At 51.7% G+C, this 141378-nt stretch overlaps 1 protein-coding gene and 1 non-coding gene across 5 annotated transcripts; both read left to right on the top strand.

Annotated features, from left to right (window-relative positions):
• The first annotated feature begins 22372 nt into the window (after window positions 1–22372).
• Window positions 22373–140778, top strand: TCF3 (transcription factor 3). 4 transcript variants are annotated; one of them, XM_038770772.1, is made up of 20 exons: window positions 22373–22519; window positions 25110–25232; window positions 31689–31761; window positions 90577–90650; window positions 94109–94202; window positions 110434–110501; window positions 112776–112905; window positions 114522–114571; window positions 121401–121503; window positions 122534–122673; window positions 123613–123739; window positions 125737–125795; window positions 126964–127042; window positions 130564–130637; window positions 130826–131002; window positions 131487–131610; window positions 132249–132396; window positions 137374–137600; window positions 138210–138354; window positions 140273–140778. In XM_038770772.1, the coding sequence occupies exons 2-19, from the start codon at window positions 25137–25139 to the stop codon at window positions 138350–138352; spliced, it is 1986 nt and encodes a 661-aa protein (XP_038626700.1). In that variant the 5' UTR covers window positions 22373–22519; window positions 25110–25136; the 3' UTR covers window positions 138353–138354; window positions 140273–140778. The 4 variants fall into 4 exon arrangements, with proteins under 4 accessions (XP_038626700.1, XP_038626698.1, XP_038626699.1 ...); XM_038770770.1 differs by lacking the exon at window positions 137374–137600 and adding an exon at window positions 133010–133248; XM_038770771.1 differs by having other exon boundaries at window positions 94106–94202.
• LOC119949704 lies at window positions 48501–48633 on the top strand. Its single transcript, XR_005457246.1, has one exon. It is a non-coding gene; the product is annotated as a small nucleolar RNA SNORA7 (small nucleolar RNA).
• Window positions 140779–141378: the final 600 nt, after the last annotated feature.

The following is a 141378-nucleotide window of genomic DNA, read 5'->3' as shown; positions in this document are numbered from 1 at the left end:
CTCTGCCAAGAGCAAGCGCGCGATAAATATCATCGATTGACCGATCGATCGATCGACCGATTGATTCACGAATCCGAAACCCCGAAACGCAATCCCCAGCGTCTAGAAACGGTGACGACACCAAGTTCTTCTTCACGTCCCTTTCCACGAAGAGGCAGCCAAGCTTTTCTGGATGTCACAAGGTGGGGAGAGGAGAAGATTTATTTTTCTTTTTTGAGCCCGTCAAGGGAGTTTGAGAAGCCAAAGTCAGCCTTTTGGCCGGAAGCGTGTATTTCCTCAACGCTGCCAAAGCCCTTGCCTCCACCCAGACGGAAGCTTCGGTTTCCAGACTTTTGGAAGCCATTGGGTGCATCTGTAGCTACAGGGGTGTCCTCTCAGACAAACAGTGAAGCAGGCGGAACAATATTAAACAGCTCAGTTCCTTCTGCTGGGACTTCTGCAGGATAGATCTGGGTTTGGAGCAGCAGCAAAACCTGTCCATGAGCCTTGGCTGGCAGAGAGCGACCCAGACCTCGGGGAGGCTTATTTTACGTTAGAATGGATTGCGGGCCTGATTTTTCCTCTGGCGACTTTGTTTTCAGTGAGGTTTCTGCTATATCTGTTTAGTGCCATTGTATCTGTCTGCCTTCGCCCGGCTCAGAACGGCACTGGATTTATTGACGTCTTATTGCTTTGACTTCCTACTGCTGGAGGCTGCCCACGCGAAGCTGTGTTAAAGGCTCAGGTGGGAAGACAGAGGGCAAAATCCATCTGGCACAAGCAGATTTTCTTCCTTTGGCGGGGGGTAGGGTGGTTGACTAGGCCCACTGATCCTCCCTGCAGACTGGAGAGCGGGAATCTGGCACCCCCAGTCCTGACTGTTCCCTTCTCCTGCTTACCGGGCCTGGGCCTCAGTTTCTTCCTCTGCCCAAGGAGAGAAAACACTCAGGGGCGGCCTACGCAGCAGCATCCTTAGTGGGGTGTGGGCGGCCTGTCAATCCGGGAGAGGGATTGGCTTAGAGAGCCAAAGTTCAGCCCTTAAACCTCCCCCTTTCCGCCCTCGCCCAACACTGAGATGTTGCCTCCCCCTCCCTACTGTTGAGAATCGAGAGGGTCCTGGGCCCTGCTCCTTGGGAGGCCCTTGCCCCTCCCGGTGAGTGGGATTCTGGAGAGTTGCCCCTGGGCTGGCTGGGTTAATAATAATAATAATAATAACGGTATTTGTTAAGCGTTTACTATGTGCAAAGCACTGTTCTAAGCGCTGGGGAGGTTACAAGGTGATCGGGTTGTCCCACGGGGGGCTCCCAGTCTTCATCCCCATTTTCCAGACGAGGAAACTGAGGCCCAGAGATGTGAAGCGACTTGCCCAAAGTCACCCAGCTGACAGTTGGCGGAGCCGGGATTTGAACCCATGACCTCTGACTCCCAAGCCCGGGCTCTTTCCACTGAGTCACGTCGCTTCCCAAGGGGCTGCTAAAATTCCCCAAAGTCCAAGGGGCTATTCCGCACACACCCAGCACTGGTGCTGGGAAGTGAGACTCGGTCTCTCTTCCAGCCACATTTGGAGCCAGGCCATCTTAGAGCGCCACAGTCCTCAGTCCACGGTCCAGTATTTGTTAAGCGCTTACTATGTGCAAAGCACTGTTCTAAGCGTTGGGAGGTTACAAGGTGATCAGGTTGTCGCATGGGGGGCTCACAGTCTTAATCCCCATTTTCCAGATGAGGGAACTGAGGCCCAGAGAAGTGAAGTGACTTGCCCAAAGTCGCCCAGCTGACAGTTGGCGGAGCCGGGATTTGAACCCATGACCTCTGACTCCAAAGCCCGGGTTCTTTGCCACGCTGCTTCTCCGGGGGGGGAATTGGCCAGGCATCGATAATGGTGGGCAGGGGGGGCCTGCTCCTGACCTCCCCACACCAGACAGTTGAGAGGGGTGACTGTGAGCCCACTGTTGGTTAGGGACTGTCTCTAGATGTTGCCAACTTGTACTTCCCAAGCGCTTAGTACAGTGCTCTGCACACAGTAAGCGCTCAATAAATACGATTGATTGATTGATAGGGCAATCACCCCAGTTGATCCAATCCTAGAGACAGTCTAGGGGAATGTGAGTACCTACCCGTAGGGTCCCCCGGGGGGCCATCCCTGGACAGAAACCGTGTCCCCTTATAATAATAATAATAATAATGATGATGGCATTTGTTAAGCGCTTACTCTATGTGAAGCACCGTTCTAAGCGCTGGAGGCGGATACAAGGCGATCCGGTTGTCCCACGTGGGGCTCACGGTCTTCACCCCCATTTTACGGATGAGGTAACTGAGGCTCAGAGAATTTACTTCCCAAGCGCTTAGTACAGTGCTCTGCACACAGTAAACGTCCAATAAATACGATTGAATGAATGAATGACTCCCGAGCCTGTGCTCTTTCCACTGAGCCCCGCTGCTTCTCTTTTCCCTTTATAATAATAATGATGGCATTTATTAGGCGCTTACTATGTGCAAAGCACTGTTCTAAGCGCCGGGGAGGTTACAAGGCGATCAGACTGTCCCACGGTGGGCTCACAGTCTTAATCCCCATTCTAAGCGCCGGGCAGGTTACAAGGCGGTCAGGCTGTCCCACGGCGGGGGGCTCACAGTCTTAATCCCCATTTTCCAGATGAGGTCACTGAGGCCCAGAGAAGTGACGTGACTCGCCCAAAGTCCCACGGCTGACAGTTGGCGGAGCCGGGATTTGAACCCGTGACTTCTGACTCCAAAGCCCGGGCTCTTTCCACTGAGCCGTGCTGCTTCTCTATGGGAAAAGCCTCATCGCCAAGAGGATTGCCCTCTTCCCCGGGGCTCCCAGCCAGCCTCAGCCCCCCTCCCCGCCCCCCAATCAATCAATCGTATTTATTGAGCGCTTACTGTGTGCAGAGCACCGGACTAAGCGCTTGGGAAGTACAAGTTGGCAACAGATAGTGGGCTCACCCCAAGTCACACATTCTGCCTGCCCCCAAAAGTACCCAGGCCAAGGGCAAAGAAACAAAGGCCACCCTTTGGAGGAGCGGACAGGCATCCTTGCGTCTGGGTGTGCCGGTGCCGGAGGGTGGGTGCGTGGGTGTGCCTTGCTGTCCCTCTGCCCGCACGGCGGTGGACGCTTGTGTGTTTTGTGAGTGTGGCGGCAACTTTGTGGGCAGGTGTGTGGGTGTCTTCTTTCCCTTGTGTATTGTGCTTGAGATTTTATTTGTGTGGCCCACTGTACAGGTGCCAGGGATGTTGGGTGGGGCCCGGCCCGGCCCTTCTCTCCGCTTGGGCGTGTGGGGGCCTTTGTATTGGCTTGGGTAGGGGTTTAGGGAGCAGGGCGAGGGTCCCCCCCAAACCAGATCTTGGCTCCCTCGTTGTCAGGCTGTGTGCCCTGGGGCAAATTGCACCACCTCCACTAAGCCAGGAGAACAATGCCTGCTTGTAAGGTGCTTTGAGATCCTCCAGGCTCCGGAATCAGCCAGCGGCGGGAGGCTTCCAGAGGCTGGGGTCTTGCAGGATCTCAGATCCCACACTCTCTCTTTGGGGGCAATGAGGAGGAGGAGGAGGAGGAGAGGCTGGGAAATGGACCCAAAGGCAGCCCAGGGAGGAAGATACCCATCTTACCTCCTTCCCTTCCCCACCGCACCTGTATATATGTTTGCACATATTTATTACTCTATTTATTTATTTATTTATTTTACTTGCACATATCTATTCTATTTATTTTATTTTGTTAGTATGTTTGGTTTTGTTCTCTGTCTCCCCCCTTTTAGACTGTGAGCCCACTGTTGGGTAGGGACTGTCTCTATATGTTGCCAACTTGTACTTCCCAAGCGCTCAGTACAGTGCTCTGCACACAGTAAGCGCTCAATAAATACGATTGATTGATTGATTGATTGATTGAAGATCCGGAGTCTTTTAGCTCACCTCCCCAGACTAAGCCCCGCTTTTCCTCTGCTCCCCTTCCCCTCCCCTCGCCCCGACTCGCTCCCTGTGCTAAGCAGCGTGGCTCAGTGGAAAGATCACGGGCTCTGGAGTCAGAGGACAGGGGTTCAAATCCCGGCTCCGCCAACTGTCTGCTGTGTGACTTTGGGCAAGTCACTTAACTTCTCTGGGCCTCAGTTCCCTCATCTGTAAAATGGGGATTAGGACTGTGAGCCCCCCGTGGGACAACCTGATCCCCTTGTAACCTCCCCAGAGCTTAGAACAGTGCTTTGCACATAGTAAGCGCTTAATAAATGCCATCATCATTATTAAGTCACTTAGCTTCTCTGGGCCTCAGTTCCCTCATCTGTAAAATGGGGATTAGGACTGTGAGCCCCCCGTGGGACAACCTGATCCCCTTGTAACCTCCCCAGAGCTTAGAACAGTGCTTTGCACATAGTAAGCGCTTAATAAATGCCATCATCATTATTAAGTCACTTAGCTTCTCTGGGCCTCAGTTCCCTCATCTGTAAAATGGGGATTAGGACTGTGAGCCCCCCGTGGGACAACCTGATCATCTTGTAACCTCCCCAGAGCTTAGAACAGTGCTTTGCACATAGTAAGTGCTTAATAAATGCCACCATCATTATTAAGTCACTTAACTTCTCTGGGCCTCACTTGCCTCATCTGTAAAATGGGGATTAGGACTGTGAGCCCCCCATGGGCAACCTGATCACCTTGTAACCTCCCCAGAGCTTAGAACAGTGCTTTGCACATAGTAAGCGCTTAATAAATGCCACCATCATTATTAAGTCACTTAACTTCTCTGGGTCTCACTTGCCTCATCTGTAAAATGGGGATTAGGACTGTGAGCCCCCCGTGGGACAACCTGATCACCTTGTAACCTCCCCAGAGCTTAGAACAGTGCTTTGCACATAGTAAGCGCTTAATAAATGCCACCATCATTATTAAGTCACTTAACTTCTCTGGGTCTCACTTGCCTCATCTGTAAAATGGGGATTAGGACTGTGAGCCCCCCGTGGGACAACCTGATCACCTTGTAACCTCCCCAGGGCTTAGAACAGTGCTTTGCACATAGTAAGCGCTTAATAAATGCCACCATCATTATTAAGTCACTTAACTTCTCTGGGCCTCACTTGCCTCATCTGGAAAATGGGGATTAGGACTGTGAGCCCCCCGTGGGACAACCTGATCACCTTGTAACCTCCCCAGAGCTTAGAACAGTGCTTTGCACATAGTAAGCGCTTAATAAATGCCATCATCATTATTAAGTCACTTAGCTTCTCTGGGCCTCAGTTCCCTCATCTGTAAAATGGGGATTAGGACTGTGAGCCCCCCGTGGGACAACCTGATCATCTTGTAACCTCCCCAGAGCTTAGAACAGTGCTTTGCACATAGTAAGTGCTTAATAAATGCCACCATCATTATTAAGTCACTTAACTTCTCTGGGCCTCACTTGCCTCATCTGTAAAATGGGGATTAGGACTGTGAGCCCCCCATGGGCAACCTGATCACCTTGTAACCTCCCCAGAGCTTAGAACAGTGCTTTGCACATAGTAAGCGCTTAATAAATGCCACCATCATTATTAAGTCACTTAACTTCTCTGGGTCTCACTTGCCTCATCTGTAAAATGGGGATTAGGACTGTGAGCCCCCCATGGGCAACCTGATCACCTTGTAACCTCCCCAGAGCTTAGAACAGTGCTTTGCACATAGTAAGCGCTTAATAAATGCCACCATCATTATTAAGTCACTTAACTTCTCTGGGTCTCACTTGCCTCATCTGTAAAATGGGGATTAGGACTGTGAGCCCCCCATGGGCAACCTGATCACCTTGTAACCTCCCCAGAGCTTAGAACAGTGCTTTGCACATAGTAAGCGCTTAATAAATGCCACCATCATTATTAAGTCACTTAACTTCTCTGGGCCTCACTTGCCTCATCTGTAAAATGGGGATTAGGACTGTGAGCCCCCCATGGGCAACCTGATCACCTTGTAACCTCCCCAGAGCTTAGAACAGTGCTTTGCACATAGTAAGCGCTTAATAAATGCCACCATCATTATTAAGTCACTTAACTTCTCTGGGCCTCACTTGCCTCATCTGTAAAATGGGGATTAAGACTGTGAGCCCCTCGTGGGACAACCTGATCACCTTGTAACCTCCCCAGAGCTTAGAACAGTGCTTTGCACATAGTAAGCGCTTAATAAATGCCATCATTATTATTAAGTCACTTAACTTCTCTGGGCCTCACTTGCCTCATCTGTAAAATGGGGATTAGGACTGTGAGCCCCCCATGGGCAACCTGATCACCTTGTAACCTCCCCAGAGCTTAGAACAGTGCTTTGCACATAGTAAGCGCTTAATAAATGCCACCATCATTATTAAGTCACTTAACTTCTCTGGGCCTCACTTGCCCCATCTGTAAAATGGGGATTAGGACTGTGAGCCCCCCGTGGGACAACCTGATCACCTTGTAACCTCCCCAGAGCTTAGAACAGTGCTTTGCACATAGTAGGCGCTTAATAAATGCCATCATCATTATTAAGTCACTTAACTTCTCTGGGCCTCACTTGCCTCATCTGTAAAATGGGGATTAGGACTGTGAGCCCCCCATGGGCAACCTGATCACCTTGTAACCTCCCCAGAGCTTAGAACAGTGCTTTGCACATAGTAAGCGCTTAATAAATGCCACCATCATTATTAAGTCACTTAACTTCTCTGGGTCTCACTTGCCCCATCTGGAAAATGGGGATTAGGACTGTGAGCCCCCCGTGGGACAACCTGATCACCTTGTAACCTCCCCAGAGCTTAGAACAGTGCTTTGCACATAGTAGGCGCTTAATAAATGCCATCATCATTATTAAGTCACAACTTCTCTGGGCCTCAGTTGCCTCATCTGTAAAATGGGGATTAAAACTGTGAGCCCCCCCGTGGGACAACCTGATCACCTTGTAACCTCCCCAGCACTTAGTACAGTGCTTTGCATATAGTAGCGCTTAACAAATACCATCATCATCTACCCCCCCTCCCCGCCCCACGACACATATTTATAATTCTATATATTTTTCTTAATGCCGTGCATATATCGATAATTCTATTTATTTATAACGCTGCTACTGATGCCTGTTTACTGGTTTTGATGTCTGTCTCCTCCCCTTCTAGATTGTGAGCCCGTGGTGGGCGGGGATTGTCTCTATTTGTTGCTGAACTGAACTTCCCAACCACTTAGTCCAGTGCTCTGCGCACGGTAAGCGCTCAATAAATGCGATCGAATGAATGAAGCCCGAGAGCACTGAATGTGGCGACTTGTGCCCCAGACAAGGGGGTCCTGAATCCTGTCTCCCCGTGGAGTTCTGTGACCTTGGGGAATAATTCGGTGGGAAATCGGGACTGATGTGCGGGCAGCAGGTCAGGGCTCACTGGCATCTGGCACTGGCATAGGAGAAGCAGAAAGAGTCACAGGCCATGGGTTCGAATCCCGGCTCTGCCGGCTGTCAGCTGCGTGACTTTGGGCAAGTCACTTCACTGTTCTGTGCCTCAGTTCCCTCATCTGGAAAATGGGGATTAAGACTGGGAGCCTCACGTGGGACAACCTGATCACCTTGTAATCTCCCCAGCGCTTAGAACAGTGCTTTCCACATAGTAAGCGCTTAATAAATGCCATCATCATCATCATTATTATTATTATCTGGACTCGGGCACCTAGTTACGGGTGCACCTCTGTCTGTGTTTGTGCAAGGAAGGGAATCAGGAACTGGGGATGCGCCGGGAGCCGGAATCACGGGCGAGGACGGCTCTTCCCGTTCCCGGGGCCTCGGCTGCCTCGGGGTCGCCGGAAGGCAAGCCCTCGTTTTTGGGCACGGCCAACCAAAGCGCCGTCCGTGACTAGCGATCCTCCCCAAATCGCGCCACTACTAGAGACGGTACCACCGACAGCCCTGGCACAGGAGAGGGGCATAGATCCTGGGCTGCCGCAGGTAAAATAAGAATAATAATAATAATAAGGATGGCATTTATTAAGCGCTTACTATGTGCAAAGCACTGTTCTAAGCGCTGGGGTAGATACAAGGTAATCAAGTTGTCCCACGTGGGGCTCACAGACTTAATCCCCATTTTCCAGATGAAGGAACTGAGGCCCAGAGAAGTGAAGTGACTTGCCCAAAGTCACACAGCTGAGAAGTGGCGGGGCCGGGATTTGAACCCACGACCTCTGACTCCAAAGCCCGAGCTCTTTCCACTGAGCCCCGCTGCTTCTCTAAACCGGATCCCGGCACGTCAGGGAGTGGTCAGAAGGATCCAGAAAATCCAACAGGGATCCTGCTTGGGCCTCCCGGGGACTCTAATCTTCAGCCTGGACTTCTGCTAGAGGGTAACCTCCTTGAGGGCAAGGATCATCATCAATCGTATTTATCATCAATCGTATTTATTGAGCGCTTACTATGTGCAGAGCACTGTACTAAGCGCTTCTACTTATTCTATCACGTCTACTTATTCTACTTATTCTATTTCACCCTCCCGAGCGCTTAGTTCGGTGCTCTGCCCCTCAAAGCACTCAATAAATACTGCTGATTGTTTGGCCGTCAAAATTAGAACTGATATAATAATAATAAATAATAAAACTTATGGTACTTGTGAAGTGCTTACTATGTGCCAAGCACTGTTCTAAGCGCTGGGGTAGATCCGGGTTAATCAGGTTGGACACAGTTCCTGTCCCGCATAGGGCTGAGAGTCCAAATAGGAGGGAGTAGGATTTAATCCCGCTTTTACAGATGGCGTAACTGAGGCACAGAGAAGCGAAGTGACTTACCCAGGGTCACACAGCGGACACGTGGCAGGGCCGGCACTAGAAACTAGGCCCTCCGACTTCCAGGCGTGTGATACTTCCACTAGGCCTTGCTGCTTCTGCACAGGGACGCTTCCCAGCCTTTCAATGATTTTTATTTTTCCCCACCCCTCCTGCCCCCAAAAGAAAAACGTCCCCAGAGACTTCCGCGCTAAGCCACCTCACACAAAAGGGCAAGAGGGGGCCAAGCGTGAGGTGTCGTGGGTTCGAATCCCGCCTCCGCCACGTGTCTGCTGTGTGACCTTGGGCAAGTCACTTAGCTTCTCCGAGCTTCGGTTGCCTCATCTGGAAAATGGGGATTAAGACTGTGAGCCCCGCGTGGGACGACCTGATCACCTTGTATCCCCCCCAGCGCTTAGAACAGTGCTTGGCACATAGTAAGCACTTAACAAATGCCATCGTTATCATTATTATTATTATTATCTCGGTGTAGAAGTGGGATCCGTAGACTCCAGGGAAGGGCCCATCGGCAGCTCTTTCCCTGAGAACTCCTAGCCAAAGTCCCCCGCTGATTATACTGACCCCATTCAAGACCGTGTCTTAATCTGGCGTGTTCCCCCAGAGCAGTCGATGCCATTAATGCTGAGAGTGGCCCACAGTTGCGGTCTTTTGCAGGAATCAAGTCCCTGAAGCGCAAAGTGCATCCAGAAAGCATCGGGCCCGACTGAAGGAAGAGCAGTCCTGCCCAGAGGCAGCTTCCTGAGAAGTCTGGGCAGCCTAATAATGATCATTGTGAGCCCGCTGTTGGGTAGGGACCGTCTCTATATGTTGCCAACTTGTACTTCCCCAGTGCTCTGCACACAGTAAGCGCTCAGTAAATACGACTGAATGAATAATTGCGGTATTTGCTAAGCTCTAAGAGCCAGGCACCGCGCTCAATAAATACAATTGAATGAATAATTGCGGTATTTGCTAAGCTCTTACTAAGTGCCAGGCACCATCCCAAGCACTGGGATGGATACAAATAAATCAGGTTGGTTGGACACAGTCCCTGTTCCACATGGGGCTCACAGTCTTAATCCCCATTTTACTGAGGCCCAGAGGAGTGAAGTGACTTGCCCAAGGTCACTCAGCAGACACGTGGCAGAGCCGGGTCGTTCTGACTCCCGGGGGTGGACTCTATCCACTAGGCCATGCTGTTTTTTCCCCAGGGATCACAGAGAATCTCCTTGAGGTCCCATAAACCCACTGTTGGGTAGGGACTGTCTCTATATGTTGCCAATTTGTACTTCCCAAGCGCTTAGTACGGTGCTCTGCACACAGTAAGCGCTCAATAAATACGATTGATGATGATGATGATAAACCAGGGAATTCCCTAGGAAGTCTGAACCATTCTGGACCGGTCCCCCGCCCCGCCCCAGGAGATGCTCCGAACCGAAGATGCTCCGGGATGCTCGGGACTGGGGAGCTTCAGAGAGCGGTCTGGCCCTTTTGGGGTGCACTGTGCTGCCAGTGGGAGGGCAGTAGAAATAATGCCGCCATCAGTGGAGCCCCAACTAGACCAGTCCTGACTCGAACCCAGGAGTCTGGGGCGAATAGGATTGGCCTCAGGCTGCAGGGAGCCAAACGGCCAACTGAGGGACATTGGCTTCCTGCTACTGGCTCCTAACTGAGCACCGTTTTGGCTCTGACCAAGAGAACCACCAGGATCAATCAATCGTATTTTTTGAGCGCTTATTGTGTGCAGAGCACTGTACTAAGTGCTTGGGAAGTACAAGTTGGCAACAGGATGGCCAACACAAAGCACAGGATGAGCAGGGAGCAAAGAGTAGGTCAATCCAGATCGTTTTTTATAATGGTATTTGTTAAGTGCTTACTTTGTGCCTAGCACTGTTCTAACAGCTAGGATAGATTCATTCATTCAGTCGGATTTATTGAACGCTTACTGTACTAAGCGCTTGGGAAGTACAAGCTGGCAACGTATAGAGACGGTCCCGACCCAACAGCGGGCTCACGGTCTAGAAGGGGGAGACAGACAACAAAACCAAACATATTAACAAAATAGAATAAATATGTACAAACATATATACATGTATTCATTCATTCAATCGTATTTATTGAGCGCTTACTGCGTGCAGAGCACTGTACTAGGCGCTTGGGAAGTACAAGCTGGCAACATATAGAGACGGACCCTACCCAACAGCGGGCTCACAGTCTAGAAGGGGGAGACAGAGAACAAAACCAAACATATTAACAAAATAAAACAAATAGAATAAATATGCACAAACATATATACATGTATTCATTCATTCAGTCAGTCGTATTTATTGAGCGCTTACTGTGTGCAGAGCACTGTACTAAGCGCTTGGGAAGTACAAGCTGGCAACATATAGAGATGGTCCCTACCCAACAGTGGGCTCACAGTCTAGAAGGGGGAGACAGAGAACAAAACCAAACATATTAACAAAATAAAATAAATAGAATAAATATGTACAAACATATATACATGTATTCATTCATTCAGTCAGTCATATTTATTGAGCACTTACTGCGTGCAGAGCACTGTACTAAGCACTTGGGAAGTACAAGTTGGCAACATATAGAGACGGTCCCCACCCAACAGCGGGCTCACAGTCTAGAAGGGGGAGACAGACAACAAAACAAAACATAATAACCAAATAAAATGAATAGAATAAATATGGACAAACATATATACATGTATTCATTCATTCAGTCGTATTTATTGAGTGCTTACTGCGTGCAGAGCACTGTACTAAGCGCTTGGGAAGTACAAGTTGGCAACATATAGAGGCGGCGCCTACCCAACAGAGGGCTCACAGTCTAGAAGGGGAAGACAGACAACAAAACAAATCATGTGGACAGTGTCAAATCATCAGAACAAAAGTAATATTGCATATTACCTTGTAATAACAAGGTATTATTGATTACTCTCCCCCCTTCAAAGCCTTATTAAAGGCACGTCTCTTCCAAGAGGCCTTCCCAGACTAAGCCCTATTTTTCCTCATTTCCCACTCCCTTCTGCATCATCCTGATTTGCTCCCTTTGCTGTTCCCCTCTCCCAGCCCCACAGCACTTACGTACATATCATCATCAATCGTATTTATTGAGCGCTTACTATGTGCAGAGCACTGTACTTACTAAGCGCTTGGGAAGTACAAATTGGCAACATATAGAGACAGTCCCTACCCAACAGTGGGCTCACAGTCTAAAAGGGGGAGACAGAGAACAAAACCAAACATACTAACAAAATAAATAGGATAGATATGTACAAGTAAAATAAATAAATATAGAGTAATAAATATGTACAAACATATATACATATATACAGATATACATATATACATATCTAACTTTATTTGTATTGCTGTCTGTCTCCCCTACTCGAGGCTGTAAGCTTGTTGTGGGCAGGGAATGTCACTGTTTATTGTTGCATTATACTTTCCCAGGTGCTTAGTACAGTGCTCTGCACACAGTAAGAACTCAATAAATACCATGGAATGAATGGATGCATGAATGAATCTAATTGAGCGCTTGCTGTGTCCAGAGCCCTGTACCAAGTGTTTGGGAGAGCTGATCAAGGAGCCTGTTGCATTGGGAGTCTGTGCCAAAGTCAGTACCAAAACCCAGAGGTGCCAAATTCTGCTTTCACTCCTAGTTAGTAACTAGGTCTGTTTGAGTACTAACAGAAGTTAGTAATAATAATAATAATAATAATAATAATAATAATAATAATAATAATAATAATAATAATGGCGGCATTTGTTAAGCGCTATGTGCAAAGCACTGTTCTAAGCGCTGGGGAGGTTACAAGGTCATCAGGTTGTCCCACGGGGGACTCGCAGTCTTCATCCCCATTTTACAGACGAGGTCACTGAGGCCCAGAGAAGTGAAGTGACTTGCCCAGAGTCACCCAGCTGACAAGTGGCGGAGCCGGGATTTGAACCCACGACCTCTGACTCCAAAGCCCGGGCTCTTTCCACTGAGCCACGCTGCTTCTGCTTCTAGTAACTTCTTCCCTGGGCGGAAGTTCAATCTCGCAACCTGCCAGTGCCCCTCACCCTGAGCCTTATGGCAAAGTTTAGAGAGGGTTTGTTCTGAGGGAGTCTCAGCACTCCAATCTCAATGGGAAGGGACCCCCGAAACCTACCAATTTCAGACTACTTTAGAGGGGACGAGCTGGGGTGACGATGGGTTAGCCTCTGGACCTGTTCTTTTTCATGCATTCATTCATTCAATCATATTTACTGAGCGCTGTGTGCACAGCACTGTACTAAGTTTAAGCCCCTCACCATGTGGAATGGCCTGAATCCTCAGGAATTAATCAATCGCTCAATCTACTGAGGGCGTAGTGCATGCAGAGCACTGTATTATCTTTGCACAGAAATGCTCTGGGCATGTCATTGGAGGCCTTCCCAGACTGAGCCCCCTCCTTCCTCTTCCCCTCCTCCCCATCCCCATCCCCCCCCCCGCCTTACCTCCTTCCCCTCCCCACAGCACCTGTATATATGGATATATGTTTGTATCTATTTATCACTCTATTTTATTTGTACATGTTTATTCTACTTATTTTATTTTAATATGTTTTGTTTTGTTCTCCGTCTCCCCCTTCTAGACTGTGAGCCCACTGTTGGGTAGGGACTGTCTCTATATGTTGCCAACTCTGCGCACAGTAAGCGCTCAATAAATACGACTGAATGAATGAATGTCACTCCCCTCCTCAAAAATCTCCAGTGGTTGCCTGTCAACCTACGAATCAAGCAAGAACTCTTCACTCTCGGCTTCAAGGCTGTCCATCCCCTCGCCCCCTCCTACCTCACCTCCCTTCTCTCCTTCTCCAGCCCAGCCCGCACCCTCCTCCGCTCCTCTGCCACTAACCTCCTCACCGTGCCTCGTTCTCGGCCGTCCGGCCGTCGACCCCCGGCCCACGTCCTTCCCCTGGCCTGGAATGCCCTCCCTCTGCACATCCACCAAACAAGCTCTTCCCTTCAGAGCCCTACTGAGAGCTCACCTCCTCCGGGGTCCTTCCCAGACTGAGCCCCCTTTTCCCTCTCCTCCTCCCCATCATCGCCCCCCCACCCCCTACCTCCTTCCCCTCCCCACAGCACTTGTATATATTTGGACAGATTTATTACTCTATTTTACTTGTACATATTTACTACTCTATTTTATTAATGATGTGCATATAGCTACAATTCTATTTATTCCAACGGTTCTGACACCCGTCTACATGGTTTTTTTGTCGTCTGTCTCCCCCTTCTAGACTGTGAGCCCGTTGTCGGGTAGGGACCGTCTCTATGTGTTGCCGACTTGTACTTTCCAGCTCTGCACACAGTAAGCGCTCAGTAAATACGATTGAATGAACGAATGACTATTAGGACCTTGGCAGAGTACAACAGAAGTAAATAATAACGGCATTTATTAAGCGCTTACTATGTGCAAAGCACTGTCCCCCGTTGCTCTCGAGGAGTCTACCGTCTGACCAGCAAGACTATTCTCCACCACGCTCGGGGCCATGTGTCTCAGCAGGGCAGAAGGGCAGGCCTTCTCCACCTCAGCAGAGTCTCCCTCGCTTGCAGAGGGCTTAGGGCACATGAAGCACCACTCTTCGGTGTCAAAGCATGACTCCCTGGGGCTGGGAGTCCGAGGACCTGGGTTCTAATCCCGGCTCAGTCGGTTGCTTGAGGTACAACTTCGAGCGACTTACTTAACTTCTCTCAGCCTCAGTTTCTTCAATGGCAGAATGGGGATTCAATCCCCGTTCTCCCTCCTCCTCAGACTGTGGGCCCCATGCCGGTCAGGGACTATGTCCGACCTGATTGTCTTGTATCTACCCCAGAGTTTAGAACGGTGCTTGTCACATAGTAAGCATTTAGCATAGATCGTTAAAGCAAAAATCTGATCTGCTGCCACTTTTAGCAACCTGGTGTGACTGTGGGAAGGAGCAGCTCTCTACACCCAAGGAAAGAGCCACGGGAAACTAAGTGCATTTTCCCGATGGATTTCAGGAAACCCAATTTAGCTAGGAAGGGGTGACTGCTAGCAAGTAACTTTTTTCTGCCCCTGTTCCATAGCTCCAACCAAAGATGAATAAAACTCAGCAAAGGGATACTGCAGTTTTAACCAAATTCACCTAGTTCCTCCCCTCCCTGTCTATTTTTCCTGAAGTAATGCCACATCATTTTCCTTTCTTCCTTTCCTTCTTTCTTTTTCTTTTTTTCTTTTCTTTCTCTCCACCCAATTTGTATGAATCAGCCCCAGTCAGACAGACGGATTGGTTTTCTGTTTGCCACCGAGGACAGCTGGAGACGAAAGCGAGGGAGTGGGGGGAAGGGAAAAGGATCTGTTAAGAAAACCTCAGGGACTCCGTCTGACCTAATTATCTCAAACCTACTCCAGTGCTTAGTGCAGTGCTTGGTACCTAGTAAGTGCTTAACAAACACCACTCTGCTTTTTCTTAAAATCTAGCATGAGAAAATCTGTTAGCCATAAGACCCTTAGAGAGCAGGGTGGGGTGGTTTGTGGGAGGGCTATTTCCAGACAAAGTAGGAGGAATATTATTGTCCTGATTCGCAGAGACAAAATAATGAAAGGGCTCTTAGTGTCTCCCCTTCGTTTTTTGCTAGCATAGACACCCTCCTCCAACCACCCCCCTGCCCCGAGAATGCCCCCCGCCCCGGTATAAGGGCTAATCTCAGAGTCTCAGAGAGCCTTGAAGTTTTTCATCCACTCGAGGAGAGTGTCAGGATGCCCAAGGGGCACCCTTCTTGGCCACGGACTGACTAAGAGGAGCCGAGGGCAAGCCATGGGCCTCTGCTGATCCTCACCACCTGTCTTGGAGTGTCTGAGAGAGGGAATCATCCTGGCAGGAGTGCAGGCTAATGGAAAAGACTGCCCAGGCCTGAGGGGTCCTGGGTCCCAGTGCTGGATTGGGCAGGGACAGGCTGAATGACCCTGAACAACCCATTTAAACCTGGGCCACCGTTCTTTTCACCCTAAAAGGCCAACACGGCTTTGCAAATATTTTTCAAAAGTTATTCAACCCACAAAATCTCTACTTGGCACACTGCATGCGGCGGTAGTCTAGTGTGGGGCCATGCTGCCTGCTTGACAACTCACTGTGGGGTGTTATCACAGCATCACCGCCCCCCCCCACCCCAATTTAGGGCTAGCTGGTTCAATCTCTCATCCTATCCCGACTGGATTACTGCATCAGCCTCCTCTCTCAACTCCCATCCTCCTGTCTCTCCCCGCTTCGGTCTATATACTTTGCTCTGCTGCCCAGATTATCTTTGTATAGAAAGGCTCTGGGCATATCACTCCCCTCCTCAAAAATCTCCAGTGGTTGCCTGTCAACCTATGAATCGAGCAAAAACTCCTCACTCTGGGCTTCAAGGCTGTCCATCACCTCTCCCCCTCCTACCTCACCTCCCTTCTCTCCTTCTCCAGCCCAGCCCGCACCCTCCACTCCTCTGCCGCTAACCTCCTCACCGGGCCTCGTTCTCGCCTGTCCCGCCGTCGACCCCCGGCCCACGTCCTCCCCCGGCCCGGAACGCCCTCCCTTCACACATCCGCCAAACTAGTTGTCTTCCTCCCTTCAAAGCCCTACAGAGAGCTCACCTCCTCCGGGAGGCCTTCCCAGACTGAGCCCCCTTTTTCCTCTCCTCCTCCCCATCTCCCCCCCACCCTACCTCCTTCCCCCCCCAGCACTTGTATATATTTGTACAGATTTATTACTCTATTTATTTTACTTGTACATATTTATTACTCTATTTTGTTAATGATGTGCACATAGCTATAATTCTATTTATCCTGATGGTTTTGACACCTGTCTACATGTTTTGTTTTGTTGTCTGCCTCCCCCTTCTAGACTGTGAGCCCGTTGTTGGGTAGAGACCGTCTGTACATGTTGCCCACTTGCACTTCCCAAGCGCTTAGTACAGTGCTCTGCACACAGTAAGCGCTCAATAAATATGATTGAATGAATGAATGAATTTAGGGCAGCTATCCCTCCCATCTACTTTTCTCTTATTCCCACTGCCCAGCAGGAAAGGGCACAACCACGCACGGGTCCGATAATCAGGGGTGAGCGCTCATGACTTGGGCCCCTCCTCGGGGGAAATTGGTCAGCTGTTTCTGCCCCTCAAACCCATTCCAGGTAGGTGGAGGGCATCCAGTCCCGTTTCTTCACCAGGGAGCTGCTTAGCCCATGTGGGGGGGCCGCTAGTTTTAGTTTTGAGAGATAAAACTTGGAAATACGCCTATAGAAGGCTTCCCCTTTTGCCCGTTATTTCCTGAGCAAAAAAAATAGGCTTTCAGTGTCCCAAAGACCCAAGTTAGTTGTGGTATTTATTAAATGCTTACCGTGTGCTAAACATGGTGCTCAGTGCCGGGCCAGATACAAGATATTCAGGACAGACACAGTCCCTGACTCACAATCATTGAGACGGGAAGAGCAGATAGCTTATCCCCAATTCATAGATGAGGAAAGTGAGGCCTAGTGATAAAAAAAAAAATCAGAAAAAATAATTCTGAGGCTTGGCACCTATGCAGTGAAGCAAGCAAAATGCACTTTAAGCCAAATATCTAAATGCAGGTATAATTCCCATTTTACAGTTGAGGAAAATGAGTCACTGGCTAAACGATTTGTCGAGACTCAGGAAGGAGTCAAGGATGGAATGGGGAACATAACAAGTGATTTGACTCCCCCCCTGCACCACATTACTTCTACAAGAATATAAGAAATGCCACCAGCGGCTCAGAGTAACGGTCCATCCTGAGAGCTTCGGTGAAACTCGGAATACGTGAGAAGGCAGAAAGGAAGCCGCCCCAAACTGACTCCCGGATGCTCCCAGTCCAAAGGATTCTGACGAGGTCAGACTCAAGGTATTATTCAGAGCCTCCCATGAACCAGTGGTCCTCCCCCCAAGGGCCAGGGACCGCGTCTAATTCCCACTCATGCATTCTCTCCCAGCGCTTAGTCCAGGGCTCTGCACACAGTAAGTGCTTAGTCGATGCTATCACTACTACTCGCATGGTATTTGTTAAGCACTCACTATGTACCAGGCACTGTACTAACTGCTGGGGTAGATACAAGCTAATCAGGTTGGACACCGTCCCTGCTCCACATAGAGCTCTCAGTCTTAATCCCCATTTTACAGATGAGGGCACTGAGGCACAGAGAAGTTAAGTGACTTGCCCGAGGTCACACAGCCGACAAGTGGCAGGGTAGGGATTAGAACCCAGGGCCTCCGAGTCCCAGGCTCGTGCTCTTTCCTCTAGACCGTAAGCTCGTCGTGAGCAGGGAACGCGTCTAGCAACTCTCCCGATCGCTTGGTACGGTGCTCTGCACACAGCAGGCACTCAATAAATACGATTCACCGACTGGGCCACACTGCTTCTCTAAACACGGCAAACAACAGTGTGTGTGCATACCTGCGTGCACACACAAGGAAACCGTGTGGTTGAGACTGCAAGTCCCTCCTTTTCAGCTGAACACATCTCCATAGGTGACCTTTTTTTATGATATTTGTTAAGCACCTACCATGTGCCAGGCACTGTACTAACTGCTGGGGTAGATACAAGATAATCAGGTTGGACACAGTCCGGGTCTCGCACGGGGCTCACAGTCTTAATCCCCATTTCACACACGAGGTGACTGAGACCCAGAGAAGTCAGTCAGTCAATCATATTTATTCAGCACTTACTGCGGGCAGAGCACTGTACTGAGTGTTTGGGAGACGACGATATAACAATAAACACACACATTCCCTGCCTACAGTGAGCTTACAGTCTAGAGGGGCAGATGGATGTTAATATAAATAAATCACAGATCTGTACATAATAATAATGGCATTTATTAAGCTCTTACTATGTGCAAGGCACTCTTCTAAGTGCTGGGGAAGTTACAAGGCGATCAGGTTGATCCACGGGGGGCTCACAGTCTTCAGCCCCATTTTACAGATAATAATAATAATAATAATGATGGTATTTGTTAAGCGCTTACTATGTGCAAGGCACTGTTCTAAGCACTGGGGAGGTTACAAGGTGATCAGGTTGATCCACGGGGGGCTCACAGTCTTCAGCCCCATTTTACAGATAATAATAATAACAATAATGATGGTATTTGTTAAGCGCTTACTATGTGCAAGGCACTGTTCTAAGCACTGGGGAGGTTACAAGGTGATCAGGTTGATCCACAGGGGGCTCACAGTCTTCAGCCCCATTTTACAGATAATAATAATAATAATAATGATGGTATTTGTTAAGCGCTTACTATGTGCAAGGCACTGTTCTAAGCACTGGGGAGGTTACAAGGTGATCAGGTTGATCCACGGGGGGCTCACAGTCTTCAGCCCCATTTTACAGGTGGTAATAATAATAATAATGATTATGGTATTGGTTAAGCGCTATGTGCAAGGCACTGTTCTAAGCACTGGGGAGGTTACAAGGTGATCAGGTTGATCCACGGGGGGCTCACAGTCTTCATCCCCATTTTGCAGATAATAATAATAATAATAATAATAATAATAATGGTATTTGTTAAGCACTTACTATGTGCAAGGCACTGTTCTAGGCACTGGGGAGGTTACAAGGTGATCAGGTCGATCCCCGGGGGGCTCACAGTCTTCATCCCCATTTTACAGATAATAATAATAATGATGGTATTTGTTAAGCACTTACTATGTGCAAGGCACTGTTCTAAGCACTGAGGAGGTTACAAGGTGATCAGGTTGATCCATGGGGGGCTCACAGTCTTCATCCCCATTTTACAGATGATAATAATGATGGTATTTGTTAAGCACTATGTGCAAGGCACTGTTCTAAGCACTGGGGAGGTTACAGGGTGATCAGGTTGTCCCACGGGGGGCTCACAGTCTTCATCCCCATTTTACAGATAATAATAATAATAATAATAATAATAATTTGTTAAGTGCTTACTATGTGCAAGGCGCTGTTCTAAGCACTGGGGAGGTTACAAGGTGATCAGGTTGATCCACGGGGGGCTCACGGCCTTCATCCCCATTTTACAGATGAGGTAACGGGCACAGAGAAGTGAAGTGACTTGCCCAAAGTCACACAGCTGACAAGCAGCGGAGCCGGGATTTGAACCCATGACCCCTGACTCCAAAGCCTGGGCTCTTTCCCCTGTGCCACGCTGTGGGGCTGGGAGAGAGGATGAATACAGGGTAGCAGGAAAGGGAGACACAGAAGAGAGAGGGAGAAGAGGAAAGGAGGGTTTAGGGAAGGCGCCTTGGAGGAGATGTGCCACTTCAGCTCATCGCTTCACTTCTCTAAAATAGGTGAAGCGAAGTGACTTGTCCAGGGTCATCCAGTAGACAAGTGGCAGAGTCCGGATTAGAACCCAGGTCCTTCTGACTCCTAACCCTGGGCTCTATCCATTAGGCCACGCTGCTCCTCCTTAACTTCCCAGTTAGGAGTGCCATCTGCAAGAACAAAGAACTCTATCTAAAGGAGGGCTGCAACCCCCCACCTCGGTCAAGCTCTGGTTTTCTCCAAGCACCGCTCAGGGGCAGGCCTGGTGGGGAGGAAGGTTTGGGGCGTTTTTGAATATGGTTCCAGGTTAGTCATGGCCATGGGCCGATGACCCGAAATCCCAAGTGCCCAAATGATTCTCTTCCACTCGTGTTCTTGAATATGGTTCCAGGGTAGTCACGGCCATGGGCCAATGACCCTAAATCCCAAGTGCCTAAAGGATTCTCTTCCACTCACATTCTTGAATATGGTTCCAGGTTAGTCATGGCCATGGGCCAATGACCCTAAATCCCAAGTGCCCAAAGGATTCTCTTCCACTCACATTCTTGAATATGGTTCCAGAGTAGTCATGGCCATGGGCCAGTGCCCCGAAATCCCAAGTGCCCAAATGATTCTCTTCCACTCACGTTCTTGAATATGGCTCCAGGGTAGTCACGGCCATGGGCCAGTGCCCCAAAATCCCAAGTGCCCAAATGATTCTCTACTTATTTTATTTTGTTAATGTGTTTTGTTTTGTTCTCTGTCTCCCCCTTCTAGACTGTGAGCCCACTGTTGGGTAGGGACCGTCTCTATATGTTGCCAACTTGTCCTTCCCAAGCGCTTAGTATAGTGCTCTGCACACAGTAAGTGCTCAATACGATTGATTGATTGATGGATTCTCCTCCACTTACCTCTCCGGGGTCAGCAATCCAACAGCTCCCCTCAGTCCCCCTTTTGAGTCCCACAAACTTAACCACCTCCTGACGGCCCCAACTTTTCTTCTTGCAATCCTGACCCGTTAGCCACCTGCTCCTCAGGCCCTGGCCAAAGGTTTGCGCCTTGTCCCCCTAATGCGTTTTCCACATCTTTCCTCTCTTCCTGCCTGGCAAGGGAGGGGAATTCTCGCAGGGCTCATGGAAGCCGTTGGAGGTGGGTGATGGGGGAGAAGCGGGGGGGTCGCCCGGTCTGTCCCGGAAAAAGTTCATCTAGAGGAGCGGGAGCGGGGGGGGGTGTGCTCTCCAACTGGGATTGCAGGAGGGAGACGAGGCCTCGCAAATCCCAACCGGGAAAACTCCAGCCTCCTTTGGCTGTGGGAGCAGGGCTCAGGGAAGAGGGCCGAGGGGGGAGGGGAGGGGGCGGGAACCCGGGGGGCGGGAGAGGAGGAGGGAACTCGACCTCTGATTGGATGTTTTCCCTGCCAATCTCGGCGCCGGCGCCCTCCCGTTGGTCAGTGCCCCGCGGGTTTATCATTCCATCTCCCGGTCCTCCCATCTCGTCATGTTTTCCCTCTTCCTACCACGACGGCCGCGCGTGCTCCTCCGCCAAGAAACATAGTCCCTCCCCCGGCCCCCTCTGCGCCGCCCGCCCGCCCCACCGCACTTGGGACAACAACTTTCCCACTCCTCTCGGCCCCCCCATAGAGGAATACTGGGAGAAAGGCTGAGGATATTTATTTTACTTGTACATTTCTATCCTATTTATTTTATTTTGTTGGTATGTTTGGTTCTGTTCTGTCTCCCCCTTTTAGACTGGGAGCCCACTGTTGGGTAGGGACTGTCCCTATGTGTTGCCAATTTGTACTTCCCAAGCGCTTAGTACAGTGCTCTGCACATAGTAAGCGCTCAATAAATACGATTGATTGATAGGGGGATCTGCCTGGTGGCGGTCTTTACTGTATAACCATGGTGGAGGGGATTCTCCATTCATCCATCCATCCGTCCATTCATTCATTGGGCGCTTAGGAGGGCCAGGTTGGCGCCGCACAGAGCCGGTCCCTCCTAGAAAAAATCGGCCTTTCCCCGCCGTGCCTGGGAGAAATCCGGGAAAGGGGCGGGATGGAGGCCCCGGCGGAGGGATTCGGGTGACAATGTGGGAGAAGGGGGGGGGGGTGGGTGCGTGCGTGCGTGTGTGTGTGTGTGAGTGTGTGAGTGCGGGATGGGGGCGGGGGGAACATGTCTCCTGCCGCAAGAAGATGAAGCGGTTCCATTTGTAGCGGAGCCCCCGGGCCCGGCGGATACCTCGTAGAGCCGACTGGCCGGGGGGCCACGGAGCACGGGGCCGGGGGGGTGGGGTGGGGTGGGGGGGACGCCCGGAGGATCGCCCCCCATCCAGCCAGCCATCCACCCACCCACCCACCCGCCCAGACACAGGGAGCAGCCCGGCCGGGACGACTCGCCTCCTCTGCTTTTGTCCCGCTCGCCTTGGGACCTGAGGGGTGGTGGTAGTTCGGGGCGGGGGGGGGGGGCACTCCGCCACCGCCGTTTCATGCCCCGACCCCCTGCCATCCCGCCTGCTGCTGGATGCTTTTTCTTTCGGAGAAGGTAAACGGGGGACGGGGGGCTTTGGGGGGTTCGCTTGGGGCCGGGGGGGGGGGGGGTCTCCTTTTCCGCTTCCTGGCGTGCATCGTGGCCCTCGCACTCACTCACTCATTCATTCATTCGCGTTTATTGAGCGCTTACTGCGCGCGGAGCACTGGGCTAAGCGCTCGGGGAGCGCAAGTTGGCAGCCGCCCCGCAAAGTTAAGCTTTAGTTCGTCGCCCCCCGCGGGGTAGGGGCGGGGGGAGGCTTTAGGAGCGTGTGGGGGGCAATGGAGGGGAGGTGGGAGACCATTCCCTGCATATGTACATACCTCTATATATGTGTTTGGACGGATTTATTACTCTATTTTCCTTGTACATATCTCTCCTACTGATTTTATTTTGTTAATACGTTTCGTTTTGTTCCCCGTCTCCCCCTTCTCGACTGTGAGCCCCTGTGTACGGGTTTGGACGTATTTATTACTCTGTTTTCCTTGTACATATCTCTCCTACTGATTTTATTTTGTTAATACGTTTCGTCTTGTTCCCCGTCTCCCCCTTCTAGACTGTGAGCCCCTGTGTACGGGTTTGGACGTATTTATTACTCTATTTTCCTTGTACATATCTCTCCCACTGATTTTATTTTGTTGATACGTTTGGTTTTGTTCCCCGTCTCCCCCTTCTCGACTGTGAGCCCCTGTGTATGGGTTTGGACGTATTTATTACTCTATTTTACTTGTACATATCTCTCCTACTGATTTTATTTTGTTGATACGTTTGGTTTTGTTCCCCGTCTCCCCCTTCTCGACTGTGAGCCCCTGTGTATGGGTTTGGACGTATTTAATACTCTATTTTACTTGTACATATCTCTCCCACTGATTTTATTTTGTTAATACGTTTGGTTTTGTTTCCCGTCTCCCCCTTCTAGACTGTGAGCCCCTGCATATGTATATGGACGTATTTATTACTCTGTTTTACTTGTACATATCTCTCCTACTGATTTTATTTTGTTGATACGTTTGGTTTTGTTCCCCGTCTCCCCCTTCTAGACTGTGAGCCCCTGCATATGTATATGGACGTATTTATTACTCTATTTTCCTTGTACATGTCTCTTCTACTGATTTTATTTTCTCGATACGTTTGGTTTTGTTCTCCGTCTAGACTGGGAGCCCGCTGTTGGGTAAGGGACCGTCTCGATATGCTGCCAACTTGGACTTGCCGAGCGCTTAGTACGGCGCCGTGCACCCAGTAAGCGCTCAATAAATGCCATCGATCCTCGGGCGGGGACGGCGTGGAGGGAGAGGGGCTGGCTCATTGTTCCTCCTCTTCGCCAAGTTGTTGGAAGGGCTGGGGGAGGGGGGCCATCCGGAGGATCTGAAGAAGTTGGGGGGGGGGGGATAAGGGAGGACCCCCAACCTCCAGCCCCGGGGCCCCCCGGTTGTGGTCGAACGGGCCCTGCCGCTGTTTTCCAAACTTTTCCAAGTTCCCCACTTTCCCGGAGGATCGGCTGGGACCAAGTTGGGGCTGCTTGGAGGGATTGTGCGTTTGCTTTTCCACCCCATCCTCCCCCCCCCCCCCCACCAAATCCAACCAGAAACTCTCTCTCCTGCCCCGAAATGCTGCATTTAGCCCAGCCGCACTTGTAGGCCTCGCCTGGAGTTTGGGTGGGGGGGGGAAAGGCTTCGGAGGAGAGAAGGGGGGTTGGGGGGGGGAGCGGTGGGAAGGAGCCTTTGTCCAAATGCAAGAAGGTGCAGCTCCTCGCTGCTGGCAGGAACCCGAATGGCTCAGGTTGAAGTGCATGCGGGGGGGGCGCGGATGGGTTGAGAGTTGCGGGGGGAGGGGGAACATCTGCTGCGCGTTAACTCGGGGAAAGGCTTTCTCTGCTGGCATGCAGCGGAAAAACTGCTGTGAATGATTTCAGATTGAAAAATAACACTCCCCAGCAGCTCCATTTGCTTCAAAGGGATCCCCGAGGCCGGCCTGCCAGCGCATAGGCTGCTGCTGCTGGGGGAGGAGGGGAGGGCCAAAGGGGGCCGGTGGCAGAGGCCCAAGTGGTCCATTTCACTTGCTCAGCCAGCAGCCCTTCTGGCCCCCTCTCCCCGGTCTCAAAATCCCCTAAATGAGACTTATTTAATTCGCTGAACTCCGACTCCCCATCTCCTCCCTCGTCTTGGGTGAATCCTCCTTCTTTTTTTTGCCACCTGCTTTGTTTAAAAGTTCAATTGCTTTTCAGAAGAGGTTGCGGGGCGGGGGGGCACCGAAGCCCCCGAAGGAGAGCTGAGTGATAACTGGCCCGAACCTTCTGATAAACGAATTGGTGTCTTTTGCCCCCCTTTCTCATCCGCCGTGCTCCCGGAGGAGGGGGAGAGAAGCGGCGGAATAGGGCTGCGCTAGGGCAACTGGCAGCCAAAAACAAACATCTGAGAGTGCCCGCTGAATAGGGAGCTTGTTTCCCTCTCTGGGTGCCACGCGAGAATTCCGACTACATCCTAGACGCGCAAATTGGATGCCGCGGATTTGCAGAGATTTTGGTGCTTTTGAAATATTCATCATCTGGGTGGGTAGTTTTGCTGAAGTCATTAAAATCTCTCCCCTCCCCCGTGGTTTTCTTTAGGACTGCCACTGTTGAGTCTGTGGGAGTATGAATCAGCAGCAGCAGCAGCAGCAACAACAGCAGCAGAGAATGGCTGCAGTTGGGACAGACAAAGAGCTCAGTGACCTGCTGGACTTCAGTATGGTAAGCCAGCTCTTTTGGGGGCTTTTTAAAGGCACAGCAGCCCTATTTCTGCGATCCATCAAAGGGCGCTCAGGCGCTCCAAGCTGCCTCATTGAGGTCCCTGGTTCAGCGGGTTTATTTGTAAGTAGAGTAACAGGAGATCTCCAGTTGAGCGGTGGCTATCAAGAATTCCATCTTAAGGGGGTCTGGGCTCATTGAATCGCTCACGCGGACGGAACGCTCCGTTTGGACTTCTGAAGCCCGGTCACTTGGCTAGGAGAGCGGTGACTTTATCTGACTTTCATCAGAGTTTGTTTCCCCTGGATCCTGCAGTTCTGTTTTGTTTTTTTCATAGCTTGCTTTTTTGAAAGAGTGCGCTCAACTATGAAGGACCTGGGTCAACATGAAAACGACTCAGTGCATCTGACAAAATCAGCTAAATGTTTACGTCGCTTTTGCCCAGACGCAAGTCGTGTCCTCCCTTTTCCCTTCTGCCTCCATCTCCTCTTCCTCCTCCTCCTCCTCTCATCATCGTCATCATCAGATTTTGAAACTTACAAAGTAAATCGGGGTTTTAAAATCCGTCGTCTGTGACCCGAGAGCCGCTTGGAAAAGGGTGTACTTGACCAAAGTTAGCAGAGTCTCTTAAAATGGAGAAGCAAACCCTTTTGATCGAATTGTTCAGAGATGCGTCACATTTATAACTTCTGGGCCAGTCCAAGAAAGTGCAGGAAACAGCAATGCCCCCTGAGAGGGTCTGGAGCCTTTTTGTTTGAAGTTAGCCATAACGGGGCCCACCGAGTCACAAAACCCCACCGTAGCCATCAGCCCGTCCCCGGATTCCCTCTTAGCGGGTACAGATACCGCCAGTAGTTTCAGGGATTTTTCCTTCCGTCCCCTAAAGCCGAGGTTAGCTGGCTCCGAGTCGGCACTCTCCACTGATCTGTCCTGTAATCTGGGACCGAGCGAAGGAATACCTCCTTGCCTTTTCTCGCCGAGGTTTCCAAGTTTATCCCTCTGGATTGAAGGAGCTCGCTGTTGCCTGTTTCTTTCGGTCAGAAATCGGGCCCGTTAGGAGCTGTAGGCCTTCACACCCCCTCGCAAACGGTGCCTCGGCTTCACTCCTTTCTGTCGAAACAGAAGGCGTTAGCGCTGCGCGGGCGCGCGCACAGACAGGCACGCACATGCACACACGCACGTTCCTAGAGCTTAGCAAGAACTGTAGGGCTTCCCTGGAGACCCCCTGCTATTAAACAGAACCGGGTGCCATCCTGAGTTGGGAGGTGCTTACTTTGTCCATGCAGTCGAGCACAGCATCTCTTTGCCATTAAATTAACGGGTCCCCCCCCCCAACCCCCACCCCGGGAATTATCTCTGCGAAAATGAAATGCCACCCAGTCGAGCCCGCTCTTGCCGTGGATTCTGACAGCCCCCGCCAAGCGGGGTATTTGAACTGGCGTAACGAAAGGCCTCGGTTCCCAAAGCCTCTGTTGATCAACGCCGGCCACCACAATGCAAACGCTGGTGTGTTTTGGGTGGAGGGATTTGAGGTAAACCTTTGGAAACCAGCAAGGTCATGGTGCTTTGATGTTTTTTCTAGTGTCCTGTGGTTTGGCCCTGGTGAGCATTTGTTTCCATTTTCCCTTTTCAGGGCAGTGCAGAGTTCCCCTTCCCACATCCCGTGCTAACGCACTCCCGGAGAGAGGGCAGGGGGCCGGGAGCAATTCCCGAGCCGAGGTGGCCTCTTGCTAAAATCTTGCCCCGCCGAGTTCTCAGGACCAGTTCTGCTCCCGTGGCAACTGCGACCTCCCATTTGTCACTTGCAGTGAGTTCAAAGCAGGCTACAGAGGGATTACATTTTAATGGATTGGTGTTCCTTTCCTGGAACGGTGCCTTCAGAGTAGGGGAGGTGCAGGCCAGCTCAAGATTTAAGAGGAAGATCATCCCAGAAAACTTCCTGATCAGAAGCCAGTGCCATCGTCCCTTGCAGGAGCCTGGCTCCTGGATTTGGTGGCTCTTCTCGCTATAAGCACCTGTGAGGAGGGGTAGAAAGGTACATTCCCTTGCTCTTTGCTTGCTTTTACGGTATCTGTTAAGCGCTTACTACGTCCCAGGCACTGTACCAGACTCTGGGGAAGGTACAAGAACAGCGCTTTGCACATAATAAGCGCTTAATAAATGCCGTTATTATTATTATTATACAAGCCGATCAGGTTGGACACAGTCCATGCCCCACATGGGGCTCGCAGTCTCAGTCCCCATTTTACAGGTGAGGTAACCGAGGCACAGAGATGTTAAGTGACTTGCCCCAGGTCACACGGCAGTCAAGTGGTAGAGCCAGGATTAGAACCCGGGGACTGCTGACTCCCAGGCCGAGCTGCTTCTCCAAATTTCGAGCCGATAGATTGGATCAACCCCGTGAAACTTCAGTTAGCTGCAGTGGGAATAAATAGCCGTTAGAGCTGTGTTTTTCACCTCTATGCTAGAATGCTGTTTTTGTGTAAACCTAGGAGGGAACATTCACAAGCAAGAATAAACCTGATCTCTGAGCTATCCACGGCAAGTCTTCCCTTTTTAAAAAAAATTAAAACAGTAAGAAACCCACCACATCGTAGCGTGTGGGGAGGGATCAAAATCAGCTTCTTTGCCTCAGTATTTTAAGATGCATCTTTGTGCTTCAGTAACTCAGGTTGCTGTTGGGGTCTTTTTTTTTTTTAACTGAAATTTTTCAAGCCATTAGTCCACATCGTGTATGTTTGAGAAGTTTGAAAATAACTTTGGGTGCTTTCGTTTAAAAAATATTAGTGTGTACTGGCCTGGTGAGCCCCGATCAGTGTACCTGTGCAAGCAATTAAATTGCATTTCTGGCCAGATTCTTGGTTATGGATGAACGGGTGGTAGCTAGATCGACAACAGAGCGTAACGACCCCTTTGTTGTGGTTTGGGAGAGAAGGGGGACACCTCACCGGCCCCCACCCCCCTGCCCCATACGCTTACTCTTGGCCGACTGGGTAAAGCGTTCTCGTTCTCAAAAGTAGGATGTGTTTTCACCGATTATCGCCCAGGGTGGCAGTCGGTTGGAATACGTAGAACTGGATAAGTATCATCAGCCTCGGAACGTTGGAGGCTTTTGCCGTGCCGAATCTTCTTGAGCCCTGAATTTTTTCCAGTTTTTGCGAAAAGTTACAAAAATCACCGATCAAAACATTTGAAGCCAGTGGAAAAAAGGGGCACCAGGAAAATTGCCGTGTAATATCTGACACAATTTGACAGAGCCGGGAGGAAGAGATGGTGTTTCAAATCAAGTTGCCTTGTCCGTGGGAGGTTATTTGGAGCCGCTTGAGATGAAGATGCTGTCAGAGCTGACGGATCTCAGCCGTGGCTGGGGAGACAGGGATCTGGGGTTCATTTTTGTCCACCTGAGAGGAAGGCACAGAATAAATGCTGGAAAACCAGAATGGGACGCTCTCTGCCTGAGGCTGCGCCAAAATCTTGTTGCATGGCGGCTGGCAAGCCCACCTCGTCAAATTGAAGTAGAGGGAATAGAGGAAGGCCCAGGTCGGCTTGCCGGTGCTTTTTGTTTTCAGACAGAACAAACCAAACCAACAAACACACATCAGTAGGGTACACTGCACTCTTCTGCTAACACAAAGCGTTTGCTTTTACATTAAACAAGTCAGCTTGAAGAGTGAGAGTCTCACATGTGTGTGTATCGGGGGTGGAGTCGGGGGAGAGAATCCAGGGTTGGTGGGTAGGGTGTCTTCCTGGACCGCACATGTTGGATATGTGGGTGGGCTGAGACGGAACTAAAAATAGTGATTTGAAGTCCCTTAATACAGAACTAGACAAAGAAATGATTTGAAATCGCATAAACAGACCAGAGTGTATCCCTGTTTTTGATTCAACGTGGATTAATTCCGACTTGGGGTCCGACAGTACGAGGTACTATCAGGGGGCGACTTTACCCAACTGACAAGCAAGGCAGCTCCGGGTTGGTACCATTTCACTTGGACGAAGCAGCGTGGCTCAGTGGAAAGAGCGCGGGCTTAGGAATCAGAAGTCGTGGGTTCTAATCCCGGCTCCACCGCTTAGCTCTGTGACTTTGGGCAAGTCACTTAACTTCTCTGTGCCTCAGTTACCTCACCTGGAAAATGGGGATGAAGACTGTGAGCCCCTCGTGGGACAACCTGATCACCTTGTATCCCCCCAGTGCTCAGAACAGTGCTTGGCACATAGTAAGCACTTAACAAATACCATCATTATTATTAGTATTATTATTTCCATCTTTTTTCCCCCTCCCTCTCTTCCCAAAATCAAAACCGGAGAGTATAGAAATGGGAGGGAGATAGTTCTACCGAGGAAGTGAGTCACCGTCACTTTCTTCCCAATCCATTTTGAACCCCCAAAACCTCCTTCGGTTTGGTAGAGGCCCAAGCCGTTGCCACTGGAGAGCACAGTTGAACCATCACTGCCCCGTGAATCCCCTCCCTGTCGGTTTGAAAACTCACTCTGGTTTTCTGATGAGGCCTGGATATGGAATTCACCCCGGTCTTCTTTCTCTTAGCGCAGGAATTGCATTCTTGTAAAACTCACACTTGTAGCGGCCTCCTGTTCTGACACCAAGCACTGTGCTAAGCACTGGGGTAGATACAGGATAATACAGTGAGAGACAGATCCTGTCCCATGTAGCCAAATGGGCTCGTGTTGCCCAACAAACAGTCCCAAATTTCCTAACGACATTCTAGCCAAAGTGCCTAGTTCCAGCATGCAATATGGCTGAACTGAGGGTCTTATTTCTCAAAAACAAAAGCACAGAATGGGACACCTCTTCTCCTTTGGGTTCAGTGTAGTAGAGCTGGACGTTTCCCTGCTAAGGCCTCTAAGACGTCAGCATAATCTTCAAAATTCAAGGCCTGAGAGAGGGGCTCCATTTCTGTTTTCAAGTGTGGTGCAGCTAAGTTGCCGATTGATTAAGGAATAAGGTTTGTGGGGTGGTTAGTTATCAGGGAACCAGCAAAGTGTGGCTTGGCCCTGAAGGGTCAAGAGCACGAAGGACCAAAGCGTGTGTAGTTGCCTGTTGCATTCGATGAATGTATGCAGACCAAAGGACCTGAAAAGCACCTTCGGCGGTTATCTAGTCCATTCCCCTGCCTCCAGCTAGGGCTGCAGTACATTCGTGCCTGGGATGCGGGCATCCTAGAAACAAGGATTTTTCAGAGAAAGAACCTCCACCGATCCCTTGATCAAGTCTTTCAGGGTCGGTGGCGCGGCTCAACCCTTGGGGCGGGGGGACGGGGTGGAGGGGGGAGGAAGGCGGGGGGTGGGGTGGGGATGGGGGAAGGGGGCGAGAGGAATGTTTTCTGATGGCTAACCTAAGTATTTCTTGCTGTCCTTTAAAGCCCAGATCGATCTGTTCAGAGACAGTGTCGTGTGGGGAGGGGAAAGAAGCTTAAAGGCTCCATTTCCCGTCCATACATGCCGAAAGACCTGACACGTACTGTTTTGAAGCCTGTTGGCCTTTTGTTGAAAATATTTTTTCAGGTTGCCTTGTTTGGGTGTCCAGTGTTTTTGAGGAAGCTCTACTCCAGGGGAAGATTAGCAACAAATGTAGAGCAGAAGGCCCCTTTCCTAAACAGACAGCGAAAGCTAAGCTAGAACTCCAAAGTAAATTCAGCCGACTGTTTGGATGTTATATAACATCACGGTTCCCCCGCACAGTCATTTGGGTCCTTTCTCCAGCTCTAAATTTTGGCAGCGGACAACTGTGGCTCTGGCCGTTCCCTGCCCGGTGCCCGGCAGTAAGCTGAAAAATGGGTTTGGCCTGAGGAAATGGCACCCCAAGAAAAGCCATGTGGGGCTGGAGGGGACAAGGGAGTAGAAGAGATCTGGCTAGCCATCCTGCCCCCGAGGCTGAATCCAGAGCTGGCTGCTACTGGACCAGTCTAGCTTCGTCTGCTCCGTTGGCTGGAGTTGGCTCTGCTACCTGGAACCCGGGAGCCATTTATCGAATGAACAGAGAACCTTGGGTGTGAGGGCAGGAGGAGCCAGAAATATAGCCGGTGAGCAATCGCACAGTTCTGCTGTGGTGAGTGGGAGCGGCTCGTAGGGATGAGGAGAAGGACTAAAGCTGTAGCTCGCCCTTTGTCAGAGCCTCTGAGGGGGAAGCAAGGGAGAGGTTGCCGAGACGTGGCCCTCCAAGGGGGAGAATTTGACACCACATCCCTATCTCCCCCACCCCCGCGGCTTTCTCTGAGCTCGTCTCTGCCGCCCCCCCTTCACTCTCTGTAATGCAGATCAGCCAGGATCTGCCCTTGAAATATGTGTGTGTGTATATATATATTTTCCCCCTACTCCAAAGGTCAAGCATTGCTTCGTCCCTGCACAGCACAACAGAACTAACACGCTGCAATCTGTCTCTCTGTTTCTCTTTCTCGTCCCCCCCCCCCCCCGCCCCCTTCTCATCTTCTGTTTTTGTAGATGTTCCCTCTGCCAGTGACTAATGGAAAAAACAGACCTACGACCCTTGCAAGCACTCAGTTTGGAGGATCAGGTATTGTATTTATTTTCGTACTGCTTTCAAAGACCACCAAATCCAAAAGCCCATGAAAAAAACCTCTTTACAACCTGCCATATCGTCTTCGTCATCATCATCATCGCCATCATCCTTGTCCTCATCCTCCTCCTGATTCTGGCTTAGACCTGGGTGAGTGGACTTGCCTGTGGATGCTAATTTCTTTATCTCCTGGATTCTTTGGTTGTGAGGTGTTGTGTGACTGAAGTGAGAAGTGGGGGAGAACCGCAGCTCTAATGCCAGCCGCCGAAGCCTAGGTGAGTTTTGCGGCTTCTGGGGGAGAGCGCTTGACCAGTTAAATCATCTGTCACAGAAAGGGACCTCCCTTGTACATTTTGACCCATCTCAAGTGTCAGGCTTGAGCGTGTTCTGAAACTTTGGGGGTAGAAAAGTGTTCATGGGAGATGTGATGTTGTTCTTATGCCAATGATCCCTCAACTGCCGTGGGCAGTTTGAATGAAAGGAGGGTATATTTGAATGTGGCCTGTGATTTTGAGAGGTTATGTTTCGTGTGTGTGTGTGTGTGTGTTTTTGCTTGTTCCTCTTGATGCCCTGGAAGAGTCCCAGAAAAGTTTTGAGTGTCTTGTTCCAACCCCTTCCCCTTTCAGGGGGATATTTAATTGAAGCCACCCGAGTTTGGGGGACTTTACCTCCTGTGTTCGTTCTTGTCCTGAAGTCTTCAGAGATGATGCCTCAAGCTCTCCTCTGAGTGTCTTGACTTCAGAAATACAGAGTGATTGGGTAGCTGGGAAAACGGGCGTAAGAAACGGGGGTTGTTGGAAACTCTTCTGTGTGGAGATCGGGCTGAGGGTCTGTGTATTTACCTCCCTTTATCTGAACGACGTAAGGAGCAGGAAGCTGTCTGGGTACCAGGAGGTGATATTGCTGGAGAGATTTGGGAACAGGAGAGGGAAGAGGAACAGGAAAAGGAGGAACTCTCTAGGACGAGATCCTCATTCCTTCAAAGGAAGAGTCCCCCTTTCTAGGCTCCGATTATTCATTCTCTCCATCGAGACATTGAGTTTAGTCACAGAGGTGTGCATCTCCAATCAGTTTTCCACCACCCCTGCTCCCTCAGCATCAGTCCTTATAGAATGGAGATGCTCTGTGACTAGGCCCTCATACAGCCTGGCTCGCCTGATTGGATGCATGGAGAGGTTCCCCAGAGGAGCTAGAAGCTGAATATGGCCAGAGTCCTTTGCTTTGGGAGTGAAAACAAATTGATCTACAAGACTGGAAAGAGAGAGAGGGAGAGATGGGGGGGTGGCTTTCATAACTCCAAGCAGGAGCAAGAAAGTCCAAGTTGTGACCTCTAACTCCACCAGTGTCTCGGGTAACGTGATTAATTTTCCTGAGCCTGAATTTTCCCATCTGTCAGATTGGGGAAAGCGAAGGTAGAGCTTCCTCTGGCGTCTTCTCTGGAAAACGGAGAGGACGGGAGTTAGTTAGGGACCGAGTCACACAGAGCGCTGTTGAATAATAATGATGGTATTTGTTAAGTGCTTACTGTGTGCGAAGCACGTTTCTAAGCACTGGGGGGATACAAGGTGATCAGGTTGTCCCACGTGGGGCTCAGAGTTTTAATCCCTGTTTTACAGATGAGGTAACTGAGGGCCCAGAGAAGTTAAGTAACTTGCCCAAAGTCACGCAGCTGACAAGTGGCGGAGCCGGGATTAGAACCCATGATCTCTGACTCCCAAAACCGGGCTCCTTCCACTGAGCTATGCTGCTTCTCTATGAAACTGAACGAGACTGGGCAGGGAGAACAGTGATCTGTGGTACCGTTCTGGAACTCGTATCAGAAATTCTGAGAATATTCAGCAGACTTGGCCGCTTCTGCAGACCTGTGAGGCCCCCTTGGGGGCTGGTTTGCGGCCTGCCGTTTTATAAAAAAAAACAAAAAACTGAGGTTACCCTCCCGTGGGGTTCACCCGGCTTCGTACAGCAGGCAGGTCACTGGCATCAGCAGCAGCAACAACAGAGGCCAGAAGTCCTATCTCCCTAATAAAATCCCTGCTACTCACTGCTGCTCATCACAGCTAATGGCTAACCCTCTCTTTCAGCTCAAGTGTCTGGGCCGGGTTCCTTCTGAGCATTTTCCCTTGGAAAGCCCCCCAGCAAAGGGGGTGGTTATCTTCCCAGGTAAATTGACTAATTGGAGGAGTGTGGTGAAGATGGGGGCTACACCTGCTTATCTTATGCTCTCCTTATAGAGGCACAGTTTGGGGGCTTTGGAATTGTCGAGGTAGAATGGAGGTGGGTCAGAGGAAAACGGCACAGAGTGAATCATCTGTCATTTTAACTGTTGTCTTTTGTCATGTCTCCTTGACACTAGTCAATCAATATAGTATTCAGTGAGTATCCACTGTGCTAAGCACTTGGGGGAGTAACAATAGAATCGGAAAACACCGTCCCTGCCCTCAAGGAGCCGACAGACAAAAAAGGAAGGACAGATAGAGAGAAGAAGAGAAATGGAGAGTGGATCAGTAATTGCTTAAATAGCAAAGTAGAGAATGTAAGTCCATATGTACAGAAGTGCTGCGGGTAGGTGGGAGTGCACTGTGGTGCCGAAGGGCAGAGGTGAGAGTTGGGAGGCCAGAAGAAGAAGAAGGAGTCTGGGAAAGGCCTCCTGGAGGAGCTGGGATTTCAGGGAGGCTTTGAAGAAGGAGAGAGCTGCTGTCTGGTGGATTTGAAAGGGAAGGGAGTACCACCCAGGAGGAAAGACTGTATTCATTCATTGTCATATTTATTGAGTGCTTACTGTGTGCAGAGCACTGTGCTGAGCACTTGGAAAGTACAGTTCGGCAACAGAGACAGTCCCAACCCAACAATGGGCTCACAGTCTAGAAGGGGGATTGTAGACCGTAAGCCTGTTGTGGGCAGGGAATGTGTGTATCAACTCTGTTATATTGTACTTTCTAAAGCTTAGTAGAGTATGCATGCCATAGTCTAGTCTAGACTTAGTAGACTATGCATGCCATAAGTGCTCAAAACATACCATTGATTGATTGATGGATTGATTAAAGGGTGAGAGTAAGGAGGGACAAGACTGAGGCGCAGTGACTAGTTTGAGGGGAATGAGAAGTGTGAGCTGGGCTGAGGTGGGGGGAAGAGAGTGGATCAGTAAGTGGAAGGGAGCTGAGGGAGTGCCCTGAAGCAAATGGTCAGGGATTTCTACTCTCTGCAGAGAAGGATGAGTAAGGGATACGTGCCCAGTCAGAAAAATAATCCAGGGAAGGGAGAGACTCGAGGTAGGGAGGCCAGCTAAGAGGCTGACAAAGTGGTCGCGTCAGGATACGACAGGCTTCTGGTGTAGGGTGGTGGCCTTTTGGATGGAGATGGAGAGGTGGATCTAAGAGATATGGAGGAAAAACCTAGAGGATTTAAATGACAGATTGAATGTGGGAGGTTATTTTTTTTCCGGGAGGGGGGAGATGTGATTGTTGGGTTTTTTTTCTTTTTTATGGTATTTGTTAAGCGCTTACTGTATGTCAAACATTGTTTTAAGCACTGGGGTTAATAAGGTTCGGCACAGTGCCTGCCCGCATGGGGCTCACAGTCTAGGTAGGAGGGAGAACAAGAGAGCTGAGGCACGGAGAAGCCAAGTGACTTGCCCTTGGTCACACAGCATGCAATTGGCCGAACCAGGATTAGAGCCCAGGTCCTCTGATTCCCAGGCCCATGCAGTCAGGAGACTGCCAGTTCCAGCTCCACTATTTGCCTGCTGGGTGACCTTGGATAAGTCACTTAATCTCCCTGGTCCTCAGTCTCCTCATCTGTAAAAATGGAGACAAGATGCCTTCTCTCCCTCCCCTTTGGACTGTGAGTCTGGATGGGGCAGGGAGACCGTCAGATCTGATATCTTGCATCTACCCCAGAAATACCATCGTAATTACTATAAGAGAGGGTGGTGGTACTGTCAGTTTTGTGTTGGGAAAAATGTGAGTGTTTGAAAGGATTTTGGGGGGATGGGGGGCGGAAGAGATGGGTTCAGTTTTAGGCATGTTGAGCCTAAAGTGTCAACCACCCGCAGGGAGCTTGAAAGCTCTGGGAGCTCTTTCCATACTCTGACACTTTGCTATCAGGGTCTAATTGGGCCCTCTATGATAGCAGGCTGCAGTGGGACTTGGAGCTTCTTCGGTAGACTTTTTTTTTTATCCTTCCCCTTTCAGTCCCCAGTCCAGGGTGGGATATGAGGCTTGCTCTGCCTCCTCAAGTGCAAGAAAAGGATCTCCTGTGCCCCCTGTACCTCCCCCTCTTCTGCGGGTTAACAGTGTTGAATAAGCGTGGACCATAGGCGGAGCGCCGTACTAAGCCCTGGGAGAGAATGAATACACAGGTGGGAATTTGACATGGTCCCTGGCCTTCGGGGAGTGATGTGTCTATTTTCCACCTGGTTTTGTAAGGCAGATCAGCTCCGTTCCCCTGTGGCTTAAAGAATTACTGTGCTTGAGATAAATGACAATTTGGCTGAAGTGGGTTTGCCATTTTTGAGTAATGAAATCTTTGATTAATTGGCTCGTCTTGTTGCTCTGTACTAAAAATGTTCCTGCCTGAAATCTGTAAAAGGGATTTAGGGCTTTTTTTTTTTTTCTTCCTTTTTCTTTTCTTTTTTCCTTTGGGCCAGCACTCTGTGGGTTCACACCCACCCCTCTCCTTCACCCTCCCCAAAGTTTGGTCTCTTATTTGTTAGCGGGAGTGTGAGATTAATTTTATTGTCAAAGAATTTGCTTTGATCAGGGCAAGTTCGCAAAACATTTTTGAGGCTAGCTAACCAGGGAGTTTTCAAAGAGTGACAAGCTGGTGCACGTAACACATTCTAAGCTATAGTCTGCTGAACAAAGTGAATTTATTCTCCCTGAAGGGAGGTGACTGCGCCTCCTTTGAAAACTTTTCTTTAAATGTTGTTTAAAGTTAGATTCCTGTAGCAACTACACTTGTGGTGATAAATTCTATGGAAAGATGAGAAATTGTCTTTTTAATTGGTGCTACAGGTTTGCATTTTGAAGATTTGATTATTTTGCATGTTCGTGTAAATATTTGTACAAGTAACCATTTGGCTAAATCCAAAATATGGAGGGGCGCAGTTGACGTGGCAGGGTTCCTTCTCTCCCTTTATAGGGAGGGAGGGAGGAAGAGAGGAAAACATTTTTAGCTTTTCTCTAGTCAAAATGGCTGAGGGGATTTTTTTGGAATTTTTTTTTTGCAATGATTGCTCTTGGTCCTGAACCTCAAGCGACTAAAATCATCAGCGAAAAAATGTGAGAAACTACAAATATGAAGGTATTATGCCTTTGTCGTCGTTTACCTAAGTAAATGGCAATTAAGGGGATTATGTGGGGTGGCCAAATGGAAGGCTTATAGGGGCAGTATGTCCCGTTTTCTTTTTGATTGCAGCTTCTGCATATCTGGAGAGGCGGGGTGGGCCTCTGCGTGTCTTTGGAAAGGTAGAAGAAAATCTTGTGTCGGCAAATTAAAAAACAAACAAACATCAAAAACCATGCACGTGCGCGCACACACTTGTAATCGTCTGGCTGGAATTTAGTATGAATCAGACGGTGAGCACCAACATGGAAAACAAAGCCACTCGGTTTTGGGAAGAGGGAAAGGGCATCTCCAGGCTTTGCCTCCCCAAACCCCTCGAGAAAAGAAGGCCAATTTGTGGGGGGAACAAACAGCCGCGTTGGTTCTGGGGTTTGTTGGACATTCTTCACTGACCCTCCAGGATTGATTGTGGGGTAAGTGGGAGGAGAAGGAGATACACAGAGGTGGGAGAGAGATGTTAGGATCTGAAGGTGGGGGAGGTGGTTTGCAGGAAGTAACAAGCTGTGTTGAAACACAGATTAGAGTAATAGTTTGACACTTATCTCTTAATCCCCAGTAACACCTCAGTTTGGGCTCCTTATCCCATCCTCTGCTGTGTTTCAGAGTGGGCATTTTTGCTCTTACTCTCTCTTCCAAGCAACTGTACTTTCCACTTCCAGTGGAGAGCATACAGCTCTTGGGAACAGGTTTCTCTGTGGGTCTCGAGATTTTAAGCCGTGGGGCCTGGGAGAGACAGAAACAGAAGCTAGTTTGAAACAGTTCCGAGAGGAATTCTCCAAAGGGGGAGATTTGGGGAAAAACCAGAGGCACATGCCCAATTGGCGCTTTGGTGAGTGCAGCAAATGAAATGCCCTCATCCTCTCTCTCAGATCTGCTGACTGGGGCTGAAGCGGGGCACGTACATGCTCTGACTGAAGCTAGTGGAGAGAACTTGGGCCCAGGAGTTAGAGGACCTGGGTTCTAATCCCTGCTCTGCCATTTACCTGCTATGTGACCTTGGGCAAGTCACTTAACTTCTCTGCGCCTCAGTTCCCTCATCTGCAAAATGGGGATTCAACGCCTGTCCTCCCTCCCTATTTAGACCGCAAGGCCCTTGTGGGACCTGATTAAGTTTTATCTACCCCAGTGCTTAGAACAGTGCTTGGCACGTAGTAATCCCTTAAAACATATCGTTATTATTATTATTATTACTAGTAATAATAATAAATACCATAATTATTTCCGGGACCCTGGGGTGGAAACGCTCAGCATCGGGGGTGTCAATTTTGGCACGATCTGCTGTTCCGTGAGGTTTGGTACAATTCGTTTGTGAGGCAGCGAAGCCTAGTAAAGCACTGACTGACACCGGCGGGAGCACGTTCAGATTTTTCTTGGAGGGGGAGATTTGGAAAACCTTGAAATCTTTTGGGGTACCGTAAAAATGGGCCCGGCGCTCATTTCTCTGCCAGGATGGGGCAACTAGCATATTAGCATGTTTGGATATGAGAGCAGCGTGGCTTAGTGGAAAACAGCGTGGCTTGGAAGTCAGAGGTCAGGGGTTCTAATCTCGGTTCCGCCACTTACCAGCTGTGTGACTTTGGGCAAGTCACTTAACAGCTCTGTGCTTCAGTTACCTCCTCTGTAAAATGGGGATTAAGACTGTGAGCCCCGCGTGGGACAACCTTATTACCTTGTATTTACCCCAGCGTTTAAAACAGCGCTTTGCACATAGTAAGCACTTAACAAACACCATTATTATTATTAGTTAACCAGGATTTAATCATCCTGTTAGATTGCAGACTCCTTGAAAGGAGGGATAATGTCTCCCATATCTCTTCCGAATGTTTAGTACAGTGCTCTGCACAGAGTGGGCACTCAGTACATCCTTTTGATGGTTGGGTATCCAGAAGGCATTTGGGGTCAGGGGTGTCAACTCTAAATTCTGAGCGCGGGGGTGAACTTGGTATAGAGCTTTGAGAGGATGTGATTTTCAGGGAGCCAGAGCCCCCACAGCGGCTTCATCTGGGACCCATCCAGTTCCAGCTCTGTGTGGTGGCCCCAAAAGTGTGGGAGCAAGGCTAATGGCTCCTCTCCCTACTACGGAGCTGGTACCTCTGCTTGGGGTCCAGGCTAGATATTAGATATGGTTTCTGCTCTTAAAGGCCTCATACTCCAACAGGAAAGGCAAATCAGACAAACACTCAACCAGCACCAATATGAGCAAGTGGGTGTAGTGATTGAAAAGGGAAAAGGGAATTGGAGAGGAATTGGAGAATGGGCGGGGATAGGCCAGCAAAGCTTTCTGGAGGAGAGGGCTGTTGAATTGGGGCGGGTTTTTCTTTTTTTAAAAGGAAAGCAAGCTCCATGCTGAAATGGTTCCTGAGCACCCCGACCATTCTTTCCCTAGAATTGCATGGATGCTGGTGGGTGGCAGCAGCTGAACAGCATCCGGGTCCGATGAGGTTAGAAAGGGTCCCGTTTTCCTCTCACCCCCTCCCCTTGTGACGGACAACCAATCAGTACTTTTAAGGTCTGGGATCCAGTAGTAACACCAGTAATTTAGTGCCCGCCACTTTTTGCAGCTGGGGTAAGGGATGCTCTTTGGGCCGCCTCACTACCATAACCCAACTTTGCCCCAGTAGTTTGCTGCCACCATCCTGGATTCTAGATTTCATCTCTAAAGGGCTTGGAGTCTTTGGGTGGTTCAGCCAACCTGTCCCGCATCCCGGGAGCTAGCTGCTGAGACTGGGAGTAAGTGTCTAATGTCCAGCCCCCTCCCTCCCTGTGATAGCGAGTTTCTCAGAATTAGCAAGTTCACCGCACACTGACTGCTTAGGCCCGCTCTTTAGTTAGGAGCAGGCAACCAGTATTTATTTTCTTGAGACGTTTCAGCACTGGCAGAAGTTGTCTAGCAGAGTCTCAAACCAAATCCGCAACTAAACGCAATGTCCCGGATCTTGCCTTTATTCTTAATGTGAACCCGGGAATTCCCATCCCCCAGGAATTCTCCTGTGCTTCCCTGGCAGTGCCCCTGGGGGTTTGGATCGTTCTCTACCAACCAACATGCTCTCCTCATTCCGTAAGCCTTCTGGGGCCTGACCTCTCCTCCTGGCTCTGGGGGTTTTCTCCCCGCCTCTAGCCTCCACCTCCATTTCCTTGCTCAGTTCCTCCCTTGTAGTTGACTGTGCTCCAGCTGGGATCCTATGGAAAATAGCTTTCCCTCTGAGAGGGGTCTTGAGGGGTGAGCTGTTTCCCTGTCCCAGAATCTTCTGGGCCTTTCCCCCCATATTTATGTGAAGGACTAGCTTACTGGATCGCCTCCTTCACCCCCTCTCCACTCTCTACCCCTCTCGTCTTCCCCAAGTTTAGTATTTTTCAGATGACCCCCACCTGGACTAATCCAAAGACAATAAATACTATTAAATGAATGAATTGCACTTTCCAAGTGCTTAGTACAGTGCTCTGCACACAGTAAGTGCTCAATAAATATGAATAAAACACTGTTATTATTATTAGTACTACTACTAATAATAATGGCATTTGTTAAGCGCTTACTATGGGCAAAGCACTGTGCTAAGCGCTGGGGAGGATACAAGGTCAGTACTCTCGAGAGTACTCTCGATGGGAGAGCTCGATACAATTGAGCCTGCTCTGTGAACTTGGACGAGCAACTTAACCTCTTTGGACTTCAGGTTCCTTGTGTCTAAAATGGGGAAAATAATACCTGCCTCTCCCTGCCGGCCAAGGGTGCTGTGAGGATAAAATGAGATCACCGACGTGAAAGCAATTTGGAAAAATAAAAGCACTAAACAGGACGGCCTCAGACTTGAGGACACAATTAGTTCCTGAAAACCGCTTACCAAGTGGAACTGAAAGTTCCACTGAAAGTGCCTATTTCCCAAAGGAATGGTGTTAGAAATGTGAGAATGGGTTCTTGAATCAATATCAGTTGTAAATGAATGACAGAGCTACATTAATACATTTCTATTGAGCCGGAGAGGTTCTCCAGTAGGGAAGCCATTAGCGGACCTGTTGACCCCCCTCATGGTGCTGACTTCTCCTGGCGATCAGGTAATCTCCCTGCCCCTACCCTCTTCACACTTCTCCCCCTTTCCTCCCCACCGCCTTCCCCATTGCGGCTTTTAAAGCGATTTCCCCATCCTCATTCTCCTGTGGCCCCTATGCGCCCCCCCCCCCCCCCAAGCCTCCCCTGCCTCCAGAGCTATAGAAGGCTTGGGAAGCAGCGTGGCTCAGTGGAAAGAGCCCAGGCTTTGGAGTCAGAAGTCATGGGTTCAAATCCCGGCTCCGCCAACTGACAGCTGTGTGACTTTGGGCAAGTCACTTCACTTCTCTGTGCCTCATTTATCTCATCTGTAAAATGGGGATTAAAATTGTGAGACCCCCGTGGGACAACGTGATCACCTTGTAACCTCCCCAGTGCTTAGAATTTATTTATTAATTTATTTTATTTGTACATATTTATTCTATTTATTTTATTTTATTTTCTTAATACGTTTTGTTTTGTTGTCTGTCTCCCCCTTCTAGACTGTGAGCCCGCTGTTGGGTAGGGACCTTCTCTATCTGTTGCCAACTTGTACTTCCCAAGCGCTTAGTACAGTGCTCTGCACACAGTAAGCGCTCAATAAATGCGATTGAATGAATGAATGAATGCTTTACACCTAGTAAGCGCTTAACAAATACCATTATTATTATTATTATTATGTGTGGCTGAAAGAGGGTGCACATTCTGAAACCTAAGTGCTATTCGTCTTCAGTCAAGAACTTGCTTCCTGTACAAAAACCAAGGCAGCATTATTCTTTTTCTCTGTGCTGTTTGAAAATGCCAACTCTTTCTTCCCTCCTTAAGTATTCTCCTTCCACCAGTCCATTTGCCGTCCCAGGGTCTCGGGTTCGGTTTGGCCCAAGAGTCTGCAGAGAGATGGATATTGTAAACAATAAAGTGGGGCGAGCCCTGTGCTGTCTGGGCTGAAGGTTGGGATAGGCGATGCAGGTGGCACTCTTCTGATCTTGCAGGCCTCAGTTGCCCCAGGATTTTACTGGGTTCGGAGAAGCCCAGAAATTGATTTGGGGTTTAACCATGGAAGTCGGTTCTGTTTTCCTTCTAAGATAAACTCCTCCCCCTCCCTGACATATATGCACGTTGCAGCATAGTGAGTGCTAGTGCTGCTTTCAGGGGCTTGCTATTTTCGGCTCTTGCAAGTAGGGGTAAAATTGATGCCATGGCTCGGCAAGTCCAAAGGCTGGCTGCAAATACGTCAGCCAGGAGCCAGGAAACGCCACATTTGCGTAAGTGGCCAGTGTCATGGTTGCTATGGGAGCTGCAGTTTGAATTTGGTGTGTGTGTGTGTGTGTGTGTGTGTGTGTGTGTGTGTGTGAGCATGTGTGTCTGGAATTGAGGCATCCCAGAAGTGGGAAGCTCACCCAGTCCATGCAGTCGGAGAATGTGGCTTGAACCATCTCGGATTGGAGCTTCTCTGAGGACAGTGGCAACGTAACCGAAAGAAAGAAGTGCTCTCTCTCCCCTCTCAGCCTACCACCTCCAAAAGAGCACTTTTTTTCATTCACGTTGGTCAGTACTGATTCTGCTGGGCGAAATTTCTTTCCTGCCCCCTTACAGGGGGTGGATAGTGCTCTTCCGCAGTTCTGGAGTAACGTCTTTAGGCTGAAACAAATCTAGTTGAAATCTCTCGGGGCGGAGTGTCGAGGGACCAGGGAAAAGATCTGGACCTTGTTTGAAAGGTTACATAAAAGTTTCATGGACTCTGGGACCAAGTGAGAGTTGAAACACAATGTGTCACGTCAGGCAGCGAGACATGTTTAATTGTCCAGCGTGGGTGACTCGCTCACCTGAGAATCTTGGGGATGAGCCAGTACCTGGCCTGGTGACCTGGACCACTCGCTCTCGTCCAGTGCCTCAGCAGAGTCATCAGTGAATGTTTACTGAGCACTTATTGGGGCTGGAAGGGCGGGACTTAGGGCAGGTGACCCGATCAGGCCTCTTTTAGGGGCAGCCCCGGCAGGCACTGTCTCAAAGAGAGGATTCCTGCTCTCCAGGAGCCTCCATTCTGGGGGTGCTTTGCTTGAATGGAATTGCAGGCTCATGGTTGATTCCCAATCTCACACGTCCATTGTAAATCTTCGGCTCCTAGCACCAACCCCGTTCCCATCCGCCCCGCAGCAGACGCAACATGCCCTATATGTTGCCATCTTGTACTTCCCAAGCGCTTAGTACAGTGCTCTGCACACAGTAAGCGCTCAATAAATCAATCAATCAATCAATCAATCGTATTTATTGAGCGCTTACTATGTGCAGAGCACTGTACTAAGCGCTTGGGAAGTACAAATTGGCATCACATAGAGACAGTCCCTACCCGATAGTGGGCTCACAGTCTAAAAGGGGGAGACAGAGAACAGAACCAAACATACCAACAAAATAAAATAAGTAGGATAGAAATGTACAAGTAAAATAAATGAATAAATAAATAAACAGAGTAATAAATATGTACAACCATATATACATATATACAGGTGCTGTGGGGAGGGGAAGGCGGTAAGGCGGGGGGATGGAGAGGGGGACGAGGGGGAGAGGAAAGAAGGGGCTCAGTCTGGGAAGGCCTCCTGGAGGAGGTGAGCTCTCAGCAGGGCCTTGAAGGAAGGAAGAGAGCTAGCTTGGCGGATGGGCAGAGGGAGGGCATTCCAGGCCCGGGGGATGACGTGGGCCGGGGGTCGATGGCGGGACAGGCGAGAGCGAGGTACAGTGAGGAGATTAGTGGTGGAGGAGCGGAGGGTGCGGGCTGGGCAGTAGAAGGAGAGAAGGGAGGTGAGGTAGGAGGGGGCGAGGTGATGGAGAGCCTTGAAGCCCAGGGTGAGGAGTTTCTGCCTGATGCGCAGATTGATTGGTAGCCATTGGAGGTTTTTGAGGAGGGGAGTGATATGTCCAGAGCGTTTCTGGACAAAGATAATCCGGGCAGCAGCATGAAGTATGGATTGAAGTGGAGAGAGACACGAGGATGGGAGATCAGAGAGAAGGCTAGTGCAGTAGTCCAGACGGGATAGGATGAGAGCTTGAATTAGCAGGGTAGCGGTTTGGATGGAGAGGAAAGGGCGGATCTTGGCAATGTTGCGGAGCTGAGACCGGCAGGTTTTGGTGACGGCTTGGATGTGAGGGGTGAATGAGAGAGCGGAGTCGAGGATGACACCAAGGTTGCGGGCTTGTGAGACGGGAAGGATGGTAGTGCCGTCAACAGAGATGGGAAAGTCAGGGAGAGGACAAGGTTTGGGAGGGAAGACAAGGAGCTCAGTCTTCGACATGTTGAGCTTTAGGTGGCGGGCGGACATCCAGATGGAGATGTCCTGAAGGCAGGAGGAGATGCGAGCCTGGAGGGAGGGGGAGAGAGCAGGGGCAGAGATGTAGATCTGGGTGTCATCAGCGTAGAGGTGATAGTTGAAGCCGTGGGAGCGAATGAGGTCACCAAGGGAGTGAGTGTAGATTGAGAACAGAAGGGGACCAAGCACTGAACCTTGGGGAACTCCCACAGTAAGAGGATGGGAGGAGGAGGAGGAGCCTGCAAAAGAGACTGAGAAAGAACGACCGGAGAGATAAGAGGAGAACCAGGAGAGGACGGAGTCTGTGAAGCCAAGGTCAGATAACGTGTTGAGGAGAAGGGGGTGGTCCACAGTGTCAAAGGCAGCTGAGAGGTCGAGGAGGATTAGGACAGAGTATGAGCCGTTGGATTTGGCAAGCAGGAGGTCATTGGTGACCTTTGAGAGCGCAGTTTCCGTGGAATGAAGGGGACGGAAGCCAGACTGGAGGGGGTCGAGGAGAGAGTTGTTGTTGAGGAATTCTAGGCAGCGCGTGTAGACAACTCGTTCAAGGAGTTTGGAAAGGAATGGTAGGAGGGATATGGGACGATAACTAGAAGGTGAGGTGGGGTCAAGAGAGGGTTTTTTTAGGATGGGAGAGACATGGGCATGTTTGAAGGCAGAGGGGAAGGAACCAGTGGAGAGTGAGCGGTTGAAGATGGAAGTTAAGGAGGGGAGAAGGGATGGAGCGAGAGATTTCATAAGATGAGAGGGAATGGGGTCAGAAGCACAGGTGGCCGGAGTAGCACTTGAGAGGAGGGAGGAGAGTTCCTCTGAGGATACCACTGGGAAGGATGGGAGAGTAGCAGAGAATGTTGAGAGCCGGGGGGTTGGAGAAAGGGGGGAAGAGACTTTGGGGAGGTCGGACCTGATGGATTTAATTTTGTTAATGAAGTAGGAGGCCAGATCGTTGGGGGTGAGGGAAGGAGGAGGGGGTTAGATTGGATGAACGAATGAATGACCAGTTTATGAGTTACATGTATTCAGCTTCCTCAGCCAACTCCTCCTCATCTCATCAATGGGGAAATTGGCACGGAGCAAAGATAGGATCAATCAGTGGTATTTATTGAGTGCTTACTGTGTGTAGAGCACTGTACTAAATGCCTGGGAGCATACAGTACAACAGAATTAACCGACGTGGTCTCTGTCCGTAACGAGCTTACAGTCTAGAAGGGGAGACAGACATTAATATGAATAAATAAGTAATTTATAGTATATAATCTAAAGATTTGTATGTAAGTGCTGTGGGGTTGGGGATGCAGTGAATATCAAGTGTCCCAAGGTCACAAATCCAAGGGCATAGACAACGTGGAAGGGAGAGTGAACTGGGGAAAAGAGGGCTCAACTGGGGAAAGCCTCTTGGAGGAGATGTGACCTTAATAATGCTTTGACGGTGGAGAGAGTGGTGGTCTGGCATATATGGAGGGGGGAAGAGGCTAGGGGGAGGACATGAGAAATGGGTCGGCGGTGAGATAGATGAGATTGAGACACAGTGAGTAAGCCGGCGCTAGAGGAATGGAGTGTGTGAGCTGGACTGTAGTAAGGAAGAGGAGCAGCATGGTGAATTGGAGAGAGCACAGATTTGGGAATCAGAAGGTCCTGGGTTCTCCTCCTCCCCTTATCTGTTCTGGGACCTTGGGCAAGTCCCTTCACTTCTCTGTGCCTCAGTTACTGCGTCTGTAAAATGGGAATTGAGACTGTGAGCCCCACGTGGGACAGGGACTGTGTCCAACCCAATTAGCTTGTATCCACCACAGTGCTTACTATGGTGCGTGGCACACAGTAAGCGCTTAACAAATACCACAGTTATTATTATTAGGGGATCAGTGAGGTGAGGTAGGATGGGGAGAGAAAAGTAAATGCTAAAATCAGGTCCTAAAGGTGGCTGTTGGATGGGTAGGACCGGGGCAGGCATAACTTAAGCAGGGAAGGCCTCCTGAAAGGGGTGGACTTTCAGAAGGGCTCTGAGGATTGGGAGAGCTGTGGTCTGGCGGATTTGAAGGGGAAATGGGAAGGCTTGAGTAAGGCTGGAGACGGGAGAGTCAAGGGCGAGGCTCAGTGAGAAGGTTCGTTTTGGGGGAATGAAAAGTGCAGGCTGGGGTGTAGCGTGTGAAGATGGGAGATTACAGAGCATGGCGGAGAGCCTTGATGCAAATAGGCAGAATTGCTGCTTAATGTGGAGATACATGAGGCAAGATTGCAGGCTTGTGGGGGCAGGGGAGAGGCGGGAGCCAGGGGACACGTTAAGAAGATCAAGAGTGCGGTCTGAAGCCCGGAGAGGCAGAGTCATGCTATGATGAGAACTTCGGCTGGCCTTTGGGGTAGAGGGAAAAGGGCCAAGCCGGGAAATAACGATAAACAAAGACTGAAAATGAGTTGATAGCGAGGGGTCGGGTGATTACTGAGATCACGGGCTTCTGAGATGGGAATGTTAAGAGTGGGTATGGGAAGGAAGATGAAGAGTTTAGTGTTAGGTGCCTGCGAAGCACCCCTGGGCTATTGACCTGGAGGCTATAGGAAATGCAAGATTCAGCTAACAAGGTAGATTTGGGAGCCGTCCATACAGAGGAGCTGGTAGTTGAAGCCCAGTGAGCCCGGGCGAATCAAGTATATGGCGAGAAGAGTGAAGCCCCCAGAACTGAGCCTGGTGGAGCATCTGCAGTCTGGGGGTGAGAAGCCGAAAGGGAGCCAGCAATTGAAGCTGAGAAGGAGCAGTCAGAGAGGTAGGGGGAGAACCAGCCGAGAGCCCTGACTGCAAAACCAAGGCCTTGATATTGTTTCCAGGAGAAGGGCCGTGTCGACAATGTCAAAAGCGGCCGGGAGGGCTAGGAGGATTGAAGATGGGTGAGAGAGTCTGCTGGATTGGGTCTGGAGGCCATTGGCACTATGGAGTCTGCAGACTCAGTGGAGTGAAGGGACAGAAGCCAGATCGAAGCGTGTTCACAGGAGAGTTGATGGAGTGGAAATGAAGACAGCAGTGTGTGCAAACCTTTCAAGGAGTTTGGATATTACAGGGAACAGGGAGAAGAAAGTGGGGAGGGATTTGGGGGGGGTGTCTTGAAGGCTTTTGTAACCTAGGGAAAATTAGTAGGTGTTTGAAAGCAGGGGGGAATGAGCCATCAGAAAGTAAGACGTTGAAGATGGCGCTAGGGGAGGGAAGGAGAGTGAGAGCAAGTGTCTTGTAAGAGGTGAAAGGGCATCAAGCGCTTAGTACAGTGCTCTGCACACAGTAAGCGCTCAATAAATACGATTGAATGAATGAATGGGGTGGCTCGTGGGCATAGGGGGTAGATTTTGAGAGCAAGTAGAAGATCTGAGAGATGGCTGGGAAGAATAAGTGAGTGGGTAGAGGGTGGGAGGGAGTTGGGTGGGTTTGGGGAAAGTTCGCACCTGATGCTGTCTCTTTACCATAAAAATAGTTGGTGTGCTTACAGGGGGCTTAGAAAGGTTGGGGAGCTGTGGACACCAGAGGCTTCAAGAGGGGGTTAAAGGTCTGGAATCATTAATGGGGGAGGAAGGCCTCCTGGAGGAGTTGGGGTTTCAGGAGGTTTTGAAGGTGAGGAGAGCTGTGGGCTGGCAGAGTTGAAGGGGTGGGAGGAGGGAGGGCATGAGCAGGCATCTGTGGCAGGAGAACCCAGAGTGGGGCACGGTGAGGAGGTTTACTGGGGCGGAGCCAAGACTGTGAACTGAGGAGTAGCCGGTGAATCAATCAATCATGTTTATTGAGCGGTTACTCTGTGCGGAGCACTGTACTAAGCGATTGGGAGAGCACAGTACAGCAGAATTAGCGGGCGTGTTCCCTGCCCATAACGAGCTGAGACTCTAGAGGCAAGAGAGCAGCTAGATCAATCAGTGGTATTTATTGAGTGCTTACTGTGTTCAAAGCACTTGGGAAAGTACAGTACAACAGAGTTGGTAGACACGTTCTCCGTCCTCCAGGAGCTGACAGTCTACAGGAGACAGACATTAAAATCAATTACAGCTATGTACGTAGTGCTCTGGGGTGACTATTATGTGCCTAAAAGAAGACAGCCCTCTCAGGGTCACACCTGGAGAGTTCGCAGTCCTCTACCAGTCTCGACTACAGGAGGGAGAGTCAGGCAGAGGCATTTCCATTCCTAGCTTGGGCAGTGGCTAGCGAGTGGAAGGCAATCCGCTACAAGTCAAAACTCAGCTGTGCTGGGCAGCAGCAGCATGGGAGAGATTCAAGGGCGAAGACTCAAGTTTCCCGCACGGAAGGAGGCAGTGGTAAACCACGTCAGTATTTTGACCGAGAAAACTCTCTGGACACGTTACCAGAACGATTGCAGATGGAGGTGGGGCGTCCTGGGAGAGATGTGGCCATTGCGTCCGTTGTGGGTCGAAGACGACTCGACGGCATAAGACAAGACGAAAGGGTACAGAGCCAAGTGCACAGGCACGTAAGGTATTCACCCCATCCTCAGCCCCACAGCCCTTAAATACGTATCCTTGAATTGTTTAGATTGATGCCTTCACCTCTTCTCGCTATTTAAAAAAAATGGTATATTTTGCTAGTTTGCTACAGAGAAGCAGCGTGGCTCAGTGGAAAGAGCCCGGGCTTTGGAGTCCGAGGTCATGGGTTCAAATTCCGGCTCCGGCAGCTGTCAGCTGTGTGACTTTGGGCAAGTCACTTAACTTCTCTGTGCCTCAGTTACCTCATCTGTAAAATGGGGATGAAGACTGTGAGCCCCCTGTGGGATCACCTGATCACCTTGTATCCTCCCCAGCGCTTAGAACAGTGCTTTGCACATAGTAAGCGCTTAATAAATGCCATTATTATTATTACTTGCTACGACACTATTTTGACACTTGCTATGTGTCAAGCACTGTTCTAAGCACTGGGGTAGATATACCTCCTTACCTCCTTCCCCTCCCCACAGCACCTGTATATAGGTATATATGTTTGTACATATTTATTACTCTATTTTATTTGTACATATTATATTTATTTTATTTTGTTAATATGTTTTGTTTTGTTCTCTGTCTCCCCCTTCTAGACTGTGAGCCCACTGTTGGGTAGGGACTGTCTCTATGTGTTGCCAACTTGTACTTCCCAAGCGCTTAGTACAGTGCTCTGCACACAGTAAGCGCTCAATAAATGCGATTGAATGAATGAATATAAGTTTCTCAGGTTGGACACAGTCTTTTGAGTGTGAGCCTGCTGTTGGGTAGGGACCATCTCTATATGTTGCCAACTTGTACTTCCCAAGCGCTTAATACAGGGCTCTGCACACAGTAAGCGCTCAATAAATACGATTGAATGAATGAATGAGTGCCACATGGGGCTCACAGTCTAAGTAGGAGGGAGTAGGATGTAATTCCCATTTTACAGTTGAGGAAACTAAGGTACTGTTCTAAGCGCTGGGGTAGATATAAGTTTCTCAGGTTGGACACGGTCTTTTGAGTGCCACATGGGGCTCACAGTCCAAGTAGGAGGGAGTAGGATGTAATTCCCATTTTACAGTTGAGGGCCAGAGAAGTTAGCTCGCCCAAGGTCACACAGCAAGCAGCTGGCCGAGCCGGGATTAGACCCCAGGTCCTCAGACTCCCAGCCTCGGCTGTCTTCACTAGGCCACGCTGCTTCTCTCGTTTGACTTAAGCCAGCAGTGGTTGCCGTTACCCTCCTGTTTTTTTTCAGGCTTCCTAGCAGAGGTCCCTGCTGGTGTGCTCAACTGAGGTAGAGAAAGAAGCATGACCCGCTGGCAGCATCCTCTGATTTGATCATGACCCTGGAAGCCCTGTTCCTCCCAAGCCCACTCTTTCACTCTGGCCGCTGGCTCATACCCTTTCTCCAGCCCAGGGAGTTCTCTTCCAATAGGCTAGACCTCGACTCTCCGCCACTTGTCAGCTGTGTGACTTTGGGCAAGCCACTGAACTTCTCTTTGCCTCAGTTCCCTCATCTGGAAAATGGGGATTAAGACTGTGAGCCCCACGTGGGACAACCTGATCACCTTGTAACCTCCCCAGCGCTTAGAGCGGTGCTTTGCACATAGTAAGCGCTTAATAAATACCATCGTTATTCTTCGAAGCCCTTCTGAGGTCCCGCCTCCTCCAGGAAGCTTTCCAGTTGGTCAGTCAGTCAATCGGTGGTATCTATTGAATATTTAGTGTGTGCAGAGCACTGTACCAGGGTGGGGGGTACCTTATTGTTGGTAGGCATGATCCCTGCCCTCAAGAAGCTGACCTCCTAGCGAAGGAGCCCCGATTTGTTGTGATTTTCCCCACGTTACAGCTTCCCAACGATCATCTCTGCACTTTCGTGCGCACAGCCTCCCCTTGCCCTCTCCTACGTAGTGCTTTACAAGCTCTGTTCAAGCACTTCTTCCTCCTCTCTGGAATTGATGTGCTTGTTTCCCCCATTAGAGTGTAAACTCCTTGAGGGTAGGGATTGTGTCACCTACTTCTGTTCTACTTTCCCAAGCACATAGTTCGGTAGTCTGCACCCAGTAGGTGCTCAATAAATACTATTGATTGGACCCCAAGTTTTGCCGGAAGGGGTCTTTTGAGTACCTTCTTCCCCAGAGCAGAAAACAGGTAATGCTAGGCCGTGTTTTCACGGGGTCTGGATGGTCTGCGCTGACAGAGGATCTCGAGCAGTTCCCCACCCACCCCCAACTGGGGCCCAGTTCTGCTTCACCCTGCAAGTGGCACTGCTCCGAATCCCTCCGATTCTTGTTGAGCCGTGAGTAAGATGCTCTCGCCTTTTCTCCTGTGTGTCTGACTTCTTCTGAGGTTGATTTGCTTTCCCCAGTCAGCCATGGCCTGGGCTCCGACCCCACCCTTACACCCTCTCAAACACGCACACCCCCTCTGGCCTGCAACTCTGCAAGGACCTAGAAGCCTACAGAGGTCCAAAACGGGTGGCTCGGCCCAGAGCCCCAACCCGAACAGGCCAAATTTGACCTCTCGGAGCGTGGACTGGGCGTGAGCGATGTCTCGTACGTGTGCAGTTTTCCCTCAGGGCTGCCGGGACCAGTTCCAGCCAAGGACTCGCTACATTGTAGTGGCATGGCAGCACCACAGCCGTCGAGCCTATCCCCCGCCCCCGGCCGGAAAAAAGGCCCAAGATCGGTGACAGGCAAATGAAATTCATCTCCACAAGAAGCCCTGAGGCCAGAAATAGCTGCAGGTCCCAGGACTGGGGTCCTGGATAGGTGCATGGATGAGCAGTCCACGGTAGTTCCCTAGATTCAATTCAATCGTATTTATTGAGCGCTTACTGTGTGCAGAGCACTGTACTAAGCGCTTGGGAAGTACAAGTTGGCAACATATAGAGACGGTCCCTACCCAACAGCGGGCTCACAGTCTAGAAGGAGGAGACAGAGAACAAAACATATTAATAAAATAAATAGAATAAACATGTACAGATAAAATAGAGTAATAAATATGTACATACATATATACAGGTATATATACCTCCTAGAGGGGAGGAAGTGGTGAAATGAGGCTGGGCACTGCTGAAGTGTCCCCCAGACAGAAGGAGGTGGCATTGTTTTGTGGGTGCTTAGTCTGTCCCTGCCCTATCTACCCACTGATCCAGAAGGGCACCCATGGAATGGTCAGCGTGACAGGCTTTTGTCTTCCTTACTTTATCCGTCACCCCCCTTAAAGGTATCAGGGCCCTCTCCCTTCCTGAACCCCGGAGAGGGCAGAGTTGTTGGGGGTTAATTCACCCCGAAGGGAAATCGGTGTTGGTTTCTTGTCCCTTGGTAGAGGTCAGATGGTTTGGGGCGGGGGGCGTGTCAGTGTATGTCTGTCTAAAACTAAGGCTGTGAAGCTTCTCTCCCCCCTTTTTTTTTTTTTAAAAAAAAAGGGCTATGTCTTGGTCCTTTCTCAGTTGGCAAGGGGGACGGTAGAGAAATGTTTCGGGAAGGGAGTTAAAGAATACACAGCCCTTTGTAGTGAAGTTGTCCGTCTCCCTGCCTTTTTTATACTTAAACTGAGGTGGCCAGCTTTCCAAAGGCTTGTTAACACCCTATTAACATTGTTACACCAAACAGCCATATACCATTTAATTAGGAAAAATAAGTACTAACCTCTACCATATGTTACTCTCTTGCTGATATTTGCATTTGAAAGTCCAGCTGAATTTCAAATGCGGTATGGGATTTGATCCAAATGAGTGGTTTCCAAATCTAAGTTTCCATGGGAAGATGACTGTCCTTTCCTGTCAAATTTGGTATCTGAATTTAATTTTTTCTTTTCCTTTCTTGATGCTGCCATCCAATTTTCTGGATCTTTTAGCCCCAAAATGCGGGCAATTCTGTGAGATAGTTGCAAACGTTGAGCCTCTTTTTCTGTTTTAATAAGCACACAGGGGCAGGGAGGAATCCGTGGGCATAAGTAACGTTGTAAAGTGGTTTTTGAAGATCTTTCGTATTCCACCAACTTTTGGGTACCTCTAGCAGTCAAGGCCATTTTCAGGTCCACTCCCACTTCAATTCCACTGCTGGGGGTTGGGGGTGGGGACAGGGAATGAAGATCAGGACGTGTAGGGGATTAAGGGAGAATAGCAACAGATTTTCTTTTTTCTTTTTTGGCAAAGAAGAAGCCGCTGTTGGCCAGGGGGACTGGAGGTGCTGAAATCAGGCTGGGCACGGCGGAAATGTGCCCCCGCTCCTCTCCCAGACAGAAGGAGTTGGCAGTGTTTTGTGGGTGCTTACTCTGTCCCTGCCATATCTACCCACTGATCCAGAAGAGCACCCATGGGGATGGTCAGCGTGATAGGCTGTTGTCTTCCTTACTTGATCGCTCACCCCCCTTAAGGATATCAGGCCCCTCTCCCTTCCTGAACCTGGGGAGAGCTAACCCTCCACTGTGGGTGCCGTGATGTGGGGAGTAGTGGTAGGAGTGGTGAAAGCAGCCCTGGACCCGGATGTGGCTGCTTCCTCTTGGCATCTTGGCTCTGCGTCCTGATCCTTTCCCACTCCAAGGGCTGGGGTGGGCTAGCTGCAGCTACTCTTTTCATCCAAATGGCATTGCTCCCGTGGTGCCAAGCTACCAGTCCGGGGGGCCCTCATCCCCATGGAGTGGGTGCCTGTGAGTGATAGCTAATTTACTGTTTCCTGAACTAGCTTTAGAGGCCTAAGTCGGGCAGCCGGACCTGGTAACTCCACTCACTTCCTTTCCGGCTCCAGAGGGTTTAGGTGGCTGACTCAAGCCTCTGCGGGCCAAAGGCCCTGCTATGCCCAGCTGAAGTTGGCCTTCTGAGCACTCTAAACTTGGTGCCACAAACCTCCCCATGGTTCAGCTCACCAAAGACTAACTTGCCAGGATGCTGCTCGTGTGCAACCTTTTTAACCTGATGATGGGATTGGAGAGTAGAATGGTAGAATGCACCTGCATCCATCCATCTTCTGCTCCCCTCTGCCCCTCCTTACCCTAACTTATTTTGTAGTTCTGTCCCTGTCTAGGAGCCCTGTCGTTCCTAGAGCGGACCATGGTATCTAGCTGCTCAAGGAACGTAATGTCAAAATGCAGTGGAATGTACCTAGTTCTGTGGCTTTGTGCCCAGGCCACATGGAACTGGAGGTGTCGAGAGCATTGGGTCCGGTTATCTTATAGGCCAACTACCAGATATTTTAGGGGATAGTAGGGGTTTGGCAGGGGAGGCTCATGAGGTGGTGTCTAGTTGGGAAAGGGATTAGGGGGCGGGGATGAGGAGTTGAAAGGGGACAGGGATGGGGAGCCGAGTAAATACATCTGACTTCGGGTGCTTCACCGAAGTGGCTGGGGAACCTTTTCAAGCCAGGGCTTTTCCAACTCTGCCTGGATCTGGCAAGATGTCGTCAGATTCCCAAACCATTAAGCTAGTTGAGCCCAAGATTGGAGCTCATCAGCCTTTCTTAGGCCTTATTACCCTGAGCCGGTATCTCTTTTTAGCAGAGGGTCCACCAGATCCATGGTGAGGGGGGGACGACCGGAGGGGGTGTCTGAACCTGCCTAACCTCAGGGGAGATTGCTTTTTATGCCCCGTCCGTCATGTTTGGATCAGCTGGCTCACCTGGTGGTATTGGTTGGAGCCCAGCCAATTCCAGGAGAGGAGGAGGACAACGGAGAAGTCCGAAGAAAGAGTTAAATGAAGGAGAAAAGGAGAATGGGGATCTCTTCCCCCAACCCCCCACTCCCTCCACTGCCTCCTCCCTCCTCCCCAGCCACCACTGAAGAAGCTTGTACTTTGTGTCTGGGGCCAAAGAAGCAGCCACACAGCGGGTTTTCTATTGAAGAGAAAGGATAAGTAAGTGGCCGTTGGTAAATTTAAAGGTAAATTTGTTCAAGCGCTTAGTACAGTGCTCTGCACACAGTAAGTGCTCAATAAATGCGATTGAATGATTGAATGAAGGTAGCCCAGGTTAATTTAAGGACCAATACCAAACCGGAGATAGGGTGCTGTTAGGCTAGGATTTTGTTTAACACCCGTATGGGCCTATATTTACCAATGCTCTTAGTTTTCCCATGCCCAGCTAAGGGCATTTAGGATTCTGCCTCTGCTATTTGTGTATGTTTTATTACAAATAGTTTTATTTCTCTTTCTTCTCTAAAAAGGGATGTCTGTGAAGTCTGTGTGAGAGAGCACACCCTCTACCCCCGGAGATCATGCTTTGGGAAGGGAGTTGAGGCAATTGGTTTTCTCCTTAGGCTGGCTGCTGAATCCACAGGGTTCTAGCTGACAGAAAAACACCTCTCAGCACGTTCAAGCCGATCCGGTGACGGGATGATGGTGGCAAATTACCCGAACAGTTTGGGGGAGCCCTAGTTGGAGCTGTTTCCTAACGGGACTGAGAGGGTGAAGCAATCTGAGGGCCCTATCTTGTTTTCCTCCGGGACAGTTCTGATCAGGGAAGGTTGCCTTTGCAGAAGCTTCCACTCTAGCACAGAATAGGTAATGCATCTTGGGGCTTTTGGGTTGAACCTCTTTCCCTCCACCCACCAAATCCCCTCTCCCTTTTCTGTCCTGAGCTGCCCCACGGGGCAGCAGAACCAGGAGCAGTTTCAACCCAGTTTTTCCCTGCAGGTGGCTGCAAGGTGCCTCCTGCCTCAGCCCTGGAATGAAAACCGGGGCAAAATCTCTCAGGTGATGGTTGGGGTACATCAGACAGCTAGTGGTATTTATTGAGCGCTTACTGTGTGCAGAGCACTGGGGTACATCCTTGGAAGAGGACAATGCAGCAGAGTTGGTAGACACATTCCCTGCCCACAAGGAGCTTACAGTCTATAGGCATATCACAGGGTCGGTCGCTTTTGGCTTCCTCCTTGTTCACACTTTGTCTCCCCTCCTCTCCTTTCTTTTATTCTTCTGCATTTCGACTTCCCATGAGAGCAGCAGGTCTCTCCTGTCCGTGGTTCCAGAGCAGCAAAGAAAATGGGGTCAGAGTGACTTTTCCCTCTGACTCTTCCCAGATTTTCTAGACTGTAAGCTTGCTGTGGACAGGGAACCTGTCTACCAAACTCTGGTACATTGTACTCGCCCGAGCTCTTAGTACGGTGCACTGTACACAGTAAGCGCTCAGTAAATTCATTTATTCATTCAATCATATCTATTGAGCGCTTACTGTGTGCAGAGCACCGTACTAAGCGCTTGGAAAGTACAATTCAGCAACAAATAGAGACAACCCCTGCCCAACAACGGGCTACCACTGACTGACTGATCCATCCCCACAGTCCTAGCCCATGGCCAAAATGCAGTGGAACAGACTAAAGGCCTGTGCGAGGCAGCCTAATCTTTGAAGCAGCGTGGCCTGATGGAAAGAACCCAGGCCTGTTTTCATCCCAACTCCACCACTTTCCTGCTGGGTGACCTTGGCCAAGTCACTGTAACTTCTCTGTGCCTCATTTAACTCAGCTGTAAAATGGGGGTTCAGTTACTCCATTCTCCCACCTGCTCGGACTCTTGAGTCCCATGTGGAACAGGGACTGTGTCCAGCCTGATAAAGCAGTTCTTGGCACATAATAATAGTAATAAAAAAAGAGTTTGGGGGTTTTTTCTTAATATTCTAAGCATATGAGCATTCAAGTTGTTGACTCTCACCATCATCCCTCTATGTCTACTTTCCTTCCCTCTGGTACTCCAATCTCACGTCCTCCTTGCCCGAAGGGATTGTGTCAAGAGGGTGACGAACCTCGGGTTGAAAAAAAAGGAAGAGGGTTTTGGAATCTTTTTGAAGTTTAAGAAAAATAATTTTCTGTTTACTTTGAAAACGTTTCGATGGAAAGAAAATATTTCTGGGTGCCTGTTTGGAGACCTTAATGACCTTGGATGCTTTTTTCCAAAAAAATAAAACCCCAAAGCCAGTCCTTCGTACATGGTTGATTGAGAAATGTTTTTAGAATGTTTTAAAAAGATGGAGGAATTTTTTTTTTCCTGTTTTAAGTAAGACACTTGAAAGTCTAGTCTGCCTCTCCTTTCTCTCCTTTGGGGCTTTCAGCTCCTGTTTGGGAAATTGGGAAAGGTGCGGTGGGGGGTTGGTGTGGGGGGCATTGTGTGAGATTGTGAGCTCAGCCTCCTGAAGACCTCCCCTTTCTTCTCCCCCGCCTGCCTGCTGACTCTTCCTGGAGGGGAAGGGGGGCCCAGGGGGTTGTGGGGTTTGGAGGTTTGGTGGTTTTGTTTTTTTTGTGTGTTTTAATGTAGCTGAACTAATATGATGACATTACCAGACTCAGATAATGGAATTACAAGTCAGGAAGTTCAGCTGCCAGGAGTGTGTTGTATTCTTTTGCTCATTTTCTCTAAAAACACAAGTCAGCATCTGCCTTTCTGGGACAGAATTTTCTTCTCGTTCTCCTCCCTAACTCATCTGGTGAGGACTTGGAAACTTCAGCTCTTAGCAGCGGCGAATCAGAAGCGAACGCCGAGGAGCGTCGCCTGCCCTTCGAGGTAGAATTAGGGGAGAGCAGTCGGCGTTCCTGAGGGCCGGGGAGGGGTAAGGGTGCCCGGTGCTGGGGGGGTGACAGTTTTTGCCTTGGCTGTGCCACGACTTGGCTGCCCAACTCTCAAGCTAATCCTTCCCCCTCAGCCTCCCACAGCACGAGATTTCCCCTAATCCACTTTGAAATTGTGGAGGCAGAGGGAGACCGCCAATGCAACCATGAGAGGCATCGCCGGTGTGGGCTGAGGCAAGATTAGCTCCACCCGGCATGGGAGGGGGCTTCTTGGACCCTTTACCTCCTGCCCGTTTGTCATGGCTTTGGCCTCCTAGTGATTGGTTTTTGCCAGGATTTGGCTTTTCACTTTGTCCTTGTTTGGGTAACTTGTCAGGGCCGTGAGTCACTTGCATGTAAGCGGGGTTGAGAAGGAGCAGCGTATTTGTGTCGAGTATCCAGAGTAATTATTTATAGCCTAGCCTGTGTTCCGGGGTCCATTGTTTCAGTAAAAAGAATGACTGAATGACTTCCTGAGACTGTTTCACCACCCCCCTGTTCATGCTCCCCGCCCCCCTCTCCCCCCCTCAAGGGGGGGGGGGGGGGGAAAAACCCCGAAAAACAAAGGCTTAGCAAACCAAAAGCAGAATTCTTGGCTTTTCCTTCCAACTATTATATTCTGCAGTTAGATGCTTGGATTTGCGTTCGTGCTGGTTTGAAAATCTCATTATTGAGCTGTTTAATTTGGAAGGCAAGTAGGAGGATGAAGGTGGGGGTGGGAATCCCCTCCAATGCGCTGCAAATACATCTGCCCGAGCAGACTGGCAGGTGCGAGCAAAATAATACGAGGAGTCTCCCGCTTGAGTTCTCAGGCTGTGCTGCTAATTGAGGGGGAAGTAAGCATGAAAGTTTTCTTCCCTGGTGTGTGCTTGGTCTCTTTGTGCTTTGGAAAGAGCCTGGGCCTCAGAGGACCTGGATTCTAATCCGGGCTCTGCCACTTGTCTGCTGGGTGACCTTGGGCCAGTCACTTCACTTCTGGGTCTCAGTGACCTCATCTGTAAAATGGGGATTGACTGTGAGCTCCATGTGGGACATGGACTGTGTCCAGCCTGATTAACCTGTATCTACCCCAGTGCTTAGTACACTACCTGGCATATAATAAGTACACAGTGAATACCATTAAAAAAAAAAAGGAGTTCTACATGAGGAGCGTTTTCCTGTGCCGCCTGCACACCCCTAGATGCTTCATTATGTTCCAGCTGTGGTGTGGCATGGCCATTTATTTGTCTGGGTGAGTGTGATCTGTGTTAGTCAAGGGTAGTGCCTGCATGATTGACCTGATGTGGTGGGTATGGGACGATCATGACAAGCCTAGGTGCCCAGGCCATGGGAGTGATGGGAGGTGATTATATCGGTAATTTATTTATTTCTATTAATGTCTGTCTCCTGTAGTTTGCAAGCTCATTGTGAGCAGGGAAGGTGTCTGCTACATTGTTATATTGTACTCTCCCAATTGCTTAGTACAGCGCTCTGCACACGGTAAGCGCTCAGTGAATATGATTGACTGGCTAATGGCCCCTCAGTGTTCGGGCTGTGCCACTCCCGGCCTCTCGCCTTCCCAGGTCTCTGACAAGGGCTGCGAGTTTCCCTACCGGGCTGAAAAGACCCAAAGTGGCGGCTCTCTGGCCTAATCGCTCTCCGGAGCCTGTCCCCCATCCTGCCCTCCCAAATCCCTATCACCCTCCAAATGCACGGTTGGTACCTCTGATGGCAAAAAAAGAGTGAAACCTGTAGCCAAGTAGAGACTTTTGAGAGATTGCATTTTTCTAGTGGGCGAATAATAACTTGGAATCCTTTTTTTTCTCTCTCTCGCTCGCTCTTACCTTGCTTTATTTCTGTCCATTGGCAAACTCTTCACTTCGCCTCCCGTGTCACCATGACCTTGTTCCCGGAAGGAACGGCGATCTGACATAAGAGGAGCAGAGTGGGCCACAGGGTTTAAAGCAGCCCTTCCTCAATCCCTTTTCTGCCTCCACTTTTTGGGGTGATTTGAGGTGTCCTCTAGCTACGCAAGGAAGCGGTCCATTCACCGTATCCCCAGCTGGGAACACAGCTGCCTTGCCTAACCAGACGGCACCTCAAATCACCCCACAAAGTTGAGGCGAGAGCTCAGGCTTCAAAGTCCAACTCCTAGTAGAGCTGTCTGGTAGAGCACCCTTGTGGGAAGGCAAGGAGGCCCAGGGTGCCAGTTCTGCCACTGTCCTGCTGTCATGTTGCTTCGCCTCTCCGGTTTTTTTTTGTTGTTTGTTTGGTTTGGTTTTTTATGGTACTTGTTAAGCATTCACTATGTGCTATGCTCTGGGGTAGATTCAACCTAATCAGGTTGGACACAGTCCCTGTCCCACAGGGGGCTCACAGTCTCCATCCCCATTTTACAGATGCGGTAAACTGAGGCACAGAGCAGTGAAGTGACTTGCCCAAGGCCACACAGCAGGCAAGTGGTGGAGGCAGGTCCCTAGGCTCTTTCCACTAGGCCATGCTGCTCTTCTGTGTCTTTCCTCTTGTAGGAAATGAGGAGAATAATCATGCCTGCCTCTCTGCGTCTTACCGGGATACAGCGAGCGTGACGTGGGGTAACTGATGCGTAAGGAAAAATAAAAAGAAATCACTCAGCCGATTCAGGGAAGCTGGAGGTGGTATTTTGGCAAACCCTGCTGTTGGTCCAGTGGATACAAATTCAGTGAAACCGTAGCATCCTGATTAGCCTTGCTGTTGGCCCAGCCGAACGAAAGCATCTTAGCTCCCGGGATCAGGAGACCTGGGTTCTAGTTCAGGTTCTGCGTGTTGGGGCCCTCCGACCGGTGGCGAAGGCTTCTGACTGAAGAAGCACCCTGCGTATTCTAGGAAGGGGGCAGGCCCGGCAGGAATCCTGGAAAACAGCTGGCCAATTTCGGTGGCCAAGCCCGTGGTGACTTCCAAGGCCTTCCGGGTCCTGGCACTCCAGCATTATGCTGTGGGTAAAACAAAAAACCCTCGAGTGCACTTGGCAACGTCCCGCACCCCAGCCCGCCTGCTCGCTCGTCGCCCTCCTGGCTCTCGGCGGGGGAACAGGACTGGCTGGGAAGAGAGCACGTGAGTGGAGCTGGGCACTAGAGCCGATTCCTTCTCTCGACGGGTGGCTCCATCACCAGTCATCGTCATCATTGCTACCGATAACGTTGGCGCTCTCCCAAGTGACTTTCCAAACCAGGTGGGGAGAGGTGGTGGTGTGGCTGAGCCCCGCCACGAGTCTGTCTTGAGACCTCGAGGTGGAAGGGGCTGAAGGTGGAACGGCTATGAGCCTCCGGCTCCGGAGGGAGAAGCTGGGATTCTGTTTTGGTTTGGAAGGAATGCTGGGCCAGAGCTAGGGGTGGCAGATGGGAGGGAGAAAAAAAGTAAGTGCTCTGCCTTTGAAGTTTCTTGTTGAGTAAACTGCTCTTCCCCCTAGAGATGCCTAATAATGCACAAAATCCCTTCTGTGTGGGCTACGCTTTGATGTCAGGATGGTTTGGAGAGCCGAGGTGCAAAGTCTTAACAGAGAAGAGGGAAATTGTACTCTTAAGGGCCTGGTATCCCTGGTAGCTTTTCATTTTTTTATTTAGCTAAAACAAAACCACTTAAGTGCGTTTGAAAACCTTGACCCTCGTGGGCATCTTTAATACCTTTGGCTCAGAGTCCTGTGTCTCCAGCCTGCCCCCGGTTTCGGTCGAAACCCTTTTGTACTGTAGTTTCTTTGGTCTTGGGTGGGGGAAATTACCTGGGTGTGTCCATCTGTACCCATAATAGGTACCCAGGGAGGAAGAGAGAAAGATGCTGCTTGGTCACTGCTACTTCTGCCCCGAGCTGGGCTCTCGGTTTCTGTTGGCTTGGAACTCAAAACTTCTGGCGAAGTTTTCGGTTTCTCGTCGCGAAGAATGAGTTTAGTCCTCTGGGACTGTGGCGGGGGCGGGCAGAGGGAGAGATTTGAATTGGGGGCAGGGCCGGGCGGAGGAGAAAGAAGTTTCTCCTCTTCCCCAGTCAGTGCCAGTGGGTCCAGACTTTGGCAGCCAGAGTCCCCCGGGTCCCTGAGATGGCGCAGGACCTCAGGGAGGCCCTTGCACCCAGCCGGAGCACCCTCCACCCCACACCAGTGATCAGTCACCTGCTGCTAGTCCAGTCGGATCCTCTTACGCAACGAAAATCATGATGATAATGATAATTGTGGTAGTGTTAAGCACTTACGGTGTGCTAAGCACTGTTCTAAGCGCTGGGGTAGGTACAAGGTAATCAGGTTGTCCCACATGGGGCTCACGGTCTTGAACCCCATTTTACAGATGAGGTAACTGAGGCACAGAGAAGTTCAGTGACTTACCCAAGGTCACACAGCAGATACATGGCAGAGCCGGGATCAGAAAATGCTCTAGCAGCTCCAGCTGGTGGTGGTGGCGGCGGATTGAGTTGTCCCAGTGTTAACGGACTGAGGCTCTGTGGGTTGGGTTGGGCGGGGACTCACATGGGGATGTCTGTCCCGCCCTCTCGACTGCAAGCCCCTCCTGGGCGGGGAACACGCCTACCAACTCTGTTGTCTTGTACGCTGAGAAGCAGCGTGGCCAAGTGGATAGAGCGTGGGCCTGGGAGCTGGAAGGACCTGGGTTCTAATCCCAGCTCCGCCACTTGTCTGCTGTGTGACCTTGGGCAAGTCACTTCACTTCTCTGGGCCTCAGTGACCTCATCTGTAAAATGGGGATTAAGATGGTGAGCCCTGTGTGGGACAGGGACTGTGTCCAGCCCGATTTGCTTGTATCTACCGCAGCGCTTAGTACAGTGCCTGGCACATAGCAAGTGTTTAACGAATACCATAATTATTACTATCATCATTATTAGCATGGATCTATGCGCTCGGGACTGACTGAGCATCTGGGAGCAGGGCTGCGCCATTTGGGGCACATTGTTCTCTGTCTCCCCCTTTTAGACTGTGAGCCCACTGTTGGGCAGGGACTGTCTCTATATGTTGCCAATTTGTACTTCCCAAGCGCTTAGTACAGTGCTCTGCACACAGTAAGCGCTCAATAAATACGATTGATGATGATGATGATACAGAAGGAGCATAAGATGTGATCTCTGCTCTGTGGGAACTCCTGGTCTAACAATGGAGAGCTAGCCGAAGAAGCTTGATGTTTGCAGAGCTTCTTGGCGGGTGGTTGGGGTTTATTATTCCACCTATGCCCCTTATTGACTTGTTTTCCCCTCTATCTCTGGAACGGTAGCAGCTCCTCTTTGATTTTTTTTTTTTAACCTCTAAACCCTAACTCAGAATTGCGAACGATGTTTCTTGTCCTGAAGTTGTTTGGTAGGTTTGCCGCCTCCTCTCTTGCCAGACAGCCCCCTTCTGCCCCAGGACAGTGTAACAGAGCCCGCGCGGGGTCCCTCGGTAACTCAGGGAGGTCCCCAGGCTGTTTTCCGAAGAGCGGCTGCCCTCGAAAGGAGTTCTGCTTTAAAAAGGGGTGGCACCCCTGTTGCCGGAGGGAGCTCGTGTTTGATTTCCATTCTCTCCCCGCAACGTTTGAAGGGAAGGGAGAGGGTCGCTCTTGTTCCCTTTGTCCGAATCTTGCCCTTCCCTGTGCCCGGCATTCCTCCCAGGGCCTGGGCCGGGCAAATGAGGCCGGAAAGGGTGACCGGTCTGCGCTTCTCCTTCCGCTGAGAGTAAGTTGCCTTTCCATGGCTTGGCCCAGAGGCTGTTCAGGCGTTCTCGGTTCTACCTCTTCTGCAGTCTTCCCGGTTCGGGCTGTCCACCGAACAAACCACCAGTCCCCGGGGAGCAGTCACGAATGTGCCCGTCAACAGTGCTCGTGAGGCACGGCTGTTTGATTGAAAGATCCTCTAAGGTCAGGACTGGATCTTTGACTTCTGATGTATGTTCCCGAGGGCCCAGGTCAGGGTTCTGCCCACAGAGGTGGAGTCTCCCATCAAGAACGACAAACAGGCCTCAGGCCCGAAAACCTCTATTATGATGAGAGTGGTTTGCTCGGCCCCACTTGTGCTTTTTGTCCCCGCCACGCGTGTTCCCTTTGGGTGGAACGCCATACAGAGGACACGCAGAGGTCTTGTGGACGTGCCAGAGACATGTACAGCCGGAGTGATTGCAGCCAGCTGGGGGTCGCCTTGGTGGCCTCCGCGGTCTTCGCCACCCACGTCAGTCAGGGATTTTTCAGGATTGCTCCTGCAGCAGTCCACCTCATCGGGAAACTCTAGGTGGTCCTTCAGTCATCTGGCACCCCCCCAACTCACTGAGCTGGGCCTAGAAAGCACGTCTCCTGATTCCCCGAGCGGTGGTGTTCTTTCCCCTGGGCAAAAGCAGGCTGTGGGAAGTAGATTGAAGAAGACTGGGCCCATTCCACACCCCTGCTTTACTCCACTCGTCCTGGGGAAATGTTCAGACTAAAGCCCTTTTGGTTGCATTAATGGGCTGAACCGTTTTGGACCAGCCTTTGAGATCCTGATGACCGTTTTAGGGAACCCAGATCTGCTCAGTAGGCGCCAGGGCCCCTATTCACCGATGGTATCAAATGTTTTTGTCGGGTCTGCTGACACCGGGAGAAACGGTCCCGAGGCCCTTCCCCCGTATCTGACGGGTGGCAGAGACTGTGTCTGCCCGGCCCCCCCGGCGTCCGAGGCCACATGGTGGTTACGGGAGGACGTGGTTAGTGGTGTTCTTCGGAAGCTGGCCCCGGGGGATCCTGGTTGGACTCGTGCCGGCAGTGGGGAGTAGGGGGATGATGCCGTAGTTTCTTCTGTCTGTCTGGGGGCTTTTCTTGGGGATGATGGGAAGTGATGGTGGGGTCTTTGAATTCTGGCAGCGTGGCCCCTTGCTCCAAGACCTGAGCAGCAGCTGGGAGCGGTAGTAGTTGGTAGGCTTGAACGATGGTTCTGATCATTTCCGTGCTGGATCTTCCCTTGCTACTGGAGGGAACTGGGGCTTCCCACCCTCTCTGATGCCAGAGCAACAGCAAAGTCGCCGACAGGTGATTGGGATGCCCATCGGTGGGGTTGTCATCTCTGGGAAGATGGCCTTTTTTGCAGGCTCTGTCCGGGAGGAAGGTGGGGGGCAGAAAGGCCTTTAGAGAAGATGGAGTTTCACCCCAGAGGCATCTGGGACATCCTCCCACGAAGCGGGGCGACCCAGGAATGGATTGGTGAGCAACAGAGAGCGTGAGATTGGAGAGTGGGCTCCATTCCTTCTCCTTGTGGTGTCAGTTGAACTTGGGGAGGCTGCTTCCTCTAACTCATGGGTTTTGTGTGCCTTTAATCAATCAGCCCATCAATCAATCAATCAGTCAATCAGCCAGTGGTATCTATTGAAAGCTCACTGGATGTGGAATGCTTGGGGGAGTCCGGTCCGATAAGAGACCTGATCCCTGTCCACCAGGAGCTGACTGACAGTCTAAGGGGGGAGGCGGACATTAAAAGAAATCAGAGAGGGCAGAGTTTAAGGAGACAAATACCCTAATTATTATTATTACGTGCATAAGTGCTGTGGGGCCGAGGGTGTCCCTCTCTGGGATGGTTCCACGTAATCCCCTGCTCCACATTCACCACCTACCTCTTCTCTGCCCTCTGACGTTCCCTGCTTCTGCCAGGCTGAACAGTCTTAAACTGTATATAACCAGTTAGGACGGGGAAAGCCTCCCTGCTGCCATCTCTGAAGAGCGAGCCCTGCAAGAGGAAACACGTGCACCCAAACCACAGCCCGGGTAGGGGCTATGTGGTTCTGGAGTGGCAGGGTTTAGCGGGAGGTGGACTGGGCGGGGATCAGCCCTCCTAAAATTGTAAATTGATGGACTATCAAATTCCAGAAAGGCTCGGCGGCCCTGAAAATAGGTCTGTCATCTGGCCACTACAGGCTGTTTCGTGGATTTCCAAAAACCTCTGTGTCTTACCATATCATTCCCGTTCCTCCGTGCTGAAAAGAGTCCAGACAGAAAATGCCCACGTACTTCTAAGCCAAAGTACGTGCTCGCACTGCACTTTTTCTCGGCCATGGCCACCTGCAAGCTTGTCCTGTCTGCCCAACTGTACCTCTAAGGATTGCTGTCATCTTTGTGACTCAATCCACCCATCTCCCTCCCAAGGCTCCGGTGGCCCGGTTGGACACTGGATGCTCTCCACTTGCCCCTTGGCTATCTGCCCGAAGTGAGGCCCTGCAAAAGAGTCTGGCTATCGCTCGTGGCCTGGGCGGGCCGGCGCTCAGGCCACCTCCCTCTCCTCCTGAGCTTAGCTTCCTGAGCGGGTCTCAATCCGAAGAGATGCTACCGTCTCTGAAGATTGGAGCCAAAAGGCAGCATCTTAAAGGTCTGGGGAGACGCAGCTAAATACAGGCCACGGTCCCCTGAGAAACCCCCCACCTTTCTAACATTTTGGGGGGAGCCACTGTGATTCTAGAAATGACTGCAGATGCAGGATGGAGCAGAGCGCTGCCAAGATTTCTCGTGGGGACAGCTGGAGTTCCCAGACGTTCAGGAATGTTTTCCCTCACTGTGAAGGGACAGGTCCTCTCCGACGGCCTTTTCTCTAGATTTAGGTCACCCACCATCTTTCTGACACACTAGTTGCCCGTTATCAACTAGCCACTCCCTCGTTGGGCCATTTTCTCCCCTCCCCCTGCACAAGGCAGTGAGCTGTTTTTTCCTCTCTTCCGGAGGAAGTTTACAATGCCCATGATGAATTGTTAGGAATAATTAGACAATCTGATCCACGGAAACCCCCTTCGGCCCCTCAAAGCCAGTGGTAAATATTTAAGTCAACGGAAGGATGTTATGATTCCCGCGCCGGAGGGACGGGGGAAGCCACGGGGCCATTTTTGGAGTGACTCTTGTGTGGCTCCACCTCATCGGGGTGAAGTTGTCATGTAATGGCAGCGCCCTTGGTCATCTAGGCCAGACGGAAGGAGGCTGTTGGCTTTTTCCCAACAGCTTCGGGACAGAAGTGCCGGTTCCGTTGAGCGATTACAGCAGGGGTGACGCCCCCGCCTCCGGACAAGCCGTTCTTTGTCCCACCAGTACGGGGTCTTAGGTTGAGAAGCAGCCCGCTACAGTGTACTCTCCTGAGGGTAGTGAATAGGCATAGTCTCAGCCCCCAAGAGATGGCAGAGTGTGAGGCCCCAGGAGTCTCCTTCTGCCCTTTGGGTTCTGGCAGAGGAAACCTCGTTTCACTCTCTTTGCTTTCCAGGGATGCCAGCTGAAACTTCCTATCAGGGTTCCGCTATAGGCCGGTGTCCCTGTCACAACTCCCAAATGCCCGGTGAACTAAGTGGGAAGGGTTCCTGGTGGGACACGGTCTCTGGCTCCTAACGTCTCTGGAAGTTGACTCGGAAGAAAATGAGGATGGGCAAGCTCGGCGCCTGCGCCTGTCCTCCTGAAGCCTTTGCTAGATGGTCTCCAGAGTTCTCGCCTGCAAATGCTTTTCCTTTCCAACTGTCAGGCAACACCCAAAAGGGGTTTGAGGGAGGAGGAGCTGGAGGAGATATAACAAATGCAAATGCAAGTAAACAGGCTGTAGATTTGCGGATCATGTGCCCCTTGCTGGGGTTTTTTTCCACTTTAGTCCCCCTCTGCCCACTCCCAGTAGCCCATAAGCTTTGGCGTTAGCACAGGCAGGTGGATTTAAAAGCAGCACTGAGTGAATGCCAGACATCCTGACGTTGCAGCTGAGTGGGGCGGTGAGGTCGTGGGGGTGCTGGGTGAGAGAAGAGCTGTGACCAAAAGTTGGGGAGAATCAAGAATTCTCCAGGTTGACTAGTTCCTTGCGATGCCAGAGCACATCTTCCTAACTTGCTTTGTATGTTTAAGGAGGTGTCAAGTCCCAAAATAAAAAAGGAGTTTTTTTGGTTTCGTTTTTGTAATTCAGCCAGATCTCACCATCAGTCCAGCATGGTCACTCCCCTCGTGGTGGGCAGCCTGAAGGCTAACTGGTGTGACAACGGGGATTATTCATTAGAGCCTTATTCACGGACTGGCTGAGACCTAATTAATACCACTAATGATGGCATTTATTAAGCGCTTACTCTGTGCAAAGCACTGTTCTAAGCGCTGGGGAGGTTACAAGGTGATCAGGTTGTCCCATGGGGGCTCACAGTCTTAATCCCCATTTTACAGAGGAAGTGAGTGGGCCCTGAGAAGTTAAGTGACTTGCCCAAAGTGACACAGCTGACAGTTGGCGGAGTTGGGATTTGAACCCATGACCTCTGACTCCTCTTTCTACTGAGCCACGCTGTTGGGACACTTTCTCCTGGAAGATTCCACTGACTGCCACCGGAATCACTTCAGTTCATTTGAAACAAAACAAAAACCCCCCCTCATTCCCCGGTGGCATTACTGCACTGAAGTGGCAGCAGTGAGATTTGGCCGACTTTGCAGCCAAAAGCGAGTCCGTGGTTGGTCCAATTTGCCACTCAGAGATATATTCCAGTTGGGTTTGATTGAGAGATTGGCCAAGTCACGCCTTGTCCTTGGCTCCGCGTTTCCTTTCCGGGACCATTTGTTGCATGTTGGAAGGGCTGCCGGGCCCTCCTCCAGCAAACACATGCCTCTCTCCCCCATTCCTACCCTTGGCCCTACTTGGAGCCCAGTGATAAAGATGAAGTTAACCTTCCCTGAAGATTTGACACATACTCTGGTTTGCTTGGGGGTTTGTTTTTTTCCGCTTATTTATGTTCCTTCCATCACCATCACTGTCAACAATTCATATTTCTATTTATTAACTCGCCAAAAATTGCGTCTCCTCCCAGAGACCTTTGCTGACTAAGCCCTCAGTTTTGTTGTCTGTGCTCTTGGCTGTGCACCCCGGAACCGCTCTGATCTCACCCCAACCCCACTTAAGCACAAAGAAGTCTCCTACCCTACTGTTTCCCCCGTCTGCAGTCTATTTTAACCCATCTCCCCTTGTAGGCCATCAGCTCCTCGTAGGCAAAGATCACATCTACCAGCTCTGCGGTAGCATTTGGTACAGTTCTCTGCGCATCGTAAATCCTGTAGCCTAACTCTGCTGCTGTTCACCGGGCACGAAGGGTAAAAATGAACGGTAAAGAAGAAATAAGTCGTCATCATACCCGGCTTACTCCGTCAATCCAGTGGCATTTATTGAGTGCTCCCTGTGGGCAGAGCAGAAGCAGCGTGGCTCAATGGAAAGAGCCCGGGCTTGGGAGTCAAGAGATCATGGATTCTGATCCCGGCTCCGCCACTTATCGGCTGTGTGACCTTGGGCAAGTCACTTCACTTCTCAGTGACCTCATCTGTAAAATGGGGATTAAGACTGTGAGCCCCACGTGGGACAACCTGATCGCCTTGTATCCCCCAGCGCTTAGAACCGTGCTTCGCACATAGTAAGCGCTTAACAAATACCATCATTATTATTATTATTACTGAGCGTTTGGGAGAGTAAGACAAGAGTCGGTGGACACAACCCCCGCCCTTGGCAGATTCATGATGAACGCGATGGGGAAACTTAGATGCAAGTCCCAGTCTCCATGTAGGCGTGCACACACACGCAGATGCCCCACGATTACCAAGCCTCCTCTGCTGGTTACTTTCAGTTGGACAGAGGTCTGCTTTTGAGCAGATGGCCATTTGAGAGTACAGTACTGATCCCCCGTGGGATGCTTTTGGAGAGCAGCAACCTCCCGCACTAACAGGAATACTCTGGAGAATGGTTGGGCTGAGGCTGCTGAAGTGTCCCCTGGTTTGGGGGCCGTAAGCCCCACTCTCTCCATCTTCCCTTTAGAGAATGCGCTTTCCTAAACGCGTTCCCTCGCCTGCTCCCTGAGTAGCTCTCAAAAGACAAAGAGGAGGTCTGGTGGGGTGACCCGGAGATTTTAGGGCTTTGTTTTGCTGAAGTGTGTAGGAGAATCCTGGCCCTGGCAGTCTGTGTTTTTCAAGGCCTCTTACTGACTCACAGTCTCACAATCTGCTTTTTTCAACCCACCTACAGTTGGGTGTTTTCTGTAATCTGCATGGCTAGCGACCATTTCCAGCCAGATTCTCCCCAGTTCCGCGTGGCCGCTCCGGGGCCTTCAGTCAGGGGAGGAGGGATTGAGCCAGGGAGTGGGGAGTTGTTGGAAGACCTGTATTCTGTTTGAAGCTAATCCATTGGAATCTTTTGCACGTGGGCAGGGAACTTGGCCTACCTCTGGCCTCTGTTTCCCCATCTGTCAGGGCAGCCGGCACATTTGCCTCCTTGCCTCATAGGGCGTGGCCCTGGTGTTTTGGAAAGAGCACTGGTCCGAACAAAGCTGTTCAGTAGCCGGCGGCACTCGAAACTTATTGGTTGGGAGTGGGTTGGGCTTTGGAGTGAAACTCTGTTGGTCCATGCTTTCTCTCTTCCCTCTCCCCTCTCCTCTCCCAGTTTTTCAAATGGCCTGACCTTTCCTCAGATTTGTCCCAGTCTTTTGGTCAGTTCTTTTCCCCCATGTCTGCCGGGACTCTCATCCTAGATTCTAAATGTCAGATTCACTGGAAGAAAAAAAAAAGGCAAAAACCCCAAAAGGTGGATCCTGTGGCTCTGTCCCCTTTCCCCCCAGAAAAGATGGTCAAGTTGCCCAGGGGGTGGGCCTGCTCACCTTTCAGGGCTTAGCCACCTGCAGATGGTGGGAGAGGAAAATTCTGCCCAGTTAGGAGACAACCTTGGGGGCCAGCGAAACAGAAGAGAAGACTGGAGGCTCAAGAGATGCAAGAATCTCAGCGGAGGGGCGAGAGAGAGAGAAAGATGGCTGATTTGTTCCGACTCAAAACTCCGTCGCCTGTGACGCTGTAGGCTAGATGCAGGCGGAATCACGATTCCACTGGGAGTCGACGGGGATCCAAGCGTGTGCTTGGCTATGAGGTGTGACTGGACCAAAACATCTTCTGGGTTCAGTGGCGGGTCCTTTACTTCCTTCCAGTGGAGCAGGGTTAAGCAGGTGAGGAAGGTTGCTTGTGACTTCCCTAGATCTCCCCAGGAAACTCAGCTAATAATAATAATAATGATGGCATTTATTAAGCGCTTTCTATGTACAAAGCACTGTTCTAAGCGCTGGGGAGGTTACAAAGTGATCAGGTTGTCCCACAGGGGGCACACAGCCTTAATCCCCATTTTACAGAGGAGGTAACTGAGGCCCAGAGAAGTTAAGTGACTTGCCCAAAGTCACACAGCTGACAATTGGCGGAGTCAGGATTTGAACCCGTGACCTCGGACTCCAAAGCCCAGGCTCTTTCCACTGAGCCCCGCTGCTTCTCTACCACTACCTAGAGGTAGTGGTAGAGCCCCCTAGACTGTGAGCCCGCTGTTGGGTAGGGACCGTCTCTATATGTTGCCAACTTGTCCTTCCCAAGCACTTAGTACAGTGCTCTGCACACAGTAAGCACTCAATAAATACGATTGAATGAATGAATGAACTGCCACTCAACTTCCTGCCCTGCTCCAGAGGGTCACAAGCTCAGGAGCTGGCTTCCCCATGGAATCCCAGTCGTCGAATCCGCTTTGAAATCCATCTTTTCTCAAAATCTAGGACCTTTCTCTTCAAGAGGTGGTGATAAATCGGTCGGTTTACTGGGTGCAAAGCACTATCCTAAGCACCCTGGGAGAGAAGAAAACAGAAACAAACGCACGGTCCCTGCTCCCTGCTTGGATTTCAGAGATGAGGATGCCTCATGAATTGAGGGGCCACAACCCAAAACAAAGTGCGGCCAAAAGTCACAAATCCGATGGCGGGTGTGCGTGTCTGGCGGTGGGGGGCTGGTGACAGTAAGTAATGAGGAGCAGCCCCTCTTGTCGGGGCCGGGGGGAGGCGGGTGCCGCACCCATTCAAGAGCCACAGCAGCAGTAGGAGCAGCGTGGCTTAGCAGAAAGAGCACGGGCTTGGGAGCCCGAGGTCGTGGGTTCTAATCCCCCCCTCCGCCACTTGTCTACTGGGTGACCTTGGGCAAGTCATTTAACTTCTCTGTGTTCCCTCACCTGGAAAATGGGGATTAAGACCGTGAGCCCCACGTGGGACAGCCTTGTATCTACCCCAGTGCTTAGAACAGTGCTTGCGCATAGTAAGCGCTTAACAAATACCGCCTTCGTAATTATTATTATTACATTCATTCATTCAATCATTTATTGAGCACTTACTGTGTGCAGAGCACTGGACTAAGCGCTTGGGAAGGGCAAGTTGGCAACATATAGAGACGGTCCGTACCCAGCAACGGGCTCACAGTCTAGAGAAGCAGCGTGGCTCAGTGGAAAGAGCCCGGGCTTTGGAATCAGAGGTCATGGGTTCAAATCCCAACTCCGCCAACTGTCAGCTGTGTGACTTTGGGCAAGTCACTTAACTTCTCTGTGCCCCAGTTCCCTCATCTTTAAAATGGGGATTAAGACTGTGAGCCCCACGTGGGACAAACTGAGCACCTTGTAACCTCCCCAGCGCTTAGAACAGTGCTTTGCACATAGTAAGTGCTTAACAAATACCATTATTATTCCAGGCCTGGAATGCCCTCCCTCTGCCCATCCGCCAAGCTAGCTCTCTTCCTCCCTTCAAGGCCCTACTGAGAGCTCACCTCCTCCAGGAGGCCTTCCCAGATTTAGCCCCTTCTTTCGTCCCCCTCTCCATCCCCCCCATCTTACCTCCTTCCCTTCCCCACAGCACCTGTATATATGTATATATGTGTGTACATATTTATTACTCCATTTATTTATTTTACTTGTACATATCTATTCTATTTATTTTATTTTGTTAGTATGTTTGGTTTTGTCTCCCCCTTTTAGACTGTGAGCCCACTGTTGGGTAGGGACTGTCTCTATATGTTGCCAATTTGTACTTCCCAAGCGCTTAGTACAGTGCTCTGCACACAGTAAGCGCTCAATAAATACGATTGATTGATTGATTGATAGAGGGACGTGGGCCGCCTGGCAAACGAAGAGAGCTGTTATTTGGCCATTACTGTTGTAGTCTAATGCAGTCTTTGCAATTAATGGGAGCAGTAGGGAAAATTGAAGATACAACCAGTAATAGTAAGAGTAGAGAATGACGGATGGGTAAGGAAATGGGAGGGCGGGGGGCCGTATGTACATATATGTCCAGAACCCTAAGTGCTGAGAGTGACTACCGATCTAATTGTTAAGGTAGCTCCCAGTTTGAGAGGGTGATCAGCCAGGGAGTGCTTCCTGGAGGACGTGGGCTTTGAAGCAGGAAAGAGGTAGGCTGGCAAATTTGAAGCGGGACAGAGTTTCAAGCAGGAGGCAGGACAGTCGAGGGCGAGGCACAGCGGGGAGGCTTGCTTGGAAGGAGTCAAGAGCCCGAGTTGAAGAGTAGTGAGGGTGGCAGCCAGTTTGGGGCAGGGATTGTCTCTCTTGATTGCTGTATTGTACTTTCCAAGCACTTAGTACACAGTAAGCGCTCAGTAAATGCAATTCTGCACACAGTCAGCGCTCAATAAATATGATTGATTGATTGATTGAATGAATGAAGAAAGCGGACAGGTGCGGAGGAGAGAGCTGGTGGCGAGTCTTGAAGCCAGAGGTCAGGGAATTCTGCTTGTTGGGTTGGGAGAGGGGTAGTCATCAGCGGTAGGGATCAGATCTCCTTCCGCTGTGGTACTCTCCCGAGCACCTTAATAATAATAATAATGATGGCATTTATTAAGCGCTTACTATGTGCAAAGCACTGTTCTAAGCACTGGGGAGGTTACAAAGTGATCAGGTTTTCCCACGGCGGGGCTCACAGTCTTAATCAAGAAGAAGCAGCGTGGCTCGGAGAAGCAGCGGGGCTCAGTGGAAAGAGCACGGGCTTTGGAGTCCGAGGTCATGGGTTCAAATGCCGGCTCCACCACTTGTCAGCTGTGTGGCTTTGGGCAAGTCACTTCACTTCTCTGGGCCTCAGTTACCTCATCTGTAAAATGGGGATTAAGACCGTAAGCCCCACGTGGGACAACCTGATCACCTTGTATCCCCCCCCCAGCGCTTAGAACAGTGCTTTGCAATAGTAAGCGCTTAATAAATGCCATTATTATTATTATTATTATTATTATTATTATTATTATTATTAATCCCCATTTTACAGATGTGGTAACTGAGGCACAGAGAAGTTAAGTGACTTGCCCAAAGTCACACAACTGACAATTGGCAGAGCTGGGATTTGAACCCGTGACCTCTGACTCCAAAGCCCGGGCTCTTTCCCCTGAGCCACGCTGCTTCTCTCAGTAATCGTTCAGTAGATAGCATTGGTTGAAGTTTTTGAGAACCAGAGAAGCAGACCAGGAGGCCAAATTATTAATTATTCTTATTATGGTAGTTGTTAAGCGCTTGCTGTGTTCCAGGCACTGCTAAGTGCTGGGGTGGATGCAAGCAAATGGGGTTGGGCGCAGTCGCTGCCCCACATAGGGCTCACAGTCTTAATTTTCTAGACTGTGAGCCCACTGTTGGGTAGGGCCGTCTCTATATGTTGCCAACTTGTACTTCCCAAGCGCTTAGTACGGTGCTCTGCACACAGTAAGCGCTCAATAAATACGATTGAATGAATGAATCCCCATTTTACTGCTGAGGTAACTGAGGCACAGAGAGGTGGAGTGACTTGCCCTAAGGCCACTTAGCAGACAAGTGGCGGAGCCAGGATTCGAACCCATGAAGCCAGCCAGAGTCGGGGACGAGTGGTGAGTTCCACGGACTGATTTTTCGCCCTCTTCGGCTCTGCCCTGTACCTCCTCCCCCGTCTCCCCTAAGACCGCAACCCTAAAGAAATTGTCCAGCTAGAACACAAGTACCAGAGCAGGTGCAAAGCCCTGGAATAAATCATCCCAGAAGTGGTGGCATTGGCTCTTCTACCTCTTTCAATCAATCTCTTTCTCCCTCTTTCCTCTAAAGACAAAAGGCATCATTGAATGTGCTGGGCAAAAAGGAGCACTCCTGGAGGGCCCGGGCAGCGGGTTTGATTGTTTATTCCTGTGGGTGCGAGTCCCTCGACCAAGACCCGGGGAGGAAGTGGCTCTTAATCCCCCCTTCTAGGCCTCTTGTCGGGGGGTTGGATTGTCAGCCGGGTAGATTTGGTTCCAGCGGGTCCTGGATGGCTGAAATGTTTGTTCTGCCAGGGAGTTTCACAAGCAATGCTGTGGAAATTCATGGCTCTGGTTCAGAAAGGAAACCCCTGGGCTCGTGTCTTCAGAGAGTGTATTTATAGTCACTGCCGACAATAATAGTTTAAATGTGGAGCGTCGCTGAGGGTTGGCGGGTGGAGGGGTGGGGATTTTCAAGAGCTGACAGCAGGGCCCGTGCCCAAGGATCCCAGCAGCTGAGCCCCCTTCCCTTCATTGGGCCAGCCTAGGGTGAGGGGGAGCTATGCTTGAGTCATTGCCCTTAACGTGTCTTGTGTTACTCTCAGCACAGCACTGGATGTTAGAAACCCCAAGTGCTAATCCCTGTTGAATCACTGACTCATTCCCAGACCTCGGGGCCAGACAGTAGAAGCTTTTGTCTAAGCGCATCAGTTTCCTCATCTGTAGAATGGGAACGACCTTGCCAACGTACTGCGTGGTGATGCAGCTATGAGGATTAAGCAACCGACTGTTGAAGGAATTCCATCAGGAGGTGGAAGTGCCGTGGCTGCTGTTGTTGTTCTTGTTGTTGGCACATACTGTCCCCCAAGAAGGTCACCAACCCAGATAACACATCCAGACGGACACACGAGTTTCTTCTTAGAGTCCGAATTTCAGTAGGGTGGATGGAGCCGTGGTGGGCGGGAAGGAGGTAAGTTCCAGTACGCTCTGAAGAAGGAGGTAAAGCTAGTCTGAGCGGATCCTGAGCTCACAGTAACAAGTGCTGTTTATTTGTCTGTTCGGTCACACCCTGGGCCCCGACACAATAATAATGACACTTTTGAGATTATATAGTGCTGTTTGGAAAAAAAGGCCCTTATACATCATTTTACTGGTAAAATAAGCCTCTGAGATAGGGAGAGGCGGATATTATAATTATTCCTGTTTTACAGATGAGGGAACCAAGGCCCAGAGTTTAAGTGACCCAGGGCCACACAGCAGGCCCAGTGGGAGAGAGGGGGCTTGAACCCAGCTCGCCAGACTCCTGGACGGACCTGGGGCGCCCTCCCACCATTAGCTTCGGCCCCTCGGCAAAGAGCCGGCGGGGCATCGGTGGCCGGGCCCTCCGAGTGGGAAAGAGGCAGCAGGGAGCCAAAACAGCGGCTCCGCTCCTCACCGGACGGGTCGGGGTGAGCTGGAACCACTAACACTGCCCTACCTGCCACCACCAGCCAAGCTGGGCAGCTAAGAGGACCTCCCACCCCTCAAATGTGCCAGGGGCACAAGCGGCCTCTTTGCCGGGCACCAGGAGCACTTATCCTAGGACCCCACGGGCGCCCGCCAGGTCCAGGAGCAGGTGAGTGAAGCAGCTGAGGATGAAAACAACCAGATGTAAGTTTGCTTTCTCCCCTGTCCCTCTCTCCCCCACGCCCCATTCTTTCATTAACAGGGTAAGACGTGTCAGCCTCATCAGATCTCCTTGCTCAGCTTCTTCTGCTGGTGGAAGGTAGTTTCCCCCCCTGTTATTTCTTTTCATATCTCCCCCTGTAGACTGAAAGCTCCTTGAGGGCAGAGATCACGTCTACCCACTCCGCTGTACGGTACTCTTCCAAGCGCTGAATCCAGTGCTCTGCACGCAGTAAGTGATCAGCAAATACGACTGATTGATTGAATCTGCCCCACAATTAACTGCCCCGTGGGCCAGCCTCTGGGGAAAGCGAGTTTCGATGACAAGCCTGCCCCTCGTTGGGGTAGGGTGAGATACCCCCACCCCTACCCCCAGAGTGCGGAGCTGGGGCAAGGGTGAAGGAAGCTGGGTGTGTCGGAGAGGAAGGAAAACGAGGTCTATGCCTTCCAGGTTGGAGCTTCCAGGTCCATCCAGTTCGATCAATCATGGGATTCGCTTCCCGAAATGAAAATACCCACTCTCTCTCTCTCTCATCTCATTAAGGGGAAGCAGCGTGGCTCAGTGGAAAGAGCACAGGTTTTGGAGTCAGAGGTTATGGGTTCAAATCCCGGCTCCTCCAACTGTCAGCTGTGTGACTTGGGGCAAGTCGCTTCACTTCTCTGTGCCTCAGTTACCTCATCTGTAAAACGGGGATGAAGACTGTGAGCCCCCCTGTGGGACAACCTGATCACCTTGTAACCTCCCCAGCGCTTAGAACAGTGCTTTGCACATAGTAAGTGCTTAACAAATACCATCATCATCATCATTATTATTAAAAATGGCAGTGTAAGTTCAATATTAACGTTAAATTATTCTAATCATTAAGCTGTGTTAACGTGTGGTTAAATAGCACGATTGGCTCTGTGCACCAACTGCTCGAAGATTTCCCTTTTTTTTTTGGCTGTTGGACCCAAACAGGTTGCTTCCCCCTTTTATATCTTTTGGGAGGAAAAGCCGGTGGCTGGTACTTGGTTACGGATCTTTTTTCTTTTTAAGGCCTCCATCTACGGTCAGGGTCCTGCTGGCCACCGTGTTGAACAGCCACCGTCCCCTCGGAGGTTCTGCCCTCCATGACTGAGTTCAGTGAGTCTGAAGCTCTTGCGGCCTTGGCTGGGGCCTGGTTCTCCTGCTCCCTGTCTTTTTCCACAAGAGGAAGTACAGGTTTGCAGGAGCAGGCCTCACTCCGGGGATGGGGTCCCAGGAATCTGATTCCTGGACCAAGATGCCTGTGACTGAGAGTCAAACAGGCTTTGTTTACAGCCACGACCGTGGAGTAGATCTAGCGGAGCCCGGCTAGTTCATTTCCCAAATGACAGCCGCTTATGGGATTTTGCTCTGGGGGATTGCTCGCCACCTCCTCCGTTTTTATGACCCATCCACCCCCTTGCCCAACAGTGGTGGAAGGGACGGGTGATGGGGCAAGGAGACCCACGACACCGCAGCAGGCCGGAGAGAGAGACCAGGGCAATTTCATTTGTTTGCCCAGGTCTAAAGCTAATTACTAGTCAACTAATTTTATTGATTTCAAATCCCTTTTAGCTGAGATTTTGCTGTAAGGCTGATTGCCAGAGTGATTAGGCTACAGGGCTGCTTAATTTGGAAGTGTTTATCAAGCAGCCTTCTGCCACCTCGGTTTCGAATCAAATTACAGTCGCACCAGCTTTTATTGAAGATTCAGACCACTAGCTCGGGCTGCTGGCAGAAGGCTTTGGTGTCGGGCTGCATTCAGGAGGTTCTCTTCTCCTCCCCTTGGGCGTCGGAGGGAGAGTGGTGAGGGGAGAGAGAGGTTAACTATATTCATAGATGTGACGATACGAGATTGCTGAGTGGAGGGGTTTTCTTTTCCCCCCTCTCTCCTTCTCGCCCACCCCGCTTCTCCTCCAAGAGAGCAACCAACCATTGTGTAACCGTCCTCGTTGTGATGTTTGTGCCCTCAGGAAGTAGCCAAGCAAACGGCCACTGCTGCCCTCCTTTTGGCCTCAGTTCTGCCAATCAGGGTGCCCACCCACAGTGTTCCCAAGGCTGGCAGGCTGCCGACAGGGGCCCGGAGCCTGGACGCCGCTCCCCTTCCCCTCCCTCAAACAGGATCGAGAGTTCTTGCTGGCAGCGCTGCCAGCCCTAGCCTGGGCTCAGTCCCAGGTGCCCGGGGAGGGAGGTAATAAACCAGCATGCCATGTGGTTATTTGGGTTTGTTCTCATTCTCTCCCTCTCCCTGTGTCTCCCCCCCCACCCCCCTGCACGGGGCAAACCCAGCTATTCAGAGCCATTAACTTGGGGCCTTTTGAGCTGGGGGTGTGGAAGCCATGCTGGGCCTATGGACACCTGGAGGCTTCTTTCTGCTTCTGGTTCCACAGCCACCATGCAGGGGGGCCTTCCTCCTTTGATTTCCTCATCCCCCGGCTCTGCACACAGGCCCCCAAATCTTACCAGCTGGCCCCATCACACAGGAATCAATCCCTCCCTCCATCCATCCATCCATCTCTCTATCAGTGGTATTTAAAATGAATGCAGTTGGTGCTCTTGGTTCCTTCGCCGGGGATATTTTGTCACTTGCTCTGGCCAAGGGACCGTTGGCCAGGCTGCCGTAAAATACTTGGAGCAACTGAGCCGCTGCGTAAGACCCCGCTTCCCTCTTCGGCCTTGGTCAGCCTCTGCGGCCAAGGGTCTTGCTGATCCCTGTGGTGAGGGGGCAACATGGGGGGTGTCTTTGCAGCTTGGTGGAATGTATCGTGGGGGCGGGGAATCGGGGTCAGCCCTGGCCTTTCCACTTCACAGCTGGGTGAGAGGGGCTTGAGGAAGGGTTGGAGGAGGAGAGTTGGGGAATTTAGGGGGGAAGAGGAGAGTTGAGCGACGTGGGAAAATCGACCAGACCTCCCCTCCCCAGAAAACACAGAAGAAGCAGCTGCCCAGTTGTGTGCCAAGCACTGAATTAACCGCTGGGGTAGATACAGGGCCACCTGGTCGGACACAGTTCCACGGCCACCTAGGACTGATTCAGTCAGTCAGTCAATCGGTAGTGTTTATTGAGTGCTTACCGTATGCAAAGCACTGTGCTAAGTGCTAGACTCACAGCCTGGGGTGTGGGAGAACGGGCTTTCAGGCTTCCTTTGGGTTTCGGCTCTTGTGGCTCAGAACCAAGGCATCGGGACCAGTTGGGAGTCTCCCTTCTCCACTCATTGGGTGCAGCCCCCAAGTCTGTGCTCCCCTCTGGTTTCTGGACCTAACCAAGCCCGGCTCCTCCTCCTTTTCTTCTTTGTTCTCCTCCTCCACCCCCAGATTGACCCATCAAGTCCACTGCCCCTCCAACTGACATTGCCTTGTGAGCAGCTGGCAAGAAGGGGGATATGTCTCTTTGCCTCCTGCCCGCTGGTGGTGGTAAGTTCCGAGTTGAGAATCTAGCAGAACTGGGCGGGAAGAATTGTTCTCTGGCTTCGCCAGGGCCACGCTTGGGGTGGAGAGGAGGCTCTGGTCTACGGTGGTGTCGCCCAATTACCATGTTTCCAAACGGGACGGGGTCAGGGAATTTATTTGGATGATGCCAAAGCAAAGCCTAGTTCTCTTTTTTTCTAAAGGGCAATTGCCTCCTTCTGCTTGACCTTTCTACCCTATCCCTGATCCACTTAGCTGTCAGCTGCAAAGCCTGGAGCCCTGGGCAAGTCAAGGGAAGATGGGACAGGCAGGCCACCTCTCATCGGATGGGAAGGCTTTCTCGAGAGGCAACTCAGACTAGTTTTGTTTTTCCCCCACGCGGTGCAGTTGTAACGATGATCATAGATCGGCCCTTTTTAGCTCTGGCGTTTAAAAAAAAAAAGTAAAAAATATTACCCACTGACAGCTACATCTTATTCTATTAGTTCATTTTAATTAGAACATGAGCAAGAAGTGCATCGTGAATATTCATGATCTGGGTTATTAAAATGCATAATTAATCTGTGGTGGTTTTGATTTTAATAACTATTAATAGAAGAGGGGAGAGGAAGTCCCTATTTTGGAAATGTCTGTTTGAGGATTCGGTTTGGAGATCTTTTCCATTTAAAGGGAAAGTGGGTTCCCTGAAGTGTCGGCCGTACGGGTGCCTGAGGTGGTTGTGGGTTTGTGTGTGCGTACGTACGGGAGTGAGGCAGGATCCCGAAACTGGTGCATTTGATCTCCCTTCTCCTTTTCTCAATTGAGTGTTCTTCAAAGATTGAGGGGAGCCCCCCCGCCCAATACCTCCTCCTGCTCCTCCTCCCTCCCCCCGAAGGCAAGGGTGTTGAAACCTCGAGGGGTTCCCTGTTCTTAAACCTGTCCCCTTCTTGTCAGTGAACTAGCCTCTTCCGGATTTCCCAGAGGCCGTCCGGGAGCCAGCCAATGCCGGACAGAAGTCGGGGGGAGCCAGGTGTCAGGCAAGAAGGGCAGTGTCTGAAACACGGGTGGCCGAAGGGAGGAGGGCTAGGATGAAGACTCAAGGAGAGGACATCATCTCTACTTTGAGATGAAGAATGGACGCTTTGACTCCAGGCCATCCCCCCATTGACTGGGAGCCCATTGTTGGGTAGGGACCGTCTCTATATGTTGCCAGCTTGTACTTCCCAGGCGCTTAGTACAGTGCTCTGCACAGAGTAAGCGCTCAGTAAATACAGCTGAATCAACGAATGAATGAATTGACTGTCATCCCATATCTGAACCAAGTTGGGAACCAATATAAATAGATCGATCAATCAGTGGTATTTATTCAGCACTTTTTGTGTGCAGAGAACTGTACTGAGCTCTTGGGAGTGGGCAGTACAATAGAACTGCCAGACATGGTCCCTGCCCACAAGGAACTTACAGTCTAGAGGGGGAGATAGACATTAAAATAAAGAAATTACAGATATGTGCATAAGTGCTGAGGGTGGGGTGAATAAAAAGTCCCCAGCACATAGGCGACACAGATGGGAGAGGGTGTGGGGAAAAGAGAGCTTAGTCAAGGAGGGCCTTTTGGAGGAGGTGGGATTTGAATAAGACTCTGAATGCGGGGAGAGTGGTGATCTGTCGGATAGAAACGGGAGGACGTGGGCCAGGGATTGACAGTGAGATACCCAAGATGGAGGTGCAGAAGAGGAATGAAGTGTGCAGATTGGTTGACTGACTGGGCGTTAGTAGGACATCAGCAAGGTAGGTTAGGAGGGTATGGGCTTTAACGCCCACAGTAAGAAGTTTCCAGTGATGCTGAGATGGTTTGACAACCACCGGCGGTTCTTGAGGAGTGGGGGAAACATGGAATGAATTTATTTTTTTAGAAAAATGATCTGGGCAGCAGTGTGAAGTATGGACTGGAGTGGGGAAAGAGAGGAGGCGGTGAGGTCGGCAAGAAGGCAGGTGCAGTAATCATGGTGGGATAGGATAATAATAATAATAATGGCATTTATTAAGCTCTTACTATGTGCAAAGCACTGTTCTGAGCACTGGGGAGGTCACAAGGTGATCAGGTTGTCCCAAGGGGGCCTCACAGTATTAATCCCCATTTTACAGATGAAGTAACTGAGGCCCAGAGAAGTGAAGTGACTTGCCTAAAGTCACACAGCTGACAAGTGGCAGAGCTGGGATTTGAACCCATGACCTCTGACTCCAAAGCCCAGGCTCTTTCCATTGAGCCACGCTAGTACTAAGGTCATCATGGTAGCAGTTTGGATGGAGAGGCAAGGGTGGATTGTAGCAATGTTGTGAAGGTTGAGCCTTCAGGATTTGGTGATAGATAATAATGATAATAATGGTATTTGTTAAGCGCTTACTATGTGCAAAGCACTGTTCTAAGCGCTGGAGAGGTTACAAAGTAATCAGGTTGTCCCACGGGGGACTCACAGTTTGAATCCCCATTTTACAGATGAGGTAACTGAGGCCCAGAGAAGTGAAGTGACTTACCCCAAATCACACAGCTGACAGTTGGCAGAGCCAGGATTTGAACCCATGACCTCTGACTCCAAAGCCCGGGCTCTTTCCACTGAACCACGCTGCTTCTCAATAGATTAGACTGAATGATAGATTGAATGTGTAGGTTGAATGACACAGGAGGGACAAGGATAATTCTTCTGGGCAAGAAGAAGGTTATTGGTGACCTAAGAGAGGGCTGTTTCCATGGAGTGAAGGGGACACAAGCCAAATTGCAGGAGGTTATGGAGAGAGATAGATAAACATCAATCAATCAAATTTATTGAGTGCTTACTGTGTGCAGAGCACTATACTAAGCAGTTGGGAGAGCAAAGTACAACAGAATTAGCAGACCCGTTCGCTGCCCATATGAGCTTCCAGTCCAGAGGGGGAGATGGGCATTAATATGAATAAGTAAGGAATTTATAGTATATAATTTAAAGATATGTACATAATTGCTCTGGGGTTGGGGTGGGGCGAATATCAAATGCCCAGAGGTCACAGATGGAAGTGCCCAGGTGACAAGAAGGGAGAGCAAGCTGGGGAAAAGAGGGCTTAATTGGGGAAGGCCTCTTGGGAACTTGTTCATTCACTCATTCATTCAATCGTATTTATGGAGCGCTTACTGTGTGCAAAGCACGTGGCCTTAATAATGCTTTGAAGGTGGAGAGAGTGGTGGTCTGGCGTATATGGAGGGGGAGGGAGTTCCAGGCTGGGAGATGGACATGAGAAAGGGGTCGACAGCAAGATAATAATACCATTATTATTATTATTATAGATGAGATCGCGGCACAGTGACTAAACTGGTGCTAGCAGAGTTTGCGGGATGGCTGTGATAGATTAGTGAGGTGAGGTAGGAGGGGGCAAGCAGATTGAGTGCTTTAAAGCCAGTGGTAAGGAGTTTCTGTAAGCAGCCGTCGGAGGTTCCTGAGGAGTGGGGAGACGCAGACTGAGCATTTTTGTTGATAAATGATCCATGCAGCAAAGTGAAATATGGATTGGAGTGGGGAGAGACAGGAGGCTGGAAGGTCAGCGAGGAGGCAGTTGCAGTGGTCAAGCTGGGATAGGATAAGTGCTTGGATCAGCATGGTAGCAGTTTGGATGGAGAGGAAAGGGTGGATTTTAGCCATTTTGTGAAGGTAGAACCGACAGGGTTTGGTGATAGATTGAATATGTGGGTGGAATGAGAGAGATGAGTCGAAATAATGCCAAGGTTACAGGCTTGTGAGGTAGGGATCATAGCGGTGCCGTCTATGTGATGGGAAAGACCGGGGGAAGTCCGGGTTTGGGTGGGAAAATAAGGAATTCATTTTTGAAAATGTTTAATTTGAGATGTCAGTGGGACATCCAAGTAGATATGTCTCGAAGGCAGGAGCAAATGTGAGATTGCAGGGAAGGAGAGAGGTCAGGGCTGGAGGTGTAGATTTGAGAATCATCTGCTTAGAGATGGTAATTGAAGAAGCCGTGGGAGTGAATGAGTTCTCCAAAGGAGTGGGCGTAGAGGGAGACTAGAAGGGGACCTAGAATGAGCCTTGAGGGACCTCCACTGTCAGAGGGTGGGAGGAAGAGGAGGAGCCAGCCAGAGACTGAGAAGGAGCAGTCAGAGAGAGAGAGGAGAACCAAGAGAGGACAGTGTCAGTGAATCCAGAGTTGGATAATGTTTCAGGAAGGGGGTGGTCCCCAGTGTCAAAGGCAGCTGAGAGGTCTAGGAGGATTGGAATGGAGTAGAGGCCATCAATTTGGCGAGAAGGTTATTGGTTAACTCAGAGAGGGCTGTTTCTGTGGAGTGAAGGGGGGGAAGCCAGATTGGGGGGGGGATTTAGGAGAGAATTGGAGGATTGGAAGTGGTGACAGCAGGTGTAAACAACTCTCTCAAGAAGTTTGGAGAGAAGTGGTAGGAGGGGAGATGGGGTGATAACTGGAGGGAGCCCTGGGGTCAAGGGAAGGTTTGTTTAGGGTGCGCGTTGGAAAGCAGTGGGGAAGGAGCCATTGGAAAGTGAATATTTGAAGGTGGGCATGTTTGGTTTGAAGTATCAGTGGAACATCCAGGTTTCTAATAGCAGAAGGATTTGTACGTATTTATTCTATTTATTTTATTTTGTTAATATGTTTTGTTTTGTTGTCTGTCTCCCCCTTCTAGACTGTGAGCCCGCTGTCGGGTAGGGACCGTCTCTCTATGTTGCCAACTTGTACTTGCCAAGCGCTTAGTACAGTGCTCTGCACACAGTAAGCGCTCAATAAATACGATTGAATGAATGAAATGTGAGACTGCAGAGAAGGAGGTAGGTGAGGGCTGGAGAGGTAGACTTGGGAATCGGCTGCATAAAAATGGTAGTTGAAGCTGAGGGATTATTCAAGAACTTATTCAAGTTCTCAAAGAGAGTGGGTGTAGATGGAGAATAGAAGGGGACCCAGAACTGAGCCTTGAGGGACCCCCACAGCTGGGGTCGGGGAGAAGGCATTCATTCGTTGTCGTATTTATTGAGTGCTTACTGTGTGCAGAGCACTGTACTAAGAACTTGGAAGAGTGCAGTAAAACACTGAACAGACACATTCCCTGCCCACAACGAGCTTACAGTCTGGGGGGGGGCGGGGACATTAATATAAATAAATAAATTACAGATATGTACCTAAGTGCTGTGGGGCTGGGAAGGGAGATGAGTAAAGGAAGCAAGTCAGGGAGACGCAGAAGGGAGTGGGAGAAGAGGAAAGGGGGCCTGAGGCAGAGGAGGAGCCTGTGAAAGAGGCTAAGAAGGAGCAGCAAGAGAGAGAGGAAGAGAGCCGGGAGAGGACAGCCAAAGTTGGATAATGTTTTCAGGAAAAGGGTGGGCCATAGTGTCGAAGGCTGCTGAGAGGACGGGGAAGATCAGGATTGAGTAGAGGTCATTGGATTTGGCAAGAAGATCATTGGTGACATTAGAAAGGGCCGTTTCCATGGAGTGAAGAGGGTGGAAGCCAAGATGGAGAGGGTCATGGAGAGAATTGGCTGAGAGGAAGTGGAGTCAGCGGGTGTAGACGATTCACTTGAATTTGGAGAGGAACGGAAGGAGGGAGATGGCGATAACCGGAGGGGGCCGTGAGGTCACGAGAGGGTGTTTTGGGGCTAGGGGAGACATAAGCATATTTGAAAGCAGTGGGGAAGAAGCCATTGGAAAGTGAACGGTTGAAGATGGTGGTCAGGGAGGGAAGAAGGAAGAAGGCAAGTGTTTTGATAAAGTATGAGGGGATGGGGTCAGAGGCACAAGTGGAGGGGATAGATTTTGAGAGGAAGCAGGGAGATCTCGGGAGATACTGCTGGGAAAGATGAGAGAGTCGAAGACTGGGTGGGAGGAGGGAGGGACTGGAGAGGAGCAGGGGACATTTTAGGGAGAACATGCCTGATGGTTTCAATTTTTAGCAATAAATCATGTGGCCAAGTCATTAGAGGCCAAAGATGGAGGTAGGGGGTTTGAAGAGGGAGTTAAACATCTGGAACAGCTGTCACTGGCAGTGGGCATGAGAGTCAAGAAGGATGGTGAAGTATTGTTGCTGGGCGGAGGAGAGGCTTGATTTAAAGCTGGCGGGGATGAATTTGAGTTGGACAAGGTTGCCCTGATATCTGGATTTCTGCCAGCAGCGCTCCGCAGCTCCCTAAGCACAGGAGTGGAGGAAGCCTGGTGATCCAGGGTTGTGGGTTAGTGGTGTGGGATCCGCGGAGGGACAGGGGAGCGAGGGAGTTGAGTTCAGGGGAGAGGGTGGGGTTGAGAGTGTCAGCTTGTACGTTGGGAAGGTATTTTGGGTGTGGAGAGCTAATGGGGTGATGACTTTAGACAACCGGAGGGGGTTGAAAGATCAGAGGTTTCTCTAGGGAACTGGACAGATTTGAGAGGAGGGGGCGTGTGGGAGAGAAGGCAGGAGAGGAGATTGTGGTCAGGCGAGGGATTCAGAGTTGGTGAGGGTAGAGATTGTGCAGAGATTGTACTAGACTGTAAGCTCACTGTGGGCAGGGAACGTGTCTGTCAATTCTGTTGTACTTTCCCAAGTGCTCTGTACAGTGATTGATTAGTAACTAAAGACGTTGAGATTGAGCGTATGTCCAAGTTGATGAGTGGGTGAGGTGGAATGGAGCATTCATTCATTCAGTCATACTTATTGAGTGCTTATTGTTTATGGAGCACTGTCCTAAGTGCTTGGGAGAGTACAATACAATGATCATTGGATTTGGGGAGTGCTGGGAAGAAAGCTGCAAACCCATGATTATTATTATTATCCACATTGATATAAAAGTCCCCAAGAATCAGTGTAAGGATAGAGAAAGAGAGGAGGAATGTGAGAAAGGGATCAAAATAGTTGAGAAAGTTGCAGGAGGAGCCTGGGGGGCATTAGGTGACTGTGACTAGTAATTGGAGTGGATGGTAAAGGTGGATGATGTCGGCTTCAAAAGAAAGGAAAGAGTGGGATTGGGAAGGTGGGATGGTGTGAACGTGCCATTGGGAACAAGATTCAAAAGTCTTGGGAAGAGGGAGAACATGAGGCCCCATCTGGGAACAGCAGCAGGGGAGACAGTGTCATCTAGTCCCCTCTGGACTGTAAACTCGTCGTGGCAGGGAATATGTCTGTTATATTGTTGTTTATACTCTCCCGAATGCTTAGTACAGTGCCCTGCACACAGTAAGGGATTAAAAAAAAAACCCATTGATTGGTTTAGAAAAAATAAGTGATCTGAGGAGAGCCAGGTTTCAGTATTCGTTGAGGGTTTACTATGTGCCGAGTTAGCAAACACGTACCCTGCTCATAATGAGCTTACAGTCTATAGGGGGAGACAGACGTTAATACGAGTGAGTAATTTATAATAAATAATTTAAAGATATGTACCTAAGTGCTGTGGGGCTGAGGGGGGGAGCGAATATCAAATGCCCAAAGGTCACGGATCTGCGGTGATGCACAAAGGAGGGGGAGCCAGGGAGCCGTGATGGAATGGGGCTTCCACAGGCCGTATTTTGCCGAGGCTGTTGCGGTGGGGGGCCGTTGGATGGGAGTGGGCCGGCCTGGGAGGAGGGGTAATGAGGGGTGGCCCTGGGGACGGAGGAGTGGACGCCGTGAGGAGTAGGGAAGGGGTAGATGGAGGAGGGTGGAGGGAGTGCTAGGAAGGAAGGGCAGGGATGGGGGTTTTATGGTATTTAGGTGCTTACTGTGTGTCAACCACTGGAGTAGATACAAGTTGGAGTTGATTAGAGGGGATTGAGGGGTTGTGGTGAGATCAGAGAAGTTAAGGGTTACAGGAGAGATTGTCCGCAGTAATAACTGCTTGATCTGGTGATTCCACTGACCAACCGCTGAATTTGAATCAATCAATCAATCGTATTTATTGAGCGCTTACTGTGTACAGAGCACTGTACTAAGCGCTTGGGAAGTACAATATGGCAACATATAGACAGTCCCTACCCAACAGTGGGCTCACAGTCTAGAAGGGGGAGACAGAGAACAAAACCAAACACATTAACAAAATAAAATAAATAGAATAGGTATGTACAAGTAAAATAAATAAATACAGTAATAAAGATGTACAAACATATATACATATATACAGGTGCTGTGGGGAATGGAAGGAGGTAAGACTGGGGGGATGGAGAGGGGGAGAGGAAGGAAGGGGCTCAGTCTGGGAAGGCCTTCTGGAGGATGTAGGTCCCAGGGTCCCTGAGAGCAAAGAGCATGGCCTAGTGGAAAGGTCAAGGGGCCTGGGTTCTAATCCCAGCTTTGCCACTTGTCTACCGTGTGACCTTGGGCAAATCGCTAAATTGCTCTGTGCCTCAGTTTCCTGTAAAAGGGGGATTAAATCCTAATCCCTCCAATTTAGACTGGGAGTCCCATGTGGGACAGGGACTGTGGCCACCCTGATTGTCTTGTATCTACCCCAGGGCTGAGTACAGTGCTTAGCATAGTAAACACTTAAATATAAGTAGTAAATACAAGTAATTGAAGAGGGGGATGTTCTGGAGCAATCAGGCAGCTGAGTTGATATGAAGGCAGGCAGCCGTTGACGGGCAAAAAGAGGGGCCTTTGTCACCAGCAGTTCAGACAGCCACGCCCGTTCTGTGTTCCCCACTGTGCCCCCAGGCCTGTGTGCCATGGTGGCCAGTTGGGAGCAGGGAGAGGTCAGGTGAAGGAACGGTCACTTCTCCGTTCGGGAGCGAATTCCCTGTGTCCCAGCAGGCGGCCGGCGGTGGATCCGAGGTTAGCGCGTACTGTTTTGGAATCGGCTGAGTTATCTTTATCTGAAGCTTGGTATGTTGGGTCCACTTGTGCTCTTTCTGAGTATTTCTGTGTGTGGGCTTATGTTCTGGTGTTCTGTGGGAGGTCCAAGAATAATATGATAATTCACATAATATCCGAGAAAGAGCCGGAGCAGGAGCCAGCTGAGGTCCAAGGAGAAGTGACAGTGAAGGGGCACAGAGGTGGGTGGTGGGTGGGGCCTTTGATGACGGCTCTCACAGCTTTCCTGGGTTGGTCTTGGTCTTCTTCCGTGGAGCAGGGCTCGGAAACATCGGTTCCAACTAGGGTTCTGGCTTCTCTGAGCCTTTGGTCCGTTGATCGGCGGAGCACCTTCCTTCTTCTTCGTTTCTTCCATCAACCATTCCTCTCCTAGTACTCCTTCACCTTTCTCCCTTCGCTCCTTCCCCAGCAGTGGTGGCCCGCGATCCCTCGGGCCCCCCGAGCCCGTTGACCTGGGGGCCGGGACTGAGTCCCGAGGCCCGCGGCGGGGATGGATACAGTCCAGGTGCGGGCAGATCGGTGACAGAGAGTCCGCTTTGCCTCTCCAGCCCCTTGGATCCTGGCTGCTCTGTCACTGACCAGGGAAGGAGCCCATGGGTCGGGTGATTTTTGGTCCGTGTGTTTCCAGGGGTCTGCGGGTGAGTTGCTTGGAAAATACATTGACAGCACAGAAGTTTATTCTGGGAAGTCGGAGGTGGGAGAATTGGCAGCAGTTCTCCCTAGTACCCAAGGTCTTATTAGGGGCTTATCCCTGCTTTGCACAGTAATCACATTGGAAATTTTTGATTAGAAAACAAAATCTAAATGAGAACTATGAATATTCATTATGGGTAGAGATTAATATGCATAATTATGCAAATTAGACAGCAATTAAACACCAATTCTCCGGGGAAATGATTAACACAAAGGCCCAGAAATAGAAGGATGTAATTTGAAAGAAGTTTCTGGTTAAATGAGCAGTAAGGGGGGCAGAGAAGACAAATACGGTGTGTTTGCCATAATAATCAGCTCTGCAAAAGTGAAATTGTTCCGAGCATCAAGCTCTCTCCCTTCTCTCGCTACCCTGTACCCTAGTCTCCAAAGATACCGAACGTTCGGCATGCTTTCAACATGACCCAATGTTAGAAAATGACCGAAAATGGACTCGGGACGGATTGGGTGTGTTCTTCATACTAGTGGTACAAGTGATCATTTTGAAGCTGCTGGGATAGGGGAGCTTTCAGAGCTGTTTGACCTGAGAGACTTCCTTCGGGCGCTGGGAGCACAGCAGGGCCGCGGGGGGACCCTCGGTTGGATGACCCTCTGGGTTTCGTGGGCAAGAGTGCTTCCCGCAACTCGGGAGATGTGACCTCGAGCGCCGTGGGGGATCCTCCTGATTGGCCAAGGACGGCCGTAAGCCCCCGTGATGCCATTTGCTCCTGTCGGAAACTCTAAATTGGACATCTCCTCCCCTTCCCACGAGAGAACTCTCACTCTTCCTCTGTGATTTCTCTGGGCCCGGGCGGCTGCTGCGGCGGAGAAAAGAGCCAAGGCTTGGTTTTTGTTGTGCTGCTTTGTTGGTTGGCTCTCCTACTGCCCCTATTGTTCCCTGAATGCCATGGGTATTGCAAGCACTTGGTGGGTGAGAGAAGAATCCTCAGGTCCCATGCCATCCACCCACCTCTTCGTGGGAGGGCATTGGTAGCTTGCCTTTGGTTCAACATTACATGCCAAGAGGTGGCCGTGAAGCCTGGGGTTTGCGGGCTGGGCTGGGGGTGGACGTGGGGAGGGGGTGGCAGAGGGGAGAGACTGGTCCCTGAGGCTTCCTGAGCAGAGACTTGGGAAATTCGGTGGCTAATTTGATTGTCTTGTGGTGGCCGGGTACCCTGGTAGACCTGGGGAAAAGGGGAAGCATGTTTTTTCAGTAAGTTTAGCCACACAGTCGGGAAACAGAGGGCATTTTGACCCGTTAGGGCCAAGCTATCTCCCTCCCTCATCCCTTCTTGTCCCCTCCTCCCCCCTTTACCCTTCCAGCCCCGGCCTGCCTGTTGAGGGATGAACAGAGCATCCCGGAGAGGGTGTAGGATTGGGGTGGGGAAGTGAAGTAAGGGCTTAGGCGGGAGAGAGAAGGTAGAGGGTGGGAATGGCACTCCGTGCCCCACACCCCAGAGCTTTCACTGAGGAAGAGTACCCATCTGACTGAAATTAGACCGTGGAGTTCCTATAGAATCAGCCGGTGGACAAGGAAGCTGTCCCAGATTCTCTGTTGGTTCACTCAAAAGTAAGGAAACACCTCGTGGGGAGAGATCACGGAGCGAGCCCTTTACAGAGGAACTCGGATACAGTCTGCTTTTCACTCTCTATCTTCACATCTCAGAATCTTCCCAAACAGCTGGCTGCAGATTGAAGCGCTGCTTGCTGAGAGCTCTGTCGTGGGTAGGAGGGAAGGGGCTGGCTGAGAACAAAGTGGAATGGGCTTGGGAATCCAAACACAGTTTTGTTTTTGGAAGGAAGAGTCCGATTTGAGATGACACCTTCAGAGGGGTTGGTCCACGGAGTAACCTTTGTTCTTCCTGTTTTTCTTCCTCCTCTTCTTCCCCCCACCAGGTTTGGAGGAGAGAACAGGATCAGGGTCCTGGGGAGCAGGCGATCAAAACAGCTCTTCGTTTGACCAAGGAAGGGTAAGGACAAAGTTCAACGCTGCCTCCCCCCTCTGAACTAAAACAAACAGACATCACCCTGAGTAACTTCAGTCCCGGTAAACAGTTCTGACTGAGTTCCGGACAGAGATGCTGTTTACCCAGCATCTGAACAGGGACGGACCGTGACATTCCCGGGATGGCAAAGCCTGCCCAGGATCGCCCTGGTCCATCCCTGTCCTTCAGACCTGACTGCTTATGGACCATCCCAGGTACATGGAGGGCAGAGAGTGTGGACGCAGGCGAGGAAGGGCTGGTCTACTTTTAAAAAACCTTCCGAAAGAAGAAATCCGACAGTCTCTTCTTGCTATAACCGTCTCTGGACCCACACAATCTTCCAGCCCAAGTTATCCTTAATCATTCAGTCAACGGGATTTATCGACCGCCGTACTGAGCGCTTGGGAGAGTATCTGACTTCAATCCCTTCAGCTTGATTTCCAGTCACCTTCCCTTTAGATCTGAGGCGGGTTTGATCATGGAGGTTTTGATGACTTCTCCATCGAGGCCCCTTCTGCTGTTCCCCCTGCGGAGGCCTTAGCCAGGCAGGATTTATTGGCCCTTGTGCCTCCCAGTCATAGGGCTGATCGGAGAAGGGGGATCCCGAACAGAAGGGGCTGGACTGAGTGGATGCAGCGTTCTGCTCTGGTTGGAGAAGGGGAGAAGGGCCGTGGATTTTTTCCCTTAAGCACCGTGGAGGAAGGGCTTGGATGTGGCCCTTGGTTTCTCGTCCCCTAGACACCCAGGAAAGTGCTGGAACGACCAGGCTCCTGGCTTCTCTCGGGGGCTGTGCGCCGGCACCTCTGCCGGTCACTCAGGCCAAGATGACTCCTCCGGAGCTTCAGGAAGCAACTTGGCCTAGTGGAAAAACTACAGGTCCGGGGGTCAGAGGCCCCAGGTTCTGCTGTGTGATCTTGGGCAAGTCAGTTCACTTCTCTGGGCCTCAGGTCCTTCATCTGCAGAACGGGGATTCAGTACCTGTTGTCCCTCCTACTTATGTGAGCCCCATAAGGGACCTGATAATAATAATAATAATAATGATAGGATTTATTAAGCGCTTACTATGTGCAAAACACTGTTCTAAGCGCTGGGGAGGTTAAAAGGTAATCAGGGTGTCCCACAGGGGACTCACAGTCTTAATCCCCATTTTACAGATGAGGGAACTGAGGCTCAGAGAAGTTAAGTGACTTGCCCAAGGTCAATCAATCAATCAATCGTATTTATTGAGCACTTACTGCGTGCAGAGCACTGTACTAAGCGCTTGGGAAGTACAAGTTGGCAACATATAGAGACCGTCCCTACCCAACACTGGGCAGTTGGGCACTAAGCCACGCTGCTTCCCTATGATCTTGTGTCTACCCCAGTGCTTAGTAGCTCAGTGGAAAGAGCCCAGGCTTGGGAGTCAGAGGTCGTGGGTTCAAATCCCGGCTCCGCCGCTTGTCAGCTGGGTGACTTTGGGCAAGTCACTTCATTCATTCATTCACGCAATCGTATTTATTGAGCGCTTACTGTGTGCAGAGCACTGTACTAAGCGCTTGGGAAGTACAAGTTGGCAACATATAGAGACGGTCCCTACCCAACAGTGAGCTCACAGTCTAGAAGGGGGAGACAGAGGACAAAACAAAACATATTAACAAAATTAAATAAATAGAATAAATATGTACAAATAAAATAGAGTAATAAATACGTACAAACATATATACATATATACAGGTGCTGTGGGGAGGGGAAGGAGGTAAGGGGAGGATGGGGAGGGGGAGGAGAGGGAGAGGAAGGAGGGGGGCTCAGTCTGGGAAGTCACTTAACTTCTCTGTGCCTCAGTTACCTCATCTGTAAAATGGGGATTAAGATTGTGAGCCCCACATGGGACAACCCGATCACCTTGTATCTTCCCCAGCGCTTAGAACAGTGCTTTGCACATAGTAAGCGCTTAACAAATACCAAAATTATTATTATTATTATTACTACAGTGCTTGGCACAAGTAAGCTCTTAATGAATGCCACAGTTATCACTATTATTAATAGTATTGTTGTTATTGTTATTCAGGAGCTTCTCTTTTATCTTCTCATATGGTTAACCTGCTCCTCACAAACTCTCTGCTCTGGTTGTTTCCCCCAACCTGTGAACCTTCCTATCGAAGGTTTAGAGAAGCAACATGACCTAGCGGATAAAGCCTGGGCCTAGAAGCCAGAGGACCTGACTTCTAATCCCAGCTCTGCCATTTTTCTGCTGTGTGACCTTGGGCAAGTCACCTAACTTCTTTGCCTCAGTGACCTCATCTGTAAAATGGGGATTAAGACTGTGAGCCCTATATCATCATCATCAATCATATTTATTGAGCGCTTACTATGTGCAGAGCACTGTACTAAGCGCTTGGGAAGTACAAATTGGCAACATATAGAGACAGTCCCTACCCAACAGTGGGATCACAGTCTAAAAGGGGGAGACAGAGAACAAAACCAAACATACTAACAAAATAAAATAAATAAGATAGATATGTACAAGTAAAATAAATATATGTCCAACCCGATTACGTTGCGTCTATCCCAGCGCTTAGTTGCAGTGCCTGGCACGTAGTAAGCACTTAACAGATGCCATTAAAAAAAAAAAAATTGGAAGCCCGAGCTTTACAGCTTAGTTGGGGCTGAAAAAGAGCCATTTGTCAAATCCATTCCACCCCAGTGCCATCCTATGATGCACTGCCCATCCTGAGACATGCTTGTCCTGGAATTTCCCTTCCCCACTCAAGCTTCCACTCATTCCCAACTCCCCTCCTGTCTAGGCTTCTGGCGAAATCAGCGGCTTACGTCTAATTGTGTGTAAAAGGGAAAACTGGGGGACAGGGTCACGAGGCAGGACCAGCTCCTTTACCTGGGGCATGTCAGCATTTCCAGGCCCCATGGATTTTTCAAGCAATCGCCCAATCGATCGACCCTTCAGTCAGTGGTATTTACAGGGCACTGTATTAAGCACAGAGTTGGTAGATGGGATCCCTGCCCACGGGGCACTTGCGGTCTGCAGGAGGAGCTTGAAGTCTACAAGAGTTTTCCCATTGGCCCTCTGATGCCTCAAATCCTCAGCAGGTAGCTCTCGAAAAAAGAGCTGATATTTTGTGGTTACCCTTCTCCGCTCCTTCAGCCGTGAGATGTGAGCTTGGGACAGTACTGGTGGACTGGTTCTAGCAAACTGGTGGTTATGGGAGTGGGGGTTGTGAGGCCGGGATGGTAGCCCGAGGGGACCCGTGCTCATTCTGAAAGATCCCAGGAATGAGCTGCCGGAGGCTCCTTTAAAGTGGAACCGATTTGTGTCAGGCAGCTTTTTTTTTGGTGCGGGGAGGAGGGGGAGGACTGCCCTGTGTGTATGGGGAAAGCAGGAAATTTAGAGCCCCTGGCTCTAAAGCCTTTAGGCTTTGACTAACTCTCCATTTCTTTCACTCCAGCAGGGCTATGGGGAAGGGTCTCATTATGGGGAACACCGGGATCTGGCATCCCACAACAGCATATCTTCATCATCATTCCTAGGATCTGGACTTGTCGGTAAGTACCACCAGCTCTCCCCTGCCCACGCGGCCGCGCAAGGCCGGCCAGGGCAATGCGGGAATCTGGCTCCTCACAGCTAGAGCAGCCCTCCATACAGGGGAAGTGAGAGCTCGGAGGTCTCTTTACCAAGCCAGCTGCTTGGTCTGCTGTCTGCCTTGCAGAAAAAATGAGGTGACGGTGAATCTATGATATTTCCATCACTGGACACTCAGAATTTTGGGAGGAGGGTGCTCGGGAAAGTCGAGAGAGGGGTGGAGATTTGGGATTAGCCCCAGAAGTGACATTCTCATCTCCCTGATTCCCAGCCCCTTTCCCCTCACCTCCACCCCTCTGCTTCCCAATCCAACGGGGGCACGAGGACTGAACTTGTAGCACTGCCACCTGTTCGTTTGCCTGGCAGGCTCGTTCCCTTGAGGGGGCAGAAGGCCAGAGAATGAGGCTCTGCCCAACTTTAAAGTCCTCCTAAAACCCCACCTCCTCTAACAAGCCTTCCCCGATGAACTCCCCAATACTCTGAGTCACATCAACTCGTCGGCCCCCTCTGGCACTGGCGTCTTTCTTTCTATCCTTCCTGAGCATTTAGGTAGCTGTGGGATCGATTGTACAGAGTCAGTCTATGTATTCTGATTCATTCATTCAGTCGTATTTATGGAGCGCTTACTGTGTGCAGAGCACGGTACTAAATGCTTGGAAAGTACAACTCAACAACACATAGAGATGGTCCCTACGCAACAACGGGCTTCAAGTCTAGAAGGGGGAGACAGGCAGCAAAACAGAACAAGTAGACAGGTGTCAATACCATCAAAATAAATAGAAGGATAGATATATACACATTAATAAAATAAGTACAGTAATAAATATGTACAGATATACACAATATACACAATCGTAATATTCTGATTACGCTGTTGGTGGATATTTTGTATCTCTCCTTCCCTTTCCTCTATGCTTCCCTTTTACTTTCCTAAGAACTCAGAACAATACATTTCACCCAATGAGCATTCAATAATTATCTTCACCACCACTACTATACAACTGTTACTTCTTTCCTTGGATCAACAGCAAAGTTGGGAATCAAACTCAGAGGTCCTGGGATCTGGGTCTGCACGTTAAAGGGTAGCTTCCCACGCTGGGAAGCAGCTTGGCTGCTTGGAAAGCTTGGAAAGAGCCCAGGCCTGTCAGAGGATCGGGTTCTAATCCCCGCTCTGCCCACCTTGTGACCTTGGGTAAGTCACTTAACTTCTCTGGCCCTTGGTTTCCTCCTCTGTTGAGGATTAGATTCTACTCCCTCCTACTTAGACTGTGAACCCCATGTGGAATAGGGACTGTAATTCAACCTGATGATCTTGTATCTACCCCAATGCTTAGTACAGTGTTGGGCACATAGTAAACGCTTAACAAGTTCCATTATTAGTAGTAGCAACGGCCTTGATAGCCTCCTTTGGGAGATAGGTAAATGCTGTGCCTCAGGGGAAGGGTGCTGGATGCCTCCTAAGTGCTTAACTTCCTTCTCCCCCTCCCATATTTTCCCTCCGAAACATCCCCCCCCAGAATGTCTCCCCCACCACAGAAGTCTTGGAAGCTTTTGGGACGTGGGTAGAGTACTTGATTGGGTCACTGAAAACTTTGCTGTCTCTTTTCAAAGAAAGCGTCCCTCCCGTCTCGGCTTCACCTTGTTGTCTGGAGAAGGCTGGAGGGAGCCTGTGGGGCTGGATGGTGAGATTTCAAGTAGGGGCTCTGAGGACCTGTTTCCCGGCAGGCGTCCTGACAGAGGGGACATCACTGGGAGGTGGTTTGGACGCTGATGTTAACTCCCACCGTGAGCTGAACCTCTTCCGTCAAATTACCTCCCGGGTCCAAATCCAGGGCAGAGCGATGAGTGGACCGTGCCTTTGGGGGTCAGGTCTCAGAGAGAATGAGGTGGCCCTGGGCATCAATCAATCAATCAATCGTATTGAGCGCTTACTGAGTGCAGAGCACTGTACTAAGCGCTTGGGAAGTACAAGTTGGCAACATATAGAGACAGTCCCTACCCAACGGTGGACTCACAGTCTAGAAGGGGGAGACAGAGAACAAAACCAAACATATTAACAAAATAAAATAAATAGAATAGATATGTACAAGTAAAATAAATAAATAGAGTAATAAATACGTACAAACATATATACATATATGCAGTGATATTGCAGTATCTCCAGGCTTCTTCTTCAGATTGAACTTTGTGAATCATTTACACAGATTATCCCCTCCAGAGCTGCCAAGGAAAAGGCATTTCGATGTAGGAAGGAGAGAGACTAACTTCCTGCCACATGGCTCTCTAGGATTTGGGATCGATCAATCAATCGTATTTATTGAGCGCTTACTGTGTGCAGAGCACTGTACTAAGCGCTTGGGAAGTACAAGTTGGCAACATATAGAGACAGTCCCTACCCAACAGTGGGCTCACAGTCTAAAAGGGGGGAGACAGAGAACAAAACCAAACATACTAACAAAATAAAATAAATAGAATAGATATGTACAAGTAAAATAAGCAGAAAATACATCTTCCTGAAGGGTTTGAATGACTCCTAATTGTATTTTCCCCCTCTAGATTGTGAACTCGTTGTGGGCAGGGAACGTCTCCTAATTCTGAGGTATTGTACTCTCCCAAGCGCTTAGTACAGTTCTCCACACATAGTAAGTGCTCAGTAAATATGATTGATTTTTGCATTCATTCAGTCATATTTATTGAGCGCTTACATGTGCAGAGTACTGTACTAAGCGCTTGGAAAGTACAATCTGGCAACAGCGCCAGTCCCTACCCGACAACGGGCTCACAGTCTAGAAGGGGGAGACAGACAGCAAAACAAAACAAGTAGGCATCAAAATAGATAAATAGATATATACACATCATCAATAAAATGAATAGAGTAATAAATATGTACACATATGCACAAGTGTTGTGGGGAGGGGAAGGGGTTAATAATAATAATAATAATGATGATGGCATTCATTAAGCACTTACTATGTGCAAAGCACTGTTCTAAGCGCTGGGGAGGTTACAAGGCGATCAGGTTGTCCCACGGGGGGCTCACAGTCTTCATCCCCATTTTACAGATGAGGTAACTGAGGCACAGAGAAGTTAAGTGACTTGCCCAAAGTCACACAGCTGACGATCGGCAGAGCCGGGATTTGAACCGGGGCTCTTTCCACTGAGCCACGCTGGTGGTGGGTAGAGCAGAGGGATGGAGTGGGGGAGATGGGGAGGGGAGGAGGAGCAGAGGATAAGGTGGGGGCCCAGTCTGGGAAGGCTTCCTGGAGGAGGTGAGCTGTCAGTAGGGCTTTGAAGGGAGGAAGAGAGCCAGCTTGGCGGATGTGCGGAGGGAGGGCATTTTGGGCCAGGCGAAGGATGTGGGCCCTGGGGATCAACGGCGGGACGGGCGAGAACAAGGCCCAGTTAGGAGGTTAGCGGTGGCAGAGAAGCAGAGTGGGCAGGCTGGGCTGTAGAAGGAGAGAAGGGAGGTGAGGTAGGAGGGGGCAAGGTGATGGAGAGCTAAGTTAAGCAGTTGCAATTAAGTAGGGTGAGGCTTCCAGCTGCCCTTTCCCTCTGCCCAATGATGGTTTGGTCTAGGGGAGTTGGGGAGCCTGAGGTCTGATCCTGAGGCCACCCCTCCCTTTGTGAAATGACCGAAATTCACTCCAGGCCTCAGAGGGCAGCTGTGGGCAAAGAAGAGTACTGGATAAGAGACAGGTGGAGATGAAGAAAAACAAGAAAAGAAAGGAAGGGGGGGAAAAAAAGGATTAGTGGTACTATTATTAAATGGCTCAATAGTAGAAGGGGCCTGAAGGCTCTGCTCGTAGCAAGCAGATTCGCTCTCCCGCCCTTTCCCCTCCCTGTTTCTGAGAATGAGAAATCTCACCAGCCATTCTTTCCTCTCCTCTTATGCTGGGGAGCAGCAGGCATGGTGTTGTCCGATTCCACGTGGAAGTGGCTATTCAAAATGGGTTTATTGTCCCACTGACCCTCCCTCCCTCTTCACCGGTCCCCCCAACACGGTCAGAGGGGCATGTTTTAACTGAGAGCTCCTGGATGTGAGCTTGAGCCCGAAAAAGCTAAGAGCACCTCTGAGAAACGCTACCCTGCTGGCTGTAAGGAGGAGGCTGCTTGACTGACACCAGGGAAGCTGGCAGTTCACAGGGCGGGAGAAAGCCACTCAGGAGATAAGAGGGGTGCACATGCTGGCTGACGGCGAACTCCCAGGAGGGCAGAAGGAGGGCCCCTTGGCTGTTCTTTCTGGAGCAGTAGCCCAAAGAGGACTGTGGGAGAGCCAGAGAGATTCAGTGGCCAGCTGCCTGCTCTCATGGTCCAGGCTGGCCACTCGCCTGCACTGACAGCCGTCTGGTCTCTCTAACGGCATGGAGAACTCCAGCTTAACTGGTGACTGCAGCCTAGCTGCTGCTTCCAGGTGCTCCCGCAAAGTGGGAGGCAGCCCAGGGCAGTGGGGACAGAAGCAGTGGACAAGAAAGTCGTAACGGTTTGCCGGAAGGGATGCTCATCACCACTGTCGAGATTGCTGTTGTTATTACTACTGCCCCTTTATGCCGGTAGTCTCAGTAGCGACCCCAGCACCACTGGGTGATTGGGTGTGGGGAGCCAGTATCCCCGGGAAAAGCTCCATCCAGCAGGATTCTTCCCTCTTAGGGACCTGGGTCAGCTCTTCCCCAGGGGCCAGGATGGCTGCTCTATTAGGCATGCCAAGAAGTGGCCCGGAGAGCGGGTTTAGGATGCGGTCCGAAGTGATGGGTGGAGTTGAGGAGCGCAAGCACGCCTCATAGAGTGGGCATTCTCGGAAGCAGGGCCACCGTGTAACGGTGGGGACCCCCCCCTCGACCCTCACCCTGCCGTACCTTCTTGTGGTCCCCGAATCGGCTGGGTGACGGGGGGTGGGGGTAGAGGAATGAAACCCAGAGGGCCAGGAACCATGTCTGTCCAGAGGTGGATTGATCGCACACTCTCTGGATATTGACGAGTCCAAGGCCCCTCTGCGCTCAAAGAAGGATAAGGAAAGAGAAATTGGAGGCGAGACTGGGGAGGGGAAGGTTAGGCTGTCCATAGCGCTCCTCTGCATTGCTGTCCTCGGCCTAATGGCCCTTTCTTCCTGAGGGAGGGAAGAAGGGAGTGTCTCTGCCATCTACCTTCCCACCCTGCTCACGCCATCGGATCCCACAGTGGCTTGACTCGGTAGCAGCCAGTGCTCTGGCCAGGTTTCCTAGGAATCCCTTTTCCAGGCAGCTGCTGGTGTTGGGAAGGCTCACAGGAGCCGGGCCCTGCCTAGAAAGAACTGCGGGTACAGTGGGAGGCGAGTCAGCCAGGTCGGGGGACAGCAGCTGACATGCTTCAGGTCGGGTGGAGAGCCAAGTCTCTTGGTATTGGATCCTAGCCACCACCACTTCTAGCACTGCGCCCTGTAGCCTCCCTGAGCCTCGGCTTCCTGGCTTTGAAACGGCACGTGAGGGCCCCACCAGCCTTCAGCGTGGGGCCCTCACAGGGGGTGCCCAGGACTGCCTTGATGTGGCAGTTCCTCCGAGGTCATGGTGGTGGTGGTGTTCCTGGCAAGTTTTGGCCATTGGTGTAGCTTGTGGGAGAGATGCCGTTTGGGGCTGAAGGCTGCACGGCAGAAAGCTCTATGGTGCACCAGCTGGGGCGTTCAGCTCTTGGGTCCCGCTTGGTAGAAAGTGAGGTCTGTGATCCTGCACCCTGCACTCAGAGGGGTCTGAGGAAACAGGAATTAGAGGTTAGGTGAAGGGGAGCCGGCGTTTGGGTTGCGTGTGTCTTAATAGTGAAAGATAGTATTTATTGAGAGCCCATCTGGGGCAGTGTACTGTGTTTGGAAAAGTACAACACAAAGAAGCGAGTCGCTAGCTGCCTACAAGGAGCTTACACTCACACTCTGAGAATAATAATAATAATAAGGATGATGGCGTTTATTAAGCGCTTACTATGTGAGAAGACAATGGAATTCTCCTGGTTGGTAGGGGAAAACAACTGGGGAGAGAGCTAAGCTTGGAGAGCTTTAGGAGCTACATCCCGATGTCAGCTCAAGTGAGTCAATCAATTGGTGCATCATTTTTATTGAGCAGTCACTGTTTTCAGAGCACTGTACCAAGCAGTCAATCATATTTATTGAGTGCTTACTATGTGCAGAGTACTGTACTAAACTCTTGGGATAATACAGTACAGCAGAATTAGCAGACATTCCCTGCCAATAAGGAGAAGCAGCGTGGCTCAGTGGAAAGAGTCCGGGCTTGGGAGTCAGAGGTCGTGGGTTCTAATCCCGGCTCCCCCGCTTGTCAGCTGTGTGACTTTGGGCAAGTCACTTCACTTCTCTGGGCCTCAGTTACCTCATCTGTAAAATGGGGATTAAGATTGTGAGCCCCACGTGGGACAACCTGATCACCTTGTATATCCCCCCCCCCCCGGTGCTTAGAACTGTGTTTTGCACATAGTAAGCGTTTAACAAATACCATCATTATCATTATTGTTATTATTAAGGAGCTTACAGGAGAGTCCAAAAAAGCAGAGGTCATTACATTCATTCAGTCGTATTTATTGAGCGCTTCCTATGTGCAGAGCTTGGTTAGTGACATTCCCTGTCCGCAATGAACTTACAGTCTGCGGCTGGGGCGGGGGGCCCAGACAGACATCAATACAAATAAAGTTACAGATATGTACATAAGTGCTGTGGGAGGGGGGAAGAGTGAAGGGAGCAAGTCAGGGTGACGCAGAAGGGAGTGGGAGATAGGAAAAATGGGGCTTAGTCTGGGAAAGCCATTTGGAGGAGTTGTTCCTTCAGCAAGGCTTTGAAGGGGGACAGAATAATTGTCGGATTTGAGGAGGGAAGGCGTGGGCTAGGGGTCGACAGCAAGATGGGCCAGATCGAGGCCCAGTGAGAAGGTTAGTGCTAGAGGAGCAAAATTGGTAGACACGCTCCCTGGCCACAACAAGTTTACAGTCTAGAGTCTTTCTGGTTCCTTCTGATTTCCAGGATTTGGGGAATGTTCTCCAAGGCCCAGTGCCATGGAAGAACAGTGGAGGGGATAGGCAGCCCCCTAAGACTAATAGTAATTATGGTGTTAACTGCTTACTATGTGCCAAGCACTCTACTAAGCACTGGGGACAGATACAAGATAATCAGGTTAGGCACAGTCCCTCTCTCCTCTTGGAGCTCACAGTCTAAAGGGAAAGGAGAAGAGGCATTGACTCCCCATTTGACAGATGAGGAAACTGAAGCACAGAGCCATGAAGTGACTTGTCCAAGGTCCCGCAACAGACAGGTGGCATGGCCGGGATGAGAACCCAGGTCCCCCAACTCTCAGGCCCGGGCTCTTTCCATTAGGCCACGCTGCTTCCCCAGGCTAGTTCAGGCATCCTGACTGTGAACCCGAGCTCTTTCATTGTCAGAAAAATGTATTGATTAAACCCCCACCTGCCCATTGGCTCTCTCTTCCTCAGGCTTCCCTTGTGGAGCCAGGACTGTGTGTGACTCGGTATCCCAGAAAGGCAGCCTAGCTCGCCTGTTCTGAAGAAATCCAGAACGGTATCCCTCTAGCTTGGTGGTTTCCGACAGTGATTTGATGAGCTCCTGGGATTCTCACCAGATCCCAGGAGTGGGGGAGTCCTAGCTGTAGAAATCTCAACCACCCCTCTCCCCTCTGCTGCTGCCCCCATTTTGGTGCGGTGGAGAGAGGGAGCAGGAGGAAGAGTTGTGTGTCCCATCTCCTGCTAGTGTCTTGAGGGGGTGGGGAGGGAGGGTGTGTGTATATATTGGGGTAAGATCTCCAGAAGCATTGAAGCAGGGAAACAAGGAAAGGGTTCTTTGGCCGTTGGGGTAAAATACCTCCCCAGTGAGCCAGTATAACTCCGTTCCCTCACGTATGCACATATAGGCCCATACAGAAGTGTGCCCCCAAACCCGGACACACCTCTGTGATGTATTATACCAGCGGTCTGTGCCATCTCACTCCCTGAGGGATCTTGTCTCCACTCCTCTGCGGTGAAAGAGGGGAAGGGACTGTTCAAACAGTGGGGAAACCGAGAAGCCGTCACAGATTTCCTTCTCATAATTCTTTCTGTATCTGGCTTCCTTGGAGAGAAGTCTTTCTAATCTTGTGTGCTACTGTGAGTTGTGCTCTTTGTGGACAATAGTTTAACCTGTCACTAGATTCAGTGTTGTCAACGGTCCCGTCTTTACGTTCAGCCCACTTTCTGTATGTGGCTGGAGTGGCATAGATCCAGATTCCAGTTCCACTCTCCACTCTTCCCCTCCTCGGCGAAATGCACTGTACCAAGAAATGTCTATTCCTCTGAAGTTGTGGAGCAGGCTTTACATGGGTCTGAGGTCCCTGAAGTAGTGCAGGGTTCATCCTGGGAGTTCAGCTTGTGGGTCTGAGGTCCCTTAAGTAGTGCAGGGTTCATCCTGGGAGTTCAGCTTGTGGTGGGCTCAGGCCTATGTGGAGGGTAGCGGCTCAGGAGGAAGGGATGGGAAGAGAAGCACCTGAGGGGAGAACTGGCTCTGGCAGATGGGGTGATTTGAAAGGTCCATGCGTGACCTTTCAGGGGGCTAAGAGCACAGCAGGATGTGGCTGCAAAGTTCCCCTGCGCCTGCTTGCCAGTCGAGCGATGCATCAGCAAATTCATATAAAACATAATTCGCTTTTGGGGAGGGTGGAAGGTTGGGGGACACTGGGAAAGCTCAGTGCGCAACTGATTTCTTGGAAAGACCTGATGAAACAGAAAGTTTCATGAACATCCAGATATTCCACCCCAGAATCCTGATGTTTCTCCGGGCTCTGGTCTTCCTCCCCTTCCTTTCTCTCAGAGCAGATGGGAAAACGGTCCCAGAAGTTGGTCCTGTCTTAGAATGCCCCTATTTTCTCCCACCCTTAGGGCCGGGCAGTAGCGTAGCGTGGGTTAGAAGATTGAGGGCTTTCTGAAGCCCGTTTTGTAGAGACCCCTGAGAGAGAAATCGAATATTAAGGTCAAGCCAAAAGACTTTTTAAGATCCAGACTGGGGAACTATCCTTCCCCCACCATGTTTCTTTGGAATGGATATATATGTGTATGTGTGTGTCTGTGTGTGTTGTACACGCATGCACTTTAAAACTGTTGCAAGTAAGATGGAAGAAAATCATGATAATGCTGTAGATTTCTGTAGCTCCTTTCTTCCCAAGAACTCAAACGGCTTTTATAGCTGTTAATTTTTGTTTGTTTTTGTTTTGCTTTGTTTTTTTAACCCTGGTCATCTCTGGAAAAGTCAGGAATGTTTACCTCCCCTCATACAGTTCACATGAGTCACTAGAGGGAAAAGTTAGAGGCAGGAGAAATGCAGGAGTTTGGAGAGGAATAGTAGGAGGGAACTGGGGTGATAACTGGAGGGAGCTGTGGGGGCATGGGAGGGTTTTTTTTAGGGTAGGGGATGCATTAACATGTTTGAAAGCAGTGTGGAAGAAGCCATTGGAAAGCGAACAGTTGAAAATCGTGGTCAAAGAGTGAAGAAAGGAGGAGGTGTTTTGATCTGGTGCCAAGGGTTGGGGTCAGAGGCACAGGTGGAGGGGATGGATTTTGAGAGGAGGCAGGAGATCTCCTCTTGAGATACTGCTGGAAAAGATGGGATAGTCAAAGAAGGGGTGGGAAGAGGGAGGGACTGAGCCGGGACCCCGAGTCCATAGTTCAGTGCTGGACAATTAGGCAGGCTTTGCCCACAGCCAGTATGTGTATATGTGTGCATCTCTCTCTCTCTCTCTCTCCCTCCCTCCCCCCCCCTTCCCCATCCCCCACAGATTCAGAAATGCAAATGCATCAAGTAATTTTTAAACACTCTGTTGGTTTCCAACTTCCGCAATGGTTTTGTAAATTTGCTTCCCTCCCTTGTAGGGATGTTTTTGAATGTTTGGCATATGGACGATTGTCCATTTCCCCCCCTCCTTCCTTTGCTATTTTGAATTGATAAGGTGGTGGCTGGATTATTGTATGTATAATATAGTAAAATATAATTAGTAATAGTAGTATGTAACTCTTGTTAAATCTTCACTTCCTCATGCACATGGCTGCTACCAGGGCAGGGGGACTCCTGACCCGAGCCATCTTACGTGGAGGAAGCCAGCAACGGAGGAGATGGGAAAGAAAGGCAGACAGTCACGGCTCATCAAGAAAACGTGCCCCGGGCTTGGCGCATAGTTAGAGTAGTAGATCGATAGCTATGACCCCTTCCGGAGTTCTGGCTGCTTCTCTGTGTTTCTTTTTCCCTTTCCTGCTGCTAACGGAATCGATGCTATAGATGAACTTGGATTCACAAGGTTCTTGCCCCTCCTTCATTATCTGTGGTTTATAAGCTCACCACTCCCTCTGAGTTGGCTTCTGAGCCAGGGGAAGAAACAACTATCCAAGAAATAATGGAGTCGAGGCCAAAGGGTCCAGTTTAAAGGAGGTGAAACTTAAACTTTGAGGTCCTTCTCAAACTTGGTGCCAGGTTAACTCCACTCACTTGAGCCGGGTTTTGGCTGGGACCCCTCAACCTGCCCCGTAGATCCTTAGGGGGAATCCCAGGCTGTGAGTTTCAGGGATTGGGCCTATTAATGTTAGACATCTCTGGGGGAATCAGAAGTGCCTTCTTAGAAGCCTAGAGAATTTTAATTTTTAAAAACTCTGAGTGGGCCTTTCCTGATCTCTGGCTTTCTCATGAGGGGCTCTTTGGAGGGGCCTAGGGATCTTTGGAGGGTAATGGGGGTGTAAAAAAAATCAGTGGAAATCCATTTCTGTGGGACTTCCCGAGCACTTAGCACATTGGATCTAATGGGTGCTCAGTAAATAATAGCAGGTACTATCGGCCTAGCTGAAAGAAGGTGACTTTTCTCATTTGTGGCTCACCGGGGCCCAGGGGACGCGACGGCCTTTCCTTCAGGAAAGGCCCAGGAAGTAGAACAAACATTGCTCCTGGGCTCTTTAGAAAATGGGGTTATCTGAGAGATCTGTGCCTGGCCTTTGCTAAGCCTTAGGTCCAGAATGGGCCCTCATCGAGGATACCTTTCTTACCTCCCTCAGTCTTAGGCAGAGGGCTTTACTAAAGTCCTCTGTTTGCTGAGGCTCAATCTCAGTGGAAGGCTGTAATAAGCGGGCAATCTCCGGCAGAAAGTGTTTCACTTAGTGGATGTCGGTCTCCAGTTAAGGACTGTGTGAATTCTACTGACCAGAGCCCCCATGGAGCAGTTGGAGTTGCAGGAAACCATCATCACCTTCTCCTAACACGCCCCCGCCCCCTCCCAGGCCCCTTCTTTCGTTCCTGTAGAAGCAAATCTACCGAATGCCTTGGGGTTTACTCCAGTCTGAAAAAGGATTCAAACCCATGATAGTTTTACTGGCCCCTTCAAATGGTCTCCTTCCCCAGCTCCCCTTCCCCGGGGGCAGCCGGGAGAAGGGGCTGGTGATGGGGCAAGTGTAGCCAGGTGTCCTCAAGGTGATGAGGTGAGGTGAGTCGAAGACTCCAAAACCTTGCAACCTTGATTCTGTAGCCGGTGGGCTGAATTTTCCTTCAAGGTTTTCGGGACCCAGTGTTAACTTGCATGGCTGGTGAGTGTCGATGAGACACTCCTGGCGGATCAGTTTAAAAAGCACTGGTTTGGGGAATCAGGAGACCTGGGTCCTAGGCCCGGTTCTGCTTGCTGGGGCTCTGGCATCAGCGATGCAAGAATCACCTTGGGTACTCCGCAGAGTGGACAGGCCCAACGGGAATCATGACAGATAGCTTGGCCATTGTGGGCGGCCGAGACAGCGGCGACGGAGGCAACCACCTGCCGGGGCGTGGCGATCCAGGCCAGCGTCAGCACCGAGCTGCTGCGGTCACTTCGACTGCTAATGTCAAAAACCTACATGTGCCCTTCATGATGGGCGGCATGGGGCCCTGCCAGCCTACCCATCGGCTTTCGGCCGCGGGAACAGACCGGCCGGGAGGAGAGCGTCCAAGCGGTGCCGGGCCAGCCACCGGCACCTGCATGGATTCCTCCACACTGATTCTTGGACCTGAGGTCTCCCAGTCAAGCCTCAGTCATTTGTGACTGAAGATGCTATCATCGTCCTCATGGTGAAATCAGATATCTTCTTTGAAGCAGTTTTCATGAGCACATGATGGGAATGGCTTGGGGGTCCCCTACCACCGCACCTGCCTCTGGATAAAGATTTTTGGAATCGGGCAAACGGGAGACCTCACTCAGGCCTAAAATAGAGCAGATCTCCTCTCCCCTCTCCCCTGCCCTCCAACCCCCCTTCACCCTTTGAGCCCACTTCTGCAGGTTCAGACTGCTCAAGACAATAAATACAATGATTCAGCACTGCTCTCTCTGGGGCTGTCTCATGGTTACCCACTCTGGATCATAGCAATAATATTTGTAGTATTGGTTAAGCACACACTGTGTGCCAAGCACTGTACTAAGCACTGGGGTAGATATGAGATCGTCAGTTTGGACGCCGGCCCTGTCCCACCTGGGGCTCATAGTCTAAACAGGAGGGAGAGCAGGTATTTATACAATCCCAGTTGACAGATGAGGAAACTGAGGTGGCCCGGAGAAGTGAAGTGACTCGCCCAAGGTCACACAGCAGGCAAATGGCGGTGCTGGTAATGGAACCCAGGTGCTCTACTTTCAGGCCCGGGCCCTTTCCACTAGGCCACACTGCTTCTCAAACCTGTCGTTTACAGATATGTAGATATGAAATTGCTGTGAGGCCCTGGGCCAGTCCCAGGACCCTGAGGCAGTGTGTATCCCCACATCCCAAGGAATGGGACACACCATCTCAGTGCCTCTACGTGTGCAGTGTTCCTCCGATTCCATCACGGGGTACTAAGCCCATTTCTGTGCACTGAATAATTGGGGTGAGGGAGCAGGTCCTTCAACTCTTCCCCTAACTCATTTCAAGTTTCTCCTGGGGGAGTAGGTAGAGTGTTCCTAATCCCCATTAGAGTGGTCCAGAAAGTTTTGTTCTTTTTTTTTATGGTATCTGTTAAGTGATCACTTATGTGCCCGGCACTATACTAAGCACTGGTTGGGTACAGATGCCCCATCGAGCACACTTGGATTATCCAGGCAGCCCCATTCTCACCCAGGGAATGGGTTCCTCTGGAACCCGGTCCCAGGATTTGGGTTTCCTTTTGTTCCCTCCCATCCTGGTGGTCTCAGAAACATGTTTCCATCTTGGTTTAATGAGGCAAGAATCTCTACTATTTCTCTCACCTCCTTGCCCCATCTCTTCTGAAATCCCTTCCCTACTCACCTAGCAGAGCTACCACTGCCGTCTTTGAGGTCCTTCTAGAGGAACGGCCATCTCGGGGAAGTCCCCGTTTGTAGACATCCCCAGTCTGCCTTCCGAGTCCCACTGCCCCATTCTTCAGAGCGACTGAGAGCCTGCGGCCTTTTCCTCATCCTTTATGTTATTGGACTCTCTGTTGGTTTTTATCCCACTCAAGCAGATGGGAGGCCCCTCTGTCAGGGATAGGGAAGTTGGAGAGGCCCTTGTCCCCTGTAGGGTTCCACGGAGCTACGTGCTAGAGGGCAACAAGTGGAAGTGCCTATGCCCCAAGTAGTTCTGAAATTCATATTTTGGGACACTCCCGGGGTCACAACTATTGCCCAAACATTGTGGGAGCAGTTCAGTTAGCGAGGGAGTGGCTGGCCTCCCGGATGGGAATGGCAGAAAAAAGTGCCCATTTCAGGGGCCTCGGCCCACCATCTCCACTTCTTTTATCTTAGCTTACCTCCCCTTCAGTCATGGCTGGCTGGACTAAAGGTAGCCCTGGCCACAGTGGGGAGGGGGGAAGATCATCCTGAGGCAGGGATAGACGTGTGTGCTTCCAGGAGGGGATATGCTTTGGCTTCCCTGCATCCCAAAGCTCATAGAGTCTTCCTTTCTCCCTGCCTGTGCATGACCAGCTTGGACCCTGGTTTTGAGGAGCTCTGAGCAGCAGGACATAGAGGATCTAGCTATTTAGGGGTTGTACCCAAACCAAAGCTTTTCTTAACAACTGAGCATCTTCATGGTCCTTCCGCATTTCAGACTGGGGTATCGGGTAGGTCTGGCCATTTTTCAACAAGCCATATTTTCTTCTGAGGGATTTGCCACCTCCTCACTCTGTGAAGGTTCTAGAATTTCATTGAGCCACCGGTCCAGTGGTCGTTTTTTTTGCCGATCTCCTGTGTAAGGGTCATCTTCCTTCTCCCACCAGCACAGAGCCCTCACCACCAAGCCAAGACCTGAGTCTTGTTAAGTTTGGGACTGACCGACATAGGAGACTTATACCGTAAATTAAGCATGCTGTAACATAGCCGTACTGATAGGTAGCTGTGATGCCAACTGTTCACTTGAGCCATTAGCATGACTTTCTGATGCCAAAAAGGAGCGTTACTTCTGCTTGCCATGCAGGGGATTGTATCTGAATTACTACCAGAGATGTGGGTATTGAGCTCCTGCTCTGCGCAGAAGGAAGAGTATGCCAAGGTTCGAAGACACAGTCCCTGCCCTCAGAGATGAAGTCTTGAAAATGTAGACCCAATTTTTTCCAAGCTTTTATCAAAAAGAATAATAGAAACCTGATCACCTCAAATTTTTCTTGAAATGTCAAAATCCAGACCTAGCACCTATTGAACCTACAGTAAGTGTTTCTTGAGTGCTTACCTTGTGCTGAACACTGCACTGAGCTCTGGGAAGAGTATAGAAGTCATGATCCCTGCCCACAAGAAGCTTATAATCTAAATGGGGGAGAGAGATGTAAAGTCAGGTATAAATAGGAGGAAGAAGTGGTGATCAGATAGGAGAGGATGTAAAATGACATGTCCAAAATTGCACTGGGAAGTAAAGCAAAGGAAAGGTCTGACCTGGGGAGAAGAAAAAGTGAATTGGGTAGTGCTTCCTGGGGGAGGTGGGATTTCAGAAGGGCTTTGGAGAGAGAGGGAGAGAAGAAAAAAGAAAAGAAAAAAACATGGCCTAGTGGAAAAAGCACGGGCTTGGGAATCAGGGGCCCTGGGTTCTCATCCCAGTTCTGCCACTTGTCTGCTGTGGGACTGTGGGAAAGTCATTTCACTTCTCTGCCCTCAGTTACCTCATCTGTAAAATGGGGATTAAGATTGTGGGCCCCATGGGGGACGTAGATTGTGTCCATTCTGATTTGCTTGTTTCTACTGCAGAGCTTAGTACCGTGCCTGGCACAGATTTAAGCACTAGCAAATACTATTTAATAAAAGAAGCCGTGGTCCGGTGGGTTCAAAAGGTGAGGGAGTTCCGGTCAGTATGGAGGACATGAACTTAATCAATCAGTGGTATTCAATGAGTGCTTACCATGTGCCGAGCACTGTACTAAGCGCTTGGGAGAGTGCAATATAATAATATAAAGGAATTGGTAGACACGTTCCCTGCCCACAGCGAGCTTACAGTCTAGAGTGCTTAAGCGCTTAGCACAGGACTCTGCTCCCAGGAAGTGCTCAATAAATACCGTTGATTGATCAAGGGATCATCGATGGGTGGGTCAATGCAGGGTACAGTGAAGTGGGCTTGGGAGGAACAGGGAGTGTGAGCTGGAGTGCAGTAGGAGGAGTCAAGGGAAAGAGGGGGAAGAGCCGAACAACGGACAGCCAGGGGTTTCTGTCTGAAGCATGTCTGGAGGGTTGGCCATCTCCTGCTGCCATCCTGAGAAATCTGCTTCTCTGGAGTTGCTGCTTGCACGACGGCTTGAAAAGTGGAGTCGGGAGGCCGTGTGGGTCATGAGTCAGTTAGTTGTCCAGGAACAGTGATCACATTTTGGTCATTTCTGGAGGTTCATTTCCCCTCACTGACTGGCTCTGAGCTCATAGTGGTTGAAGGCTGTCCACGGGCTGGGTTTTGTTCCGCCCTGGTGTGTGCCTCTGACTCTGGTCGTCTTCTCATTATTATACCGATTTGTAAGTTAGGGGTTCTGTTTGAAACTGAGTTTCCAGAACCCCAAGCTTTCCCTTGTATCATGGCAAATGAAGACACGCCCCCACCCCCCAACTGATAGTGGAAGTGAAAGATCTACTCTTTTCCTGGGAAACAATGAGCTGCTTCCGTCAGCATCCCGATGGGGAACAGGAGCCGAATTCCAAGATGGCTCAGTGCTCAGCCGAGAAGTTGATTTGTCCGGGCCAGGTCGGTGTGCATATCCCCACGATGGGCTTCTGTTTCCTCTTTCAGGAAAGAGCAGCGAGAGAGCCCCTTACTCAGCATTTGGAAGAGACCCTGGGATGCCGGGACTTAATCAGGTAAAGAGAAGAAAGAGTTGGATCCATTTGGAGAGGTGAGGGAAGTAGGGGACGGATGTCGGAGCAAGGATTTGGAAATGGCAAAGCTAAAAACTCACCTTGGCTGCCAGAGCCCACTGGGCAAGGAGGAACTGCTGGGCTCTGCCTCCAGCTCTTTCCCTTGTCACTCTCCTGGGCCTCAGCACCTCTGTCTCCCTCTTCCCATCCTGTCCCCATCCCCCTTTGACCCTTTGAAAACGTCACCCGGGGTGAGGTGCCTCTTGCTGGCAAAACCGTCAGCATTAGAGCACTTTGTCATCGAAACAGTTACACTATTTTCCTCACTTGAATAGGTTTTGGCTGGATGAGTTTCTTTTTAAAACCGTGTTTTAATTTTACCCAAATTTGTCATAATTTCCTCTTCTCTGAACTGAGGATGTTTCCTTTGCTGAAACAGCTGTGCTGTCTGCCTGTGCCAGAGTGGATTTAATTTACCACCAAAACTGCTAAAATAGAAATGGGACAGGTGCCAGACCCTGCCTTTTTTTTTTTCCTCTGTCCTTTCTTTTCTTCTTTTTAAATTATGATTTTTGTGGAGGTTTTCATTTGGGGTAGTGGGCGTGAGCACATGGGGGAGGGAAAGACGGCAATGACAGACAGTATAATGTGACACTTTGGGGGCTGGGCTCTCCAGGGTCCAAGCGTGAGCCCAGAGTCCCCGGGCCTCGGTGTGGAGCTACCGGGACGGGGTTTGAGTTTACAATAGGGAATCCTGATGGAGACCTGCCTCTTGGAGACCAGTTGCAGCTCCGTGGCTCTGAAAACGGCCCCCAGCCACGTGGGAGCCCGTAGGCTGGCTGCTGGCTTCTCCCTCTTCAGTCCCCGAAGAATTCACCTGTGGGCTGGCCAGCCGTAACAAGACTCTCTGATTGATCACTGAGCTGCCGTAGGGCCACCGTAATCTCCGATCCCGCTTCCATGTGAAGCGAGCAATTAAAGAGCCTGGCATGCGGGGAAGTCACCATTGGCGTTCGGTCTAATCCACCCTCCTGACAGCAGTTTAACTTGTTAGTTCGACCTCGTGCAGCATAAGATAGAGAGAAGTGCGACCATTATTGTCAGCGTCTCCTGCCCAGCGGGTCTGTGGTATTTTTTCCCCCATTTCACAGATGAGGCGATTCAGACCCATTTGGTAGGGGACTTACTGCTTCTGCCATGGCAGGATCAGAATCTCGACTCCTACCCCCGGGGTTTATTGGCTGTGGTGTAGCCCGCTTCCCCCCGTCTCACGTACCTCCTTGCCAGTTCTGTCTTTATTGGGGTGCCGCCTGTTGTTCTGGGACAGGGTTAGAAGGAAAGGAGTGGTTTGCAGTGGTTCTGCCTTGATCTCTGGTTCTCCCTAATCCTTGGGCCCCGAGATCCAAGCGAGCGGCTCAATTACCTTATCAACCCCGTCTGGTCTTTGGGCATTTCACCGGTAGATCTTCAGAGGGGCTCCTGTTCTCCAGTTCAGAAGAGTGAAGGCTTAACCCTTAGCCACGTGGGTGCTAAGAGGTAGCAAAGGGTGGGTTTATAAGGCAAAATGATTCTGAACCTTCCTAACTCCAGCAGAAAACATGCCTCCAACCAGGGTGGCCAGAGAGTGGATCATTTGCTTTCCCACCACAGGTGCTCCCCTATTAGTTGCCCTTAAAGTTCAAAGTGTTCAGAAAAATCTCATGTCAGCCTTCCAAGGGGCAGACTGAATACATCTGGGCTAAGCGTTAGGCGCCTCTTCTCTCGGAAGGAACTAAGGGCATCTGAGATGGAGAAAGGTGGAGTATTTATCTGGCTGTAAGCTAGACGGGGTCCAGAGCTCATCACAGTGTCGCTTCTCCTTCTTTAGACTGTGGGCCTCGTGTGGGACAGGGGCTGGGTGTGATCTGATTACCTGGTATCTGTCCTGGCACTCAGCACATAGTAAGCGCTGAACAAACGCCATCATTAATTCTTCTTCTTCTTGTAATATTCACTTCTTCCTTTTACTGGCACCCATTTCCATTTTCAAAAGTCAAGAATTCTTCCCCATTCGGCCTGATTTTTTGCCCCCCTGGTGCTAAAGTCCAAATAGAGGATTGGGACTTCGAGCTGCAGGTGAGCCTGCCTTTAGTGCCAGAGAGAAAGGGCGGTGCCTTGACGCTCCTACTGAGGTTTGGTGTAATCAGCTTAGGTCAGAAGAAGTAACCCGGGCAGCCCCGACAATTTTCTGCCCTGCTTATTTTCTGGGAAGGCCTTTCATGTGTCCTTGTTTTGCAGGCTGGTTTCCTGTCCAGCGAGATGGGACTCACCAGCCCGGGCCCACTGTCCCCAACGGGGGTGAAGGGAGGATCCCAGTATTACTCGTATCCTAACAACCCTCGTAGGAGACCGGCCGACAGTAGCCTCGGTGAGTGGCAGCTGACTGGCAGGGAAGAGGGGGAGGGTGCCTTGTTTGCTTTCCCCTGGGAAGAGGAAGGTTCACCTCCCTCTCTTGGTTTTTCTTGTAACCTGCTTCGGATGCCAGTGTGAGCTGCCAGAAGATTAGATTTTTACTCTGGCTTCATATGTAGCAGATTCTGGTTTCTTAAAGTTAAGTTCAGTGTTCAGAGATTCAAGTTCTGGCATTTTAGACTTCCGTTAGGGGATTTAAGCGTGAAGACGTAGAAGTTTTCCCCATTAGGAGGGGTGGGATCAGGGGATTTCTTTGTCTTATCCCCTCCCTGCCTTTTGGGTTTGTTTTTTGGTTTTGTTTTGTTTTGTTTTTAGGGAAGGGGAGGTTCCCCCGGCCTGAGCAGTTAAAGAGCCTCCGTCAAGGACTCTGCACCCCTTCTCCCACCTCCCATGTGCACTTGTTCCACGTGTTCCGAGCCTCTCAAATTTCAGTTCCCCCCTACATATTGCACCGAGTAAACACTGCCCAGCCACAGTAGTATATTAAGTATCAAAAATGTCCCAAGGGACGTGGTTATCATCAGATAATATGCAGAGGGAGTTGCTAGGGCCTACAGGGTTTCGTCTTTTTGAATCTTCTGGCTCTGGAGTGGGTGTTACCTTGCGATAACCACACCTTTTGAAAATTGCTTCACTGCTATCTTTTCTTTCTTCCACGTTTTCCCCCCAAACCTTAACCATGCCCTCCGCCACCTCTGCCCCGCACCGCTCCCACCTCTGCTGCGAATGAAGCCAGTTGCGGCGTACCTCCCCGAATTCCTTCTCCAGGGATCCGATAGCGTCGGATCCGTGGCACTGCCATGCATGTGACATGCAGAGGCCTGGGAGCAGGTGGTCTTTTTGGGCGCACAGTTAACCACGCATCAGGCTTTTCAGGAACCCCAGTGCACAAGAATGGTGTTGGTGTCAAGATTAGCCTTGACTTCCGAACATAAATGAGGTGTGGCTGTGTATTCGAACTGTAATTCTGAATCCCCGACCCAACTAGAATCAGCTCTCCTTAGTAAGGAGAGAGAATAGTGCCAGGTTTTCTAATTGTTTTAAGCATCAAGTCAAATGTACACCGTCTTCTTTTCACCTGCGCTTTTCTCCAATCCCGAAGAGAGGCCAGCTGATTGGTGGATTGAGATGAGGAGCTCTATTCTCCAGAATTAGAAAATAAGCAACTGGCTCATGCTCCTGGGATTGGGTTTGCTGGGAAAGGAGCTTTATTTAACGGAGAAGTTGGGGAGTAGGAACATCAGTGGCTACACTGCCAAGAATTCTCTTCCCTGCTGCCAGCCCAGGTCCTTCCTGCTCCGGCTTCACTGCTCAGGATCTGCCGTTGCACAGAGAACACGGGCCCCAACTCTTGGTATTCCTATCCCGAGTGGCGTTTGTCTGGCTACACCTCGTAATGTCAAGTTGCAGACCCAAGGGTCCAGCCCCAAATTCACTCTGGTTTCATATAGTCATTCATTCTTTCTCACGCTCACTCTCTCTCTCTCTCCCTCTCCCCCCACCCCTTCTCTCCCTCTCGTTCTCTGTCTCTCTCCCCCGCCTCCTCCCCCTGCCCCCTTTTCACATGGTCAGATGGGCAGCCTAAGAAGGTTCGGAAAGTGCCTCCGGGGCTCCCGTCATCGGTAAGTTGTGGACCTAAGGACGGACCAGCTGACTGGATTAAAAAAAAAAAAGGAAATTGCTGTGATGTGGCATCACCCCAATTGCTGATGGAAGTCTTCCTAAATTCATTTCCGTCCTGCCAGCTTTTCAGTTGCTCGTGTGCATGATTCCCTTCCACCGTGTCCTCCCCTGAAGGCCTAGCAGAAAGGAACTCTCTTGGCCATCTTAGCGATAGATTGGAAGTGCTCGGTTAGTGTCGTCCCCTCGGGAAAGGGTGTGGATGAGTGGCTGGATAGGTGAGTGAATGAGCGAGTCCTGGCTAAGAGCACTATTTAACCAAGGCAGCACTTGGCACCCCCTTTACCGGCAGAAATTTTGGATGACTGGTTGGTTATCCGAGCACACCGTAGATGAGGTCGTCTCTGCCCAGCTTGGTTGAAATAAATAGCCTCTGCTACTGAAGCTGTGGATTTCATCAGTTCATCTAAATCATGGGCAAAAGAGCCAGCTCTTAGCATCCTTCGTCCTTAGCGTCCCTCTCCCAGAGCCGCAGGTGCTGGCCGGGTCTATGAGAGGCCGGCCCAAGGCTCTCGGATTTTTCCAGTAGAAGCCCCAGATAGACAGAAGCAACCCTCAAATGGCAATATGGCCTGGATGGCCAGGGAAGCAGCCTATCCTGCACCAGATTTCCTCCCTTGCTACGGAAACTCAAGTTTAGCCCTTTTCCCCCTTTCCTCTCCCCTTCAACTTAGCCTGTTTCGCATCAGGCTAGAGCCAAGTAGCCACCACCCCCCGCCCAACCGCCCCCTCGAGCTGGGAATCAACTGTGGCTACCCTTCTGCTCTCCTGTCCCGAATTGACTAGGATTTGCTGGAGATAGTGTAAGCGTTCTGTTTTTAGCTGCCCAGAGGTTATGTAATGCTTCGCAAAGTGTGTCACTGAGAGAACAGTAGCATGCACATAACTAAGGGCCTCTCCTCTGTGAGCGTGTGTCGGGCGAGGCGGGGTGGCAGGGAGGGGCTGTGCGTTCTCCCCTCCCTCTCCCCACCCATCCTGTGCTGCGGTCCCTTGGGCCGTAAATGGGTCCTGCCCATTTGAGACCTTTGTGCTGCACCCCTGCCTGCCTGCTGGCACGTTGCATACTGGGCCCCGGCGGGGATGAAAGCGTGGGAGCGGCGCCGCACAAGCCGTGAGCGTGAGAGCCAGCGGCTCCGTGCAGGTTCTCGGTCTTGAGGTCTCGGGAGCAGGGCTCATCCTTCATTCCCGAAAGGACTCTCTAGAATATCCCTCTAGAGAGCTGAGGGCTTGGGCTCGTCGGAGCCTCTGGAGCAACACTCCTCCCCCAGTGGAGTGCCGGCCCCAGAAGTGCTCCCGACTAGCTCGGCACGGTAGATCTAGACAGTTGGGAGGCAAAAATGGAGGTCTCTGCCTCTTCCTTCTGTTAAAAGCTTTGACTAACTGAAAGCAGTGAAAAGGGAGAGCGTGGATTTGGAGGCGGTGAGAGACAACCAGCCATCTCTGCTCCCTGAGGGCTGAGGTGATGGAGTAATAATAATAATAATGATGATGGCATTTATTAAGCGCTTACTATGTGCAAAGCACTGTTCTAAGCACTGAGGGCAAGGCGATCAGGTTGTCTCACGGGGGGGCTCACAGTTTTCACCCCCATTTTACAGATGAGGGAACTGAGGCCCAGAGAAGTGAAGTGACTTGCCCAGGGTCACACAGCTGACAATTGGCGGAGCCGGGATTTGAACCGGTAACCTCTGACTCCAAAGCCCGGGCTCTTTCCACTGAGCCACGCTCGCCACATTCCCCCCCCCCCCGCCCCTTGCCTTGGGGTCCCTCGGGCCTGCTCTGAGTCTGAAAATCCCGGATTACTGTGCACCAACATTCCTCTGGAATGTTGGAGCTTGGTGGGCTTCAGCTGTCGTAAACTGGGCCTGGGCCCCGGGGCCCCGGGTCTCGCTCCAGCTGGGAAGCGTCGGATGCAGCTCTCCCTGTCAGCATCTGGTGGCCCGGCTCGGGGTAGCCTCTCCACTAGAGGGTCAGTCTTGACGCTGTGGATCAGAGTGGCACCCTGTCGGGTTTAACCCCGGGACTGGGGAAGCATTTGAGTTTGGCTTCCTTTTCTGCAGGGTCTCTCAGTGCATGCCTTCCTGGGTTCCTGCCTCCATGTCTCTATGTTCTGTGAGAAATCCTCTTGAGTGGGAGCGGGCCTGAGCATGATTGCTACAGGGCAGTTGTTCCCACTCAGTCCAATCCGGTCTTGTCTCTCCCCGCCCCCAAGAGCCCCCCTGTTGTTTCTCTGATACCACGCTGAGCAGCCCAGGGGAGACTCAACAGTTCTCGGGAGGTGTTTTGCTTTGAAAGATCTAAATTTCACAGCCACCCAAGACTCCCAGATCTGTCCAGGTCCCCAACAATGTTGTTCTTTGCCCCCTCGCTGCTGGAGCACTTGTAAACACAGGAAATGATCTCACTTGGGAGTCCTGGAGGTGTGACTGTCCTTTGACTGAGGCCGGAGGGTGGGAGGGGGGACGCCCAGCTGAGACTTACTGTTTCTGGTGAGGGGAGGAGGCGTTTCTGCCGGGACACTGGAGTCCAGCTCAGCAACCGTAGCATCGTCCTCAAGAGTTCTTAATAGGAAGCTACTATCCCTCTTTTCCCCTCCCCGAAATGAAGGGTTCTGCCCTTGCTGTGGAGAAAGCTCTCTCCTTTTGCAAGCTTCTTGAGGGCAGAGATCTGTTCTCTTTATTGTACTCTCCCAATCACGAAATACAGTGCTCTGCCCAACCCAGGAGGGGCTCACTGAACTCTACCAATTGATTGAAATAGGGAGCCAAAGGGCGCTCAAACGGGTTCCACGGGGCTGGCCACAGGGGACTCTGAGTGGATGAGGGGTGGTCTCTGGACCTCGGGCCCTCCATCGGTTCGTCCGCCTGGGCAGCTTTTGAGCAGCCCTGGAGACCCCAGAGCCCCTGGGGCTCTGGCTTTCAGTCAGGAACCACCTCCCCAGAGCTGAGCCTAGTTTGCTTTGGGGGAGGACCGAGGAAAGGGGCTGGGAGTTGGGCCTTTGACCCCGGTTTCTCCCATCCCCTAGCTCCCGAGCAGGCAGGGGAGTTAGAGGAGCCAAGAGTACTCAGGATGGTGAAGCGTTAAAGGAGCGTAGCTGCAGCCTGAAATGTGATGCCCTGCAACTGGCGGCTTAATACAGCTCAGGAGTTCAGTGCTCCCACTCCCTATCTGAGTGGGAGGGGGAATGGCAGCGAAGACTGGGGGGACCGGGGCCGGGCAGGGGGGTGGGAGGAGGGGCCCTGAGAGGGTATACTCCAACCCTGAAAAAAGCAGCAGAATTCAACTTAGCTTTCTAATTCCCCCATTGAGCAGTGCAGGCAGGTGTGTGTTGGGAAAGAGTACTGTTTTGGTGCTCTCACTAGATTGATTCAATATGCCAGAGCCTCTTTTTATATGCCCCCGCTGCCTCCCCTTCCCTTCCCCCCCCGCCACCCCAGCCCTCCTCCTTTCTCCTCCTCCCCTTCAGTCCTCCAGTGCTGCCCAGCTGCCTGGAGTGTTGGCCAGATGCCAGGAGCTGGCAGATGGTACTGAGCTATTAGATGTGCTTCATTCGATTCCCTCTCCCAGCTCCCGCTATTTAATCAAATTATAGGAAAAGTCAATTTACTGGATTCTTATTCTTTGTAGCCTATTTCATTCCTTTCATTTCTCTCCCGGCCCCCTCCGTTCCAGTGCCCCGGCCCCTCCCGAAGCCTGCCACAAACGTGCACCGGCCGTGGAGGACGAGGAGATTTTGTGTTGGGTGCCCCTTCGGTTTTGGTTCTCCATGGAATGGCAAGAGAGCTTACAAAAAAGTGGAAAGGTTTGGGGCGGAGGAGCGGGGTGCAGTGACCCATCTGTCAGGTCATCGTCCCCACCGTCGCCCACTCTTCGGGGGAACTTTCAGTAATTGGCAATCTAAGGGTGGGCGCCATTTGGACAATCTTTCCAAAGAAGAATGACCACATGAGTGAACTGTGACCGCCACGGCGACCCCTCTCCCCGTGCCCTCCTTCCCCTCCTCAAACCGGCAGCTGGCAATCCAGGCTCTGGTCTTATCGTAAAGCAGGTAGGGTCAGGGGAGGGAGGGGAAGGTGGTCCTTTTGGAGAACAGAGACTTTTACAGCTCCTCCCCCGTCTACAGGACCAAAAGGAGAGTGTTTTATCTCGGGGTGAAGAGGGGCCAAGGGAACGAGGCTCAGGAAATAAGGGGTTGAGTGGGAGGGGAGAAGAGGTCCTTCTTTGGAGAGGGTGACAGGCAGAGGAAGCTTTTATTGGAGCAGGGGAGTGAAACAGCAGGATCGCCAGTATGGAGCACACTGCATTGTTCCTGCCACACGATCGGTCGATTGCTGTGGTCAGTGTCTCCGCTCGGAAAAGCCCTCTGGCCCGTCTCCCCTCTCCCCTAGAGAAAGGGCAGACGGAGGAGCCGTGTGGAAGAGCTCGGGCCTGGGGGGTCAGAGAACCCGGGTTCTAATACTGGGTTTTCCATTTGTCTGCTGTGTGACCATCACCTCAGTGGGTTTCCTCTGCTTCCTCATCTGTCAAAGAGGGATCCAATTCCCTGTTCTCCCTCCTGCTTAAACTGTGAGCCCCAGGTGGGACAGGGACTGTTTCCCTACCGACGATCCAAGAACGGTGCTTGACACAGAGTAAACACTCAGTGGAAAGAGCCCGGGCTTTGGAGTCAGAGGTCGTGGGTTCAAATCCCGGCTCTGCCACTTGTCAGCTGGGTGACTTTGGGCAAGTCGCTTAACTTCTCTGGGCCTCAGTTACCCCAGCTGTAAAATGGGGATTAAGACCGTGAGCCCCCTGTGGGACAACCTGATCACCTTGTAACTTCCCCAGCGCTTAGAACGGTGCTTTGCACATAGTAAGCGCTTAATAAATGCCATCATTATTATTATAATCATTATTTGATCTGCAGTCAGCGGGAGCTTAGGATAGGAGCATAACGGCCCAGGGCCTGACCTGAAATGGATGATTGACTCAGGCCCTTGAGAACAACGGGAAGGGTGGCGGTGACCGCCTCCACCTTCTTCCCCCGAGGACCGTTGCCCGCTGGATCTGACCCCTGCGCCGTGTCCAGCTTTTCTCATCCAGACTCTTAAGGAGACAGAGGTGAGGAGCCCTGCCCCCCAATTCCACCCTCTCAGCTCTCTGGCCGTACTCGGCCCAACTCCTTGGGGCTCCAGATGGAAAAAACAAAACAAACATTCAAAGTGATCTTGGAGCCAGCTGGCCAAATTTTGCTTGGCTGCGCCCTTCCAGTCGTTTTGGGCGGCGTGAGCTAAAGCCGTCACCCACCCATGAGCCTCCCGGGGCAGCCACCACTGTTGTTTGGGATGTTTGTCCCACGCCCACCTTTCCTCCCCTCACGCCGCGGCCCCCGGTTCCCAAGAGGTCACCGAGACAGTGAGGTGGGCTTGGAGTGCAAGGTAGCCTCCACTGGAACGTAACCAACTGACCACCATAACCTCTCCACAAGGCCTGGACTAACTCGGTAACCTTCCCCTCTCTGAAGGTGTCGGTTGAGTGGGTGTCCGGTTGCCCTGAGGACATTGGCACAGGGAAACACGGTGAGGCTCAAGCCGAGCCACGCTGTGCAGATGGCCCTGTCCCAGGCCGCACCCGCGTATGCTCCGCGAGTTTGAATTCCAGTTAGACTCCTGCCGGCACACTTGGTGCGCAAGCTCCCACTCCCACCCAGGCCCCTACCCCAGCAAGACAACTGCTGATGTTGCCCGCACAGGTCGATGTTCCAGAGGGGTGGAAGGTTTGGGGAGCAGGAAACCTTACGCTGGGGATGGGCCTTGGACCCAGGTGCATCATCCTTCACCTGTAAATTGGCACGAAATGAGAACAAGTATCAAAGCTTTCTTTTGTTGTCGTTTTTTTGTTGGTTTTTTATGGTATTTGTTAAGCACCTAATATGTGCCGGGCACTAGGGCAGGTACAGGCTAATCAGGTTGGACACAGTCCCTTGTCGCACATGGGGCTCACGGTCTTAATCCCCATTGTGTAGATAAAATAACTGAAGCACAGAGATATGAAGTGACTTACCCGAGGTCACACAGCAGACATGTGGCCGAGCCAGGATTAGAACCCTGGTTCTTCTGAATCCCAGGCCTAGTCCAGGTGCTTGCTTGAGAGAGCGTGGGGGTAGGAGACCCAAAGCACCTGGCTTTTATTGCCCAGCCCCTCCTGTGACCTTGGAGAAAGCCACACTCTTCTGTGGTTTTCCCTGCTTTCCAGTGCTGCGGTGCCAACTGGGGAAAGCCTCGGTATGGGCTCCAGAAAAGGAGGTGAACGAGCAACTTCCAGTTCCCACAGGACTTCTCCTTTCCTCCCTCCTTCCTCTTGTCACCTTGAGGAGAGAGGGGAACTGGAATGTAGCATCCAGAAGTAATCTGTTTTTATGGTTACCCAGAAAAAGCCATAACTGCCAAAAAGGGAACTGCAAGGGAAGTTGAAACTTCTCAGGATGGGGCACTTGAGTTGAAAACCCTGGAGGAATTCAGAATTCACTTCTCCTTTCTTGCTGCAGCCAGAGACCCTCTTTCCTCCTGGCTTCCCCCAAGAGGTACACGGGGATAGTCCGGAGTCTCTGGAAAATGTGTTGGTTAGAGGTGAGAGGGCTTGGGGAGTGGGGTGGGAGGATGGTGCCAGGGACGGGGAGGAGCGGCTAAGTGGCAAAAAAAAAAGTGAGGCCTCAGTCGGCCGGAGGCCAGCGGGGCCTTTCTCCTGACCACGTCTGTCTCCTGACCACGTCCCCTCTCTTGGCGACGGTAGGTGTATCCAGCCAACTCAGGTGATGATTACAGCAGGGATCCTGCCGGATATGCTTCCTCGAAACCTCCCAGTACCGTGTATCCCGCAGCCTTCTACATGCCAGGTACTCCCCTTGGCCCATCCGCCTCACCTTCCCCAGCGGAGAAGCTGAAGGGATCACCCTTTCCTCTCCCCCCGACCCCCCACCCCGGGTGGGGATGGATGTGGAGTACAGGAATGGGGCCTGGGGAATTCGGCTGGGCGGGGGTGGGGGTGACCCCGAGGTGGGGAAGGAACTTTCCCCACTCCCTCCGAGAGCTGTTTCTTCCCCGTGCGCCCCCTCATGTGACTCCGTCCGGACGTCACTTTGGAGGGCTAGGCCGTGGGTTCCATTTTTTCTCAATCCGTAGTGGTCTGGGCCGCCACAGGGTGCCCTCCCTATTGGGAGAGAAATGGTGCTCGAGAACACCATGACCTGAGCTGAGGGACAGTGGGGGAAAGAGCAGGGAAAGCAGCTCAATGGAGGGATTGTAGCTTTTTCAAGAGCCACCTAAGTGTGATGAATTGGGCATACCCGGGCAGAGGCTCGCCTCAGGGCCAGGTGGGGCCATCGAAGGTGCAGGTGCTCCCAAGCCAGCCCCAGCAGAGCCCCCGAGCCGCCCGGTCCTGGCAGTCAGGCTCTCTCTTTTCCATTCCTGCCATGGGCTCCAACAGAAGCCCCTCCCACCTGGGCCCCTGGTTAGCGTTTGTAACAGGGCCTGGTTTGCGTCTCCTCCCCCACCCCACAAAGCAGGGCTTGGCCTGGCCTTGTAATAATGATGGTATTTGTTAAGCGCTTACTATGCGCGAAGCACTGTTGTAAGCGCTGGAACGGATGTACCCCAGATTTGCAAACCCAAGGCTCTCCCCCTCGCCCCCAGAGACCCAGATCGACCTACACAAAGAGAAAAAATAGCCCAGATTAGTCAGTCAACAGCATTTGGCCGTTCGGCCTCCCATCCCCAGTACTGGTCGCGGGCCCGGGACCGTCGACCTGGCTGGCTGAAGCGGCCATCGTTTCCCCTTCTGATTCCTTCCGAACCTGTCCTCCCCCTTTGTTTTACCGTGGCTTTGGTGGGCTCCCCGGGATTGACCGGCCTGGGTTTCTCCCCCAGATGGACTTCACAACTCAGCGGACCTCTGGAGTTCTTCAGGCCCCTTGAGCCAGTCGAGCTACGGAACCATGCTCGGCAGCTCCTCCTCCTCCCTCCCTCCAACCGGCGGCTTCAGCAGCATGCACCAGCACGAGCGGATGGTAAGACATATCTGCTTGGGTGGGCAGAACTCCTGACCACCATGCAAGTCCTGTTTCCCAGGGCGCCTTCCCCGGACCCTCTCTGGAGCCGCTGGGTGAGCCATTCTGCTCTGCTGGGGTCTGGGGAGAGAAGGGACCCCCGTGTGGTTCCTGTGCCCGTCTTTTATATAAGTCCTTCTGATGTGCTTGTTCCTAAAATGGATCTCGGGCTTTTTGGTCAGCCCCGTGGAGGGTGCTGAACCGAGCCCAGGAGAGAGAGAGAGAAAGAAAGAGAGAGAGAGAGAGAGAGACCATCCATGTTGACCGTAAAATGGGGTCGTTTCCATTATTGTAACTGGGTGTTCCAATCACCCTCGCTCTCCAACAGAACTTGGCAGCTCTTGTCACTATATATATGACACAGGCTCCTTTAAACGAACCCAGACTTCCTTTCATCTTGGCTAAAAGGCATCCGCACATATGCCTACGATGTCCTCGGTAGCTAGTCCCCCCTGCCAGGCCCCCAGTTCTAGGGGCTACCTGGGAAACGATACCACCCCCCCCACACCCGCCCGGCCCCCCCGGACCCCGCCGCCTACCCCCCCACCCCCATCCCCTCTCCAACCTCCACTGGTGTTGGACTGGCCATGAATCGGGATGGTTCACGTGCCCGGCGGGGGCCGTTTTCTTCCAGTGAGTTATGTTCTTTTCCCACTGGGAAGGCCAATCTGCCTTCCTAGTGTGCCCGCCCCGCCCCCCCCCCGCCTCTGGAAGCTGGCTCCGACCTCCCCTCCGAGGTCCGAGTCTCCTCGGGAGCCAGGGCACGAGGTTGCCCCACCGTGAGCTCTTCTCTGGGAGCAGCTGGCTTGCCCCACCAGCCTTTGTGCCCCCAGGGAGGCTCTGAAGTGCCACCCCTCTCATCCCTGCCTATCCCCTCCATTGTTTGTGTACCTTCCTCAGAACTACCAGATGCATTCGGGAGAAGTGAACGGTGGACTTCCCTCCGTGTCTGGGTTTTCCTCAGCCACCGCCCCCTACGGTGTTTCTAGCCATACGCCCCCGATCAGTGGGACAGACAACATGATGGGTAGGTAGCAGTATTGACCCGGTGATGGAGCTTTTCAGCTTGCCTCTTCGTTCCCGTCCCACTCAGCACGCCAGCCCAGGAGCCCGACTGATCCAGAAAGGGCCGTGTCCCCTGAAGGGCCGTGTCCCCTGGGAATGTCGTAACACTCGCGCCGGGCTCTATTTGGCTCAGCCTCGGGGCAGATTCACCCTCTTCCCTGGGTCTGTTCTCCAGCCCCAGGGTCTTGGCCGTCTCGGCGGGTCCAGGAATCGCTTCCGCCCCAGGTCTTTGCCCACTCCAGTTCCGGGAGAGTTGGGGGCTTGAGCCGTCCCAGCTCAGAAGGGGGCCTGCAAAAACGCTCGGGCCCAGCCAAGAGTTCGGCCTGAGATTGATCGGGGCCAGAGCATAGGTGCCAACTCCACGGGGGCGATCGTCCCCACAGCTGTTCCGAGCTGGGCTCCCGGCCCTGCTCGGCCCGGGTCTCGGACTAGACCTGGAGAGCAGCGAGCCTCGGCTGAAAAGACCCCCGGGGGTGGCTTTCCGGCCGGTTGGCCTGCCGCCCGGCTCTCCCCTCCCGCCCCCGCTAAAGACCCCCGTCCCCTTTTGTGCCCCCCACGCTCCAAAACCAAAGTTGGCACCTATGGTCCAGAACTCCCACGTCCGGGCCAAGCCTGGCCGAAAACCTACTCCGTGGTGTCCGTTCCGTGAAGTCCTCTCAGATCTGGGAGAAATGACTACACACTCGTGTGATACCGGGGTCGGGGAAAGAAGAAGTGGCCACCTCGGGTATGACTGTTCGGGGTTTTGCTAACCAGAGACTTACCGATGTTTTCACCCCCTCATCGTGTCTTGGATGTTGCCATTTAGGCCGGGGCCTGTGCAGGGCAAAAACCTAACAGATTCTGCCCCTCTTAGGTACTCTGACTTGTTAGTCAGTTGACTAGTTCTTTACCGCAATTCAGTGCAGTAGAGCTGAAGACGTTCGATTTGTCCACGTGGAAATGAGATTTGGACTGGGAGATTATGCTCGCCAGTCCGCTGCAGCCCTGCTCCTCTCTTCCCCCCGCCCCCCAACTCCTCCTCCTCCTCCCTCCCCAGCCCCTCCCCTCCCTCCCCCCTCCCCCCCAACGCACACACACACACACACGCACCCACGCCCGCACACTCTTCGCCGCTAACCAGTTTGGACTCCGCACTTGCTGAGGTCCACCAAGGGTGACACTGGGGTTGCAGGGTTGCAAAACCTGAATTGCTCCGTCAGTCAGTTGGACATGCTAGTACTAAGGTTCCTGAGACAAGTTTGGAGGTGGCTGTCTCTCCCCTCTTCCCTTCCTCTCCCCCTCCCGCCAGTCTTTTCTTTTCCCCCTCTTTCCTTCTTCCCCCACTCCGGTCCTCTCCCTCTCTTTTTCCCCCCCAACTAATCAGTTCCTTCCCCCTCTGGTCCCTCCCTTCATCCCTCTACAGTCTTGTTCCCTCCCCTCCCACCTCCCCCGACCCACCCTGTTGTCTCAATCCCCACTTCCCTCGTCACGTCACCTCCCCGCCATCAGCCGTCTAAGGATGATAGCCCTTACACGGCTATGAGTTTATCAATTCCATATATTTCTTCATTTCTTGCTTTTGTTATTCCAGTCGTAGCTGTCTTCCCTTCTGTTGCCACTGTCAGTAGACTATTTGTGTCTGCCCATTTCCCCTCATTAGCTTGTAAGCTCCTCAAGGGCAGGGGACCGTGTCCTCTACTTTTATTGAATGTTCCCAGGCGCTTCGTACGGCGCTCTGCACACAGGCAGTCGGTGAATGCTGATGACTGCTGTAATTCTGGTCCCTAGGCTGCGATCCCTGCTACTGGAGGTTCAGGCTGGGAATGGGCAATTCCCGGATCGCTTGGGTCTAGAGCTCCTGAGCCCGTGTCCCAGTTGAACCCCGAGTGAACAGAGGGTAGGAAGAGGGGCTCCTGGCCTGCTGGCTGTGAGGGTGCATGGGTAATGGTTTTCCTTGTTTGTCTTTCCTCCTGGCAGGAAACAGAGGGACTACGGCCGGGAGCTCAGGAGATGCGCTTGGGAAGGCATTAGCTTCAGTGAGAGCAACTTTCTCTGGCTTCTCCCTCCCCCTTCCCTCCCTTCCATGCCATCTCCAGAGGGGGCTACCTCAACTGGCCTCATTGAGCTGGCTGGGGTTTTCCCTGCCCTTGCACCCCCGTTCTCACTCAACCGACACCTTCCTCTCCTGTTTGGAAGAAAAAGAGAGACCCGAACGGCCTCTGCCTCCCACCGCCGCCCTCCCCTCCCGCCCCCCGCTAGCGTGAACTGAATTCTGTCATGGGCTCAGTGCAGTGGGGAGAATTTGGGTCAGAGCCCACTTTTTTAAGGTGGGAGATGGAGTTGAGAGTGTCCCCGGATTCCCCTGCCTTGGCTTTCCCCATACCACGGCTGCCATTTTGTGCCGCAGTTCCACGATCCCACCTACTGCGAGAAGAATCAGTGCCAGGACTTGGCACCCCTGCTCCCCCCAGCCGAGTACCAAAGCAGATTTTTCCCACAGCAGCAGCATCAGCAGCAGCAGCAGCAGCTCACCCGGGCTGCCTTTGAGCTCTGTTACCTTGTATGTAGTCCCCCTCCTTGCTTCCCCAAAGGCTCCACCACCACAGGCCCCTCACGGTGGGCAGAACCGAGAGCACCGGGTGTGTGTGCTGTGGTTGAGGGTGACAGCAGAGACACCGTGCAATTTCACCCGAGGGTCACCCTTCTGGGGTCCTGTCTCTCACCGGCATCACCAACTCTCAAGGCCCATTGCAACAGTCCACGGTGTAGGACCACTGGCATCGTCTCTCCACCTGTCAGAACGAGCCGTGGGCCCCACTCTCTTGCCCCGGTCCGCCCCCCGCGCATTCCGTAGAGCTCATGGGAGCTCTGTACCCAGGTCTCAGGCAGCAGCCTCCATGAGCTCCCCGAGGCCGACCCTGGCCCGCCTAGCCAGCTTGAAACCGGAATAGAGGAGATTGGGTCCCGCGTGGTGATTCTTAGCCCGCCTGGCTCCAGTCTCATGACTCCCCCCGCGGCCCCGCATAGTCCCCCCTCTCGGCAGGGAATGTAGGAGGGGCAGGAGGCCGGGGGCTGGGGTGGAGAAGGGCTCAGTTGAGCTCCCTACCTGCCACCCTCGGGAGTCTCCACGGGGATGGGTCGGTCAGGGTTGGGACACCTACTCGCGATGTGAGGTTTGCTGACTCTTGTCTCCGTTTGCTTTAGATTTATTCCCCAGATCACTCGAGCAATAACTTTTCTTCGAACCCCTCCACCCCGGTGGGCTCCCCTCAGGGACTCACAGGTATGTGGAGCCACAGTTTCCCTCTCCGGAGGTACGGTCTCGGTCGAGTCGGAGGGAGGGGTTTCGAAGGGACTTGGGGGAGTCCCAGTCGGGACTCGCGGGAAAAAACCACCGGCCGGAGCCCCGCTTGTCGACGGTGACAAATGCGCTTAGCGACCCCATTACACCTGTGATCTGATTTCTTTGCCTCGTCTTCCTGGGAGGCCAGGATGGGTCGGAGATGCCGGTCCCCGTTTTCTAGGCTAGGAGACTGAGGGCCAGAGAAGTTGAGGGGTTTGCGGGGAAAAAACCACTGGCCGGAGCCTCGTTTGTTGACAGTGACAACTGCGCTTAGCGACCCCATTGCAACTGTGATCTGATTTCTTTGCCTCGTCTTCCTGGGAGGCCAGGATGGGTCGGAGTTGCCGGTCCCCATTTTCTAGGCTAGGAGGGCCAGAGAAGTTTGCCACAGCCACCCAGTGAGTCAGTGGAGAGGCTGGTCCTCGAATTCCAGAGCCCGGTAGCCAGACCAGTGTATTTTCACCCCAGGGAGGGAGGCCTCCCTTTCCAGAGCTACCCCCCTCCAAACCCTCGTGAGGGTGCTCGAGGAGGAGGGAGGGAAGGCGACTTCCTCGAAACCTTGGTTCCGTCGTCAGTGGGCTTGGCGAGTGTGCGTGGTCCCTTAGAGGACCAGTGGCTGGCCGACGGCCACGTGTTGGACTGACCCGGGGGAAGTCTCCTGCCAGGCCCGTTAGCAGGGCAGAGTAGCCTCCATCAGGGTTAGGGGAGGAAGGGAGAGAGTATCTGGTCCTACCCCTCCGAAATGAGAAACCACCCTCAGATTGCCCAGAGCAGGTAGCGCCTCTTGCCCTTCTTCCAGGGTCCTCCGTGTCTGTGAGGGAGTCTGGCACTTTTTCCGCGGCCCCCCAGCCCTGGGCTTCCCCTGAGGGGAGGGGAGAGGCCCCGGAGCAAGCGTATGCCATGTAGGTCTTCTGCTTTGCTGCCCCAGGCCCCTCAGTTGAAATCAGCTGTCCGGGGAGGGAAGTGAAATAATCAGCTTTCTGGAAAGACAAACAGTCGAGTTAAAAATATCAAGGGTCTCAACGGCCGGGGCGGCCTAGCAGGCAGCCCCAGGTACCCACCGACTCTCACTTCACTAAACTTCAAACCCTTTGGAGCCCCCCAGAACCGACTTCCCCTCCCTCCCCCAGCCCCACCCTAGGGCCCTGCTGCCGCTGCTCCCAGCAGCTTGAGAGGAGCCCCTCGCCATTCATTCAGTCGTATTTATTGAGCGCTTACTGCGTACAGAGCACTGTACCAAGCGCTTGGGAGGTACAAGTTGGCGACATATAGACCCAACGGACTCACCACCAGCAAGGCCCCAGGTCCCCCCAAGACTATGTCAGGCTGATATCCGTCTCTATCTGTTGCCGGCTTCTACTTCCCAAGCGCTTAGTACAGTGCTCTGCACACAGTAAGCGCTCAATAAATGCGATTGAATGAATGAATGATCATCATCAGAAGAGTCAGGCTGGCGGCCCCTCCTCGTGCGGGTCTCCGACCGCCCGTGAGGCCGGAGCCCTGATGCCCCCGGCTGCCCGGAGGCCCATTTAAGGGGCTGTAAACTGGCCCCTTCGATGGGGTGGTCGCCTCTCAAGCAGCCAGCCCTTTCAACTAGGTCTCTCGGGGGGAATGCCCCAGACAGCACGGCCCACCTCGGGGCTGCCCCTTGGGGAAGGTTGGTCTTCCCAGGTTCTAGGCTGTGAGCCCGCTGGTGGGTAGGGACCGTCTTTATATATTGCCAACTTGTCCTTCCCAAGCGCTTAGTACAGTGCTCTGCACGCAGTAAGCGCTCAATAAATACGATTGAATGAATGAATGAATGAATGACTAATGATTGAGCTTCAGGTTTTGTACAGAGTCATTACTCCATTTATTTTACTTGTACAGATTTACTATTCTATTCTGTTAATACATTTTGTTTTGCTGTCCTTCTCCCCCTTCTAGACTGTGAGCCCGCTGGTGGGTAGGGACCGTCTCTATCTGTTGCCGACTTGGACTTCCCAAGCGCTTAGTACAGTGCTCTGCATGCAGTAAGCGCTCAATAAATACGATTGAATGAATGAATGAATTTATTACTTTAATTTTACTTGCACAGATTTACTATTCTATTTTGTTAATATGTTTTGTTTTGCTGTCCGTCTCCCCCTTCTAGACTGTGAGCCCGCTGGTGGGTAGGGACCGTCTCTATCTGTTGCCGACTTGGACTTCCCAAGCGCTTAGTACAATGCTCTGCATGCAGTAAGCACTCAATAAATACGATTGAATGAATGAATGGATTTATTACTTTAATTTTACTTGCACAGATTTACTATTCTATTTTGTTAATATGTTTTGTTTTGCTGTCCGTCTCCCCCTTCTAGACTGTGAGCCCGCTGGTGGGTAGGGACCGTCTCTATCTGTTGCAGACTTGGACTTCCCAAGCGCTTAGTACAGTGCTCTGCACACAGTAAGCGCTCAATAAATGCGATTGAATGAATGAATGAATGAATTTATTACTTTAATTTTACTAGCACAGATTTACTATTCTATTTTGTTAATATATTTTGTTTTGCTGTCCGTCTCCCCTTCCTAGACTGTGAGCCCGCTGGTGGGTAGGGGCCGTCTCTATATGTTGCCGACTTGGACTTCCCAAGCGCTTAGTACAGTGCTGTGCACGCAGTAAGCGCTCAATAAATACGATTGAATGAATGAATCAATGACAGGCTAATGATTGAGCTTCAGGTTTTGTACAGATTAGTCCAGTGCTCTGCACACAGTAAGCGCTCAATAAATACAGTTGAATGAATGAATGAATTTATTACTCTATTCAATTTTACTTGCACAGATTTACTATTCTATTTTGTTGATATATTTTGTTTTGCTGTCCGTCTCCCCCCTTCTAGACTGTGAGCCCGCTGGTGGGTAGGGACCGTCTCTATCTGTTGCCGACTTGGACTTCCCAAGCGCTTAGTACAGTTCTCTGTACGCAGTAAGCGCTCAGTAAATGCGGTTGAATGAATGAATTAATTAATTAATGTATTACTCTAATTTTATTTGTACAGATTTACTATTCTATTTTGGTGATATATTTTGTTTTGCTGTCCGTCTCCCCCCTTCTAGACTGTGAGCCCGCTGGTGGGTAGGGACCGTCTCTATCTGTCGCCTTCTTGGACTTCTCTGCCCTGCCCGCAGTAAGCGCCCAAAGTCAGTGCGTGACTTTGGGCAAGTCGCTGAACTTCTCTGTGCCTCGGTTTCCTCATCTGTAAAATGGGGGGTTAAGACGGTGAGCCCCCGCCGGGGGACACCTTGACCACCTTGTAGCCTCCCCGGCGCTTAGAACAGCACATAGGAAGCGCTTAATAAATGCCATTATTGTTATTATTAATAATAAATAGGGTTGGATGAATGAATGAAAGAATGAATGAGTGTCGGCTGGGGTTTGGCGCCCCTGCGTGGCCAGTGCTGCTACTGCGCCTCACCCTTCCCTCTGCTGTTTTCAGGCACATCGCAGTGGCCCCGTGCGGGTGCATCTGGTGCCTTATCTCCTAGCTATGAAGGGACTCTACATAATTTAGTAAGTACCTCCCCTCCTTCCACCCTCTCCGGGCTCCCCCTTGCCCCCTGGCCGCACCTGGCGGGGGCCGGAGGGGCGGCAGGGCAGGGGAGGGATCCAGGAGAGCCCGTCGTGACTGACCGGAGCCGACCAGGCTTGCCCCTTCCACCCCTTACTCCCCCACCCCCTCATAATCCTTTTCCCTGCAGCAAAACAAAATGGAAGATCATCTGGACGAAGCCATCCACGTCCTGAGGAATCACGCTGTAGGGCAGACCAGCGACATGCACAGCCTGCTGGGCGCCGGCCACAGCGGGGCGGTGGGCGGGCTCGGCCAGGGCTTCCCTGCCTCTGTCATGCCTCTAGGCAACCGCCATTCAAGCCTGGTGAGCACAGGGAGGGGCCGCGTCACCCTTGGAACCCCCTGGGAGCAGAGCAGAGCCCAACCCCTGTCCCGCCAGAGGGATCCCGGGAGACTCCCGGAACCCCGTTTCGTCCCGGCAGTCACCTGGCTCGGCCTGCCTTCCTGTCTGTCTCGGTGCTCCCTCGGGCCCTTTGCCCTCGGTCGGCTCACGCTGTCTGCTCGTTGCAGGGTGCCCGTTACGGGAGCGAAACTAGAAACTCCCCAGCGGAGGCCGTCCTTGCTTCCCAAAGGCCGGGGGCAGCCAACATCTTGCCCAGCCTCACCTGCTCACAGTATCGCAACAGTGAAGGAAAAGGGGTGGCAAGACGGGGATAGGGCTTCCCCGCCCTGCACACAAGTTTTGCAATAAATAAAGAGAGATCAGGCGGTGGGGAGAGGGAACCTCATCAGTCCACACAACTGGGGATGAGCTCTGACCCTGGCCACCATTGTGTGTCCGCGCACAGGTGGGGAGTGGCCACCCAGAGGACGGCCTTGCCGGCAACACCGGCTTGCTGCACAACCACGTGTCTCTCCCCTCCCAGCCCGGCTCCCTTCCCGACCTGACCCGGCAGCCAGACACGTACAGCGGTAAGTCTGTTGGGGGGAGAACCCTAGAGATGGTGCTTTCCCAGTTCTGGGCTGACGAGATTTGTGGGGGGCGCGCACCCCCTCTCCACCCTCCCCTGGCAGAGGTGGCCGAGCCATTTGTCTCCGGCTCCCTTTCTCCTCTAAGAACGGTGCGGGATGGGAAAAGCCCAGGGGTCATCTCTTGCATTTCCTGCTCGTCAAAGGAAATAAGACCACGGGCCCCACACTGCCATTGGTGGGTTGGGCCTAGGGTCCAGCCGACGCCGGGCTCTGTGTCCGTCAACGGCCACCCGCGGGCAGTTGGAGGAACCGGGTAATGGTTGTCTTTCGGCAACACTCACCCTTACAGCTGGGGAAGGGCTAGGGCTGTCATCTCCGGTGTCTGCCCCGGCGCATCACGAGCCACCTCTCTGCTAACTCGGCCTGGGCTGCTTTCTCTGTGAACCTTTCTGCCTCCACAACTTCCTGGGGGAACAAAGGCTGGATGTTTTGGGTGCGGCCCGGACCACTCCGGGAGGGAGGGTTGTCCCCAGATTCTGTGACCTGGGGCAGGGAGCTGCCGCTTTCGGTCGCGTGTCGTCGTCCCCCCCGCCCCCCGACACACACACTTCTTATCTGTCTCCTGTGGGAGCTTGCAGGCTTGGCAGCGGGGCTGGGCAGAGCAAGTGTCTCTTCAGGCACAAGCGAAATCAAGCGGGAGGAGAAGGAGGATGAGGAGAACATGTCCGTGGCCGAGAACTCCGAAGAGGAGAAGAAGGAGATGAAACCCTCTCGGAATCGAACAAGGTGCCCTTCGAACGGGTTCCCCCCCGCCCCGACCTGCTCTCTCCCTCTGGCTCAGACTCTCTGTTGGCGGGGGTTGGGGGTTTGGGCGGGGGAGGAGTTCCTCCCGGGGGCCGGGAGAGGACTGATGTACTAGGGCGGTCCGGCTTCAACCGGGTCGACTTTCTTCCCGGGGCTCACCGCCAGCCGGCCGGATCGTCTCTGCAGCCCCCTGGACCCACCCCCGCCCCCAACCAGCCCCCCGATGCCTGCCCACCCCCTCTAGCTCCCTGCCCGCCCCTTCCCCCGCCCCTGGAGCCCTGGAGAGGGCACGGGGTAAGCGTTCCCTGTAAGTAGATCCAGGTGGCAGGCATCACCGCCCGGTGGGTAACTTGGGGGGCCGTGTGCGTGCACGCTCTCTCTCTCTCTCTCTCTTTCTTTCTCTCTCTCCCCCTCCCCACCCCCCACATCCTCCTTGTGCCCTTCACCCCCCGCCCCTCCCGACCGTGGGCATCCAGGAGAAGCCTGGGAGGGTCAGGCAGAACCCGCGGATCCCCTAGCCTGGTTGAGCGGCTGGGGCCGAGATTGCACACAGAGCATGTGTCCCTGTTCTCCTTCTCTCATTTCCAACCATTAGTCAAGATGAGGATGAGGAGGACGACCTTCTTCCTCCAGAGCAAAAAGCCGAGAGAGAGAAAGAGAGGAGGGTCGCCAATAATGCCCGCGAGCGCCTGCGCGTCCGCGACATCAACGAGGCCTTTAAAGAGCTCGGACGCATGTGCCAGCTCCACCTTAACAGCGAAAAACCACAGACCAAACTGCTAATCCTCCACCAGGCTGTGTCAGTCATACTGAACCTGGAGCAACAAGTCCGAGGTCAGTGAGCCTTACGGGGTGGCGGCGTCTGGACGGAGTAGCCGATCGGCGTGGGCTGTCTGTCTGTCTGTCCGTCTGTCCGTCCGTCTGTCTATCTCGTGCCACCTGCCCACGCTTTGACGCCTCCCGCCTTCACCCGTCGTGGCTTGGAATTCTCCCCGCTGCTCTGCTTCTCCCGCGCGCCCCTCCCCAACCCGTCTGTCGCCTCCGTTCTTGGGATCTGAAGCCGTTGCCTGCGGGCCAGGGGCCGGGAGGCAGGACAGCTCCGGAGTCCGGGCCCGGCGCCCGGGGCTCTTGCTGCGGTCGAGCTCTTGAGCCACCCAGCAGGGCTGCCCGCCTACCTGCCCATCTGTCCCTCCCTTTATCCCTCCCTCCTCACGTCTCCCCTTCCCGCTGAACCCCTTCCCACCTCAGGCTCCCAGCTTTCTTGGCGCTGGGTATCTGGAGGAGAGAATCATCCTTCCCTCCCACTTCAGGTGGGGTGACTCGGGGCCCATTATTGCACCTGGGCCCTCGGTGGCACCGGAACGGGGCTTTGCTGGACACGTGAGAGAGCTTCGTCCAGAGCCCCAGTGGAGGGGGAGGTTGGACTGTGACTTGAGCCGAATGTAGACCAGGAAGCCCTCTACCTCTCACGGTGATAGCAATAATAGCCGGTTCTTTGTTGAGCTTTTTTAAATCATATCTGTTGAGCGCTTACTATGTGCCGGACGCCGTACTAAGCGCTGGAGCAGGTACAAGCTGATCAGCCCATGTCCCACGTGGGGCTCACAGCCTCAATCCCCCATTTTACAGATGAGGTCGCCGAGGTACAGAGAAGCGAAGTGACTTGCCCAAGGTCACACAGCAGGCAAGTGGCGGGGCCGGGATGAGAACCCGGGCCCTTCTGACTTGGAGCCGGTGCTCCGTCCGCTAGGCCACGCTGCTTCTCTACGTGCCAAGCGCTTAGTACAGTGCTCTGCACACAGTAAGCGCTCAATAAATACGACAGAATGAATGTAGTCAGTGCTGGGGTAGATACAAGATCATCGGGTCCCACCGATGAGGAGAGAGCACAGGTATTGAATCCCCATTTTACAGATGAGGGAACGGAGGCATAGAGCAGCTAAGTGATGTGCCCAAATTCACACAACAGGCAAGTGGTGGAGCCTCATTGAGAATCCAGGTCTTCTGACGCCCGGGCTCTTTCCACCATTCATTCATTCATTCATTCAATCAATCGTATTTATTGAGCGCTTACTGGGTGCAGAGCACTGTACTAAGCGCTTGGGAAGTACAACAGCTTTCCAGGAAGCTGGATGGGGCTACAGTGGTGGTGTAGATCCCTCCCATCATTACCCCCGCAGCAGCTTCCTCCCACCCCCTCGGAATTGCTTGAGAGGTAGCCCCGTCCGATCTCATCCTCCTGCTGAACAACAGCGCCGAGGCCGGTTTGGAGCCGGAGCCCAAGCCCCAGCCCCGAAGCCCATCGGGCTGCTGTCCCGGCCAGCGGCCTTGAGAGCTCTCCTGGGCTCTACGTCTGCTTCTCCTACTGCCCCGCTGAGCCCTTCTCCCCCACACATCCCTTTCCCCCAGACAGAGATTCAAGACCTAACCCGTCCTCTCTTCCCTTTCCCCACTCCCTTTGCGGTCCCCTCCCTCCTTCCGTTCCACTTCCCACACCAGCCGTGGACTCTGTCAGGGCAGTCACTGGTCTGGGGAGGTTGGTGTTGGGTCAGTCGATCCACCGACCAGTAGTATTTCTTGAGCGCTTACTGTGTGCGGAGCCCTGGACTGAGTGCTCGGGGGAGGACAGTACGACGGATTCGGTAGACACGCTCCCTGCCCCCAGCGAGCTGACGGTCAACCCCATTCCCTGCCCTTCCCCTTAGCCTTGTGATCAGGAAGGAGGCTTGGGGCAACGCTATCAGTCAGTCGATGGTATTTATTGAATGATGATGGCCAACCCAATTTGGGCTGGGCTCTGTGGGCCCCCTGAGTTGCCGGCCCATCAGTCCCCCGCCACGTGTCCCCCACCGCCCCGTCCCCTGCCTTGCTTCCAGCCCATTAACCCTGTTCTTTCCTGCAGCGCTGTTGCTTGGACTGGAATGAGGAGTCGTGGAGCTTGCTGGGCTGGGCTGGGCTGTGCTCCTCTCTGTCTGCTCTCTGCTGTTGCATTGTGGCATTTTGACTCTCCTTGTACCTCTCTCCAGTTTTGTAATTTTGCACCTCTTAACAGTATGTGTTTGGTTATTTTTCCCTTCTTTCTATCTCTCTCACCCGCCCCCCCCCCCCCACTTCTCCTTTCCTTCGCTTTCTCCCTCCTCTTTTCTTTCTCCCCTTTTTATTGTTTCTTTCAGTCTCCCACAGACAGTCCCCAGCCGTGACCTTCCCCCCCATCCCCGCTGGCCCCACTCTCTACCTTGTACTTGCTGATCGCCAATCAAAGCCCAGGAGGAGGAGAGAAAGGGCTAACCTCAAACCAAAAACCCATTGTCACCCTGGTCACTTTGGTCTCTTGCGCTTGTCCTTTTTTAAAACCAAAGCAAAGGGGGCACACCAGCCCCAAGTCCTGAGCTCAGGGCTAAGGCCGAGCCACTCAATCCACGTGCTGGCGATACTCCGATGCCGACTAGATAGCCACGGCAGGAAAGCCGGCGGGGAAAGCTCGGGGACAGATGCGCCATTTGCTCTCCCCGCCCTCTCCCAACCCGCACCTGTGGATTACGGTGGCAGCCAACGCTCGTGGGGCGGCCTCGGGTCTCCATTGTCCGACGAGCCTGGAATGAGGAGCTGGCACAGAGGTGGAGGAAAGGGACCCTGACTTGAATGGATATTAAATGGAGAGAGTGAGGGAGAGTGAAGGAAAGGGAGAGACGGAGACGCGGCAAGGAGGGCTCCAACAGGGAGCTCCTGGGTAAGAGGAGTTCAGGTTTCAGTGTGACCGGCGTCAACGATATCGGAGGACGCCGCCTCCCTCCCTTTCCAGCACTCCCCCTCTCCTGTCAGTGAGTCGCCTAGCGGAGCTGACCACGGGCTGCTGCGGAATAATACCGATGGCGCTCGTTAAGCGCTTAGAGTGTGCCGGGCACCGTACCGAACGCTGGGGTGGACCCAGACAGATCCAGCTGGACCCTGTCTCAATCCCCACTTTACAGATGAGGTAACTAAGAAGTGAAGTGACTTGCCCAGGGTCACGCGGCCGACAGGTGGCGGAGCCGGGATTAGAACCCGTGACCGCCCGACTCGCAGGCCTGCGATCCGTCCGCTACGCCGTGCCGCCGTGCCTCCCGGTCTGCCTGGTTTCGGGGCAGGGAGGACTGATGCCAGCCAGGACGAGGTGGGGACAGGGACCGGTGTCGGTTCACGAAGGTGAATCAGAAGAGCGGAAGTTGTAGCTTATAGGGGGCGCTTTGCTCTGGCAGGAGAAGGTCGTCCAGGGGAAGGGTCTGGCGGGAGTAGTTGGCCCCAGCTCGAAGAAACTGCCAAGATGTTCCCCGCCCCAGGCTCCTGCCCTTTTGCGGGTGGTGGTGGGTCTCTCCCTCTACCCTCCCTTTCTGCCCCCTCTGCACCCAACCCGGGCAGGAGGGATGGAGACAGGTTGCCGCGACCCCAGGAAAATACCCCCTCGAGGGACGGACCAGGGTCACGCCCCAGTTTGAACTTTCATGCATCATGCATTCTTTCCCTTGCTCGCTCACCCTCTCTCACTGTCACTTTGACACGTTGGCTGGCACGCACTCACCCACCCACTCTCACGCACGCATACGCACGCGCGTGCAGCCGGTTACCCCTTCTTTAAAGATCCAGGCTGCCCTCCTGCAGTCGTTTCCTTCCTAGCCTCCCCCGTAGCACCGCCCGGGCTCTCCCGTGCAGGCCAGGGTTTCCCCAGGGCCCTTGCAAGGAGATGGGCCTGGTGTCGGCAGGGCCTCCCCCTCACCCCGCCCCCCGACGCCCAGACCCCACCATGAGGCCCCGACGAGGCCGCTGGGGTCCCCGGGGAGAGAGCGTGCAGCCGGCAAGCCAGGCTGAGGTGTCCCCAGCCTCCCGCCGTGGACAGGACAGTGACACTTCCAGCCCAGCAACTGCTCGAGCTCCTGGAAGCGACACTGTCCCTGACTAACGCCTGTGGTGCTGTGAACCCAGCAGTACAGATGAGGCCCTGTCACTGGAGGACAAAGATCTGAGGGACCGGGAGAGGCGAATGGCCAATAACGCCAGGGAGAGGGTGCGTGTGCGGGACATTAACGAGGCGTTCAAAGAGCTGGGACGCATGTGTCAGATGCACTTAAAAACGGACAAAGCACAGACCAAACTGATCATCCTCCAGCAAGCAGTGCAGGTCATTCTGGGCTTGGAGCAGCAAGTACGAGGTACAGTACCCAGCAAGGACTTTGTCACTGGGAGCTTTCTGTGGGCGAGTACTCGGGTGCCGGTTGGGGCGGGGGGGAAGGGGAGGGAGGGGCGGGGGTCTATGTGTGCGCGCGCGCGCTGGAAATCCGGGATTCGGGCTGTCTGGCACTCAGACTCGATCCGGGCCCTCCACCCATCCCCTCTTCTCCTTCCCTCCCCCCATTCACCGGAGCGTATTTGAAAGAGGAACAGTCATCGTCGTGTCATTTGTGAAGCGCTTGCACAGTGCCAAGGGCTGTACAAGGCCCTGGGGTAGCTAGGAGATCATCAGATCGGGCAGAGTCCCTGTCCCGCGGAGAGCTCGCGTACACGTGGGTTCCTCCTCACCCCAGTGGCCAACCGACGATCTATCCAGACCATCCAAATCCTCTCAGCGGCCGTGGCGGGAAGGTGTGGGAGGGACTGCTTTTCTTCCAAGGCTCCGGATTTTAGGGACTCCCTCTTCTCTTTCTCTTCACCGCACTCTCGCCTGCACCCCACCCCTCCAACCCCAGGTCCCCTTCGTCTCTTGCCGCCCTCTCCGAGCGCTTTTCATGGGACACTTGTCTTCTCCCCCTCCCCTTGACTAGAGCGCAATCTGAACCCGAAAGCCGCCTGCTTAAAGCGCAGGGAAGAGGAGAAGGTGTCCGGAGTGGTTGGGGACCCTCAGATGGCACTTTCAGCTGCACATCCTGGCCTGGGAGATGGCCACAACCCCGCTGGACACATGTAAAGGTACACAGCCCCTCTGCCTAGCTTGGGCCTTCGTCCCCTTCCAGCCGGGAAGCATGGCCAGGCTTCCCTAGCGAAGCCAGCCTCCGCCTTCCTCTTGTCTAAAGAAGCGCCTGGGCTTTAAGCACATCTGAGGTACGTAAAGGCACCCGGGATTGCCTTTGTACCCCGGTCGGTGTGGGTGCTCTGGGGTCAGTCGCCTAGTGTTCGTCTGCCCTCCAATCTCGCGGTCCCCACCCGGAGTTTCCACAGCTGGCTTCGATCCCAATCTAGAAGCACCCGGCCCCGCTCTCCACGGAAATCCAAACGAAAAGAAGTGGGCTCAAGCAGGGGGAATGATTCACTCATTCGGTCGTATTGCTGAGCGCTTACCGTGTGCAGAACACCATACTAGGCGCTTACCAAGGGGGTTTGGTTCCACCTATGGAGGTACTTCGTGGCTGTCAAAGTGATCCAACGGCGGGACGGGGAGGTTGGAGGCGTGTGGTGGCGGGGGGCCGTCTTGGCTCCTAGGTATCGTCCAAGTAGGAGAGACCACTTTCTGCCCTGCTGCGCGTTGGCCCAAAGTTCCCAGCTCAGGTCCGCTGGCTTCCCAGAGTCGGAGTCCTCCCCGGACTCAGAACCGGACCCAGAACTGGGCCTGACTCTAGAGCCGAGACTCACCCGGGGGCAGGGGCCTGGCCCAAATGACCCCTGGAGCTGCCTTCCAATTCTAGGAAGGAATGGTTCCTCCTCACTGAGCCATTAGGAGGGTTGGAGGCCACCCCGTCAGTCCTTGGGATTTCCTAGGAACCAGTAAGGCAGAGCGTCATTCTACCAACTGTACCCCCCCAAACTGCCCCTGCGTACACGTGCTTTCTCTCTTTCTTCCCTCCCCCCCATTATGTTCACATGTTTGGCTTTATGACAAAGGCAACTTCTCGCAAACTTCGTAGACCTTGAGTGCCCTCCCTTACTCCGAGATCTTTCTTCTCCTTCTGCCTCCCCCCCCGTGGATTCTCATTCTCTTCCCGGCCTGGAAGCTGGGGGAGAAGGGAATCCGCTCACCCTAGGAGCCACAGGTGCTCTTTCAGAAGTGTGAGAGCCAGGAGACCCAAGTCGCAGGAGGGAAACGCTCTTACGTGAGCCTCTCTCTTCTCCTCCCCCGGCCACTGTGGCCAAAGCTCCCGGCTTTCTTTCGTGCAGTCCTCAAGTTTGAAAATGTTTTGCTGGTGGGAGGGAGGCAGAGCTAATTTTGGGAGTGGGGGGGAACGGAAATTAAAATATTAATAATCATGGGATTTGCCAATCACTTGCTGTGTGCCAGGCACTGTACTAAGCACTCGGGTAGCAGATCGGGTTGGACGCGGTCCTTGTCCCACGTGGGGCTCACAGTCTCAACCCCCGCTTTCCAGATGAGGTAACTGAGTCCCAGAGAAGGGAAGTGACTTTCCCAAGGCCACCCAGCAGACAAGCAGCGGAGCCGGGATTAGAACCCGTGACCGGCGGACGCCCAGGCCCGGGCTCCGTCCATTACGCCGTGCTGCTTGCCGATGGGCTGCAATCGGAACGGTTGAAAGTGGCTTGAGACCGAGTTTAGCTTGCCCAGACTGGGCACCCCGCTGGCTGACTCGGTTATTCCACCTCTGAGATGGAGCGGCGGCTCCCCTGGTCCCCATGTTCAGTCGTATTTATTGAGCGCCTACTGTGTGCGGGGCACTGTACTAAGCACTTGGGGAGTACAAGTTGGCAACGTACAGAGGCGGTCCCTACCCAACAGCGGGCTCACCCATATCTTCCCCCTCTCCCCGCCTGCCCCTAGCAGGGGATGCTGAGAGGAAAAGGGGCTGGGGATCAAGGCTGTACCTCATTTGAGAATCCCGGAGCGAGAAAACCGTGCCCTCACACGATGTCACCGGGTTGGTCCTTCTGTTTCCTTTAGGTCTGGGCTTTCCCGGGTTCTGAAGACCTGCTGCAGGAAGCTCCCTGAAACAAAACTTTCGTCTTGCTCACAGTGACGCCCAAACGGAAGGGGATTCAGCAGGCCTTAAGGAGCATTTACAAAAACAGAAAGAAAGAAACACTTTGTCAAAAATTGCCTTAAGTATAAAGTCCGGAAGAGTCAATACATATCACTCAGTTAAGAAGGAGAGACGCTGTGTTAACATGGCTTGTTCACAAGCAGCCAGCAGCAAATTGTGCCTAAGCCTAATATTTCTTTTTTTAGAAAAAAAAAAAAAAACATTAGTTATGAGATTTTTTTATGTAGAAAAAAATAGCGATGCCTTTGGGTTTTTTTTTAGCTTCTTTTGCATATGTTTTGTAAGCAACAAATTTTTTGTATAAAAAGTCTTGTGCCCCATGCTTTTCTGCTGCTGTTTCTATAGTTAAACGTTGCATCTCTACGATTAACCAGAATATTAAAAGTTGTATTAAAAAGAGACTGGATATAATAACAAGGCTTAGATTCCGCTCTGAAAGCCACTAGATGCGAATGTAGCCAGATTGGTGGGTTTTTTTGTTTGTTTTTTTTTGGGGGGGGGGTTTAGTCTTGTTTTTGGTTTTCATTGTTTCTAGGGAGTTTCCAGAAAGGGAGAAGGTGGAGGAGGGTATACTTTTGTTTTCTTCTTGTTTCCTTTAGTTTTTGTTGCTGTTTTTGGTGAGGGTGTTTGTTTTTGTTTCCTTGCCTAGCTTGTTCTTTCCTTATGGAAGTCACATGAACTCATCTCTCTGGTTCGGGCCACTTCTAGTTTGGGAGAAAGAGGAAAAAAAAACGAACGAGCCACACGGCAGCTTATTCTGTCATTTTTTTTTTCTTTTTCCTCCTCGGTGCGTGGTGTGTGTGTGGGGGTGCAGGTAGGGATCCCTGTGGCGATGGGCAAGGTGGGGTGTCGGGGTACAACCTGGAGAGGGAGAGGGGGGAAAGCATCAGACTTTGCTGCTTGTGTCCCTCCCCGCCCCCCGCCCCACCCGACGAAAATGTTACTGGTCGTAAGTCACTTTAGCTCGGATGCGAGACGCCGCGTTGCCCGGACCATCGGAACGGAT

The sequence above is a fragment of the Tachyglossus aculeatus genome, chromosome X2 (genome assembly GCF_015852505.1).
Source record: "Tachyglossus aculeatus isolate mTacAcu1 chromosome X2, mTacAcu1.pri, whole genome shotgun sequence".
Lineage (NCBI taxonomy): Eukaryota > Metazoa > Chordata > Mammalia > Monotremata > Tachyglossidae > Tachyglossus > Tachyglossus aculeatus.
The sequence above is the reverse complement of the archived record's forward strand: the minus strand, read 5'-3'. Positions and strand labels throughout refer to the sequence as shown.

Bases quoted from the DNA above. Each gene is read 5' to 3' on its own strand.
- TCF3 (XM_038770769.1), top strand. From the start codon at position 25,137: ATGAATCAGCAGCAGCAGCAGCAGCAACAACAGCAGCAGAGAATGGCT. The intron at 110,502-112,775 runs GTAAAGAGAAGA...CTTGTTTTGCAG, and splicing joins GGATGCCGGGACTTAATCAG to GCTGGTTTCCTGTCCAGCGA. The intron at 123,740-125,736 runs GTAGGTAGCAGT...TCCTCCTGGCAG, and splicing joins TGGGACAGACAACATGATGG to GAAACAGAGGGACTACGGCC.